The 144,179-nt window shown below is 46.7% G+C and overlaps 2 protein-coding genes and 5 pseudogenes across 3 annotated transcripts; 5 read left to right on the top strand and 2 right to left on the bottom strand.

Moving 5' to 3' along the window:
* Nucleotides 1-133: 133 nt before the first annotated feature.
* LOC115332004 lies at nt 134-4,424 on the bottom strand. The gene is made up of 3 exons (XM_029994279.4): nt 2,515-4,424; nt 1,684-1,885; nt 134-878 (listed from the first exon to the last, which is right to left on the bottom strand). Exons 1-3 carry the CDS (start codon nt 4,268-4,270, stop codon nt 302-304), a joined length of 2,535 nt encoding a protein of 844 aa, XP_029850139.3. The 5' UTR covers nt 4,271-4,424; the 3' UTR covers nt 134-301.
* Nucleotides 4,425-14,843: 10,419 nt separating this feature from the next.
* On the top strand, nt 14,844-15,482 carry LOC121834061 (annotated as a pseudogene).
* Nucleotides 15,483-27,402: 11,920 nt separating this feature from the next.
* Nucleotides 27,403-28,041, top strand: LOC121834060 (annotated as a pseudogene).
* An 8,480-nt stretch (nt 28,042-36,521) lies between these two features.
* LOC120841750 lies at nt 36,522-37,070 on the top strand (annotated as a pseudogene).
* A 4,742-nt stretch (nt 37,071-41,812) lies between these two features.
* Nucleotides 41,813-44,041, bottom strand: LOC121046974 (annotated as a pseudogene).
* Nucleotides 44,042-51,285: 7,244 nt separating this feature from the next.
* LOC120841749 lies at nt 51,286-69,300 on the top strand. 2 transcript variants are annotated; one of them, XM_040212722.3, is made up of 3 exons: nt 51,286-51,857; nt 59,865-60,185; nt 69,060-69,300. In XM_040212722.3, exons 1-3 carry the CDS (start codon nt 51,846-51,848, stop codon nt 69,069-69,071), a joined length of 345 nt encoding a protein of 114 aa, XP_040068656.1. In that variant the 5' UTR covers nt 51,286-51,845; the 3' UTR covers nt 69,072-69,300. The 2 variants fall into 2 exon arrangements, with proteins under 2 accessions (XP_040068656.1, XP_040068655.1); XM_040212721.3 differs by having other exon boundaries at nt 51,288-51,857; nt 59,873-60,185; nt 69,060-69,294.
* A 1,274-nt stretch (nt 69,301-70,574) lies between these two features.
* LOC120836086 lies at nt 70,575-124,298 on the top strand (annotated as a pseudogene).
* Nucleotides 124,299-144,179: the final 19,881 nt, after the last annotated feature.

Raw genomic sequence — 144,179 nt, 5'->3', positions numbered from 1 at the left:
GAGCCTAAATGTTATCAAAAATAATAAAATCAGACACCCGTGAGAATAAAAATCGATTACTGTTGCGTTTTTGAAGACCTTTATTCAACTGCCACCCTCCAGCACCGCTCGTGCCGAGTACAACTCAGAAGTCCCATACGCACCAGGTTTTCTTTTGCCCGGCTACCGCCCCCGCGCTCGTAGTGCCCTCTGGACACCACATCTTTCCCCTCCTTTTTAAACAAACATACCCAGCTGGTAACATCCGGCCATTAACAGTAAATAGTTTAGAAAAGTCCGTCGCTTTTTTTTTTTTTTTTTTTCATTCTTCTATTAGCCTTTGAGGCTTGCGCCGATCTCGCACGGGATACCGTCGCTCTCCGTCACTATTATCTGCATCCATGAGCGTCTCAGCATCCTGGGTGTTACTTCTTGGCCTCGGGACTTCGGATGGTGCAGGCAAAGAGGCCTGTGGAAGGCGCCTGTCGCCTGCGCTGTCTTCCGGTGTGCTGTCTGTCCAAGCCGTGGCAGACACCCCTCCCGCTTCGTCTGGACGAGACTCTGAAGGTCCGGAGTCTTGCGACGGTGCTCGGAGCAACTGGTCCTGATGCCTTCGCCACACCCGTCCCGGGGAGACTTGCACTTGGAAAGACACTGGACCAGTTTGGGCAGCGACTGTTCCTGGCTGCCACTTGTGACCACTTCGATAATCTCTGGCATAGACTTGGTCTCCTGCAGTGAAAGCCCGCTCTTGTCCTGGGTGTTGCCGCTGTTGGCGGTAGTGTGCGCTGGCCACACAGTCTGCAACTGATGGTTTCAGGAGGTCCAGTCTGGTGCGAAGATGCCGCTGTAGCATCAACTGGGCCGGAGACTCTCTTGTTGTCGGGTGCCGGGTGTTCCTGTACGATAGAAGAAAACGTGACAACCTTGTACGGAGGGGATGGCTCGAAGTTGTTTTCCGCAGATAGTTTTTCATGGTCTGAATAAACCGCTCAGCTAGTCCATTCGTAGCGGGATGGTATGGTGCAGACGTGACCTGGGCGATACCATTGTTCCTTAAGAAAGTTTGAAATTCCTCCGACACAAACTGAGGCCCATTGTCAGAAACCATGGTTGTGGGCAGACCAAACCGTGCGAAGCAATCTTGTACACACTCGATTATGACCTTTGACGTCGTAGACTCCAAGACAAACACCTCTGGCCATTTGGAGTGAGCATCCACGAGCACGAGGAACATTTTACCCATGAAAGGTCCCGCCAGATCCACATGCAGTCTCTCCCATGGACGTGTCGGCCATGCCCAAGGGTGCAGGGGAGCAGCGGACGGATTGTTTCGGTGCCGCTGACACATGGTACACCCTCCAATTTCCCTCTCAATGTCTTTATCCAGGGATGCCCACCAAACATAGCTCCTAGCCATTTCCTTAGTGCGCACGATGCCATAATGGTCCCCATGAAGTTCGTCTAGGACCCTTTTCTGCAGGGTCTTCGGAATCACCACTCGTAAACCCCACATGAGGCATCCTTGGTGGAGTGACAGCTCATTTCGGCGTACGTGGAAGGGTGCATACTCTGGATCGGTTGGCTTGCGTTCTGGGCCCCAACCATGCTTTACTCTTTCCACGATCTGACTTAGAAGGGGGTCTCTGGACGTCGCCCGTGCAATGTCTTTACATCTAAGAGGTACCTTGTCAAAGTACTCACAGTAGAAGGCGAACGTTTCGTCGACGGCGTCTGTGTTGGGGTTGTCCGTTGCTTTTGGGAGTCTTGACAAGCAGTCTGCATTGGCATTTTCCTCGGAAGACCGGTGGACGATTGTGTAGCGGTGTGCGGCTAGCTGACAGGCCCACCTCTGGAGCCTCGCTGCTGTCATTGTAGGGATCCCGGTCGTTGGGCCTAGGATTTTCTGTAAGGGAGCGTGGTCAGTGATCAGTGTGAAGTGATAGCCATACAAATAGTAGTGGAATCTTCTTATTCCAAAGATGATAGCTAGGCCTTCTTTTTCTAACTGAGAATAATTCTTCTCGTGCTCAGTCAGGGTCCTAGAAGCAAACGCAACTGGCCGCTCTGTTCCATCTTCAAACGCATGGGACAGGACTGCCCCTACTCCATACGCCGATGCATCGCATGCCAGTATAATGGGTCGACGCGGGTCAAAATATGTCAGGACAGGTGCCGACGTCACCAGCTTCTTAAGCGAATCAAAGGAGTCCTGACAGTCTGTGCTCCATTCCCATGCAGCCTTCTTCTGCAGTAGACGATTCAGAGGATACACGGTAGTTGCTAAGTTCGGTAGAAATTTGCCATAGTAGTTAGCAAGCCCAAGGAATGAACGCAACTCTGCCTTGTTCTTGGGAGTGGGTGCATCTCGAAGTGCTGCTGCTTTATCCTCCATGGTTCGTAGACCATCCCGACTAATCACATGACCGAGGTAGGCAACTTCCGTTTGGAAGAATTTGCACTTCTCTTTCTGAAGACGCATTCCCTTTTCTTGTAACCGTGTTAAGACTGCTTTCAAGTTTTCAAAATGCTCACCCTTCGTTCTGCCAGTCACCAGGATGTCGTCCAGGTAGCAGGTGGTCTGCGGCAGCCCTTGAAGCACTTGATCCATAGTTCTTTGAAAAATGGAGGGTGCAGATGCTATGCCGAAGGGAAGACGGTTCACTTGGAACAGCCCCAACTGGGTGTTGATGGTGAGGTACTTCCGCGCTGCAGGATGCATCTCCAGCTGTAGGTAGGCTTTTGACAGGTCCAGCTTTGAGAAAAACTTCCCTCCTGCCAGCGTTGCAAACATCTCTTCTATCCTGGGGAGCGGATAGTTGTCGACCTCCAAGCACGGGTTGATTGTTGACTTGTAGTCGCCGCAGATTCTTATGTCTCCATTCTTTTTGACGACCGGCACGATGGGCGATGCAAACTCGCTGCTGTCCACCGGGGTCAGGATCCCCGCCTCCTTCAGTGCCATCAGTTCTTTAGAGACAGCTTCCTTCAGGGCGTGGGGCACTGGTCTTGGCTTGAGGAACTTTGGAGTGTGCCCACTCTTCAGCTTGAGGTGAGCTTCAAACCCCTGAAGACGGCCCAGATCGTCTGAGAACACCTGAGCAAAGTCCTTCAAAAGCGTGTCGACTTGTTCCTTGCTCCCCTTCTCCAAGCACTGGACAGCCTTGATGCTTGTCCAGTCGAGCCTCAGCACCTCCAGCCAGTCACGTCCCAAAAGCGGGGGACCCTTGAAGTCCACAATCTGCAGCGGTAACTTGTGAACCTGGTCTTGGTACTCCACTTCAACCTGTGCCTCTCCTACCGGCTTCACCTTTTTACCGGTAAATGCTCGAAGGACGACTCCACTTCTTCCCTTCACTAGATTGGGAAACCTTGTCTTGTACAGGTCTAACGGGAGTACCGACACCGCCGCCCCGGTGTCTACTTCCATCGTCAGCGGAATCGTGTTCACCTTCACTGTTACTTGCAGAGGCCGCGGACGTGTCCCCCGAAGCTCGAACATCTCGACCTCGTCTTCCGTGTCGACGTTCAGCGTCTTAACTTTTTCCCCTTGATTCCTCCGGCCTCGTGTCGGTGCTCCGCGATGCTGAGAAGCTGCTGGCCCGGACTGCTGGCTCCTGCACACTCTTTCAAGGTGTCCGCGTCTTCCGCACCTACGACAGTCTAAGCCTTTCCACCTGCAGTTAATTGCTGTGTGATTCGTAAGTCCGCAGTGCTTGCATTCGGACTTGTTTTGGTCCACCTTAAGCACCTCGGCGTCCGCGCTCCGGCAATGTAAAACTTGTGCGTTCGCGGAGGCGGCTTCCATCGCCACTGCGATTTCTAGCGCCTTCTTAAACGTCAGGCCAGCTTCCGACAACAGTCGCTTTTGAATGGAGTCGCTGATAATGCCGCATACCATGCGGTCACGTAAGGCTTCGTTCAAAGTGCCGCCGAATTCACATGTCTGCGCCAACTTTTTCAGCTCGGCTACGAACTCGAGGATACTTTCATTCTCGTTTTGGTTTCTTTTGTGAAAACGGAAGCGTTCCGCGATGACAAGAGGCTTCGGCGACAGGTGCTCTCGCAATATGGCTACCAGCTCGATGTACGACTTGCTAGCCGGGATGTCCGGCGCCACCAAACTCTTTAGCAGAGCGTACGTCTTCGCGCCAATGAGGCTTAGGAACGCTGCCACTTGCCTTTCTGGTTTGACGTCGTTTGCGACGAAAAACTGGTCGAGTCGCTCGATGTAGGTTGGCCAGTCCGTGCCCGCTTCGTCGAACGGTTCAATTCGACCGAGGGTCGCCATGGCGTCGCGGCGTCACCGGAGAGTAGTGCGGCGGGCGACTCTTCGACGGGGCTCGCGTGGCTGGACGCTCGTCGCCAGTTGTTGCGTTTTTGAAGACCTTTATTCAACTGCCACCCTCCAGCACCGCTCGTGCCGAGTACAACTCAGAAGTCCCATACGCACCAGGTTTTCTTTTGCCCGGCTACCGCCCCCGCGCTCGTAGTGCCCTCTGGACACCACAATTACAGAAATACTGCTACCTTATTTACAATATAAAAGAAAATTTGAGTGGAGGGGAAATCTCGTCTCACAGTGTCCGGGAGTGACGGTCTTGCGAGGCGCTGTCCGAAGGGGGAAGGAACTGTCCCGGTGGTACCACGGTGGGTTGGGTGGCTTGGAGTGGCCACACAATCACACACACACACTCTGTCGCCGAAGTCTTCCCCAGTGCAGACCTGGCCCACTACTGTTGCGCTCCACTGACTTGAGGCTATGATTCTCCCTCTGTTGAGTTTCCCCGCTCACACTGAAACCCCAGAACTGGCCCGCTCTTCCCTCCATCCTCCCCCAAAGACAACATTGCTTCATTTCAGCGGAAGCTGGGTCTCAGTCCCCATACCCCGCGAATTTCGTGGAAGGCCGCCTCAGGCCGGGACAATGTAACACAGCCAAAGTTAATAACGCCACTACAAAAAAAAAAAAAAAAAAAAAAAAATGAAAGGAAGAAAGAAAAAAAAAAAGGTGAGAGGAAGAAAGAAAAAAAAAAAAGCTTGAGGTACATGTAAGCATCTTTCATGAGTTGTGAATGCGAATGCATGCAAGCCGCTCGTCCGTTTTCTTTTTTTGTCGTCTGTTTGTCCGCTCCTTTTGTCGTCTGCTGCGTACTAGCGCGCGCGCGCGCTTCGGATCTCGAAGGCCATGACGCAGCGGCCGACGGGAGCCCCGTCGACGCGCGCCAGCCAATGGAACCGAAGGCGCGCGGAAACTACCTGCCGTTTTCGCGCTTCCAACTGATGACGTCAGCTCGTTCCATGAGACCAGTTAATGCTTTCGCATTAAAAAAAAAAAAAAACCGCGAAAGGGTACGAGTTAGAAATTGGGAGGTCACGGGAACGAATAACCCGCAGATTGTGCACGCTGCAGATTCGCGTGTCAGGGTGCGGTAAGCACGAGGGAACTCGCGGCGAGCACGCTTCTCATATCGCGCGGTTGATGCGATTAAAAAAACGGGATCGGGGGCCTACGGGACTTTACTGCGTACGTGATTCAATGCGTGCGGTACCTTGAAGACACGCGGCCGTGCTCAACGCCGCTGCCGAAAAAAAAAAAAAAAGAAAAAAAGTAAACGACGAATTGATGCGAGCGTAGTTTTAGTTTACGCACACGAAAAATCTACGAAATCTACGAAATGTGTAAAATATCCGCGGCATCCTGTGCCCCAGGTTCCGCAATCTCACGGCAGCGTCCCTAAAAAGCGAGTCTCCGTCTGCGAAACGACGCCGCAGATTGCCTAGCAGAGGTTTTTCTTTTTAACAAGAAAAATTCACAGCCTAACTTTTTTTTACAAAAAAAAAAAAAAAAAAAAAAAAAAAAAAACAGAACTCCACCTTTTGTTTGCATCTCTGTACTAAACTGCAGCGCGATACGTTAACCTCACGGTAGAGTTAAGCCTTTTTCAAGCACAAGCAAAATAAACGATCTTGAGGGCCACTTGGACATATCAATAAACAAAGTAGGGATCGATAGCAGGCCAGGACTAATTATGTGCATAATGTGATTTTAAATAAAACGTCTCTGTGGTGCCGCCGCCCCCCCCCCCCCCCCCCCCCCCCCCCTTTCTCTTTTTTCCAGAGCAACAAAAAGCTTTGATATGAAAAAGGCTTAACTTTCTCTCGAGACATTGGATTGTTTTTTTTTGTAACTTGTGATTGAAGTATAATTGGATAAAGTTACAACACATGTCCACCCTTTAGACTCACTACTACTACTACTAATAATATTAGTAGTAGTAGTAATAATAAGAAAAACGGACGAGGAAGAGACGCGTACTGGCGCTATGTTGTATACGCCTCTTCCTCGTCCGTGTTTTCTTCCTTGTCAGTGTTTTTTGCGCTTTTGCGTTGGTCCAACTAGCCCATTTCAGTTTTAGTACATTAGCGCCTGGTACATCATCTTTGAGTTACTAAATGGCACTCACCAGTGGCGATCCTTAGACGAGCGCAGCGGAGAGTTGTAAAGAATGCCGAACGCTGACCTCGGTGTTTAGCAGACGATGTAGCAATTTGCACTTCCAACGGCTGATTTTCGGATTGGCTTCATCCAACGACCTTGCTTCGTCATAAAACCGACGAAATAACATTAATATAGGCCGTGTTCCAAAATTTACTCGATCTTACTCCAGGGTAAGGGTTTTGTACCCTTGGCGTTCTAAAACCTACCCGCGTCCAGTTTTTCAATCTGTGCTGTCACGTGACACGATCCGCCGGAGTAACTCGAATCTATTTAGGTAAGATTTGGAACACAGGCAATTGAGGTACCTATTATCGAATTTATTTGTTTGAGGAATGTTAATTTAATCATTACAAAAATATATAAATATTTTACAGTCTTTCGAATTATGAAAGTTTTTGAGAAAATATATAGATAAAAAAAAATGTATTCCGAAGTAATGTGTTAATTACTTCGGAATAAATAGTGTATGTACTGTGTTAAGAAAAGAAACAATAAAATATTTATTACTTATTTATTGAGGAACCGAAAGAAAATGAGGCGCGACGGTGCAGAAGCTTTCGGTGAGAAGCAAACATATATTTCCCGCCCTTTTAGGAGGTGTCGTCTGTTAGCAGCTCAACCCGCCATATCCAAACAGCCGTCCCCGTTGGCGAGTCGTCCACTACCCGCGTTTTCAGCTTCACTTTTCGTCGTTGAGCACTGCGACTGGATCAGCGCCCAACTGCCAAATTCCGACGCTATGGATCGCGGGGTTCCCTCGAACCGGGAAAGGAATCGAAAGAGGCGGCAACGACGCAGGGCGAGGAAGCTTGCGTCCGAGCAAATAGCGAGCGTTCGGATGCAACAGGTTACCGACCACTCCACATCAGTCGAAGAGCCTATGGAAGAAGACCAAGGGATCATCAACCCTCCCTCCCAGCGCTCTCCCGGCCACGGCGGGTCGCCCAAAGCCACCACGTCGGGGAGCGGAAAAGCTGCCTGCTCTGGCGCCTCCTGGATTCCACAGGAGCCAGGAGAGCCTGTGGGAGACTCTTCATCAGCAGCTCCGCCGGACGGGCACGTCGAGATGACCCCCGCCACTTCAACCTCCGCCGCATCGACACCCGCCGCCGGTTCAACCTCCGCCGCATCGACACCCGCCGCCGGTTCAACCTCCGCCGCATCGACACCCGCCGGTTCAACCTTCGCCGCATCGATACCCACCGCTTCAACCTCCGCGCAGGGCGCACTGCCAAGCGACGGAGGCCCGAGCACAGAGCCATCTGATCGGGAGCGCCTGAGAGTATGGGCAGTCAACCATGCGATCAAACACGTCGCCCTGAACGACCTCCTCGTGTTTTTGGCGCCCAAACTTCCAGGGCTACCCACTGACGCCCGGACACTTCTGCACACTCCCAGAGCCACAGAAATCCACCAGTGTGGCTCGGGTGAGTACATCCACATCGGATGCACAGAAGGGATCCAGAGATGCCTGCGCTCTGGATTTGCTGACGGCAAAGACTCGTCTGTTATGCACCTCAGCATCAACATCGACGGCCTGCCTCTCTTCTCTGGCTCATCCATGCACGTTTGGCCAATTCTCTGCATGTCATTGGACACAAATGACACAGCGCCATTCCCGATCGGCATTTACTGCGGCCTCAACAAGCCTGCTGATATCAATGCCTTTCTTCAGAATGCAATTTCTGAACTGAAGGAACTGCTCCAAGCAGGTGTACAATGCAGCGGGGCAACCATTTCTGTTCTCCTGCATTCAGTGGTGTGCGATGCGCCGGCAAGGAGCTTTACGAAGAATGTGAAGGCCCACAACGGCTATTTCGGGTGCGATAAGTGCACTCAGAGAGGCTCCTGGAGAGGGAGGATGATCTACCCCAAAGTCGACGCTCCACTTCGGACTGATGCCTCCTTTCGAGATGTGGAACAGCCAGAACATCACAACGGTGCTTCACCCTTCATGGAACTGGAGGGCCTCGGGATGGTGTCCCAGTTCCCTGTGGACCCCATGCACTGCGTCTATCTGGGCGTAGTGAGGAAGCTGCTGTGCTATTGGACACAGAAGGGTCCCAGGTGTGTCCGCCTGCCCTCTGCCAAGGTTGCGGAACTCTCAGACAACCTCAACGCCGTGAAGTCTTCCATGCCAAGGGAGTTTTCCAGGCATCCTCGCGTCATGCGGGAGCGCGGGCATTGGAAAGCCACCGAATGCAGGTACTTTCTCCTGTATGCAGCACCTGTTGTGCTAAAGTCTGTGCTGCCTGCGCACATTTATGTGCACTACATGTGCTTGCATGTCGCCATTCGGATCCTCACTTGTGACAGCAGCCCTGCACAAATGATCACGTATGCCGAGTCACTGTTGGAGTATTTTGTCAAGGAAACAGGGCGTCTGTATGGTGAGGAAGCTTTAGTGTACAATGTTCATGCACTAACACACCTTGCCAACGACGTCCGAAGGCTGGGAGCACTGGAGTCCTTCAGTAGCTTTCCCTTTGAGAACCACCTCGGCATGCTAAAACGCATGCTGAGGTCAGGTAACAGACCTCTTGCACAGCTCTGGAGGAGGCTGTGCGAGAAAGCCAATGCAGCAGAACATGCACGCGAACCTGTAAAGGTGGAGCTCCACGGCGCCCACGAGAATGGGCCACTTGTGCAGGGCTGTGCAGGTTGTGCGCAGTATTCGAAAGTACAATGCAAACTTGGAATCGTCACGGTGTCCCGACCCGACGACTGTGTCCTGGGGCATAACCGGGACGTGTACAAAGTTGACAACATTCTTTCTTTTGGCGGTGACATCTACCTCGTTGCGAGGGAGTATCGTGATTCAGCGAGGGAGCTTTACGATGAGCCATGCTCCTCTTCACTCATCCAAGTGTCGTACGTCACAAGCCTCTCGTCACGCTTGCTCCTCATCCCGCTCAGCGCTCTCGCAGCGAAGTGTGTTTTGTTGCCACATCGGAGAGGGTTCGCTTGCATGCCTATTTTACATACATTGCAGTAAATGCAGGCATCATGGGATTTGTGGGATTTTTAGTACACGAAGAAGACAATTCACAGGCTATGTAAGCGAGCTTTCTTTTGACGGTTACGGCACTACACTGTGCGACACTGCTAGCACTAACATGACTTTCAATACTTTTTTGCATTTTACTCTGTATTTTCGGGCATGAAATTTCACCACGTTGGTTGGTTTTCCAAATCAGCACTTTCCTTCACTCTAGTGAATGAATGGATGGATGTTAATGGCTATACCCTTTATAATGGGCAGTAGCTTGCATCACCTAGCCTAGTCGTTTGATTCCAAAAGAAAGAGAAAACCCTTGATCCCTTGTTCGCACTCACCATGTCTAGCAGTGTAAAGCCTGTTTATTTTTCCTAGACTTGTGGACAGACATACACTTTTTAGCAAGAAATAAGATATGCGAAAACCAAGTTAAATTGATAACACCTAGTAACTACCATTTAGGTGGGATGTGATGTCAACTCCATTGTAATGAGATGGGAGCCTCCACTTTTACTTGCATACAGAAGGTACAGCTGCAACGGAAAAAGAGTAGCACGAGCGACTGACGACTGGAGTGGCAAAATTGCGACACGCAGCGCTATTGCTCCCGAGCGCGTCGACTGCGAGAGTGACAGCCACATTCCATGCCACACCGCGGGGGTGGCCGGCAGAAAACTGAGGGGTAAGACAGCTTTCGAAATGCCTTTTTGAGGATGGGCTGCTTTCTGCTGGCCACCCCCGCGTTGAGGCATGCAACATGGCTGTCACTCTCGCAATCGCCGCGCTTGCAAACAATAGTGTCAACTGTCACGATTTTGCCGCTCCGGTCGTTGGTAACTTGTGCTACTTTTTCCGTTGCAGCAGTACATATCTTGTCTTGATGGTTCGACGGTTGTGTGAAAGGTCAGTTTTTCTTTCATATTTATGTTTACTATAACATAGCTGGGAAGTTACCAGAAACAAACCTCGGTCTCGCATGATTTTTGTTCGGGTTATTCTATCAGATTGCAGCGAGATTGATTTGTGTGTGTCTATCAAATAAACTATGTCATATGGATGTTGCCTGCTGGACGTTATTACCATGCATGGTACTTCTACCATGCACCTTGAATAACAAGATAATACACTACAGGGAAAAAGTAAAATGGTAGTACATACAACTGACACATTTTAAATCAACAATTACTTTTAACATTTTTCCATGTATCATTTCATTGTAATTACAATTTCAGTTCGTGTCCCACTTCATTATATCGGAAATTACAGTCACACTGCTTGACTAATATATTGAAAAAAATTATAATTATCAGGACGTTATTTACTATGAGCTCCAAAAGCAGTCAAATTCAAAATTATAAATTTCATTACAAGTTATATTTGAATATACGTTTCACATACATAACCTGTTAGCAACAGTACTTGCAAGAGGCTAAAAAAAAACAAACAAAAAAAAAAACAACTCTTACTATTAACTTACTATACTTGAGCTGCAAGACCACATCAAAAGGAAGCATGATGTAGTCCAAGTTTGAGCGTGCAGTACTTTTGCGAAATGATGGGGATAACGACTCAGTGAAATATATGTTGTTTCATAATCACATATGACGTCTTCCAAGAAATGTTGCATGTCCACATAGATGATTTATGCTTCCGACTTAGCAACATCTTGTTTTTAAGGCTCTATTTTTAATTTTAACCGAGATCCTGATGGCTTCCGCAACCAGTTTGCACGTGTGTCAACTTGCCCTTTACTACACTAAAAGATATTTGTTACTCCAGTGCATTAGGGAAAGAGATATCAAATGTCTTGCTTCATCCGATTTGTTCACGTCGGGCAGGTTTTCCCGTAAGTAATGAGAGGGTACTCCCTGCAAGGAAGGGCAGTGGCTATTCTGCATTAGGATAATGCCAGAATATAGAATGAAAAGCAGCTATTTTTACTCTAATTTCAGTAGTAGTGTTTGCAGCATGGGTGATATACGGCATTTATGACGTTTGTGATACCAAATGTGGTGCTTTAGTCGTCTAATTATTGTCTTTCCAACCTTCTCGTAGCATCGTTACCGAAAATCCTGCAGATACAGCATGCCTTACTTATGGCAAGGCATGTGAGCATGCTTTGCAAATCTTTCCTTTTCTATCCACAACTGCAGCTCCATAATTTTCTGAGTATTCACATAATTTACCATCCTGACCTAACTTTTTTTTTTCATTTAGAGCATCCCGCAACCTCCTTTTGTTTCCGGGCCAGTATGCAGGTCGGTATTACAAATGGGTTGTTAAGAAATTATATACGAATGCATTACACTAGCTTGGAGGCCTATGAGGTACAACCTTGTGAACTAAAAAATAAATGTGTCTGGTACGTCGTGCCACAAATTAAGCCAGGCGAGCCGGCAGTCCAGCTGCCAGCTCGATCGACAATGGTTGGGGGATCAACGGCCTGTCTGCCTGATGCACTGCATGGCTGTCTCCTTTCCATTAATACGGTACCCCTTTGTCTCATCGGCAACTGCAATGCAAGGGGGGAAAAAACTGGTCACTAAAACTAAGACCAACGAAAAAGTCTACGCCTCCCCACAAGAACCAGAGGAGCCACAGAAATCCATCAGTGTGGCACGGGCGAGTACATTCATATCAGATGCAAAGATGGGATACCAGAGATGCCTGCGCTCTATAAATTTGCCGACGGCAAAGATTCTTCTGGTATGCGCCTCACTATCAACATCGACGGACTGTCTCTGTTCGCTGGCTCATCCATGCACGTTTGGCCAATTCTGTGCAAGTCATTGGACACAAAGGGCACAGCGCCGTTCCCCATCGGCATTTACTGCGGCCTCAACAAGCCTCATGACATCAATGTCTTCCTTCAGAAAAGCAATTCCTGACCTCAAGGGACTGCTCCAAGTAGGCGTACAGAGCTGTGGGGGCAACCGTTTCTGTTCTACATTCAGTGATGTGCGACATGTCGAAAAGAAGCCCCACCAAGAATGTGAAGGCCCACAACGGCTATTTCGGGCACGATAAGTGCACCCTGAGAGGCTGCTGGAGAGGGAGGATGACGTACCTGAAAGTTGACGCTCCACTCCGGACTGACGAACATCCCGACGGAGCGTCACCCTTCATGGAACTGGAGGGCCTGGGGATGGTGTCCCAGCTCCCTGTGGACCCCATGCACTGCGTCTATCTGGGCGCAGTGACAAAGCTGCTGCGCTATTGGGCACGAAAGGGTCCCAGGTGTGTCCGCCTGTCCTCTGCGCCAAGATTGCGGAACACTCGCAAAACCTCAATGCCATGAGGTCTCCCCTGCCAAGGGAGTTCCCCAGGCAACCTCGTGCCATGCGGGAGCGCGAGCATTGGAAAGCCACCGAATGCCGGTACTTTCTCCTCGCGTCATGCGTGAGCGCCTGACGCGAGGATGCAGGGACTCCCTCCCGTACGCAGCACCTGTTGTGCTGCAGTCTGTGCTGCCTGTGCACACTTACGTGCACCCCAGGTGCTCGCATGTCGCCATTCGGATCGTCACTTGTGTCGGCAGCTCTGCACAAATGATTACATATGCGGAGTCACTCTTGGAGTATTTTGTCTAGGCAAAACGGCGTTTGTATGGCGAGGAAGTTGTAGTGTACAATGTTCATGCACTTACACACCTTGCCAACGACGTCCGAAGGCTAGGAGCACTGGAGTCTTTCAGTCTGCATCCCCTTGGGGAACCGCCTCGGCATGCTACATCGCATGCCGAGGTCGGGTCGCAGACCTCTTGCACAGCTCTGGAAGCTGCTCTGCGAGAAAGCCAATGCGGCAAAATATGCACGTAAACCCGTAAAGCTGGAGCTGCATGGCAGCCAGGAGAACGGCTGTGCACAGTACTCGAAAGCACACTGCAAACTTGGAATCTTTGGGGCGTCCCGTCCTGGGGCATAACCGGGGAGGTGTACAAAGTTTGCAACATTCTTTCTTTTGGAGGTGACGTCTACCCCATTGTGAGGGAGTTTTGTGAGTCTGCGAGAAAGCCGTGCAATGGGCCGCACTAAGGCTACGTTGATGGAAACAACGTAATGGGATGTTCCTCGACATGCTTTACAACCTCAGTATTGCAGGGTTCACGCACAAATCAGACAGACAAATCAATAAGTAAAATAGATGGGTTATGGACAGATAGACAAATCAATAAATAAAATAGAAGGGATCACATCAACAAGTAAAATAGGAGGGTTATAAATGGTAGGCACGAAACTACCTAAAGTGCATCTGAAAACTTATCAAAATCAAGTGCACGTGTTGCATCATCAATACTGTTTTAGTTTGTAATAGTTATAGGAAAGAAAGAATTAACAACAATTAAGGTGACATTGATATGGTACAATGTTTAAGGGATCAGAAGCATGAGTGCGTGATTGAGTAGTAAAATCAATACAACTGTTACGATCAAGTACACCGTTATTATTAACTATTTTATGTAGGAGCGTAAGAAGTTCAACTTTGCGCCTAGAAGCCAGGTACTCTGGTCACTAAAACTAAGACCAACGAAAAAGTCTACGCCTCCCCACAAGAACCAGAGGAGCCACAGAAATCCATCAGTGTGGCACGGGCGAGTACATTCATATCAGGTGCAAAGATGGGATACCAGAGATGCCTGCGCTCTATAAATTTGCCGACGGCAAAGATTCTTCTGGTATGCGCCTCACTATCAACATCGACGGACTGTCTCTGTTCGCTGGCTCATCCATGCACGTTTGGCCAATTCTGTGCAAGTCATTGGACACAAAGGGCACAGCGCCGTTCCCCATCGGCATTTACTGCGGCCTCAACAAGCCTCATGACATCAATGTCTCCCTTCAGAAAAGCAATTCCTGAACTCAAGGGACTGCTCCAAGTAGGCGTACAGAGCTGTGGGGACAACCGTTTCTGTTCTACATTCAGTGATGTGCGACATGTCGAAAAGAAGCCCCACCAAGAATGTGAAGGCCCACAACGGCTATTTCGGGCACGATAAGTGCACCCTGAGAGGCTGCTGGAGAGGGAGGATGACGTACCTGAAAGTTGACGCTCCACTCCGGACTGACGAACATCCCGACGGAGCGTCACCCTTCATGGAACTGGAGGGCCTGGGGATGGTGTCCCAGCTCCCTGTGGACCCCATGCACTGCGTCTATCTGGGCGCAGTGACAAAGCTGCTGCGCTATTGGGCACGAAAGGGTCCCAGGTGTGTCCGCCTGTCCTCTGCGCCAAGATTGCGGAACACTCGCAAAACCTCAATGCCATGAGGTCTCCCCTGCCAGGGGAGTTCCCCAGGCAACCTCGTGCCATGCGGGAGCGCGAGCATTGGAAAGCCACCGAATGCCGGTACTTTCTCCTCGCGTCATGCGTGAGCGCCTGACGCGAGGATGCAGGGACTCCCTCCCGTACGCAGCACCTGTTGTGCTGCAGTCTGTGCTGCCTGTGCACACTTACGTGCACCCCATGTGCTCGCATGTCGCCATTCGGATCGTCACTTGTGTCGGCAGCTCTGCACAAATGATTACATATGCCGAGTCACTCTTGGAGTATTTTGTCTAGGCAAAACGGCGTTTGTATGGCGAGGAAGTTGTAGTGTACAATGTTCATGCACTTACACACCTTGCCAACGACGTCCGAAGGCTAGGAGCACTGGAGTCTTTCAGTCTGCATCCCCTTGGGGAACCGCCTCGGCATGCTACATCGCATGCCGAGGTCGGGTCGCAGACCTCTTGCACAGCTCTGGAAGCTGCTCTGCGAGAAAGCCAATGCGGCAAAATATGCACGTAAACCCGTAAAGCTGGAGCTGCATGGCAGCCAGGAGAACGGCTGTGCACAGTACTCGAAAGCACACTGCAAACTTGGAATCTTTGGGGCGTCCCGTCCTGGGGCATAACCGGGGAGGTGTACAAAGTTTGCAACATTCTTTCTTTTGGAGGTGACGTCTACCCCATTGTGAGGGAGTTTTGTGAGTCTGCGAGAAAGCCGTGCAATGGGCCGCACTAAGGCTACGTTGATAGAAACAACGTAATGGGATGTTCCTCGACATGCTTTACAACCTCAGTATTGCAGGGTTCACGCACAAATCAGACAGACAAATCAATAAGTAAAATAGATGGGTTATGGACAGATAGACAAATCAATAAATAAAATAGAAGGGATCACATCAACAAGTAAAATAGGAGGGTTATAAATGGTAGGCACGAAACTACCTAAAGTGCATCTGAAAACTTATCAAAATCAAGTGCACGTGTTGCATCATCGATACTGTTTTAGTTTGTAATAGTTATAGGAAAGAAAGAATTAACAACAATTAAGGTGACATTGATATGGTACAATGTTTAAGGGATCAGAAGCATGAGTGCGTGATTGAGTAGTAAAATCAATACAACTGTTACGATCAAGTACACCGTTATTATTAACTATTTTATGTAGGAGCGTAAGAAGTTCAACTTTGCGCCTAGAAGCCAGGTACTCTGGTCACTAAAACTAAGACCAACGAAAAAGTCTACGCCTCCCCACAAGAACCAGAGGAGCCACAGAAATCCATCAGTGTGGCACGGGCGAGTACATTCATATCAGGTGCAAAGATGGGATACCAGAGATGCCTGCGCTCTATAAATTTGCCGACGGCAAAGATTCTTCTGGTATGCGCCTCACTATCAACATCGACAAACTGTCTCTGTTCGCTGGCTCATCCATGCACGTTTGGCCAATTCTGTGCAAGTCATTGGACACAAAGGGCACAGCGCCGTTCCCCATCGGCATTTACTGCGGCCTCAACAAGCCTCATGACATCAATGTCTCCCTTCAGAAAAGCAATTCCTGAACTCAAGGGACTGCTCCAAGTAGGCGTACAGAGCTGTGGGGGCAACCGTTTCTGTTCTACATTCAGTGATGTGCGACATGTCGAAAAGAAGCCCCACCAAGAATGTGAAGGCCCACAACGGCTATTTCGGGCACGATAAGTGCACCCTGAGAGGCTGCTGGAGAGGGAGGATGACGTACCTGAAAGTTGACGCTCCACTCCGGACTGACGAACATCCCGACGGAGCGTCACCCTTCATGGAACTGGAGGGCCTGGGGATGGTGTCCCAGCTCCCTGTGGACCCCATGCACTGCGTCTATCTGGGCGCAGTGACAAAGCTGCTGCGCTATTGGGCACAGAACGGTCCCAGGTGTGTCCGCCTGTCCTCTGCGCCAAGATTGCGGAACACTCGCAAAACCTCAATGCCATGAGGTCTCCCCTGCCAGGGGAGTTCCCCAGGCAACCTCGTGCCATGCGGGAGCGCGAGCATTGGAAAGCCACCGAATGCCGGTACTTTCTCCTCGCGTCATGCGTGAGCGCCTGACGCGAGGATGCAGGGACTCCCTCCCGTACGCAGCACCTGTTGTGCTGCAGTCTGTGCTGCCTGTGCACACTTACGTGCACCCCATGTGCTCGCATGTCGCCATTCGGATCGTCACTTGTGTCGGTAACTCTGCACAAATGATTACATATGCGGAGTCACTCTTGGAGTATTTTGTCTAGGCAAAACGGCGTTTGTATGGCGAGGAAGTTGTAGTGTACAATGTTCATGCACTTACACACCTTGCCAACGACGTCCGAAGGCTAGGAGCACTGGAGTCTTTCAGTCTGCATCCCCTTGGGGAACCGCCTCGGCATGCTACATCGCATGCCGAGGTCGGGTCGCAGACCTCTTGCACAGCTCTGGAAGCTGCTCTGCGAGAAAGCCAATGCGGCAAAATATGCACGTAAACCCGTAAAGCTGGAGCTGCATGGCAGCCAGGAGAACGGCTGTGCACAGTACTCGAAAGCACACTGCAAACTTGGAATCTTTGGGGCGTCCCGTCCTGGGGCATAACCGGGGAGGTGTACAAAGTTTGCAACATTCTTTCTTTTGGAGGTGACGTCTACCCCATTGTGAGGGAGTTTTGTGAGTCTGCGAGAAAGCCGTGCAATGGGCCGCACTAAGGCTACGTTGATGGAAACAACGTAATGGGATGTTCCTCGACATGCTTTACAACCTCAGTATTGCAGGGTTCACGCACAAATCAGACAGACAGATCAATAAGTAAAATAGATGGGTTATGGACAGATAGACAAATCAATAAATAAAATAGAAGGGATCACATCAACAAGTAAAATAGGAGGGTTATAAATGGTAGGCACGAAACTACCTAAAGTGCATCTGAAAACTTATCAAAATCAAGTGGACGTGTTGCATCATCGATACTGTTTTAGTTTGTAATAGTTATAGGAAAGAAAGAATTAACAACAATTAAGGTGACATTGATATGGTACAATGTTTAAGGGATCAGAAGCATGAGTGCGTGATTGAGTAGTAAAATCAATACAACTGTTACGATCAGGTACACCGTTATTATTAACTATTTTATGTAGGAGCGTAAGAAGTTCAACTTTGCACCTAGAAGCCAGGTACTCTGGTCACTAAAACTAAGACCAACGAAAAAGTCTACGCCTCCCCACAAGAACCAGAGGAGCCACAGAAATCCATCAGTGTGGCACGGGCGAGTACATTCATATCAGGTGCAAGGATGGGATACCAGAGATGCCTGCGCTCTGGATTTGCCGACGGAAAAGACTCGTCTGTTATGCACCTCAGCATCAACATCAACGGCCTGCCTCTCTTCTCTGGCTCATCCATGCACGTTTGGCCAATTCTGTGCAAGTCATTGGACACAAAGGGCACAGCGCCGTTCCCCATCGGCATTTACTGCGGCCTCAACAAGCCTGATGACATCAATGTCTCCCTTCAGAAAAGAAATTCCTGAACTCAAGGGACTGCTCCAAGTAGGCGTACAGAGCTGTGGGGGCAACCGTTTCTGTTCTACATTCAGTGATGTGCGACATGTCGAAAAGAAGCCCCACCAAGAATGTGAAGGCCCACAACGGCTATTTCGGGCACGATAAGTGCACCCTGAGAGGCTGCTGGAGAGGGAGGATGACGTACCTGAAAGTTGACGCTCCACTCCGGACTGACGAACATCCCGACGGAGCGTCACCCTTCATGGAACTGGAGGGCCTGGGGATGGTGTCCCAGCTCCCTGTGGACCCCATGCACTGCGTCTATCTGGGCACAGTGACAAAGCTGCTGCGCTATTGGGCACGAAAGGGTCCCAGGTGTGTCCGCCTGTCCTCTGCGCCAAGATTGCGGAACACTCGCAAAACCTCAATGCCATGAGGTCTCCCCTGCTAAGGGAGTTCCCCAGGCAACCTCGTGCCATGCGGGAGCGCGAGCATTGGAAAGCCACCGAATGCCGGTACTTTCTCCTCGCGTCATGCGTGAGCGCCTGACGCGAGGATGCAGGGACTCCCTCCCGTACGCAGCACCTGTTGTGCTGCAGTCTGTGCTGCCTGTGCACACTTACGTGCACCCCATGTGCTCGCATGTCGCCATTCGGATCGTCACTTGTGTCGGCAGCTCTGCACAAATGATTACATATGCCGAGTCACTCTTGGAGTATTTTGTCTAGGAAACACGGCGTCTGTATGGCGAGGAAGTTGTAGTGTACAATGTTCATGCACTTACACACCTTGCCAACGACGTCCGAAGGCTAGGAGCACTGGAGTCCTTTAGTATGCATTCCCTTGGGGAACCGCCTCGGCATGCTAAATCGCATGCCGAGGTCAGCGGAGACACCTTGGTGCGCCAGGTACCGAGGTTTTGGTCACAGTGCCGACGCCTGCGTCCCCACATACGCGAGCATGACACGGGTAACCGGGGCTGTGGATCGGAACACCAGTGAGTTGGGCGCCGTTATGGATGAGATGGAGATGTCCGAGACCGGCCCGTCCAGGCAACTGCCTCCTAAAAAAGGACCTCGGATAGAGCTGGAGGTGGACACTGCAACAACACCGGCGGAAATCCCGTGTGCGATGCCCGGTCCACTCGCGTCGAGCAGTGTGGAGACTGGAACGCTGGACGGCCGCTCCATGGACGAAGAGCACCAGAAGACTGAGAAACCAGTTTCGGGGGAAGCGAGCGGCGCCGAGGGGACTGGGGACCCTGATGGGGACGATCGGGACGAAGACGCGGAGGTCGGCGGTTTGCCCCCCTGGAGGCGGCAGGGCAGATTGAGGAGGACTCTGAGCCCGGATGTTCCTCGGCTCCCACTCCCAACGCCTGCTTTCGCCGGTCTGTCGGGACGACCTTGACAAGCCCCCTTGGTGGAAGCTCCCCCTGCTACCGACGTTTGACCTTCCTTCCCCTGTATGTAAGTGCCATAGAGAGGTGGCAGAATTTTCGCGAATGGACTGAGTATTGTTCATGGGTTTCGTAACTCGCAAATATTTATTTCTATATTGTGACAATGGCTACTAACGCTTCTTTCTTGTTTGGTGATGTTGACGGTACTTTTCGTTCCCAGTCAAAATGCAGTTATTATGATTCGGATTCTTTTAAACACTTCAATCAACTCCGCGATAAAAGACAATTTTCTTTGTTTCATTTGAATGCGCGAAGTTTAAGAAATAAACACGAAGGTGTTGACATGCTACTCAATCAGTTAAACCATAATTTTGATATTTTAGCTTTTAATGAAACCTGGTTTTCAAACGACTACGATGTCGTTCACTTCGCGGGATATGGGTGCACGTCAATATCCCGGGACAATATGAAGGGAGGGGGTGTGGCGCTCTACGTAAAGGAACACCTAGATATACATGTCGTGTCAGAATTCTCTATAATTAACCCCCATTATGAGTCTCTCATGGTAAAGTGTGCAGGTACCATAGTTGTCGTTGTGTATAGACCTCCTTCGGGTACAGTAGCCACGTTTTTAGAATTCCGGGAAAATATGCTGGAATGGTGCGCCCAAATCGGTGAACATGCTATTATTTGTGGTGACTTTAATATAGATGTATTATCAGCAGATCCAGCCAAACAAAGGCTTCTTGATGTTTTTCATTCTTTTGGTCATGAAAATGTAATTCATGATCCAACCAGGGTGACGGAAATGTCTCAGACCTTGCTTGACCTGTGCCTCACAAACTATCAGGTGAATGAGCTAGAGGCGGGTGTTCTGCTATCGGATCTCAGTGACCATTTACCTATTTTTATTTTTTTGCCCCCTTCTTCAACACAACGTAAAGAACCCACAAGTCATGAACTTATTATGTAGAGGGTCATTAACGATAAAAATATTACGTTGTTTCAAAGTTTAGTCAAGGAGGAAAACTGGAGCTTCGTTGTTCGGTTGGATGATCCCGTTGCAGCATACGACTTATTTTCTACAAGAATTAAGATATTATATGATCAAGCGTTTCCAATGGTTCCATTTAAAAGGAACAGGAAGTCTAGAAAGCCTTGGATTGATGCCGCACTTCTTAGGAGAATAAAAGAACGAGATAAGCTCTTCGCCCTTTTTATGAAAACAAAACATCCGGATTATCTAGCAGAATTTAAAAAGAGCAGAAATAAACTAGGCGCTGATATTAAACGAGCACGAAATGTGTATCATGAAAATAAGTTCGCAGATATATATAATAAACCCAGAAAAGTGTGGAAGAATGTAAACGACCTACTTTCTAAAAACGAAAGAAAAAATATTTCTGAGCTTATATTTGAAGGCATGTCCTGTACAGGGGCTAAGCTTGCTGATAAATTTAATACCCACTTTTTGATGTCCGCTGCTTCCCCTGGAAATGTCATTAGTAGTTGTGAATACGAATCTTACATCTCACCGGGTAGTGAGAGTTCAATATTTTTGTTTCCTACTACTGAAACCGAAGTATACAGCCTAATACACAAACTTAAGAATAACAGTGCTTGTGGTGAAGATGGTATAAAATCCCAGCCCATAAAATCAAAGTCAAATTTGGGGGTTTTACGTGCCAAACCTACGACGGGCATCTGGCGCGCCCCAGCGGAGGACTGAGGATTAATTTCGACCAGCTGGGGATCTTTTGACGTGCAACCGAAAGCTCGGTTACACGGCGCCTTCTTCGCTATAAGCCTCCGTCATATTGCGGGCACCTCGGTCGGGATTCGAACCCGCCACTTAGGGATCCGTAGGCCGGCGCTCTCGCCTCGGAACCACCGAGGCGCAGCCTATAAAATCAGTTGCTCACTTAATTAGTGGGTCAATCTCACATATATGTAATCTAATTCTGAGTACCGGCATATTTCCCGATAAATTAAAGATAGCAAGAGTGTCGGTGATTCACAAAGGAGGTGATAAAAATGACCTAAATAACTACAGACCAATCTGCGTTCTTCCCATTTTTTACCAAACTCATAGAGGGAGCTATTAATGCACGACTAATAAATTTTTTTAAACAAAATAATGTTATAGCTGAGCAACAGTACGGCTTTCAGAAGCAAAAAGCGTCTGAATTGGCGCTGCTAAACATCAAAAATAAAATAATTGACAATTTCGAGCAGAAGTTATATACAGTAGGAGTGTTTCTTGACTTCAAAAAAGCGTTTGATTCAATCAAGCATCATATTCTTTTCGGAAAATTGTCCAAATATGGAATTAGGGGAATCTCACTTAGTTTAATAAAAAGCTATTTATCGAATCGTTCACAATATACATACATAAATCACGCGAGGTCAAATATGGGTCAAATAGAATACGGTGTCCCACAAGGGTCCATTCTTGGCCCTCTCTTATTTTTAATCTACATAAATGACATTATAAGAATACCTCAAACACTAGATATAATTTTATATGCTGATGACACAAACATATTTTTTTCTGGAAGAAGCCTAGAAGTACTTGAGCACGAAACAAACACATGGCTTGAAAATTTATCATCGTGGCTTAGAGTAAACCAAATTCAATTAAACACGAAAAAAACAAAGTATATTATGGTTCGACCACGAAATTAATGCATTCAGCAGGAGATTCAAATTCAATTTCAAAGCGAAATCATAGAACGTGTTATATCACATAGGTTCTTAGGTGTTCTGTTTCATGAAACTCTAAATTGGTCCTTCCATGTGCAGAGAATAAGAACGGAAATCTCACGCTCTATCGGGATTATCTATTAGCCCCGAGAAGTTCGCGTGGCGACCCCTTACGGCGAACCGGGGTGACGTCACGGCGAGGAGAAAATTTTTCCCCGACTCGCCCCGCTCGCCCTGTGGAGGCTGTGACGACGCTAGCTGTCGGCGCGCTCGTTTCTATTTAATTTGTTTGGGCGTGTTTTTCGTAGGAAGTATAAATTTATATATGTGCCTTTATTGAGGTGTGGCCTGTAGCTACAGGCGAAACTTCAACCAACATTTTAAGCATGGTTGACAGGGCAGGCAACGCATGAATCGCTGCTGGTATTTGAAAATAAAGAAATGTGGCCACAATTGCAGGAGCATCTCTATAGATTTACATCTCACACAATAAATGCTGCTTATGGTCTGAATGAATTGGCAGGTTATGTATACTATATATATATTTTTTTTGTATCTCCGTTTTTAAACAAGATCGCCGAAGCAGAAAAGCTGCATGCCGCTTGAGCAACATGCTAAATACAGTCTGGGCCATGGGGAGAGAATCACAAGTGAGACAGCCCAAGTGCAGGGGGAAAGTAAAAAGCAAAGAGCATTTATTTATATACATTGCTCGCATTTGACCTTTGCTGGATTCAGATACTATTTCAATGGACAACACGGGTGGTATCTGTGGACTTGTTTATATCAACCCTCAAGTGATGTATAACAAACGTAACCGAAGGTGTCTAGCTCGTTATTAGTCCCTTAAGCCCTAAAATTGAGATTTTACCTAAATCGAATTGTCCTGAATCTAAAATACCAGAAGCTTTTCTCACGCACACTGTCGCCCTTCACAGGTTCCACATTTTCTGCTACTAGTGCTGCATCTACCACTGGACAGACGTTGGAATGCTTGCTTTTACTCCCGTTTTCCTCTGTTGTCAGAGCCCAGCTGTAGGGAGTTTGGAGGCTCAGGAAATTTTTTGGAGACATACAGCAGTGTCTCTTTTAATTGGAAATGACAATTCAGACTAAACGGTGTATTTTCCGAATACCCGAGGCTGGAATAAAAATGCCAGGAAAAAGTATAAACATTCCAAATTACGGCACTATTGCTGTGCATATTTTGGGCAGTTCAATACATATCATACAGGCAACTGGGGGCAATTCGGCCGTTTTTGCTGCTACCATACAAACTAATTTCCAGTAATTGTGCATCTTCTAAGAAATATGCCGCCATACGTATATAAACTATATAATTGATTCAGGAAGAAGCTACATTTATGTAAAACAACCCTGTTCCACGAGCACTTCCAGGATAATCAGACACAGGGCCTTTAAAACATCTGCGAGCCAGCGCATGCAGAGTGGCAGCGCAAAGTCGGGCTCGCAAGCTAATTTGCCGAACCCAAAGGCCCATGATATAAATGCCACTTCAAATGCCTTGAAAGCGGCATGTAATATCGTCCTAAATAATGAACATGCAGGGAACAGAATTCCAGCGTCTGAAACGCTTGCGCCACCGCTTCACCGATCCCTCGCAAAATTGCCTTGTGTCGTGTGGACGGACGGAGAGGTTCATCGGCGGAATTGCCTCCTCCGATAGCTTTCGGGATTTGTAACTCAATTTTAAAGGTAATATGGACAAGCAGGCTTATAAAATGTACGGAAGCACGTCAATATCGGCCTAACTCAACGTCTTGCACACCGGGTAAACGAAGTGCAGCTCCTCGAAGAGCTTGCGGCACACAACGCCAAACCAGGAAACCGGTGCTGGGAAGCGAGCCGATGCGAGATCGCGGAGCGGAGTACTCCCCCTGACGTCACGGTACACCTCACCCAATCAGGGCGCGGCGACCGCAGCGACGCTTGTGTTCGCACTCGGGGCTAATAGACTTAAAAATGTGCTGCCTCACTGGGTAAAAAAACAACTATATTATACCTTAGTTCATTCCCGTCTTCACTACTGTCTCCTTGTATGGGGGACCACAGTAAAAACCAATATAAAAACCCTGGACATATTACAGAAAAAGGCCCTGCGCTTGGTTGAAAATGCCCCGTACCGAAGTCACTCTGCTCCGCTCTTTAGAAAGCACCGAATATTAACTAATCAAAATGTTATAAATAAAAAATTATCTTTATTAATCTGTACTCAAATCAAATTAGAACCAACTCTTTTTCAGTACGTATCTTTGGACAGATCATCACTACAATTTTCGGCACACCAGCTACAGAAGGCAAAAAGTACGCACAAACTATGGCATACAAAAATTAGATTATCAAATACCTGTACTTCTGAATGACCACCCTGTGCTCATGACCATTAATGTAGGAGGTATTCTATACAAGCTTTAAAGAAAACCATAAATGTATATCTATTGTCCCTTCAAAAGTAACATGTTTTTTTCAGTATTTTATTTTTTTGTGCGCGTATCTTGTTTTTTGTGCAGCATCTCTGCGGGCTTAAAGAAATATCTTTGTAGAGATGGCTGGCTGGCTGCACTATGTTGTTGTTTGTGGCCCCTTTGTTTGTCATGTTTGTGCAGGCAAAAAAATTGATGTGCCTCGTTGTTTGTCTTACGTGGTGGAGAGTCTGGTTTTAGTTCATTGTTTTTCTCTTTGCATACAGTATTCTGTGCCGCTTATGGGATTTTATGTTTGATCTTTCATGATCAAGTAGTTTTCGTCATCTATGTCTCATTTTGTCTGGCCGTGGAGAGGGCGGGGGGCTGTTGCATTGTCAGGCATGTCGATGCCTTTTGTGGCGGCCCCCCCAGACAGCTGTATTCCTCGACGGTTGTTGTCTAAATAAATTTTGATTTGATTTGAGGTCGCAGACCTCTTGCACAGCTCTGGAAGGTGCTCTGCGAGAAAGCCAATGCGGCAAAATATGCACGTAAACCCGTAAAGCTGGAGCTGCATGGCAGCCAGGAGAACGGCTGTGCACAGTACTCGAAAGCACACTGCAAACTTGGAATCTTTGGGGCGTCCCGTCCTGGGGCATAACCGGGGAGGTGTACAAAGTTTGCAACATTCTTTCTTTTGGAGGTGACGTCTACCCCATTGTGAGGGAGTTTTGTGAGTCTGCGAGAAAGCCGTGCAATGGGCCGCACTAAGGCTACGTTGATGGAAACAACGTAATGGGATGTTCCTCGACATGCTTTACAACCTCAGTATTGCAGGGTTCACGCACAAATCAGACAGACAAATCAATAAGTAAAATAGATGGGTTATGGACAGATAGACAAATCAATAAATAAAATAGAAGGGATCACATCAACAAGTAAAATAGGAGGGTTATAAATGGCAGGCACGAAACTACCTAAAGTGCATCTGAAAACTTATCAAAATCAAGTGGACGTGTTGCATCATCGATACTGTTTTAGTTTGTAATAGTTATAGGAAAGAAAGAATTAACAACAATTAAGGTGACATTGATATGGTACAATGTTTAAGGGATCAGAAGCATGAGTGCGTGATTGAGTAGTAAAATCAATATAACTATTACGATCAAGTACACCGTTATTATTAACTATTTTATGTAAGAGCGTAAGAAGTTCAACTTTGCGCCTAGAAGCCAGGTACTCTGGTCCTACATCAAGCATGGATGAAGTGGGGAAAAACTTGCGGTCATAGCGGTTACAAATAAATTTGATAGCCTTAGTCTGTATTGTGTCAAGCAGCCTAATGTCATCTTTAAAATGCAGGTCCCAGACTACACGGCCACATTCCAAAATAGGTCTAATTAAGGTCTTGTAAGCGGTTATTTTGACTTCTTTAAATGAAGATTGTAAGGGTCTTTTAAGTCTATGGACGGCGGTGCCAGACCAAAGCTCTTTTTCAATGTTTCGAATCCGTGGCGAGAAATCCTCGTTGATAAATATTCGAGTGCCCTTGAGAATGAGGTGCTTTGGAAGGAACCTTGCTAAAAATATGTGCTCTTCTTTTTTTCTTAAGTCGCATGTCAGAACTGCTGATCACCGAGTAGAACAATGATGCAAAATTACTGAATATATTTTATTAAATAAAAGTTATTTCGTTAAACAGAAATTTCCATTAATACGGTACCCCTTTGTCTCATCGGCAACTGCAATGCAAGGGGGGAAAAAACTGGTCACTAAAACTAAGACCAACGAAAAAGTCTACGCCTCCCCACAAGAACCAGAGGAGCCACAGAAATCCATCAGTGTGGCACGGGCGAGTACATTCATATCAGATGCAAAGATGGGATACCAGAGATGCCTGCGCTCTATAGATTTGCCGACGGCAAAGATTCTTCTGGTATGCGCCTCACTATCAACATCGACGGACTGTCTCTGTTCGCTGGCTCATCCATGCACGTTTGGCCAATTCTGTGCAAGTCATTGGACACAAAGGGCACAGCGCCGTTCCCCATCGGCATTTACTGCGGCCTCAACAAGCCTCATGACATCAATGTCTCCCTTCAGAAAAGAAATTCCTGAACTCAAGGGACTGCTCCAAGTAAGCGTACAGAGCTGTGGGGGCAACCGTTTCTGTTCTACATTCAGTGATGTGCGACATGTCGAAAAGAAGCCCCACCAAGAATGTGAAGGCCCACAACGGCTATTTCGGGCACGATAAGTGCACCCTGAGAGGCTGCTGGAGAGGGAGGATGACGTACCTGAAAGTTGACGCTCCACTCCGGACTGACGAACATCCCGACGGAGCGTCACCCTTCATGGAACTGGAGGGCCTGGGGATGGTGTCCCAGCTCCCTGTGGACCCCATGCACTGCGTCTATCTGGGCGCAGTGACAAAGCTGCTGCGCTATTGGGCACGAAAGGGTCCCAGGTGTGTCCGCCTGTCCTCTGCGCCAAGATTGCGGAACACTCGCAAAACCTCAATGCCATGAGGTCTCCCCTGCCAGGGGAGTTCCCCAGGCAACCTCGTGCCATGCGGGAGCGCGAGCATTGGAAAGCCACCGAATGCCGGTACTTTCTCCTCGCGTCATGCGTGAGCGCCTGACGCGAGGATGCAGGGACTCCCTCCCGTACGCAGCACCTGTTGTGCTGCAGTCTGTGCTGCCTGTGCACACTTACGTGCACCCCATGTGCTCGCATGTCGCCATTCGGATCGTCACTTGTGTCGGCAGCTCTGCACAAATGATTACATATGCCGAGTCACTCTTGGAGTATTTTGTCTAGGCAAAACGGCGTTTGTATGGCGAGGAAGTTGTAGTGTACAATGTTCATGCACTTACACACCTTGCCAACGACGTCCGAAGGCTAGGAGCACTGGAGTCTTTCAGTCTGCATCCCCTTGGGGAACCGCCTCGGCATGCTACATCGCATGCCGAGGTCGGGTCGCAGACCTCTTGCACAGCTCTGGAAGCTGCTCTGCGAGAAAGCCAATGCGGCAAAATATGCACGTAAACCCGTAAAGCTGGAGCTGCATGGCAGCCAGGAGAACGGCTGTGCACAGTACTCGAAAGCACACTGCAAACTTGGAATCTTTGGGGCGTCCCGTCCTGGGGCATAACCGGGGAGGTGTACAAAGTTTGCAACATTCTTTCTTTTGGAGGTGACGTCTACCCCATTGTGAGGGAGTTTTGTGAGTCTGCGAGAAAGCCGTGCAATGGGCCGCACTAAGGCTACGTTGATGGAAACAACGTAATGGGATGTTCCTCGACATGCTTTACAACCTCAGTATTGCAGGGTTCACGCACAAATCAGACAGACAAATCAATAAGTAAAATAGATGGGTTATGGACAGATAGACAAATCAATAAATAAAATAGAAGGGATCACATCAACAAGTAAAATAGGAGGGTTATAAATGGTAGGCACGAAACTACCTAAAGTGCATCTGAAAACTTATCAAAATCAAGTGGACGTGTTGCATCATCGATACTGTTTTAGTTTGTAATAGTTATAGGAAAGAAAGAATTAACAACAATTAAGGTGACATTGATATGGTACAATGTTTAAGGGATCAGAAGCATGAGTGCGTGATTGAGTAGTAAAATCAATACAACTGTTACGATCAGGTACACCGTTATTATTAACTATTTTATGTAGGAGCGTAAGAAGTTCAACTTTGCGCCTAGAAGCCAGGTACTCTGGTCACTAAAACTAAGACCAACGAAAAAGTCTACGCCTCCCCACAAGAACCAGAGGAGCCACAGAAATCCATCAGTGTGGCACGGGCGAGTACATTCATATCAGGTGCAAAGATGGGATACCAGAGATGCCTGCGCTCTATAAATTTGCCGACGGCAAAGATTCTTCTGGTATGCGCCTCACTATCAACATCGACGGACTGTCTCTGTTCGCTGGCTCATCCATGCACGTTTGGCCAATTCTGTGCAAGTCATTGGACACAAAGGGCACAGCGCCGTTCCCCATCAGCATTTACTGCGGCCTCAACAAGCCTCATGACATCAATGTCTCCCTTCAGAAAAGCAATTCCTGAACTCAAGGGACTGCTCCAAGTAGGCGTACAGAGCTGTGGGGGCAACCGTTTCTGTTCTACATTCAGTGATGTGCGACATGTCGAAAAGAAGCCCCACCAAGAATGTGAAGGCCCACAACGGCTATTTCGGGCACGATAAGTGCACCCTGAGAGGCTGCTGGAGAGGGAGGATGACGTACCTGAAAGTTGACGCTCCACTCCGGACTGACGAACATCCCGACGGAGCGTCACCCTTCATGGAACTGGAGGGCCTGGGGATGGTGTCCCAGCTCCCTGTGGACCCCATGCACTGCGTCTATCTGGGCGCAGTGACAAAGCTGCTGCGCTATTGGGCACGAAAGGGTCCCAGGTGTGTCCGCCTGTCCTCTGTGCCAAGATTGCGGAACACTCGCAAAACCTCAATGCCATGAGGTCTCCCCTGCCAAGGGAGTTCCCCAGGCAACCTCGTGCCATGCGGGAGCGCGAGCATTGGAAAGCCACCGAATGCCGGTACTTTCTCCTCGCGTCATGCGTGAGCGCCTGACGCGAGGATGCAGGGACTCCCTCCCGTACGCAGCACCTGTTGTGCTGCAGTCTGTGCTGCCTGTGCACACTTACGTGCACCCCATGTGCTCGCATGTCGCCATTCGGATCGTCACTTGTGTCGGCAGCTCTGCACAAATGATTACATATGCCGAGTCACTCTTGGAGTATTTTGTCTAGGCAAAACGGCGTTTGTATGGCGAGGAAGTTGTAGTGTACAATGTTCATGCACTTACACACCTTGCCAACGACGTCCGAAGGCTAGGAGCACTGGAGTCCTTCAGTCTGCATTCCCTTGGGGAACCGCCTCGGCATGCTACATCGCATGCCGAGGTCGGGTCGCAGACCTCTTGCACAGCTCTGGAAGCTGCTCTGCGAGAAAGCCAATGCGGCAAAATATGCACGTAAACCCGTAAAGGTGGAGCTGCATGGCAGCCAGGACTGCCGACAATTGTTTTCCCGGGTTTTGCACGCTGCCGGCAGAATATCCACTTCCTAACAACATCATACATCGCAATGTTCAGGCACACGAGGGGGAAGTCCTCGTTCGTAGTAATGCAGCCCAGCCGGTCGAATGTAGGTCGAAAAGTTGGTTGCCAATTTCCCTGCAGCAAAGACACTCGCCAGACTCTAGTCGGGCAGCACCACGGATTGGCCACATTTGCACCTATTAAAGAAATCATACACATGCATATTCAAACATACTATTGAAGTTGCAACAAACGAATTCGGCTAGGCTCACGCTTAAAAACCCTGTCAGGCTTGGGCTGTTTTTACGTGGCCGGGTTTAGAAAACTTGGTCTATTAGTGTTCTAAAGAAATATTGGTCACAAATATCACACGCTGTTTTAGTAGAGTTATAAAAAAAAAGTTATTTTTTTATCACACATTATAGATGGGCTGGATTCGAATACAATACCTGATCTTGTCCCATGCAAGTTGGTCACTCCTTAAAGTGTGGCCACCGTCCAAGAACAATTTCTTTGTCGTATCGGGCACTGTGGCGTCTAGAAGTTGGTATGAGATGTTCCTGCAGAAATAATACTGTACATTTTCTTTGTGTTTTTGCAACTCCCATACCTTTCAACAGAGCACATAAAGTTGCTTTGTGTGACTATAATGTCAGCCACTAAGGAACCTTTAGAATAAAACTAAATTGATGTGAATGTAAAATATATTTCAAATCATTGCTGCTGAACAGATATATCTGCCCATAGGAGCTCTGAACACTGCATATGAGGGAATCCATATTTAGAGTGTGGGGCAGACATACATGCTCCAAATTGTGGCCAGCACTGCCATTTTGGCATGGCCTCTCACTTACACTTGTTATAATCATGAGGAACTAATCATAATTCATTCATTCTTAGTTCAGTGCTGACATGATGGACCAGAATAACACCACCTAGAATGCGAGCTGTAGTGACGAATTTGGTACATCACCTACCGAAGGCCAGCTCGGGGCAAGTATAGAAGGCAAATGCATTGTCAGCGCTCCAATGGAAAGCCCATTCAATCAGTCAGAACATCAGTCCTAGACAGACGCTGGCTGACACAGTAGTCTGCGACAGATGCAACCACTTGCCATCCAATGTCGTAGACAGTGCCGCTAGCACCATACAATATATAGAGAGTTTGTCTTCGAGAATAAACAAGAGAAACATCGAGCAGGAATGTGTGCATTCGCTTCCCACAAGAACGTGCTAAGGTATTACACACTTGTCAACACTACAGCCATCTAGGTGGTGTCAGCAAAAAGGGGTGATATGGCATTTCCTTGCTCCTCCCACAGAATAAGTCGTCCCACATTTCCTGCCTCAGTTTCACCATCAGCATGGTATCATCTCAAAGCGGACAACAGTGCCAGAACAGCCCCTGTGCTATATGTGCGAAACCAGCTACTCTTACCCTTCTACCCTCACCGACTCAGTGAAGGTAGGAAGAGAATGTCTGCAACAGCTCTCTTCTGGCCCTAAGACTAAGGTTGCACTACTTCCCTTTATGGGCTTGAATCACAGGACCGTTCTCACTCGCATGACAAATTAGGCACCTCTTTGTAGGCTTGAACTGCAGCACCGCCTCACCCACACGAACGCCAGATCTCCCCTTTCATCTCACCAAAGCACTGTCATCTGACCCCCTCTGGCAGTGGGAGTTCCGATACCTTAACATTTCATATAGAATACTAAATAAATAATCACTTGGAATATCACAAGGTTTATGACTATTTCCACCACAAAATCGTTGTTTCCAGGTTCTCAGTTCGCATCACTGCTGTCCCACCCCACGTATCACATAATGCTGAACGCATCTCAGAATGGTGCTAAGTAAAACTTCCATTATCACATGGCTGGCTTACCATTGTAAGCTAGTTGTGTGATGCTTGTCAAGCTGGTCATGTCTGTACACATCAGTGTTGGGTAAAGTACAAATGAAAAGGACTTGATGTAAAACACAAAGTAAATTAGAGGTGATGTACTTCAAGGAAAGCAATAAGTACACCAGGTGCAATGTACTTAAAGTAAATTACTATAAACATGTCCTTTTAAAGTACAAGTACATTTTAACACTATCTTTCATGATGCGCTTTCATTCCCCAATAGTGATTTTTTAACTGGCGTGCATTACACCAAGGGTAATGGGGGCACATCACTCATTTTCCAAAATGGTGGCGAATATTGGATAGAGTCAAGCGCCCACAGAGTAGTTATTTTCAGAAATGACAATAAATTCAGAAGTCCCGCAGACTTCTGAATTTGGCACCGCCTGAAAATGCAGCACCATACCAGGCACATCTATCTCTTGCTGAAAAAGGCACGAAAAGAAATTTTAAGACGAATTAAATGAGTAGCAAAGAGAATCTGGTGGATGTTGACAACGCCTTGTTTGTAATGCCCGTCTAGGAACCGTGACAGGTAGTGACGACAACTGTCACCTTCGGCCACCACGAGAGAAGGGCAAGGAGGAACTCCCCTCTCCCTGAGACTCTTCTTTGTGTGTCCCAGAAGTTGCTATAGAACTATAACCAGTCACTCAAAATTTGTACAAAAAGCAGCTTTGGGGTTAGTTGCAGTGGCCCGATTACTAGTGTACTTCAGCCGCTTCGGTGGCTGGAACGACTAGGACACCCTCTCGACGTCAGCCTCGCCACAGCTTAGCTCCTTCAGACACAGACTATGTCACGATTGTGCCGGATGTGACGTGCGCTCCGCTGGCTGCTCTCCCAGCGCTTGCCGGAGTGGGCCGTTTGTGACGATAAATACCGCCATCAGGCTCAAAACAAACGTGCGATTGTCATTTATGGATCACGTAGATCATATTCACCCTATTTCTGCACACGACGGGGATATTTCAAATTTCGCTGAAATATCCCTTTGAGTGTACTCCTGTAATTTTTATTTGGATGTTTATATGTGCTTTCTCCTTCCTTGAAGAATGTTGCTTAGCAGCTAAGAAATACACATAAACAGGCAAAGAATACCTCATTAGTGTTTCAGCATAGTCAGATATATTCCGCTTTCACTGTGATGGACACTACGACCTGCACGAGCCAATCCATAGTTCATAGCTTGTATCGCGACTTCATACCCCATGCGTCGCTCCGTCCAACCAGAGGGACACGCGACACCTTCAGAGCTTGGTTCCGGTGGCTCGTAGCATATCCTTTGTATTCCAAATTTTAAGGTGAAACATAGAACTGTATGCCTCCTCGCATACCTAGACATAAATATATGTTTGTTTAATTATCACTGAGCTGTCTCCATGTCGTCACTGCCATTTTGTTTAGTAAACACTGAGGTGCTGATGTTACCATTGCGAATACTTAATTGGCCTCTCACAGTCACCAGCAAGAAGGCCTGGCTCACATTTTGTTATGCCAAATTGTTTCCAATGAACGGGTAATCGCCACATGAAATTACGGTTCCGTTTGAGGTTTGATATCAAATTCCTAATGTAACTTACATTTTTGTTCCGGTTCAGTTCAAAATAAAAGTATTGCTCCGGTTTTCGGTTCTTCACCCTGGTTATTAGCTACATGTTAATGGGCATCGTGCATAATCACAACAGCCGCTTTGTCACGTCTCACGGCACCAAGAACGACATTTTGTCTGTCTACAATTATTCAGTTGTGGTTGCTTTACTGACAGGGTGACCAGGCAGGTTTTGGCAGGGACAGTCCCGTTTTAGAGGTTCATTTCTACTGTCATTCTATCTGAACACAGACAAATGTCTTGTTTTTGTGGACAACTTGCTCGTGAAGTCAGTACATCGAGTCATGACAGTATTTGAATAAGCACATATAGAATAAAAATGTTATCTCCAATAGAGTATGATTTTTAGCGTCTTCTGTGGCTCCACTTAGTAAGAAGTTTTGTTTGCACAGATGTGTATACGGGGCAGCTTTTGATAGTACTACATTTGGCTTGCGTAGGTTTTGCAGAACGTGTTAAGAAAAGTGTGTGTGTACTCAACTATTCAGCTAAAGCCCCAGAAAAGTGTGTTTTCGCTTTATAGTAATAGGTTTTTTCTTTCTGTCTTGCTTTGCCCTCCCTTCACTCTCCCCTCCCCTTGTTGTCCCGCTTTCGACTTTGAGGAGTATGGTCACCATACACATAGGTCTCACTGACATCTCAGTCGGGGCTTATGGGATATCTCAGCGCCATTACCAGGTACTGACATAGTTTCGGGATCGGCGCCAGCAGCGTTGGCCGCGTCGCTACAGCGTTTGCGATGCCAACAGTGCACGTTTCTTCTGCTGTGCAATCACGGTTGCAGTGGTGCAGTCATGCTTATGTGTGCTATATTCAGCTCCCGAAGCAGACGCAAGTCCTCTGCACAGCACAGTAACACAGAGCGAAATGTAGGGCAGCACCATTCACTAAAGGTGATAATGCGATAGTGTGAGCATACAAAGCTGCTGTCCGAGAAACGCCAAAGCCTCTGGCTGAAACTTGTAGTATTTGAGCGTGTTAGTGATTTTTAAACATTTAGAAAGTGGGCACATAAGGGACTATACAGACAGGCTCACATACATTGGAAGTACCCATGTCTGCGGTCGTCACTTCGTTACCGGTAAAAAGTATGTTGCTCAACTGTATGTGGATTGCTAGATGCTTCTGTTCGCACCCTGTGCGAAGTGCTATAGTGGCCAAGGCAGCGTTTGATGTCTGGTAGCATCACGCTGCAGGTCGTGCGTTTACCTTTCTCGCTGCGTTTCTGTAATTGTGCAGCATTTGTAGCACACCAGTGTTGATGATTTTGAGGTGGCGGTGCCGAGTTTACACAGCTAAGCTGCTGCAAATTCTAATGCAGTAAGTACAAGCACATTTCTTAGTCCCCGGGCGAAAATATCTAACTGGGACCAGTTGTAATCTCAAGTGGTTTCAACTGGGACTACCGTAAAATTCCGAGCAAGCCAGCCCGACCCCCCCCCCCTTTCTAAATTCACATTTCTGCACCGTTCCGTGAAAGCAACCCCCCCCCCCCCCCCCCTCGCTGCTCTGCACCCTTATCACGGATCACTCCCAGGCAACACTAATCTGCCAAATGCAGCCCAAGGATCCAGTTCTACTTTGCAGCCCGATCGATACACAACATTGTCGCTTCTTTTGACGGTGTCAGGTGGGCTAATGCATTCCTACACAGTGGCAAAGAAAATCTAGAACGTCCAATGGCATCGTGAAAACGGAAAAAAAGTACACCAGACGTCTCGACGCTTCCGAGCTCGACCGGATACGGGAATGGGACAAGAATTTTGACATTTCGCTACAGCAAAACAACAGGAAAGCCGAACTTCGACGAAAGCTAAGTAATGGCACGCCGGTGTTCAGTAAATCGCTGACGACCCACTCTTTAAAGGAGCTGTGCAACAATTTCAGGGCTTTGCCTAAATAATTGTGCAAGTTGATGCCTGACACTTCTGAAGTGAACTACAAAAAACAGATTTTGTCTGGATACCCTAGTTTTTATTTTAAAAATATGAAAAAGATCCAGGTTTTTTGCCACCTCATAACTTGTACGTCGTCTTCTGGGTCACATGCACAGTGACGTTGATGGGGTAGGTGCGGGGTTCCGGTGAAAATCTCTCTTTAGAGCCATCAGTGAGCAGCGAGAACTCATCCGCTCGCAACCGCGTGACCACGTGCTGGCGGGCGCGGTGCGAACATGGTGAAAGGAGGAAAGTCTCATCCAGGTCCGGCCATACCCGTACGGCCCTGTCCCCCTCCTCCTCCGGCGGCTGTTGGCGGAAGCAGATAGAGCTGACGGTTTTGAGGGCGGGAGAGTTTGTTTCGAATTTTACGGTAGCTGGTGTCAATTGGGAAGAACCAGCTAAAGGGTCAACTGGTTTAAACCATTTCCAATTGGGACTAAACTGGTTTGACCATGCGCAGTTGGGGAACGAGTGGGAGTAAACTGGGACCAGTTAGGGATTTAATTAACTGGTTGAAGCAATGCGCAGTCGGAGCTCAAATGGTTTTCCATTCCCAGGTCACATGGGGCACCAATTTTGACAAGTTGGGGGTGTATTGACCTTTGCTAATGAAGGAAACTAAAAAGACTTGCATTTTTAGATTTATACAAATAGGGAAATTTTTAATTACTAGGTACCTTTATGTATAAAAAAAGCAATAAAATTTTAATTAACTACATTTTTTTTAATCGGAAAATATAATTAGGTTACTAGGTACCTTCATGCATTTATATAAAAAAAAAAGTAATTAAATTGTAAGTAACTCAATTTTTTTAATCGGAAAATATAATTAGTGGCATAAAACGCGTTTACCTAAATGAACATTTAGTGCATATATAAAAATGTATTAAAACATTTATTTAAATACCTAGAGTATTTTTTTTTTCCTTTTTCATAAATAAATTGATCTTTTGGTCAATCACAGCTCGCCGGCCGCTGTGGCCTGCCGGTGCGGATTAGTGGTACGCGCTGTTGACACATAGCGCTGCATATGCGAGGTACGTCGAACCAACGTCGGACGGACGCGGTAGAGAAAGGACGCCATTGCCGAAGTTGGCGTACTGATAGACACGAAAATGTCAAAACCATATCTGCGCTCCTTTGGACCCAACTGCACACACGCCATGGTGGCAGCGATGAACTTCGAGGATAGAATGATGCAGTTCAGCGATCGGAGGGCACCCAGGAAAAACCAGACAGAAGAGAAAACCGCCGCCTGGAGCACAATGGCGAAAATGGCGGGAAGTCTACCTCGAAAATGCTCGACTACGACACAAGCAATTGGAAATGTTGGATGGCAACGTGGGAGCGCTACAGCATCTTATCGGGACCTCACCTGCGCAACGCGGGAACACGGGTGAGCGCCTTTCTTTACGCCGTTGGAAGAGAAGCTGAGGTCGTCCTTACTTAATGCCAGCAGACGCCAGCGGCCGATCTTCCTTCACCTCGCACGAACACTACCTCTGAAAAGGCAATTCTACCGGAAGCGTGTACGTCACCGAACCTAGTATTTAGTTTAGTCCTCCGAGTTTTTGACAATAAAGACTCGTCAACCCTCCATTATGTGCCTGCCGCGTATCGTTGTTTGCCGGAGTTGGCACTCTCATAAAGACTTGTTTTATTGCCTGTCAACTCGCCTCGCTCAGCACGACGATACGCTTCGATGGGGGCCGCATCGCTGTCAGGCTCTTCACCCACCCACTCGTGAAATAGTTAGGGGCATCCAGTGCCACTATGTTCACGTGCGTCGCGCCTGGCTGCACGTCCGCATGGCGTCCGCGCCGACGCGTAGCGCGTACGGATCGACGCCGTCGCACATCCTCACTTTAGACTCATACCGAGCCCTTCTGGGGCCCACAAGCTCACCGAAATAGAAAGGCAGAACTCATGGCGAGTGGCTTTCGCCATCGCGCTGTGCGGGCGGTACAGTATCCGTAGCGATAATTCCGTGCGGCGCACGTGCGGCGGCGGCGGCAGCGTCCACCTCTCAGTACCTCATGGCGGCCGGGAGTAGAGGAAGTTGAGGAAGTGACGCCACGAGGACGGGCCACATCCATCGTCGGCGGATAAGCCAGTGAAGGTAAAGGTTCCGCAGCCCTCTGCCTCGTTAGGAATAGGAGACAATCAAGCCGTCAGTCAGCTCCAGTGCAATGATGCTGTTTCGAAAGTCGCTTACCATGCCCAAGCGAATTGCGTCATCGGCCCGTAGGCCCTAAATGATAATCGACATAGCTTGCATAAGAACCAAGCCCATACCTTCCAGCGCTGCCGCCACTCCATTCCCGTTTCATTCTGAGGCCGCGAAAATGCGGATTGATTCCGGAATCATTAGAGAGCGGCGACTCCGCAGCACTATAAAGAGGTATGTAATACTTACCACATATGCGGCAAGGAAGCACGTGCTGTCATTGTACCGGGCCCCACGGTGCGACTTATTCAAAGGAAGAGCGACACCTGAAACGCCGTTTGACTCCGAAGAGAAACAAAACTGCCGCTGCTGCCGCTACGCAACAGCTTTAACCATTTTACCAACTTTAACCACGCTGGCTGGCGTGAGAGGTAGCACGTGGCGCATTAAGTCTCGCTCGGCCTGGCCCCGTCTGGCCACACTCGCGCTGCTCGCGCACTCACGTGGGGGGGGGGCATGACGTCATCCACGTAACTTTCCCAAACCTCCGACGCAATGCATGACTCTCTGGCGTAAGCAGGGGTGGAACGAATTTGCCATTTTGCACCAGATGACGCGAAACTACGCCACATTCAATTACTTGTTTTATTAGAGGCCAAAACGTACGCCCCTAAAATTGTATTTATTTTGGTTTCGGTTTCTGCTGGCTCGCAATCCGTTTCTTAGCTTGGTTTTGGCTTGGCTACAGTCGTTGCTACTGTTGTTCGTCTGTAGCTTTTATTTTGTCCTATGAAGAGTTTTTTTTTTCTTTCTTTTTTTCACTTTGTTCGCATCCCGGGCATCCCGGGTAGGAAACGCGCGAAGGAACTCGGGGATCGGGTCCACTGATCTCTCGGGTCCCACGACGACCATCTGCGATCGGATTCTTTAATCGATTCGGCCGCGAGTCATCGCCTGTCAGCGATGACCCGGGTTTTGGTCGTCAGCGAGTCGACAAGAAATGATCAAAAGTAAGTCGTTTTTTTAGTACTTTATTGTTAAAGTTGGAATTACATTACCGCGAGATAAATGACGATTTGATGAAGCAAATGCGGCTCCGGCAGAGTATCGGAGCAGTCATGGGCACGTTACCAGCAAGAAGTAACAGTGTTACAGATACCTAGGGGGAAAAAGTAACTCTCTTACAGTTGCGGTTCCCGTCTTCCAAAAGTAACGTCTTACGGTTACTGCAAAAACAGTAACGCCGTTACTTTCTCGTTACAGTACAAAAATGGACTCCTGAAATCACAAACCAAAACAATATTTTGGTCAACTGAGATTAGAAAAATTTAAACCCAAAGGGTGTTTCTTTCATTCATTCATTCAATCATTCATTTATTAATACTGTCAGCCCATTATGCTATTACAGCTGTGGGTATACAAAAATAAAAGATGAAAGTAACCACTATACAAAGAGTAATTAAACAAGACAATGGATTGCACAAGACCGCTTCATACACTTAAACGCGCACAAGAAAAAGTTACAAAACTGAAAGCAGCACAGGTATTAACATTTCCCAAGAAAGCTGAAACTTGGTCAGTATTTGTACGAATACGGCTTTTTACGACTGTCACATTCGACAATATTATGTATACTTTCTAAAAAGGCATTAAGGGATGTTGACGAGACAGCAGAATCGGGCAGCATATTCCACTCTTTGATGGTTCTAGGGAAAACACTGAATTTAAAACAATCATTTCGTACAGATGGATTCGTTAGTGCTGATTTCGAAGTAATCCGATTTGTTGATCTTTATAAAGTTATGTATAATTTGGAAAAGGAATTTCAATCTTTCGTACTTGGTCCTCGATTTCAAAGTTGGGAGATTTGCGAGTTCACATAGTTTTGTAGGAGAAAATGCTTGGCCGAATTTGTTAAAGATGAACCTGGAAGCAAGTCGCTGAACTTTTTTTCAATTTATGGCAGTTTGTTACAGTATGTGGATCCCACACAATTTTCGCGTACTCAATAATCGGTCTTACCAGAGCTGTATAAGTGAGGCTTCTTATTTCCGGAGTTGCACTAGTAAGGTTTCGCCTGAGGCACCATAGTGCTTTGTTGGCCTTAAGAAAGACTTTATCAATGTGGGTATTCCAACGTAGGTCTGGTGTAAATACTAAACCTAGGTACTTATGCTCTTTTACTCTTTTAAGTCCGACGCCGTCAATGTGATAGTTGTATGCTAAAATATTTTTTTTTCTAGATAGTGACATGAAGACTGATTTTCCAAGATTTAACACCATCTGCCAATTATCACACCATTGTTGAATTTTTTGTAGATTACGATTTAGTTCGTCCTGGTCATCTGGAGTTTCTATTCTATGGTATATCACACAGTCATCTGCAAATAGTCTGAATGGAACGGTTATGTCTTTATGCAGATCATTTATGAATATTAAAAACAAAAGGGGACCCAAAACACTCCCCTGGGGAACCCCTGAAGATACAGGTGAAAGGCTAGACTTATCCCTTAACTTCTACAGACTGTTCTCTAGAAGAAAGATACGATGAAAACCACTGTGTGACAACAGAATTTTTAAAAATGACGTAAATTTTCAGTAATAGCTTAGAGTGCGACACTTTATCAAACGCTTTCGCGAAGTCCAAAAACACTACGTCAGTTTGACCGCGACAATTATTCGTATAAGAAAGGTCATGTACAGTTTCGATAAGTTGGGTTGTGGTGGAAAGTCCCTTCCAAAAGCCATGCTGGGATCGGAACAATAATTTATAATCTTCGAGATAATCCATTAAATGTTTAGATACGATATGTTCAAGCAGCTTCGAACATGTACTAACAAGCGAAATGGGCCGATAGGTGCTTACGTCAGACACACTGCCACCCTTGTGGATAGGAACCACTTTCGCGCATTTGCAAGCACTAGGAAAAGAACAATTATTGATGGATGACTTGATAATCATGGATAGATATTTGGAGACCCAAACTGCGTACCTTTTCAAAAACTCATTTGGAATTCCGTGGGGCCCGGGGCTCTTTTTTGTATTGATATTAAGTAAAAGGTTCAAAACTCCTTCCTCGTTTATTTCTATATCTTTAATAGGAGGGCTATCTGAAAAGTCAACAAATCTAGGCAAGTTTCCATCGTCATCAATAAACACAGACGAAAAGAAAGTGTTAAATTGTTCCGTGCACTCTTCATCATTGGTTTCATCGCTAGTGCTACGCGATTTGACCGAGGGATTAACGCACCGCCAAACTTGTGTGGTGCCTCCCTGAGAAATTTTTTAAGTGTTACATTGTGAAATTTCTCTTTAGATTTCCTTACTTGCCGTTTTAATTCCTGACTCATGCGGTGAATGCATGGTTTATCCTTGATATTCGAATAATGTGAACGCGCTCTCTTCCGTTTGAGTTTTCTTTTTGCATGTATTATTTCCCTATTAATCCAGGGGTTTTGGTTCCTAATTTTTTATTATACTTTGGAATAAACCGCTCGAGGCATTGCTTAGTCATGTTCGTAAAGAAGTTCCATAGCGTGTCAGTACTGGCATTGTATTGTAAAAGAAACGTGAGGTCATCCAATGACTCTTCAAGATAATCGAGCATGCTGACATCATCGGCAGCCCCGAAATTTAGAAACGTCTTTTGTGAGTATTTATGCGTGATATTTGGGGTCATTTCAAAAGACGCAAGTACCATTTTATGATCCGAAGGGCCCTCAATAGTTTCACAGCCGGAAAGAAACGATTTCAAGCGTGCCGATATAAAAACTAGGTCCAAAATTGATGATCTTGTTGAAGTCACTCTTGTGTGATCAGTTACAACCTGGGTTAGATTGTAGCAAAACGCAGGCTCTATTAATTGGTCACAGCTAGCTACTTCCGTCGATCCAGGAGAAAGTGATAACCAATCTACCCCGGGTAAGTTAATATCCCCCAAAAGTAATATGTTGTCCTCGTGACGTAGATTCAAATCCATATAAGTTTGAAGCTTTATCATCACATCAGCCGGCGAATTCGGAGGCCTATACATTCCACCAATAAAGACAGTGCTATTATTGAGCTTAGTTTTAATCCACAATGCTTCAACGTCACATACCTCATCAAGAGCAGAAAACTGAATGTTATTTTGAATCATGATAGCAACTCCACCGCCTCTTCCTTCTCTATCCTTTCTTACTATTGTGTAGTTCGGGGGAGTTACTTCAGAGTCGAGGACATCTTTATGCAACCACGTTTCTGTAATTACGACGATATCAGGGTCATGTTCCAGGATTATGCTTTCAATTACATCGACTTTATTCAAAATACTTCTGGCATTCCTGTTCATGATCTTGAAGCACACAGGTTCTTTGAATTTTCGTCACTTATTTTCATCTCCCGGGGTGGTTTCTATGCGAGTCTCGAGGGGACGAAAAGGCAAACAGCGCGCAGAAAACGGGGACTAGAGGAAGTGCAGACAGGACAAGCGCTGACTCTCAACTGAAATTTAATCACAAGGAAACAAAACAAAGAAAACAGCAACTCCGCCCACGTCACATGACAAATTCACCACGTGTCCAAAAAAAACATCTCTTTGCTACTCAGGCCCAGTGACGTTTGGCTTACGCAGTTCGCGCCGGCTTTGATGATTGCATGCGCCTCTAAAATTTCTCTATTCACTCTTTCCCTACCATTGCCAATGATACTAGTCTTACTGAAGATAGGTTTGCACCCACAACTATGACAATGCAATGGCAAATGCCCCCCTACAGCTCCAACCACAGATCGCAACGACAAGTCATGTTTAAGTGCCATGAGGGGACCCTCATGGCACTTAAACCTCTCATTAATGGCTTCATTCCAGGCATAAAGGGCATCGTCCACTCTTAGCTTATCGAATACTAATTTCACTTTGGAACCCCTTCCTCTCTCTTCTGCCGTAGAATTCCACAGGTTTTTGCGGATCTCAACAACCCTTTTAGAGAAATCTTCACAGATGCTGATTGGGGTGGGTACCTTTGAGCTTGAAGCAGTTCTTCAAAATAGCCAGTTTATCTCGGAAGTCTGAAACCTTGAGCATAATCGGACGGTCTCTACCTGAAACCTTTTTTCCAAGCCTATGTATACGCTCAATAGAGATTAGATTATTATTTAGAATCAGGGATGGGCAAAATACACGCAAATATGTATCGAAATACAAATACAAAATACTTCGTCAAAAATGTATTTAATTACAAATCTAATTACATTTCCAAAAAAGCATTTAATTACAAGATACAAATACAACCCAATGTATTTGATCTCCTCTAAATGCCTTTACAAATACATTCCTCAAAATTTGCGTCAGCAACTTCAGGGCACCTGCAACTGGTTTCTGGGTATCTCATTTTAATTTTGCATCGCACACTCGGGAGTTAGTGTGCGAGGCTCTAGTAACGTAATAGAAATATAATCACAAAAAATGTAATCAGCTCGATTACATTTTGGTATAAACCAACAAAGAACCGAGACGACCAAGACGCGCAGCACTAGCTAGAGAATTTTTTATTGTTTTTTTTTTATATTTTTATTTTTTATTTTTTTTACCCGCGCATAGAATGTTCCAGGCAAAAATATGGATAGAAATCAGGCTGGAAAGTATCACAAGTTGTCAGAGGCACTTATTTAGCCAGTCTGCCTGTGAACGTCGATTTCGTCACTATTCTTGCCGTAGACTAGCAACGTCATCACAAAGTCACTAAACGCTTGTGCTTGATTGAGAGACACTGCATTCGGTGCAGAATGTAGTTTTCTTCCTGCTCTGGACAGTGACAATAAATTTGAGGAATGTATTTTCGCCCACAGAATTGTATTTAATTACAATTGTATTTGAAATACCCACGTTTTAGTATTTAAATACACACGTCAAATACATTACCCAATTTGTAAATAATTACAAATGCAAAATACTCAAAGTATTTGAAATACGTATTTCAAATACTTGTATTTGAAATACTGCCCATCCCTGTTTAGAATCTTATAAAAAACGTCATCATTCACCCTTTTTAGTAAAAGTTCTTCGGTTTCTTTGCTAACTTCTTTACTACCTCTAACAATAAGATTGTTTCGTCGGGAATGATTTTCTAACTCGTCAATTTGCCTGGCAAGTGTTTCAATTTCGGCGTCGCAACCGCCGACAGAGTGTTCGAGCTTTTCAAGTCTAGCCTCAGTTTCATCAACCCTTTGTAGCTTTTTTTCTATTGTCAGTAGTCTGTTCTGCATTTGGAGCATCGTTGCTTCGGACGATGCCTGTTTTGTTTGTATCTCTGAAATCTTAGACAGGATTTCTTTCTGAGTTTGAATCATTTCATTGAACATTTCTTGCGTAGTCGGTCCGGGGTTTTCCTCAACATCTCCGGATAGCTTTAGTAAAAGCACCGCTGTTGAGAAACACTCACGTAGACAATCAAGGACTACATGTGAACACGGCAACACTAACAAGCAAAAATGATCAATATGAAAACCAAACTTACGAGCACCAACCTGCACAAAAAGTGGCACGCTTGGTGACATTGTCACGGCGGTGTTGCCGTGTCCACTGAGGCCTGAAGACGCTGGTATTCCTTTTATATCCATCGGTGGCGCTGATTCCTCAAGAAGCGATGACGTCACCATGCCCATCGGAGATGCGCTCAAGACGCTGGCCACGTGCATCCCTTGCGATGCGTTGATGACAAGGCGATGAACGGAGTTTCCATCCGCAGATAAAGTCGGTGTTGCGTCCAAGGCTGCGGATAAGCATCCAACGATGATCTGCACAAAAAATGGCACGCTTGGTGACATTGTCTTGGCGGTGTTGCCGTGTCCACTCAGTCATTCGCCTTGTTTAGTCATTCGCCGTTTGAGCATTTTGATGTGCATAATTTATTTGCAATAATTGTTATAACTTAGAATCAACTGTTTCTCAAAATAGTCATTGGCCCATCATTGGCCCACGTTAGTGAACATTTTCGTTTATTTTTCACTCCGAAACGAACAGGGACACAGATGATCACATAATTTCCTTATGGCATATACTCGGAAGAAGGCCTAAACATAGCAGGTCAAAAGACTTCGAAAGCAAATAGGGGAAAATCTGAAAAGAAGGCAAAGTGAGGCCTTCTGGTGCTCCACGAATGTCCGACGACCACAGCGGCGTCTTTGTCCGAAATGCCAAACGTGGAAGACCAGTCCACACACACACGTCATCGCTTCATCTGGAGCACTCCATAGGTTTCACAACAAAGTGTCCTTCCATTGGGGTGTTTCTTGGCCTACCAACAAAAAAAGACAATTGCACTTGAACCTGGCTTCGTGCTTACTCGAGAAGCCCCTAAGGGAATGAATAAGTTAAACAAGCGCCGGCTTTCTGCACAATATGGGGACGAATTCCTCGAAAACGAATAGGGAAGAGGAAATGGCGACCAGCTGGGTACAAAAACGACAGCACGGACATATCCGACAAAGGGGAAGGGAGAGGGGGGGTGCAGACACAGTCCAAACGGAATACTCGGAGACATGTCGCTCGACCACCGACACCCGCAGATGGTCCCCACTAGAGAAGAGTGAGCCAAAGTCGGTGAAACAGACATTGTTTGCCGCCCCTACCACCACGGGTGCTGCTTCCTTCATCTACTGGTTTCGTGCTGAATCATCCGTCCATTCTCGGTCATGGACTAAACCAGGCAATTTTTTGTTTGTTAAATGCATAATCACGTTTCTTTTTTTTTTTTTTTTGTCGTTGAAGAGTTTCGAGATAAATACTTCAAGGTGGCAATTTCAGCATGTCCGCAGCAGTGGGTTCTAATTTATATAGTAAAAAAAAAACTAACTGTAAGGGCATAAACAGTTACAGTTATTCAGTAAAAAAGTAAGTGTTACAGTTACAAGTTACCAGTATTAAAGAGTACTGCGTTACAGGTAAAAGTTACCGAAAAAAAGCAACTATAGTCTGTTGCAAACTAAGAACAAAGGGCGAAGGTAAGACGGGCCGGGGAGCAGGAAACAAACTGAACGCTGGAGAAGAGAGGGGGAAACCTCCCTCTCTCTTTAGCGTTCCGTCTGCTTCCTCCTCCCCGGCCCGACTTACCCTCGCTCTTCGTTCTTAGGTTGCAACGGACTATAGTAACTAGTTACTGCCCAAGACTGTATCGGAGGGGACATCCTTTTCTCCTGTTTTGGTTCCCTCGTGCGACTTATAGCCGCGTCCCACTAGAGCGGCAAACTGCAACAAACGACAGCGACACATGACAACAAGCGACAAATGACACCGAGAGACAGCCTGTTTGTCGGAGCCTGCCGTCCCACCTGGCGGACATGAAGCAAAATACGGAGACAAGGAAACTTGTTTCCTAGTGGGATTGGAGTTGTCAACACGACACTTCACAATACACAGACAGAGTGTGGCGATGCGGTTTTCGTGTTTTGCTCGTTGGGCATAAAATGCGCCGACAAACACGGTGAAAGTAAAGATGATTACTTTATTTCTTGATTAAAGCTTCTGCTTGTCTTCATTTGCTCTTGCGGACTTTCGGCAAACAGTCGTGACAATCGACACCAAACTTCTTTCAAACTATATTTCACGAATAATTTTTTTTTTGGTCGGTCGAGGCGTTCAAGGGGAGCGCCACGGAATTTCACGCCGATTTTGAGGATGTTTATATTTATATATATTCATATAATTGAGGGCAGGCGTTTTTTGGGAGACATACGGCATCCCAATTATCACAGAACATGATGACATTCTCTCGCCTGCTGGAATGGTTTGCCGGAACCTTGTGTCCTACTTCGTTGTGAACGGTCTTTGGTCAGTCCTCAAACATCGGTGTATTCATCCTGATGCAAGGCGTCTTGAAGCACCACTTCGTGCACCAGGTTTTCGCCAGCAAATCCAGTCGTTGCAAATTCCCTTTCGCAACACGAACACTAACAAGCAAGCCACGACCACTACGAACAATCGAGGGATGGGAACTGCGGGAACGATCAGTGGCCGCCAAGGCCTTTTTTGAAGGTTGAGCGGCAGAGCAAGCCATGAGAGGAGGGGTAGAAGGGTGGGAAGAGGGGCAACAAAGGGTACAAGCAGGTGAGTAGGATAAGTTTTTCTCTGAGAGGTGTTCCTGGGTGGGACTGCTTGCCGGCGCTTCAAGTCCAACGACAAACGAGAACCTGTCCGACACCGATTGTTTGTCGGCATATGTTAGGGGTGTTGGTTGTTATAGTGGGACAGCATCAGCGCCACAAAACTTTGTGGTGTCACCACCTCGGGGTGGTCAAGTGCAATAAGTGGCACAAAGTAGAGACCGACATGCTGTGCAGCTGTGCTTACCAACACTGCCGGAAGGCCGCGCATGCCAGAAGCTATGTGGGCAGAAGCGGCCAGGCTCTCCGTGTTTTCACCATTGCATTCTGTCGCGTGCGCGTGTTGTTGACTTTGTACAGGTGGTTATAGCTTCAATTGTGCATCGTATTTCCTGCCAACGTATGTTTTATGTTATGACCGACTATTAAAGTCGCTACCGGAGCCTGAGCGGCAGCGAGACAAATTGTGCGTGGATGGCGTTGCCTTTGACGATCCATACGCCGTAAACTGGACTTCCGACATGAGGTTGCTACCACCGACGTCGACGGCTCACATCGTCGTTTATTTAGATTTTTCGCCCAGTGGGATCAGCAGACTGTGGGTCTCCTGAAGTGTTTTTATTAATTGAATAATTACACACAGCGCCCTCAAGTCAAAATATGCTGGTTTTCCTACCCTCATGACCACAAGGCACGACAAGCGGTAACGCTTTGTCCGTTCTGTCGCCAATCTCCTCCCACTTGGTAGCACGGGCGTAGCGAGCCATTGATGAGCACTTGGCCGTTGCTTTGTGCGCGAACACCGTGGGAAAAAAAATTTGGATGGTCTCGATCAGATGACGGTTTCCTCGCACCTAAGCAACCTTGGGACGGAGATTGAAATGGAAGCCATACTTGCCTTTAAGAAAGTACTTGCCGCACAAACGGTCGTTTGTGTGAGGCGACCGTTCTTTTCAATCCACAGTTATTATCCGCCTTCTGCGCCTTTCAGAGTCCGCCGGGAACTTGTGGAAACTCACTTTGCTACTTTTTCTGTACCTTTGGTGCAAATAATGACTACACAACTTTGCGGCTTGCTGAAATGCTATGACACCCTTGCAAAACATGTGGCCTTCTGTCCACACCACCCGGCTCCGGCTAAGGTCTGGCGCGATGGCAGCGCTGCTGCAGCTCCATGACGTCAAGCCCACGTGTCGGTCTATATGGTATGTTGTCACAGGCTGCAACAATGACAGCCAATCAATAACTATGTCTAGTTAAACTGTATGTTGCATCATTCTACCTGGCAGGCAGCAGCAGAGAAGTACAGCATGTCCGTGAGAAAACCGAGCTCTGTTTCCGTACCGCAAAAGTAAACTATACATTGAGGAGAGCTCAAACTCTGTCAGAACATAGCCCCAGTCGTTTGAGCAAGATACCAAAGTTTCAACACTTACCATTACCGGAATAAAAGTTAGAAGTAAAAAACTGTTTTCATCTGTGAGAGGACGCCGTCCGTGAGAAGTAACAGACGATATGCCGCTGTTTCCGGCCGCATCTCAGAGATGGCACCACTTGCCCTGGAGACATCCTGCGCTCCCTCGCTTGTCTAACCGGAACGACTGGCGGTAAAGTTGAAAACACCTGACAAAAGTATTGCATCCCTGTCCCAAACTTTGTCAGTCCTTAATAAAAAAAAAGGAAACAAAACTAAATAAAGAATCTAAAATTGTAGTCACTTTGTTTTTTTTTATGAAAAGGCATCCCAATAAATACCAAAGAATGCCGACAGACATCTATGTGCACCTTCATTGATTGTTAACGTTCAGTTTTATTACCAACTTATGTTCCTTATGCGACAGTTAACGTGCAAACAACGGAGTCAGTTCGTACGGTGGTACGCTGAACTGGGGGGCTTTTAAAGGGTCAAGTGCAAGGTCTTGGAGTTCGGCTTACGACCGCCTTCTAAGTCAGTGATCTAGACGTGGGCCCGGCGCTTCGCAGAAGAAAGTAGCATCAAAAACAAAGCGCACATCTTCCATGTTCCTCCTAAAAAGGAAAGTGGGAGTTTTCCTTCGTTATCGTCGGTGCCTTCGAGGAAGATCCCCATTCGTCTTTGCGAAGAGCCGCACATTTTTTCGGTGTATCCAAGCACGCCGTGCGCAAAGCTACCCACGAGATGTGCCCGTACAAGCTTGGCCTGATTCATGAGTTGTCGCCCGGTAACTACGAGATGCAGCACTACTTTTGCCGGCATGAGCTCCTCAGGATTGCACAAGATCCATCATATGTGCAGTTTTTGCTGTTTAGTGATGAGGCGACATTTCATCTGGATGGGCAGGTCAATACCCAGAACTGCCGCTATCGGAGTTCGACGAATCTGCACTGGACGCTTGAGAGGGCTTTGCAGTCGCCGAAAGTAACAGTGTGTTGCGGAATCTGGAGAGAAGGCGTCGTTGGCCCCTTTTTCTTCAGTGACAACGTCTCTGGAGGCACCTACCTGAAAATGATGCAGGACGAGTTTCTTCCCGAGTTCGAAGCCTTGCACATGCAGCAGGACGTATGCATTTTTAATGCAAGATGGGGCGCCACCCCACTGGGCGACAAGTGTAAGGCACTGGCTGATAGCATCTTCCCAGGGCGCTGGATGGGCCGGGGACCGCTGAACATGCCGTGGTTGCCCCGATTGCCAGACCTCACAATATGTGACTTTTCTGTTTGGAGGTTTGTGGAGTCCGAGGTGTACAAGGGCCACATCTCCATAGTGGACGCCTTAAACCAGCGCAGCGAGACAGCGTCCGCTCTCATCACGGATGAGATGCGAGCTGTGGCATTCGGAGATTACGGGACCAGGCTTGGCCTCTGCACTTGGCGTCCAGGAGGCCACGTCGAAGCCCTGGTTTCGATTCAGGTAGGGCCCTGCCTAGGTCTGATCTGGCAACCGTCTAGGGAACAGACTTACACCTTCCCATCAAGTGTACAGTTTATTTATTTGAATACCCTTGAACGTAAACATCTTTTACAGAAATCTGTCTGGTTAGGAAAATAATAGACTGACTAAAATTTTACTCTTACCAAAGTTTAATAAAAACAAAATTCCTGACGTTTCGGGACCAGCTCGGTCCCTTTGTCACGAGTGACTGTGGTTTGGACGGAGGAGGGAGACGCTTGTGTAGGCCGGTTGCGATTGCTGCGTCCTGGTTTTCCTACGAAGCGACAAAACCCCGACACATAGACACTTGGGAGAGTGTTCGACGACTTGTTGATGTCATCTTTTGTTGTTTGGATCTACGAGGATTCTAGATGCAGACGTTTACGCCAGTGTCGTTCCGTGCTCAGGATCTCGCTTTTGTCGAAGGACACACTGTGACCCTCATTAGTTGCATGTTCAGCGAGGTCACTGGCTTGGATGTCATTCTTCTTCACGCCGTATTTGTGGTGGCGGAAGCGTTCCGAGAAGTTCTTTCTTTTCCCCACGTAGGCAGCAGGGTAGTCCGCACAACGGATGCGACCTGGAATTGTATGCAAACTGAGATTTGAGGAACGATGCGACGGTACTGTGCCGCAAACTGCCCAGACTGTATCCAAAACTAACCAAAAACCCTTGGCTGATGGGGGCACCATTTGTGAGATGCGGTCGCAAACAGCAGCGTTCTGTTTGCTGCTTCACACAAACAGTGTCCTGTCATAGACAACGGTATTTCACTTCTAACTTTTTATTCCGGTAAGGGTAATTGTTGAAACTTGGGCACTTTGCTCGAACGGCTGGGGCTACGTTCTGATGGAGTTTGAGCTCTCCGCGATGGCGTCTTTTTTTGCGGTGCGAAAAACAAGTTTAGGTTTTCTTGCAGACATCCTGTACAATAAGCTATTGCACCATCCTCCTCGTTAAAAGTCCTAGTTTCAGAGTTGTTTTACCTATTATATGGTGTGTTTGTCTCGATGATATAAACTACAGTGCAGTCTGAATATTTGTGCTAGGTGTAGCCCTGACCAGGCCGAGGCTGACATGAACGGCAAGCATCGTAATGTGAGTTCAGTGAAATGACATCATATGTTGACTACTGTGTTGATGTTCATGCGTTGTGGCAGTCGTACAATAACAATTTTGAGAGGAAACCTGCCTTGACGTCATTTGTGTTGATGGGAGGTTGCCTTATTATTTCAGCAGGAGTTATCATTAATTTCTTAAAGGGAGCTCGCAGACCATTTCGGGGAGTAACTTTGTACAGCATCCTTGTCTAAGGGCTATACCATATTTGCCTCTGTGCTCCCTGTTGGAGGATAATACCTTATTTCCGTTGCATGCCAAATCTCGCTTTCCAATTACCTCAATAATATCTAGTAGCTGGCAACTTGATGTCATCTTCTGTCACATCAACCTATGGCATTAGATAGTGTGCCAAACGCACCACTAGATGAAAATGGCTTCATTATTATGTTTGGTTCTTCATAAAATATGGGAATCCCACATCCATATCATATGGGATTCTCATATCCTATGGGAATCCCATATGGGAGTTGCATAGGATATGGGAATCTCAGCACTTACATTCCCAAGATGTATAATGTAACAGGCACGTAGCCAGGATTTTGTTTCGGGGGGGCCCAACCATGACAAAATGCTGTATGAGGGAGAGGGGGCAGAGGAGGTCCCAGCAAAATGGAAGAATTCGAGGGGGGCCCGGGCCCCTGGGCCTCCCCCCTGGCTACGTGCTTGTAATGCAATATTAACAATTTTGAATTCTGTTATTTATTTTATAAAGCTGCAAATCAGACTCAATAACTGATCAATTATTTGAATAAACGTCCACTTCTAATCAGTTGCAACCTTGCAATCAATGCACAGTCCCAACCTGCATTACTGTTTCTGTATGATATCAGGAAATCTGGAGTAAACATGCAGCTTATTTCATAGCAACTTTTTACGTCTGACCCATTATATTCAGTGGCTGAAGTTATATAAGAAAGTGCTCATTTTAAAATGAAGCCATGCCACTGGATGTACACTGGCATGTGACTTGTACATGTGTTCCCAGCAAAATGAAAGGATGCATTTAGAAAGGGCAAACCATTTGCTTTACTCTTTGTTTTGTCCTTTTTCAGGTGCATGGGTGTTCACATCTAAAAGTGTTACATTGAAATTCGCTGCAGGACTGGCTTGCCTGACTCACCTTGTTTGTCTGGCAGCTTGCAACTTATAGGAACCTGGGTAACTACATCACAAGAGTGTGAAAGGGACAAAACCCTGCACTTCTTCGAGGATGGCGCCTTGAAGAAGGGAGAACTGCGCCTAAAGTGAATGCCATGGCAGGTGAGTCACTACAGTGAACCCCTAGCACAGATAATTCCAAACAAGAAATTATTAACAAATGTATTAGAAACAAAGAATGCAAATATGGACAAAGAGGTGGAGGTGAACGCACCATAGCACTGTGTTGTATTCATCTCCTCTCTTGTGTGTTGTTCCGGCTTTCCGCTACCCTCACCACTAACTACTACTGCTACTCTCTTGTGTCCTTTGCACTGTTTATCTTTTTTTAGGTAATGGTCTATCATTTAGTCAACATCAACACTAGTCAACAAAAGTGTGCTCTCATGCATTCTCATGAAATAACTGTGCTTGCAATTTAACAGGGTGTCTAGCAACGGGGAAAACCGGTAATTGTCAGGGAAATTTTAATTACCGGAAAAAGTCGGAGAATTGTCAGGGATATTGTCAAAAAGCGAGCCCAGTCAGGGAAAATGAGCTGGAAACGCCATTGAGTGCCCTGAGCAAAGACTTGGGGACTTAGGGGCAGGAAAAGGGGCAATAAATTATGCTTAGAGCGAAGCGCGGGCTCTGCTCACCCGATCTAGAGTGTGGAACCATATGCAAAGGGAACAGCCAACAAATCCAGTTTTTTTTTATTGGATTGGATTGAGGGTGCGGCACTAGGCTAGATCCAGTTAGAGCCTCCTTGTACTAGATATAGTAACAAATGGAAAAGCCGCAGACCCCATCCAATCCAAGCCGAAAGTATCCGAAAGTCTCCGAAAGTGTGCATCTGGCGGCCATGATGCCATTCGGTTATTGACTAGTGTGGTTGAGCGTCATGTTTTCATCATGTTTCCGGAAGTGGCCTCTTCACTGACGATGTCGGCGGCAGGAAAGTGCTCATTTAATCCTGACTGGACTAACCCGAATATTTCGGAATATGCATGTTGGATTAGGCCCGTGCAAAATGATCCTCACAGTGCTCAATGCCTTGTGTTGTAAATGTCTTATATATTTAACCACCTCTACAGTGGTCAGGGAATTTGAGCTTTAATTGTCAGGCAAAACCTGGAAAAGTCAGGGAATTTCAAAATAATAATTTTCTAGATACCCTGTTTAATCACAAACAATCTGTTAATGCTTGTTCCTAGAAATGTAACTCGTACAGTAATATATTCAAGGTACACCAACAAGGTAATTATGCTCGCCGAGGTTTCTATTTGAGCATGATATGCAAGAGTCCAACTACGCAGAACAGAACTTGCGGAATGAAATTCGTTTTCCTTCTCTCCAAAAACATTTGGTCGAGAATTGGCCGGTTTCTGTCATGCTTACATTTTTTTCTATAGCAGGGATGGGACTGCTGCGCCAATTGCACCATAGTGCACCTAATGATGTTTCGTGTACCACACTGATACAAAAGTATAAATAAGAACTAAATTGCGGTAAGGTGCGCCAAAACTGAAATTATAAACGAGCCTCGTCGAAATCAGCCGTCTCGCAGTTTTTGTTGGCAACACTGACATCGGACATCCCGGCCCAAAGGGAACGTTAATGAATCCGAAGCTCTGTATCCGAAGGTCGCTGCCATGGTTATACTTTGTTTCAGCTTAAAACAGTTGTTATAGCATTCTCATTGCGATGCTTCTGCTACCAGACCACTTTGAAGCCATTCGCTGTCGCCCTGCTTCATTAAGTCCATACGCAGATGATGCTACAAGGGAGAACTCCGGAATTCAGCGTCCCTGCCAAGAGTGCACGCTCGCGCAGTGCAAGCACTGTTCAAGGCCACATGCTGGCGCTTGTAGCATCGGCTGTGTCTGCTGCCGTTACTGTGTGCTTTTCTGGAGTGCGAGAGTCACTTCATCGGAATAGCGGAGCAAACAGCATCGCCATATTGCGCTACACTCAAATCTATTTAAGTTGGCGCACCTCCCTCTTGGCTGTACTTGCGTGACTATAGATGTTTCCACCGTTTTACAAAAGTCACAGTCCACACGTGCAAAATCGCAGTCCAGCCAGCACTTGATTGCAATTGCAGCCAGCCAGAAACTGCGTGTGAATAACACACAAACACAGCAATGAACGCACTCTAATACATTTTTATGGAAAGGTGTATTGCAAGCCCACAGCCCATGTTGGCCTGCCCCCGAGGCCCCGCGCAGAAAACTTGGGAACGTAACAAAGGCAAGTGAGCAATGACGGAACAAGGTACGAGCTGAAGGCAGTGATGTGATTGCTGCGCCAATTGCACCAAGGGGCTAACCCTGCTACATCCTGCTACATTTTGCCAAAATATGAGTAATCTGTGCCAAGCCTTCGCCAAAGGGCCAATTTTGGACGCCTTTCAAAACCGAATTTAAACTAAGTACCGTAACTGAGCATGCATGAGCTAGGTGGCACAAACGGCCGCCCGACACAAGAGCCGTGTATTGGGAGAGTTTGGCCAATAGGCCGAGCAAAGGCCGCCGCCAGCGCTGAATATTCCCCCCACGCTTAGAGCGTAAACTAAATTTGTGACACAGCGTCGACCAATCAGGAGACCGCAACGTCACAATATTGCAAACGACATTTAAAGCGTGAAATAGAAGCGTTCAATCTCGACCTCTCTATTCCATCTCACAAATGTCGGCAGTGAAGACAAAGGCACAGGCGCGTAAGCATGGCTCAGCAAAACGCTTTTGTTTGTACAAGAACTCCTGCATAGGAGGCACTTTCCAAAGCCACGCGCTCGTGCCCATGCCTTTGTCTGCTCTGCTGATGTTTGTTTGCTCTGGGCCGGCTTGGTAGAACAGCGTCCTGAGACTGGCTGAAAGAAAACAGTTCAAAGGGTGGGGCGCGCGAGCGTCTTGAGACGCGGAGTCCCGCTCTGCTCGTGCGCTGGCTTTGGCAGTGCTTTCTTTCCCCGTCTCAGCTGAGACGCTGTTTCTAGCAAGTCGGTCCTGGTTTGGAGTGCACGTTCGTTTATTCTACACTTGAATATTGGCGTGACTGAAACCTCACATGCACAAAGTTTTCAGTAACCGAGAGCTAAACCTTTTCACTCTAGCGATGCTAAAACGGCTCAAATTAGTCGCATCACATATTTAGAGCACACGACCACCGCTAGGGGCTGTTTCGCGGCCTGTGGTTGGCCCTGAGATGCTCGCCTATTCAAACCAATGTATGGCCAAACTCTCAATAAACGGCTCTGCCCGACACAAAATACCCTACATCAATCGTCCATGGTTTTTTCCATGCTTTTTTCCGCCATGCCGTCTCTTCTGTCACGCTCTCGTCGTCTCGTAAGCGTAAATCTCGTCTCGAGTTTTTTTTTTTTTTTTTTTTTTTAAATGATAGATGCCGGCGTGTGTGTGTGCTGCGACCCTAGCGTACTGGGTACCAGCCATGACGTGACGCTGTGAAACGAAACTATGTTTCGGAGCGGCGGGAGTCACTTTTTGAGCTGAAGCTCTTGCTGCTGAAATCAGCGGCCACACGACATTGCAGATATGGAGCTTCCTAAACTGAAACACGAGGACCGCCGCATGTTCATCAACATTCATATTCTTGTTTAAAACATACGCTGCCACAAAAATCCCTCTCTAACTCAAAGACTGCTGTGTCGAATTATTGATTACCTAGGTTTCTCTTGGTGGGCTTTCTTTCGAGAGGGACCCCGGTACGTGAAAAATGTGTCGCGAAGAAAAGTTGAAGTGAGCTGAAGCAAAGAAGGGAATGTCTGCACGCTGAACCCGCAGAGCGCGCTTGTTTGTCTCGAGTTCAGTCGTTGCACAAAGGGACCCTGGCTCGCGACGTCTTGCATCGATGCGCTCAGGTTCTTTTTTTCTGTGTTTAGCTCGTACCTCGCCTGCCGGCCTGGGAAGCGCGCGGCGCTGGACTCTTTTTTTTTGTCGCATGCTGGGCAGTTAAATTTTGCATAGACTTTTGGCTACCAGTTGGCAACGGAACAGAGAGGCATGGTTTCGGCTTCGATCGAACAGCCGTTTCGCTCGCGCGACGACGCACGTGACCTGCAAGCCTGCCGGAGTTGCCCTCACGTGCTTGCTAACCAACGATGCGAACATAATTGCACGACAGAGGCACCAGCCGGGACGCTTGCAATTCAATGTTTTACATTTGATTACTTTTGACGAAAATCTGGCACGTCGGCAATCAGTAAAACGGTGGCAAGCGGTTTTTCGGAATTGCTTGGCGTCGCCTACAGCACTGTACACTTCTGGGATGTCGCAATGTCTCTTTGGAGACATTGAAAGTGGACATTCATTACTACCCTAAGCTAAAGCAAAGCTTGCTCCAGCCTTGCAGAATGTTCCGAAAAGCAAAAAGAAATGTGTCATGTCATTGGCATTTCAGTTACACCATGAAAGACTCCCAGGTGGCCGAACTTGACCATAATTGGTTTATTTCGGCGAGCAAGGTTCCCTTTGCGTGTCCAGCATTTCAAACAAATATTTTTATTTTTGTTAGAATATCTGCTTTAAAAGCCACTTATGCTGCTCCAAAACACTGTTTTGGCTACTCCAAAGGCCACTTTTTCTACTCCAAAGCACTGTTTTGGCTGCTCCGAAAGGTAACCCAAAGCGGCTTAGGCCAATCACATCACTGTGAAGGCTATTTCTTATTGTTTCTTTACATTCACCTCTTTGTAAGTCGGTTCCATCATGTGTGACACTGTTGTGCAGTTTTGCTTTATATGATTTGTCTAATTTTCATGTAATTTTGTGAAAAATGTTTTTAAAATAATATGGTAATTGAAAGTACTGTTTAGTTCACATTGAGTTATCGACATGCCATATTTCCTTGAGCTTTGAAAACCAGGTGACATTTAGCCTCTATTTCAACATTCTTGGAACTCGTATGCTGCTCCCAATTTGCTCCAGGACCTCGTTTTTGCTGCCCCCAGCCTGCTCCAAACTGTAGTTTTTCTGCTCCCAAGATTGCTCCAAAGCTGCTTTGCCCAGTTCCATCCCTGCTATAGTAATGTTAGGTTCAAACTATGTGTACCAAATATATTCAAATCCATACATCATCTAAAGCACACATTAAATATAAAAAAAGGAGAAAACTCTCCGATTTTCCATTGTGGTGAACAAGGAAAAGCAGCGGAGCTGTAGTATGTGCCGCCATCTATGAGCAACGGCGGCAACCAGACAATCGGCAAGCAGGTTGTCTGGTTGCCCGTCATCGCACATAGATGGCAGTAGCTGTCCAGAGGGTTGTGTCGAGATTTGTTTGTCCATGGACTTGAAACTGGGGATACTAGCGCTCAACAGCTCTGCTGTAATATGAGCTGGATTTTTGTGGCCTCCAGAAAGCTGCAAAAACGTTGAACGAAAAAAAAAAAAATGCTTCACAGATTACAGGAGGGAAATGTACACACCATTTTCAATATAGCAACGTACCGTGGGCTGGACGATGCGATGGCAGCGCAGAACGGACCAACATTGCGACGGATGTGAGGCCGCTACTTTGGAACTGTTGTTCGTGGAACCGGTCAATTGAACGTCAAGCGGAAGGGTTATAAGTGCAAAACAATCGCAGGACAAATGGTGATTTCGGGCCATGAGCTTCCAGTGATGTGATCGCTGTGCCATTTGCGCCAAACTGTGCCAAAGCTCTTACCCTGCTACACCCTGCTATATTTGACCCAAATGTGAGGAATTTGCACCAACATTGCACCATAACTTAAGTTCACTTAAATAATACTAAAAATCAGGGTGTCGAACCGGAACCGAACCGAACCGAACCGGTATTTTTCCGGAACTGAACCCGAAGCCGAACCGTTATATTGTTATCGCGATGAACCCGAACCGGAACTGAACCGAAAAAAAAAATAACGTTTACCGGCTCATGTCAAAACGGTTCGGCCACGCGCTGTTGACAATGAATGTGCTATCAATGCCATTTGTTTTTTAAGTGCCGTCAACTGACACACACCTCGCTTACATATTTTTCTTCTCCACTCAGTCTTAGGAATATAAACGCTGCATACATGAATCTTGACAAACGCTGCATCCATGAATCTTGACATAGGAACCAGTATTGCGCTGGTCGCGGCTTGCACGGAAGAAAGAAAATTGGAATGCTGTGCAAAAGAAAAAGAAAAAAATTGCGTCACGGGATTTTATTTTCCTACAATTTCGTAAATCGTAAATGCTGCTGTGTGCTCATTTCATAACACGTTTCTAGAACGCGCGAGTTCTTGAAGCTTGCTTCCATCGGAATGAGAAAAGAAAAGGCTGTGGAGTTTGATAATAATGCATCCGGTTTCGTATAGGCACTTAGAAGCTAACATATTTGTGAGACAGCGAACTCTTCTATTTTAATATTTATCCTATTACGTCCTTCTGGCGTTGCGTTCGGTGAGGTGTTTTTCATATTCCGTATCTTGTTTAATGAAAACTTTTTTAAGGGTCTAATTTGAGTTGCCGAAGGCTAGTTCAAATAAAGAAAGTTGTATTTTCTCCCCACTGTTCCTTCAATTGCTTACACGCCGAGGTGGCGGGATAGTTAGCGAGTTCTACTTGTAAGTGGGTTTGTAAGGAGGTCGCGGATTTTACAGCTACTGCGTCGGACCCAATTAGATGAAGTCCGAATGCGTAAATGTCGGTGAGGTAACCTTTGAGTGCACATAAAGAAACCATTCCTGATAGAAATCCCTGAGCCTTACACTACGATGTATCCCGTTTCGTATGTGCTGATTTCTGATGTTTTATTTGTAATTTATTTTGATGTTGCAATTTGTCGTTTATAATTTCCGAACCGGTTCGGGAATCGGTTCAGCGCCCCGAACCGGTTCGCGAACCGGTTCACGGATCGAAATAATCGAACCGGAACTGAACCGGAACAAAATAAATTTACCTGAACCTGAACCGTAACCGAACCCGTATTTTTTTCGGTTCGACACACTGCTAAAAATATAACAGCTGTAGGCCTTGCTACTGGGCCAGATCGTTTAGGGTAGGCTCATGCGGGCTTTCAGGACTTTCGATAATCGTTGAAGTAACATTCTATTCGATTTGATTTCGCACCAACCACTGACAGCACTCGGAAGTTTCGCAATAAGTCTTGTGGATTTTAACATTTGTTCAGTGGGATTTCATACCTAAAATAATCATTTACGGCAGTTTGCGCTGTCCTTCATCGGTCGTCGTCTTGTTACCGTGTCTCGTGCTTCCACACACAACTAAACAGCTAGTGTTTGTTCTCCTCCTACTATTTGCCACTCTCCTCCTTACGTTTGTAGTGCACGGTTATGCTCCACAAGCTCTTTTTGCTTCTCCAAAATGAACTTTTCGCTGCTCCAATAGCTGCTCCAAATTGACTACAACCAATCACATCACTGAGCCTCCGTGCTTGTTTTTTGGTTTCAAGCAGTTGAGTTTTTTAACTCTATTGAAAATATATGTGGCTCTGTGGCAAAATATTTAATGAGCAGTCTCCTGACACCATATTGAATTGTCTGGCAAAAAATTAAAAATAAACATTTTTGGCGGGTGTTAGTGTTCCTTTAACGAACAAAAAAAACGAGGGTGCAAGCTGGCTCAGGTTAAACAAGGTGAATTTACCCTATACTAGGAATTTTTGAAGGAAGATGCAAACAAAACACACAAGTCTCAAACACAGTTGAGTTGTAATGGACTGAAAAATGAATAGGCAACCCAAAAGAGGGAGACATGAAGACAGTCTTTCCAAAAAGTTGTTGTTCCGCTTACAACCACTCTCCAAAGGGAATTAATTCCCAGACCTTGCAGCCTTCTACTATACACAACTCCCAAGATCCTCAAAGACTGCAAACAAAAAGAAGCAACCTACAAACCTCTGAGTAAATGTGATTAAAGAAACAATAGCTTGAGCTTTGAACCTAGGAAATACAAAAACATCACACACAACGTGAAGTTTCCAAAAACAGATGGACATTGAACTTGTTTCTAATGAAAAAAATATATGTCAAAAAACCTGTTCCACTCGGAGTCGAAACACAGGAAGGGCCTAGTCAAGAGAGGGCATGAAAGCAGTCACGCGATGCACATTGTCAGCGTTTTTCTTCTAACTCTGCAGTTTTTTAGCGGGACGGCCTTCGATCTCCGGCCTGGCTTCATGGGAGCCAACCTGCCTGGAACAAAGGATCCTATCAACCTGGATGTCATCTCTCCTTCCATCGACGTTTCCGGTACCAAAAACGAAGACAAGCACCAGGCAACCGAGGCAATCACCTTTTCCGTCGTCAACCAGCTTCACCTCGGTCATTCCGGAACAGCCACATCGACGCCCACATCATCGCATTGGTCCAGAAGGCTGGCCTTTTCACCGTGGATCGTCAAAGGGCATGGAATCACGCACACGATGCACATTGTCAAATGTTTTCATCGAACCCTGCAGGTTAGTAATCCGGACGGTTTTCATTCTTCTAAGTCTAATGCAGTGATAGAAGTGCTGTGCCATTTGCGCGAAATTGCGCCATGACCGAAAATCAGCTACATCTTTTGCAAAAATGGCACTTTTGCTAAGAATTGCGCCAAACTTGCGCTAATAGCGGCTTACGGCGAAGGAATAAATGGTTTATTATTGGTCGACCCTAATATTCATAAAAGTAGAAGGAAAGAAAAATTTTAGAAATATGATTTTTATAGCGTCTCTGCTTACCGTATGGTTTGTTTCGTCTTCGGTCGGAGCACCAGTTGAAGACTCGAACACCTACATACACAAACACTCATGCTACAAGCACAAGTCACGGGACATTCGCTGCCCTTGGTTGGTTTAGCCGATTAAGAACACATTCAAGGAGATGACAACTGCCATGATGTCTGACTTTGATGCTGCGAATCAACCGGTCAGAGCCGTTGATGAACTGGCTGCTTGTTCACTGACATTGTCTAAATTTCCAGTCGATGTCGGGAACTAAGGGTCCTGAGAAAACTTTGCAAAATAGTAGGATTTCCAATTGCTGCTACTGTCATAAAGCAGAACCAAGGTCTTGTACTCCCGATCAGATCGCTTGATTATCATGTCTGCCTCATGCCTGTGCTGTTTGACTAAAGAGTACCGTGCCACTTGGGCCGTTCGGGTCAACCTTCGCCGCCTCTTATCAGCGTGTGCGCGTCGAGCTTCACCTCTTTGTACCGGGGTGCTAGGAGCGGCGACTGTCCTGGGGGAGCGCCTTCCTTAGTGCGATAGGCTCGCAAATTATGCTCAGGATTAGTACAGGTTCAACTTCTTTTTTCTAATTGTAAAATAATCTAATCTAAAAAAAACAAACAAAAAAACAAAAAGAGATGGAAAAAAACACGCGTCTGTATATATTTGTATAAATATGGTAGTCACGGTAGTTTCCTTGCAGCAGTCGTCCATTAAAAGAGCAGCAAACTTTGATGTAACTCTGGTTCCTATGCCGCTAAAAAGCAGTGTCACCATTAAAGGGCAACGCCGCTCAATTCCGAAAAATTTAGGCTTCCTGTGATTCACATTCACAAAGCACTACCAAACAACTCTACGTCTTTGGAATCGCGAAATGTGGAATATTATTTGTGTAATCCTAATTTAAACATCAGCAGATACCGAAACCGAAACTTCGGTTGCGTCAGGCAACATCGATCTCGGGTCGTCAGAGTCATGGCCACACCCCGTCGAACCACGTGGTCTTGTGATGTTCGGGAGGGAGCGAGAAACAGGACACACAACGCAAGAAGGTGTTCTTTTTTTTTTTTTTTATTGGACGCGGGCAGGTTGCTTTGCGTGGCGTGGACGGTGATGGCCCTGGGGAGAGGGGGAAGGGGAGAAGACGAAAGAGAAGGGGAGCGGAGAAACAGACCGATAAGCGCGCAGGGCAGCGCAAACTAGCGCATCCGTGTTACGGTGATCACGTAGACGCCCGGTCAGCCAACACCGGGAGGAGAAACTCATGACGTCACCGTTCAATTTCGCTCTGAGAAGTAAAAACAAGCAAAACGTGAGAATGACATACACATGCCTCTGACGTAGTGGTTCAACGTTGGCCTCGCGCCGCACGCTAGAGTTGGCAGATTTCGGCAACTTGGCTCGCTTGAAGGTTTGCTGGCCAGTTTATTAAATATATAAACGGAATTAGATCATAATATTTGACGTGGGGTCTTCCTATATGATACTGAGGAGGGCTACATAGTTTTTTAAATATTAAAAATGAAGCGGAGTTGCCCTTTAAAGCACAAGTGTAGGCTTTTATAATATTTCGGGTGGTGGCTTTTGCAGTTTATAATATTGGAGACTGGAGTTTGGTAAGTTCATTAAACTGACGGGAAACATTTTTATTGGTGGACGTGTTACTGGATAATCTGGTTCTTGCTGACATTTTACAGAAATTATATTTACAGGCTAAACCAACTACGGAGTGTAAAATGGAGATACGAAAGAGGAGTTATCGCGACAAAGTGTCGGACTATGATTAACTTTTTAACCATATTTTAATACCCATCGTAAATGAAACCTAGTCTGACTAGAGCCTTTTTTAAGAAGTCGGTGTTCCTTTTATGCTCTATCTATTCTTATCACAAATGGTAATAAGTAATGTGCTCGAGTATCAAAGAGGAAACTCTGATCATTACCATAAAGAAACTCATTTAGAGATGCAGTCACTTTTTCATTGTCAAGTGCCATGTGCTAACAGATGTTGGCATCTGCTCCAAAAGCATCAATGGCTGCTCCAAACCAATATTTTGACTGCTAAATAACCTGCTGCAAAAGGTGAAATGGCACTTTTATCACTGCTAAAGACGTCTGTATAATAGTGCTTCTATGCCGAGAAGCTTTGGTGAAATCATTTAGTGTGTTGTTGCTGCTGCTGCTTGGATGCGATGTTGAGACTAACCCCGGAGCAACTAATATTGAACTATCTGAGCAGCTTGCTGAAATGATGCGGGTGTTGCAGGATACAAATGCGCAAACTCAGAGTGTTGTGGAAGGGCAAAGTAGTATAGTGAGCTCGATTAGCAAACTAAGAACAAACCAACAACAGCTACAAGTCACGGTAACAAATATCGGTCGAAGGGTTGCTGCGATTGAATTGAAGTCGTCTTCAATCAATGAATTACACCGCGAGTTGGCTCGTGCCAGCCAATCTGTTCAGCGCATTCAAAACGAAAATCGTGCTTTGCGCAGTAGACTAGATGAGATTAGACTTATCATGTTAACAGTAATGCCCTCGCCTCTGTGTCTGTTTAGAAATAGTATCTTGGTGTTCATGTAACTTGTAACCTTTCTTGGAAGATTCATATTGAATACATAATTAATAATGCTAACCATATTTTAGCATACTTAAAGGGAAGGTGGGGCAGTTTTGTATTTGAGCAAAAAACACTTGATTTGCATTCATTTGGCCTTTAAAATGACAGATATCACAATTATGCCTCAGTGCGACGCACCAGAGAGCCAGAAGAGCAATTTCAAAATAGGGCTGAAGCCCCACCTCCCTAGCCTTGTGCAGTCAAAAGATCCGTCGATGATGTCACGTACAGCGACTGTCTTTCGTGTTTTCTAGTTTTTAAAGGGAAGCTACGGAGCTTCTTGGAAAAAATGAGTTAGAAGTGAATCCTAGTGTATTTTTACCCCGTGAACCCGAATACCCAAACCATTTGCTGCGTAAGTATTGTTAAACGCGAGAAAAACGCGAAAGACAGTCGCTGTCCGTGACGTCATCGACGGCTCTTTTGGCTGCCCAAGGCTAAGGGGGCGGGGCTTCAGCCCTATTTTGAAATTGCTCTTGTGGCTCTCCGGCGCGTCGCATTGAAATATAATTTTGCTATCTGTTATTCTAAAGGACAAATGAACGCAATTTAAGCGTTTTTTCTCAAATGTAGAAGTGCCCCATCTTCCCTTTAGCAATACTTGCGCAGCAAAGGACTTGGGTATTCGGGTTTACGGGATAAGAACACAGTATAATTCGCTTCTAGCTCATTTTTTCAAGAACCTCCGTAGCTTCCATTTAAAAAGAAATCTCTTTCTCGCTACGTCTTCGTTAAAACTAAACATGTACAAAACCCTAATCCATCCAAAATTAGAATATGCTGCCACTGTGTGGGACCCCACTCACTCGTCACTAATTGCTCATGTTGAATCCAATCAAAACCGCTCAGCTCGTTTTATATTGACAGACTATAATAGCGCTGCCAGCGCTACTACCAGGAAAAATACTTTAGGTCTGCCGTTACTAGTACACCTTCTTTATTTCAATATTCTTTTATGCTACAAACATCTATAGACTAGAACCACCTTCCTGCCTCCATTGCTAACATCACTGATATTGTTTTGTTTAAAAATGCTGTTATTAATATGTGCACTTTATAGTAATAATTTACAGCTTTCTCCCCTCTTCGATGTACTTACTTTGAGGGTATTTGAAATAAATAAACACTTTTCTATCTATGCTTTATTAATATTATTGATTCTTTTAGTATATGCTTGTAGCCATTCCCTTCAGTCAAAACTATTTCAGTAGGATCCCATAAGGGCACACAACTATTACATTTATTCATGTTTTTTTGTTTTTGCAGAATTATAATTGTGAGGCATGGATCTGCTCTGAAATAGTTTTGACCCAAGAGAATGTCCACAAGTTGATGCTGAAAGAATCAGTAACAAAATTGAAGCTTGTAATTGCGGTGAATAAGTTTTCCCTATGTTTCGACTGTGAGTGGAAGAACTTCCTTAGTCTATATTTTTTCCTTAGAACCAGGTTTGATGTCCCTCTCTTTTAGGAAGTTAATGTTGTATATGGTGCTTTTCCATTCTCTAGGATATAAGCTCGAGGGTATTCTTCGTTTCTTTGATCACATTTACATAGAGGTTAGTAGGTTGCTTCTTTGTATCTCTGTCCTTGAGTATTTTGGGGGTCGTGCTGAGTCGTGGACAGTGCAAGCTGAAATGTTAGTGCAACAGCCGAAATCCATTGCTTGCTGTTCCTCTACAAGAGACACTGAACTACTAATGAGAGGCAGTATGAGGACAAGAGTGCCATGGCCACTGCTATGCGACTCTGCCTGTTTCTCATTGTTTAGGAGCACCTCGATTTGAGTCACCTTTACATTTTGCTATCGCCTAGCCGTGCTTGTTGGCGCCTCCTTTATCTGTGCCGGTGGTCTTTGTCCCAGCCAAATAACTTTGTCCAATGACTCAGCAGGCAAACATGATGCTAACTATCAACAACCCCAGAAGCAGCACATCTGCAGCAAGGTGTGCGGTTCTCAACCATGATCAGGCCGAGTCACGTATCATGCCACTGCAATCTCTTTTGCGCGTTATCTTTCATCACTAGTTCAAGTTTTCTTGTCGGGGCAGTGCCACTGGTGTCAGTAATTTCAGCCTCTGTCAACCATGACTGTACAGTAGGGCTGAGCATCGATTATATAATGAAACCTCAATATTTGCCACCCTTTAACCGATTATTAATGGCCTAATGATTCTCATTCCTTTTTGTGCATACTGAAAATTGCATATATTCTTGTTTGCCTTTGCTGAATGTTTATAAACGGTATACAAAATTGATTATGAATCAACTTCGGTACATAGTTGAGAACCGTTCAAGGGCACACCCGAAGATTATTACTTCAGTTGCACGAGGCAAAGAGGTTTGTTGATATTCATCGGCAAGAGCGGCTTCCTTTGATTGACAGACACTCAAAATATGTTAAAATGGCCAGTGTTCATGTAACCCTCTGCACCTTGTCTGGAGTTACAAATCTTGGCCGTACAGTTTATTTTAGCTTCAATTTTCACCGAAAGTTTGCCTTTCATGTAGGTGTACTGGGCGATTTCTGCATGGTAAAAGCATTTAATTTTTCTTTTTCGTCAAAGTATTATCAATTAACCGGATAAACAAAATAATCCAGATTAAAGCAATAATTGAATAATTGGTCGGTTATTCTATCGATTGCCCAGCTGTACTGTTCACTAGAAGGCACTAAGGTCCAGTAAAATATTTTCTGTTAGAAACGGTTGTAAGTGGAAGTGTACCCGTGGAAAGGGTTTCTTCAAGTCTCCCTCTGTATGTTCTGTTGTGTGTCGCTTAGTTAAGAATCCTTTCTGTCCATTGGAATTTAGCTGTGCCCCCAGTCTTCGGTACACTCCTCATAAGAAATTTTTTTTATAGTGAAACTTCAAGGCAATGTCAAAATTATTGCAAGTTGAGGCAAACCAAAATCACAGAATGTAGTGACAGTTTGCTCTTTTGTGTAGAGAGAAGTGATGTTTATCAATATTTTATTTGAAAGTGCTCCTATGACAAAACGACTCGCCAACCTCTGCTCAAGACCATGTGGCTTGTGGCTTTAAAACCTGTCATATTCAAGCGTTATTTAAATTTTTATCTTCATCATGTACATTTTCTTGAACCACGACATTATTTAGTGCACCACAGTTTTACAAAGAAACTTCATTGCCAGAGACTCATACTCTTATTAATTGTGCAATGACAGTGCAGCCACCAACTGCCATTTCTGCTGAAATAGCAGTCTGTGGTGTAACAAATCTAACAATGAACAGTGTGGAATAATGAAAAACAGTCCACAGCTGTTTCCCCAAGGTCCAGTGACTTGCTTCTGCAGGCATTTATGGTTTTCCAAAGCAGTGTAAATAGGGAGTATTAGCAGGTCGTTTCCACACGAACGGTTCGCCCTCGAATGCATCCGCGACGCCACTGCGCATGCGCATGCGAGTCGTTTGGGGAGTTGGGAGGCTCTTCTCGTTCGTTTCTCCCATTCCGGCTGCTGGAGTCGTCACCGCAACTTAGCCAGCACCGTTCACGACTCGGGTAAGAAAAAGATGGCGGTCAGTTCGGCGACCGCCTTCGCCGACCCAGCCGAGCGTTAGGTTTAGGACAGCGGGAGGCGAATTGCCGTCCTGTTAGTCTGCTTCATTTGAGAGGTTGAACGAAATCATTTCGAGGACTGCTCACAATGGTAAGCGATCGTGAATGCTGTAAACTGCGCATGCTAGTAAATTTTTGCGATCTGCGGGCAGACGAGCTGCTGTGGCGACTGCGAGCAGACGAAATGATTTGGTTCAACGGCACACAACCTGAACGATCGTTCAAGTTCAAGATGACGGAGACACACCATATACCTTTGCGGTCGTTCAGACACTTTTTACTCTATCTAGCTTCGCAGTTCTTGAAATTCCGACCTGAAAATGTTACGTCGGCCGTCTTGTTTACATCAGGCGTACGACGGAAACACGAACCGCCACCACGGTGTCCGCCTCCATCGCCACTGATTTACACGTTGCAGAATGCTTCACATGTTTACTAGAAGATGGCGCCACCGTTAAGCACGATCATCATTATTGTTTACTCGGTCACGCCACTTTCACGGTTCGCTAAAGTATGTCAAATTTGACGTACGGTTTCACGGAACGGACGAGCTATACCATTTGTGATTTTGGAACCGTATGCTTGAAAAACGACTCGCTAAAACTTTCTAATGTGATCGAACCGAAACAGAAGATAGAGATGTGCTGCGTTAATGGTCCCTACACCTTCCCAGTGGTGATGCTCCTCCTCACCTTTTCCTAGGCAACGAGCGAGAGGACTCTTCACTAACGTAATCCGTCTTGGGCTTCTGGTATAACGAAGGCCACTGGGAGGGGCTTGAGGGCAGTCTGCCTCGAGGGGAAGTTGACTTCTTGATTGCTGCTACTTGGGGACTCCAAGATAGATGGACGAGGCTTTTCAGCAGACCTAGGCTATCCTGGAGTTTGGGGTGGGCATGTCCCTCTGTGTTATGGACGTTTGCGAGTTGTGTTGCTTTCCTACATGGCGACAGCCGCCTCCTGTGCATAAGTGAACTGGTGCTCATCTTTTGTGTAAGGTTGCTATTCGTGCCACTGAAAGAAGCTTTACACTTCTGGTGTGGCATGTCATTTATTTGGCAGCTAGAAAAGCTGTTGCTTGAAGTCAATGTTCAGGTTCTTGGTTTTTGGAGGACCGGAAATATTTTCTAATACACTCGACTCTCAGTAACTCAAACTCCTGAAAGCCACAGACTTCAATTTGAAATGTGAGAAGTTTTGAATTATCGGAAATTTATGGAAAAGTGATATGAGGCAAAGTATGAAATCGCTATAGGAATAACTACATATACCAAGCAGTTTTTTATACTATCCTCTGCACAGGCCTATTTAAAAAAGGGCACACGTAAAACATTGGTGAGGCTTAAAGCAAATATTAATATTGGCCGAATATTTTCTAATTAAATATAGAATAGTTTCTCAAAGCCTTTTACTACTGTTGTGCCGTGCTCAAACAACAATTCAGCTTAACTTGTGAAGGTTGTTCCCAACCTTCCCCTTGTCCACTTCTAAGCTCAGTTAGTTTTAATATAACTACATCTATGAACTGTGGCCTCTGTAAGTCCAATGCCCACATTGGGGTGGCATGTAAATGACAGATTTCACATAAAATTAAACCTGAAGAAACGCCCAGCTATCCTAATCGAAGGAATTTATAAATCTGCTTGCTATATGCAAATATTCTTTCTTTCATCTGGAATTTAATCCCCCTTAGAATAATCAAAGAAGCACAAATAAATAAAGCAGATTGTCAGGACAGTGCTCCTTGCATAATCGGGATGGGTTAGTCCCATCGAGTATGCTTCTCACCTAGCACCCGTATACTGCGGCAAAGCAATGACCACGAGCTTTGCGTGTATTGCTTTTCCGGAGTACACAGGTGCTCGATGAGAAGCGCACTCAACGGGACTAACCCTCCGCAATGGACAAATAGTGTGAACGGAGCGAAAACATTGTTTGAAATAAACAGCTTATTGATGCATTTAGATTTAGCAAAAAAACTAAATTTTTAAATTTGTTTGAAATAACTGGCAGTACGAAATATCAGACTTTGATTTATTGCGAGTCCACTGTACTTTTTTTAGTTCAGACAAAACAGTATATAGTGGCAGCTGTCAATGCAAATAGTATTGGTTGTATACTTCATATACTTTTTTTCAGGTGCCGTAGTTTTACAGTTTTAGAGGATTTTAAACGATCACATGAAAGTGGTAATACAGCACATCATTATGCTGTAACTCGCCTCTGGCAAGCACAGTCCAGTGTTACAAGCAGATTATACTTTTTCATGCAGCCATATGAGTGGCAATTCTTCGGTTTTCTGCTTGTCTAGTTTGGTAGAAACATTGTTCCGAAATGGTGACATGAAACGAAGCTATTAGTCTAAATTAAATTTTGTTTGTCTTGATCCTATAAGTGAATTGCTCTCATATCATTTTGCAGGCATTGCGCTGAGGCTTGGGCCATGTGGAACTGGAGGCAGCCAAGTCACCAAAGAAGATAGGACTTTGGCTCATTCAGAAACCATGTGAACTACGGCACAAGAGGCCCAGGGCACCGGGACAGCTGGCTGAATAAACAGCTAAGCCTTTCAAACATTGAAGTGTGTGCTATCCCAAGGAGAGTAGTTTGAAGGGGATTAGAGTTTTAGACCTCAAGGCAAATAAATGTATTTTTTCCTGCCAAAGGTTGGATACAGCCCTGATTCAAAAATATGAAAGAGTTATACAAGGAAGGCGGACAGGACAAACACCTTTCGAATTTCAACACATTGGTGTCTTCTTTTGCTGGTATAAATTGACTAACCTGGGGACATGCACTTTTAATCTGACAGTGAATCGAACTGATGACCCTTTCTTACAGTGTCCATTGAATTCATGATCAGTTAACCAACAGCCTGGCCACCAACACCTTTGAAATTTTTGGACTAGGCAATATATATATCCTTCGGAGACTATATTCTTGTGAAATCGGTAAACTGTTTCTTTGTTGTATGTTTGCCTATAGTCAGTTACAGGTTAAGAAGGTAGCGGCAAATGCCCCTCAAAGGGAATCGGATATCCCTCCGCCACCTCCGCATCCAATAGCGTCCCACCGTTTCCGTGACGTCGCGGCCAACGCGCGAGGAGGGTCTTGCCTTTCTATACATATTTGCTTTACCTTTTGACTTTGACTTAGCATTGTGGAAGCCACGAGAGGGAGATTAGAGTTCTCCTCCACCGACGGAAACAAATTCGACTTTTGGGGATTAGCTTCCCCCCCGATGGATACAAAGGCTGCTTTCAGGGGCTCGGTTCCCTCTCCGATGAATACAAAGGTCGCTTTCTTAAAAAGTGGGATCGGAGACAAGTGGGAATCCATTGAAGCGGAACAAGGAGAGTTTCCAGTGAACTCTTCTTTCGACTGCGGAGAGATTTGAAACGGGCGCATCACACTTATGGGAGGAGCTTCTCCTACCTTCTTGACTTGTAACCGACTATAGTAGATAACATACACTGTAAATGACACCAATTTGTTTCTTACGGGGTGACAAGAAACATTGCACATCATTTGTGCCAGACTTCGGAGGTGGTTGTTGGAAACCTAATGCAACTGCAATTTAGCCTAGAGTTTGATTATCATGAGCAATTGCAACTAGGTAGGTTTTGTCAATCTTTTTTCTTTTTGCACAGCGAAGCAGCAGGTGCATTAACATGAAGGTTCAATAAGACTGGGTGCGTCATATGATGTTCAGATCACAAAGACCTCAATCTAAATGCCTCCTAGCTGATCTACCCCAGTGCCTTGAGTGCATTACAGTGATGCCTAGAGCTTGAGTATTGTTGCCTGCAACATGATGAACCTACAAACACAAACATCTGTTCTCGCATGTTATTTTGCCTTTAGATTGAGGACAAAACTGCCGTCTGCTATACCTTTAGTGGCAATGAAAATGCCACAGCTAGCATTATTTGCCCCATGGCTGAGGTGAAAATGACCTTCGGCTATGCCTTTGTGGCCAGGCAAATGTCACTATGTTCTTTGCTCGATGGCCGAGGTGAAAACAAAGCCAGGCTAATGTCGCGTCGGTATTTGCTCCATGGCCAGGCTGAAAACGACCCTCGGATATACCTTCGTGGCCTAGCAGATGCCGGCCCTCGTTCTTTGCTCAATAGCCGAGATGAAATCAAGGCCTCGGTGGCCTAGCAAATGCCGGCCCTCGGTCTTTGCTTAATGGCCGAGGTGAAATCAAGGCCTCGGTGGCCTAGCAAATGCCGGCCCTTGTGTTTTGCCCAATGGCCGAGGTGAAAACGAGACCTCGGTTATACATCTGTGGCCAGTCTAATGCCGCGTCGGTATTTGCTCCATGGCCAGGCTGAAAACGACCCTCGGATATACCTTTGTGGCCTAGCAGATGCCGGCCCTCGTTCTTTGCTCAATGGCCGAGATGAAATCAAGGCCTCGGTGGCCTAGCAAATGCCGGCCCTCGGTCTTTGCTTAATGGCCGAGGTGAAATCAAGGCCTCGGTGGCCTAGCACATGCCGGCCCTTGTGTTTTGCCCAATGGCCGAGGTGAAAACGAGACCTCGGTTATACATCTGTGGCCAGGCTAATGCCGCGTCGGTATTTGCTCCATGGCCAGGCTGAAAACGACCCTTGGATACACCTTTGTGGCCTAGCAGATGCCGGCCCTCGTTCTTTGCTCAATGGCCGAGGTGAAAACGAGGCCTCGGTGGCCTAGCAAATGCCGGCCCTCGGTCTTTGCTTAATGGCCGAGGTGAAATCAAGGCCTCGGTGGCCTAGCAAATGCCGGTCCTTGTTTTTTGCCCAATGGCCGAGGTGAAAACGAGGCCTCGGTGGCCTAGCAAATGCCGGCCCTCGGTCTTTGCTTAATGGCCGAGGTGAAATCAAGGCCTCGGTGGCCTAGCAAATGCCGGTCCTTGTTTTTTGCCCAATGGCCGAGGTGAAAACGAGACCTCGGTGGCCTGGCAAATGCCGGCCCTCGTGTTTTTGCCCTGTGGCCGAGGTGAAAACAAGGCCTTGGCAACTGGGCAAATGCCGGGCTAGGCCCTTCCTTGGTGGCCAACATGTAAAAAAATACCTTGGATGGCCGAGAGTTTGCCGAGCACTGCCCTTTGCCAATGGCCGAGCTGAATTCGAGGCATCGGTGGCCTGGCTTTTGCCGACCATGGTTTTTGGTTGTCCACCGAGGATTTGCCGGTGGCCGACCAAATTGATCGTTGGCCTAGCAATGGCCGAGGCATGGCCGATGATTTTAGAAAATTCTGTGCTACTTGGGTAATTACTTGTAGACTTCTACCTTGACCAAATGTGTTTTTTTTTAATTGTGTATTTTTCCTTTGCGATACCTTATGCTTGCTTTTGTCGTTTCTGGGTCTCATGACTGCTCGTTTGTTGCTTGTAAGTATTTGGCACATGCTATTTCCTTAATACTGTAGACGTGATTTCTAAATTGAAACGAATATGTTTTGTTTGTTTGCTTTGTTTCGTTTGGGCTTCAACATTGAATAGATATTTGAAGAAAATGTTTGTAGGATTGTAAAAACCGAGTACCCGTGTAAAACTACTTATTGTTTTAGTGGACTGCCCGTTCTCACGGACAAGCACGGAGGGGCTTTTCCGCGGGTCTGTGAATAAACTATTATTATTATTATTGTTATTATTCAAACTATACGGTAACCGTACTAAAATCATACTACTAGCATATACTTATAATAAACATCGGTAAGTCATTATAAGCCCACTTTTTTAAGTAGTCTGCAAGGGTAGTCGTTAGTACATTTAGTGTACTTCTAAGTACTGGCAACGTAATACTAGCTACTTGGCTTTCGTTGAGCTAGATACCCTGTCAAAAGTTTATGAAAAATATGTATAGAAATTCGTGAACTATTTATCCGATCGCGAAGGCATCTCGTTACGTCAACATCTGGCTGCAACTGTCGGCAATTGCCGTTAGCGATATAACCACGTCACTTTAATTGTGACAAGAAAAAAGGAACGACTTTTGGCATTCGGCTCTGTCGAACTGATTTGACACCGAAGCTATTTCCTAAGCACAGGTTCGGCAAGTTCTTATTTTTATTTATTTATTTATCGCTAATTTGTTTTTATGACGGGTCAATGGCTCCCATACCCTTATGAAAACGAATATTGCAATTCTCGTTCGCTTTTGATGCGTTCATAATGGGTGATTAGAAATTAACAAAAAACTCAAATCTGTAATGTGCTATCACAGCCATTTCACAACAAAAACACACTTGAGATTACACATCAAATTTTAAAAATACTACATAGCTGGTCATTAGAATATTTTATACTTTAAAGACCCCAGTCTAGCGGTTGTACTACACTGGTTAAATTGCTCATCTACAGCAGGGAGACAAGTCGCCCGTTCAAGAAGACTAAGTTCAAGGCTGAATAACCACACAAACAACCAAATTTTTTTAGAATGTTTTATGTGTAAACACATTATTAGCCTGAAGGCTCAAGGAGCTTAAAGGGGTATTCACAGGGGGGATGCTTTTCGAAGGGGATGTGCGTGACGTCAGTGATTGGTGGAACCAGAGGGACCTCCTCCCCGACTCCAGCATTCACATGAACGACGTGAGCCGACAAGAATGTCAGTGTTATCAGACGCATTCAGCGGTCGCACACTCGGCAACAGGGCACAGTGCGCGCTGACGAGAGTACAAAAATGGAGGACTACATGAAATGGAGGTACGTGATTATGGGAGCAGGGCTGTTAGATGCAGGTGACGATGAACTGCTTCCTGCTAAAAGAAAGGTGCTTCTTGAATGGGTGGATGCAACACAAGGGACGTAATATCAAATACCAATTGTATAAGGAGCTGCTTGAGGACAGCATTTATGAATATCGAAGATGTCGGACGACATCCGTAACAACGCAAGCCACAACAAGTTAGGCGATCCCGGTGCTGCCGCCGGCATCTCGCTGAGCGAAATATGTGAAGTTACCAGACATTCAAACAAAATACCTCCAACTGCGAAGAGGTCCCACGCCAAGGAGGGGAGCGTTTGGGCAGCCCAAGCAAAAGCTCCCCCATCCCCTTGGGATGCTTACGTCAGCGCGGTTTCGCGTAAAAGCATGACGTTGTTACCACGCGATGCCCATCCTGGGGAGCAAAGCGAGGGATTTCTCTCTCTATCCGCTCCAGTAAAGTGGACAGATCGTAGGCTGGCCAAATATTCCTTCATCCGCCTACGCCAAAATTCATCTGCCATCCTTTGAAGGTAACGCCAATGACGGTTAAGTTTACCTTGTGAGGGAGGCACAGGCTCCGAGCTGGAGCTTGATGGAAGAGATGTTAGACGCGGTCCGCTAGAAAATGAAAGGAAGGGAGTGGTTACTTTTCGATGGCATCGCGATAGTCATAAGTCGAAGGCATGGAGTTAATGACAGTGTTGGTTCCAGGTAATATTGTTGTCAACTTTTTGACGTTACAGTAGTGGTGTCCCAGAATTTCCTTCAGCGATTAATTCACCGATTGGAGCAGTCTCTCCCGGAACCCACCCTACATGGGGGACTTTCTCGATGATAAACTTCCACTTGATCTGATGATCGGCGAGGTAGTTTCGTACCTCTTCTCCGCATAACGCCGTTCACACTTTTTTTTCAGATATTTTGAAGCTCACTGAAATGTGTTCACATTGTCAGAAAAGATGACTCCACACACTCCTTTTCTTGACACAAACCTCCTGAAGCCCATCAGGAAGTTGAAGGTACACATGTCGGTCACCCGTACACGGTTATAGCCGGTGTGACTGCAGATGTGAAGATGAAGGTGTAGGACTTCTTGTTGTTGCCTTGATCCTTCGTATTGAGTGGTCAAGTAAAGTCCATATCGGTTACTTCAAAAGGGGCTGGTTGAGTTACCCTTTCGCGAGGTAGCGGAGCAACTGGCTCGGTGGCCGCTCGGCTGTTGAAACGGTCACAGATCACACATCTTTAGCACTTTTTTCATCATCTGTTTTCCTCGAACGACCCAGAATTGTTCTCTCAGTTCTGTCAGCGTTCCAAGTGGACCAGCGTGGAGAAGTGATGGATGGATGGCGTCGTTCAATATATCGGTGAAATGATGACTCGAAGGAAGAATGACGGAATGCTTGGCAGTGTAGCATATGTCGGTTTGGCTGAGGCATCCTCCGATCCTCAGTACCCCGTCCTGGTCTAGGTATGTATTTAGGTACCGTAGCGGAGAGTTGTTCATACGTGCCGAAAGCCGAACACACTGGAGTTCTTTTTTAAAAAGGTATCTTGTTTTACTTGCGCGATCAAACACGTTTGAGTTTTTGCTAGTTCTTCCGCTTTCAAAAATTTCTCACGCTTCTGGCTGGGGTGACCAGAGTTATGTAAAATGGTTGTATGCAAGCATCTACTTGGAAAAGCTTCGAGAGGGATCTGTACTGCTGCATGGGCGAAACCTCTTCTTCCTTTACTGTTATGTTGTACAAACTAACTGGTCTCTTCTCTTCATCTACTGCAATCATAGCAACAGTCACTTCATGCGTCGGCCAGGGAACAGGTGGTTCTGTAAGCCATGACGGTTCATTCCACCAAACCACGCTCGACTTATATGCTTCAGGTGTCTAGCTTTTTGTTAGCAGATCAGCGGACTTTTCCGTTTCAGGGCAGTGGTTCCAAAGTTCTGGATCAGTTAGCTTTTGAATCTCCAAAACTCGGTTGGTTTCAAACGGTTTCCACTGTCATGCAGAACCTCGCACGCAATGCAGCGCGATCGTTGAGTCTGTCGAGAAATAGCAGTTGGCTACTTTTTGGTTCAGCGAACGAGTAAGGTAGTAAGATGAACTAGAGGGCTAGTTGGTTGTCCACCAGGAAGATATATAGCGCAAAGCATATTAAAATTTATTAAGCGTGCTAAAACGTCAGTTGTCAGTTACAGCTCCTGTCTCCCTCGTCCTTCCGTCTTTGTTGTTTTGCACTATGTACCCTCATGAGTAAGGTAGAAGCTTCAGTCGTGCCCCTATCAGCATTCACACAAATTCTAGTCTTGGCAGAGAAAGAATTTTCATCGCTGCTACTCGTGTTTGGGCAACATAAAAGTAACCGTGGTTTCTGCACCCTGCGTACTCAGGTAGGCCAGCGCTCCAGAACCCTTGGGACTGGCTTGCATCTGTGAAGAGGTGAACATAGTAGAAGGGTATGCACTTGGGCTAGTTGGTGATTTATGTTTCTGAGGGTCATTTAGGTCATTTTTCGGTAGTCCAATGTACCCTCGGGGAACTGTCACCTCCTCGAAGTGGGGCAGTGCTGTGTGATACTGCGTCCACCTTGTCTGAACATCTTCAGGTAGTGGTGCATCCGAGTCGACTCCAAATTCTCAGAGGGTCTAGAACATCAGCTTGGCTGTGACAGTTACTGGGGAAAGGAGTCCTAGTGGGTCGAACATCCGAGATGATGCCTGAAGAATAAATGGTTTCGTATTGCTGTTTCGGTGTGAGAATTCTAAAATGACCCCGTCGAAAATGCCAAATAATCGTTGTCTTTTTCCCATACACACCCCAAGAGTCGAGAGACGCTAGCCTTGGAACATTCTACATGGTTTAGCATACATCCAGTTCTTTCATCGTCATGCAACTTCTGAAGTCATGGGTCAAAAAATAATAAAACAATTAAAACTGGGACAACACGACCGCATCTGTCAATTAGTAACAGGCGAGTAAAAGTTTCACAGCGAGCAGCCGACTATACCCAAGAGGAAAAGGGGGGGGGGGGGGGGGGGGAGAAGGGGAGATAAAAAACGCAAAATGCAAGTCAGAGAGGTGGGTTTAACTCGGATTTTAGAAATTCAACCTCAGTTTTCATCGTCAGGAGGGAAGGGTTTGACTCGTTGTTGTTTGCTGTGGTCATGGCAAATGACTCTATGATCTCCCTGCCGAATCTGCTGTCACATCCCCCCCCCCCCCCCCCCCACCCAGGATTTTGTTCCATTAAAGAGGGCATGACAAAGCGAACACGAACGGGCATGTATGACTATGGTATGATAAGAATCTGGAGAGGCCTTAGAAACTTCGTTGTGATGTTCCCGGAATCAGTGATTGGTGCATCTGCCGGTCTGACCTATGTATTGATTGGCGCAGCTCGAGGGGATGGAGTAAACTTTATTCTCTTTGCATGTAATACATTTCTTTTCGTGTTGAACAGTGCAGCTAATTGGAACCCGGTTGTTGTTCACTTGTTGGCAGAGTTGCTTAAGACGCATGAGGCACAAGACGACAACATTCGTGTCGAACTTTGAGGCAATGAATTTTATCAGGTGGGCTGAATTGTGTACGTATTGAATGACGGCAAATCGGGCTTTCTTTTCTTGTGGCTGGTGATTGGCATTCAGGCCCGCGAATCAGCCTTTCCAATACTGATCGAAGAAGGTTGACGGGAAACCCTGCCCTGACGAGCCTTATGTGCTGGAATTTGAAGCTGCCTTCTGAAACATGACAGCAAAGACATCGTGTAGGATGAAGAAAACAACGATTCGATGATACCGTGTTTCACCGACTTTGAATGGGAGCTAGAAAACGGTAGGAGAGGTTTATCAGACCTTTGTTGAAACACCCAGCAGAGTCCAGTGGCACTGACATGAAGCCGCAAATCGAGGTACTGAAGATCTTCATTTGAAGGTTCTTCCTTCCTGAAGGTAAGAACTGATGAACAAGCGGAAAAAACGGCTGAATGCTGTCTGGAGAAGTTTGATCATGATGAATGATTAGGCAATTATCTACATATTTCAAAGCATGGCAGCCAGGCGCGGAGATGTCCAGTTGTGCTTTTTATACCTCTGTCGACGAATAAAAGAGATAAGTCGCTGAGAACAGGGGCGAGCCATGAACCGATGCAAACTCTTTTCTTTTGGCGCTAGATCCCTATCTTATGTTTAACTAAGCTGGACTGGAGATATAGATGAACCAGGTCCACAAATCTAGCAACCGAGACACCGGAGGAATTCTGAAAATCCACAGCTCCGTGCTCAAAGATGGCGTCGGAGATTGAGGCAAGCAATGTGGTAGGATCTAGATTGGTTTAACACGCTTTTCTCCCAAGCAGCTTCTGAACCTGTGCGGAATTTGAATTCCACTTGTGCATTGCCATTTCCTCTAGTTTCATGGCATTTAGTCTTTGATGATAGAATTGTTCCGCCCCCTCTTTTGAAGTTGGCCATGTGATAAGATCATCGACGTAAAGGCTTTCGGCCAGTGTTTTCGTTGCTCCCGGATAATCATCCGTCGTCGACAAAGGGTAGCGTAGTGGGGCTGCGAGGACAACAAGGCTGCTTGTCGCCCTAAAAGCAACTCATCTCATCCTCCAAACCCCCGTAGGAGGATTTGGTTTTTGTTTTGTTGTCATTCGCTCGTACGGATGGAATCGTTGAGCGTCACGATATTCCTTTCTCGTTGTGATCTGCAGAAATGCCTTTTCGAGATCCGCGCTAAGATCTATCGGACGAATCCGAAAGTTCAGCCTAACTTTCTGGAGGTCTGGATTCAGGTTTGGTCCCAATTCTAATACCTCCTTCAGAGACATACACCCTGCTTCATTTGATGACTCATCAAACATTACTATGACCTTGGTTGAGAGGCTGTCGGGTCGTAGCTCAGCACGATGAGGCATATTGTATTTTCGATACATTGGTTTTTCTGTATTCGGAGAAATCTTTTTTGAAAGCTGTTGCTGGAGATACTGTCGGATGGTCTCGTCAAACTTAGTCAGCTTCACATCGTCCTGGAGCAGATTTTTTGTTAGGCTGGTCAAACGCTTTCTCGCAATTCCTTCACGACACGAAAAGTCACGTCCCAAAAAGTCACGAAAAGTCCGAAAAAGTCCCGAAAATTTAACCATGGGGTGTTTTCAGATAAGGACGGTCATGGTGGTGTCATGCCTATTTTTTGTTTTCAATACAATTTTTATATGAAGTAGCGAAACCTGTCCACACAACGGGACAGAGCCTAGTCTTTCAAGATACTTCATAGTATTCGTGATTAAAATCGCATTCGAGAGGGGGTTGAAAAAACGATTTTCCCAACTGCGCGAGGACGCAACTTTGAAGGCCGGAGGAATAAAGAATACAGCTTACTACACCGTCACAATTTTTACGTTTAATTCAAGCCTACGTTTCTGCCAGAATTAGTTAAAGTAAACTAATGTGAGGACATATTTCAAGCGTAATAAAATGTGAAACTTGGCTTCTGGAACAAATCTTACATAATGAGGCATTTTTTTGGCGAATTTATAAGTTGCTTTAAACTTCTGTTGTAAAGTTGAAACTTTCTGTGTCCAGTGTTTCGTGCTTTGAGAACGTTTACCAAATTAATTAGCGTTATACTGTTGAGAGTGTTTTCTGCATTGCGCCCGGAAATTTTGTCAAAATCGAAAAAGTCTAAATTTTTCAATTTTTGAGCGGAATTAAAAAAAAAAAAAATTACCATTCTCGATTTTTTTAAAATTTTACCCGATGGCCCCTTGATGACCGGTAATTATAAATCTGCAAAGACATGTTGCATTATTTTGTTTAAAAAAAATATACATATATTTTTTTCTTTTGGTGGTGTATATACCCTAATAAGGATCGTATACGCGCCATAACGTTCAGTTTTCATTCAATTTCGTCAAACCAAATTCACGTGCAATTTTTATAGTGCTTCATGACGCCTGGGCATTAATATGACCAAATACGGATACACTGTGGCATGCGTCGCTCGTGTACCACTAGTCGTTAAGACAGAAACGCCCCAGCTGTAATTGATGCGACCACGACCTGGTTACACGTTTATTTTGTTGTTTTAAAACAAAATAATGCAACATGTCTTTGCAGATTTGTAATTACCGGTCATCAAAGGCCTATCGGGTAAAATTTAAAGAAAATCGAGAATGATTACTTTTTTAATTGCCGCTCAACAGTCGCAAAATTTTGACTTTTTCGGTTTTGACGAATTTTTCGGGCGCAATGCAGAAAACACTTTCAACAGTGTAACGCTAATTAATTTGTTAAAAGTTCTCGAAGCATGAAACACTCAACACAAAAAGTTTCAACTTTAGAACATGAATTTAAAGCGACTTAAAAATTCGCCAAATATGCATCAATAGGTCAGATTTGTTCTAGAAGTCAAGTTTAGCATTTTGTTTCGCCTGAAATATATACTCATATGAGTTAACTTTAACTAATTCTGGCAGAAAAGAATGCTTGAATTAAAGGTAAAACTTTTGACGGTCTAGAAAGCTGTAGTCTTTATTCTTCCAGCTTTCAAATTTGCGTCATCGCGCAGTTGGGAAAATCGTTTTTTCAACCTTCTCTCAAATGCGATTTTTCTCACGAATACTAGGAAGTATCTTGCAAAAGTAAGGTCTGTACCGTTGTGTGGACAGGTTTCGCTACCTCATATAAAGATTTAATTGAAAACAAAAAATAGGCATGACACCACTATGACCGTCCTTATCTGAACACACCCTATAATTATTTAGGTCACAAAAAGCTTACGCAAGAAAAGGGTGAGAGAGAAGTAGGCAACCTGGAGCTTTAAGACGATTAACTTCAAATCAGCACGAAATAAAAAGAAGAAACATTTGTATCCTAAAAAGTGATGTGTTAAGCAGCACTTTTGTACCGATTGTGGCTTATTTCTCGCCTTCAAGGCCGTACAAAGAGGCTTGTTCCCTCCCCTTTCCAATGGCGGCATTTATTTGGCCAAGATTTCCACCGAGGTATCCTTGAACATAGCCTCCCCTATGCTCACAAAATCTGGCAGTAATACAACGGAGCCATAGACTGCCCGGTCGCAGATTTGGAGCACGGGGATCTGGTAGCCTAGAGCATTTCTCGGGGACTCTGGTATACAGCTCGCAAATTTTGCAGCGGCGAGGACCCGAACCACGGTTTTCGAACCCAACAAGAAAAGAAGCGGTAGCGCGAGGAACGCCATCGCTCGGGACAAGTCTGTTTCGGCGTCTCGCTGCAGGGGTGGGCCCGTTACTTACTCTCGATCGTCTGCCGCTTTACCTTTTCACTTTTGGCGGCCCTGTCATTTGACGATCTGCCAGGATTTGTCAGTATAGTGCCTTAAACCAAGTTTCTGAAAGGACGATGGTCAACTAAAACTGGTGGATTGAGGAGACGAGTAATTTGCGATCTTGTTATTTTAAACTAATAATGCACACTACAAAAGAATATTTTTCAATCGGCAGATGTATAAGCTTAAAGTAAGAAAAAAAAAGTGAAAGCCGTTTATAAATCCCTGTAACGCCGAATTGGAGCGCAGCTCTTGAGGAGGAGGAGTGAAGGGTACTGAGGGGAGGGTACACCCCTCCTCCTCCTTCTCCTCCTCCTTCCCTCATTCTTTAATATGCTCCGGGGGCTCACGTGACCTCGGGAAGGGGGAGTCACGTGACTTCGGGGAGGGGGGGTCACGCGACCTCGGGGAGGCGTGACCTGGGGGTCCGTGACCTTGGGTGTCACGTGGGGGTCACCACAAGGTCACGTGACCCCCAAGGTGACCCCCACGTGACCTTGGGGAAGAGACCACGTGACCTCGGGGGTCACGTGACCTGGGGGGTCACGTGGGGGTCACCTTGGGGTCACGGGACCTTGAGGACCTTGGGAGGGGTCACGTGTCCTCAGGGGGTCACGTGACCTTGGGGGGGTCACGTGACCTTGGGGAGGAGACACGTGACGTCGGGAGTCACGTGACCTCAGAGGGGTCACGTGTCCTGGGGGTCACGTGACCTTGGGGTCACGTGACCTTCAAAGGGTCACGTGGGGTCATCTTGGGGTCACGTGACCTTGAGATGACCTTGGGAGGGGTCAGTGACCTGGAGGGGTCACGTGACCCCAAGATGACCCTCGTGACCCCCAAGGTCACGTGACCTTAAGGGTCACGTGACCTTCAGGGGGTCAGGTGGGGTCACGTGACCTTGAGATGACCTTGGGAGGGGTCACGTGACCTGGAGGGGTCACGTGACCTTGGGGGTCACGTGACCTTGGGATGACCTTGGTTACGCCGACGCCGACGCCGCTCAAGCCGGGAACGGGCCCCTAAGAGCTGCGCTCTAAAAATACAGCCGTTTACAACTCCCTGTAACGCCGAGTTGGAGCACTGCTCTTCAGGAGGAGGATGGAAGGGTACTGAGGGGAGGGTATACCACTCCTCACTGTGTCATTCTTCCTGCAACAACTCCTCCCCTCCTCCCCTTTTCTCTCCTTCACCCCCCTCTTCCTCCTCCTTCACCCCCCGCGGCCCCTGCGAGATCACGTGACACCCTGAGGACACGTGACCGCACGGTTACGCCGACGGCGATGGTGACGGCGATGACGACACCGCTCAAGTCGGAAACAGGCTCCTAAGAGCTGTGCGTTAAAAATAACGGTTACTTTTTAAAGTATTACTAAATTAGTTTTCTTCTCAGATAATCCAGCAAGCTAAATGAATACTATCAAAACAAAAATATTTTGATCGTAATTGGTTACGTTTTAGTAAAGTGTACAGACCGCCCATTAACGCATTGCACAATAATACGCTATAACTACTGCTTTGCGTATTCCACAGCGATTTCCCACCTCCCTAAGAGACTCCCAACTATTTGCAACACACCAAGGTTCTGGCGTACATAAGGAGCTACGCGGACCATTTCGGAATCACGAGTAAAATACGCCTTCGTCACGAAGTCCTCCGGTGACACGAGCCGAGGACTACGACTCAACCGGTCGCTGGGACGTCGTCATCAAGGATCGCAACGGCGACGTCGAGCGCCGAGAGACCTTCGACGCAGTGCTGGTGGCCTCGGGGCACAACGGGTTTCCCAACATGCCCACGTTCAAGGGCCAGGAGAAGTTCAAGGGCGAGATCGTGCACACCCACAGCCTCAAAGTCCCAGAACAGTTCAGGGACAGGAGGGTCGCCGTCGTGGGCATCGGCAACTCGGGCATCGACGCTGCCATCGACGCCTCCCGTGTGGCTGCAGAGGTGAGTCTGACAGCCCTATCGCCTACTCTCACACAGATACACAAGTCAGCCCGCAGACCCGAGCACGCAAGTCTGTACATTTTGGATTATTTTACTTCGAGTTCGGAAGCGTGTTTTCGGGATTAATTTTTCGTAGATATTGATGCTTTTTGAGTCAGTTTTCGGTGTGGGACAAAATATCGGCGTTTATTAGGGATCACCTTGAAGAAAACGGGACGGGAGCGTGGGACCCTCCAGCTTCAAGGGCATATGCAAGTCCCGCAGTAGTACTGCGAAGAATGCAAGAGAATGAGGCAGAAGAAAACGAAAGGGGCTAAAGATTTCATGGGGGCAAACTTGTGCCAGAAACGAAAAAGAAGAACGCACATCGAGAAGCAGCAGCGAGTGTCGACGGCGGCAGCAGCAAGCGTTGGTAAGTCGGTGTAACAGCTGGCTATCGCGAGGGAGAATCAGTGAATAAATTGTTAATACTGAGCTCGGATGCTTATCTACCATGCTCGTCATCTAGAATATTCTACCTCTAATGTTCGGGAAAAAGCTATACTTCGTTTCAGCTTCCGTCCGAGCGCAGCCATAGCTACGTGTGGCAGGAGCCAATCACACGCCGGCAATAGATCACGCGATCTCGCCTGCACTTTTGTAGCACTCCGCTGCGCCGCTGGTAGTCCGCGGCGCCCGCGCTTGCCGAGTATTTCGTCTGCTACGGCTGTATCAACGGTATCGTCTGATACAAATTTAAAAAGTGTTCTTTCAAGTTCTGAAATTTAGTCACAGGGGATGTCAGTACGTAGGCTGGCCACTGGCGTCCATGTCCGAGCTTTCCACCATTTCGACATAGTTTCGAGATGCAAGTACACATTGCAAGATGCCCGATGACCCGGCCGTTGATGTTTCGTTGTATTTTCTGGATATGCCAGGGCTCGAGACGCAGTCCTTTCCACCAGCTTCTCGGCGTTCAATGTGATAGGCAGGTAAAGGGGTGCCCTGATTTCGCCGCGTATCAGTGAACTGTAGTGGGCCGGACGCTTTTCTTGTTTACAACGCATTCGCGGTACGACGCGACCGGAGTCCCCTGCCGACTTTGAATTTTTGAAAGTAGGCATTCATCACGACCTCTCGCGCCTGACGCCCAAACGTACCTTTGCGAAGGGACGTTTTGAAGCGACTAGGTGAGTAAAGCAGCGAAGCACATGATTCGACCATTACGGGACGAAATCACACAGAAAAACCGAGCGCTGCAGCAGTGTTGCCAGCGGATGTACGTGTTTTCACCAAACCACATGCATTTACATATATTAATAAAAACATAAACTTCAGATATTTAATTCCTTTAGTTGCAAATCATTCTTAGCAGTACACATCTGGAATATTGTGCAATGTTTACGCACAAAACAGTTATATATAAAAAAATGCTTTGGCGGACTACTTTGTGGTGCGTAGGAATGCTCTTCCCGAAGTTGCGAATTGTCCCTCAGCCTTTGGCTGCGCTCGGACGGAAGCTGAAACGAAGTATAGGGCGAGACTGACCAGACAAGGTCATCCTGGCTTCCTCATGGTTTGCGCTCTGGGTAAAAGTGTGCGCGAATCTTCATGATAAGCGGCGACGCGTATCTTCTCGATCATTCGCGCAGCAATACTCCCCTCTTTAAAAGCGCATCGCCCCGATGCAAAAGAAAACAAAACAAAATAATGATAAGCTAAAATGTTCCCTGGGAAACGAAAACTCTTCAGCGTACCGAGCGTAGAACGGCCTGAACCTCACGACGTGAACTATTTCGGGTCGTCGTCGGCGTTGTGTTGATGTTTGCATTCTGTCAGGCACCACTTCGTAGTTGAGCTTCTAGAGGCGACGAAGAACCTTGTACGGTTTGAAGTACCCTTTCAAAAGTTTTCGCTGAAGCCGCGGTGACGAATGGGTGTCCTCCCCCACATCCTGTTTCCGTCGTCGCAAGGCAGCCGCTGAATTCAGAGAGGTCTCTGAGCTGTTGTCATTCCGTCGTGGTGTCGGCGTACGGAATACCCCCGGGGGAAGTGGGTGCTCGTGACGGCGGGCGATGCAGGTACTCCTCGATGTCCCGCGGTCGCGTTCCGCTCCCCGGGCGGGGCGCGTTCTGTGGGAACCTACGAAGCCCAAGCTGCGGGTAGGGGCATCGTCGGTACACGTGGTCGGCTTTCCCGCATTGGTCGCACAGCGGGCGGTGGTCAGCCATGCGCCACACGTCCGTCTTCCTTGGCGCCGGGGGTTCGGCCCGGTCGTGTGGAGCTTGTTCCTCAATGCGCTTAGCGTAATGCGAAGGGCTTCCCGTCGAAGGGGCGCCGGGTGCTGCTACTGGCGGGTTTCTGGCGGCGGTCGTCAAGCCATGGAGCCGTAGCTGAGTGTCGGGTCTCGGGCGGCGCAGGGTTGACAAGAGCCCGTTATTCGATGGCTCTCGGAAACACTTCTCGCACGACTTTGGCGATTGACAGCGATGCTGGGGGATTGGCAACAAGCAGCAGCTTTATTTATTTATTTATTTATTTATTTGTTTATTCATTTATTCATTTATTTATTTATTTATTTATTTATTTATTTATTTATGTATTTATGTATTTATGCATTTATGTATTTATTTTTTATTTTTTTTATAATTTGAAAGTACCCTCAGGGCCCGAAGGCATTACAGAGGGTGAAAGCACATACATGAAACAAAGATAGTAATATAGTAACAAGTCAACAATATTAAATAAACAACAAACAAGGAAAAATAATAATAATAGGTCATGGGTCACTGCTAAAATAGCTAGTGATGGAATTTCTAAACAGCTTAATATCAGTTATAGTAGCAATCAAACCGGGGAGGTGGTTCCATTCCTCGGCTGTGCGGGGTAAAAAAGAAGATTGAAATGTTGTGGTAAACGAACTTGCAACTCCAACTTTATGCTGATGGTCAAGACAGGATGAAGTGTGAGTTCTTCGCGAACAATATCGCAAATAATCACGCTAGCTAGTCGGCGCTGGTGCTGAGCACCACCGGACCGATGCCAGAGTTGAAACGTCCAGAGCTGATGATAGTGGCGAGCTCGGGCCACTAGATCCCCTCGATGTTTGTTGCTTGTGCAACAAACCCGTTGGCGGTTGCTAGAGGGTTGAAGATGAGGGTGCCGAAGATGTCGCTCTTCACGCTTCTCATGAGAAATCCACAACTTTTTCTCGTCGGTGGCTTGCGGGTCGGCGAGTGCAGTTAGGCGTAGCACATCTTCAACGCAGCTTGTTATTCTTTTGTTGGGGGCCTGAATCGGTGTTTGAAACAAAACCTTCGCCTGCTGCCGTCAGTGATGGCTAGCATAGGTCTGCTTCAACTCTGCCTCGCAGATATCCCACCACGTGAGCGAAGCCTCGTGGTTCTCAAACCAGTGCCTCGCAGCCCCCTTCTGCGAAAAGTAGAGGCTCCGCAAGTAGTTAATTTGTTGTGGCGTGCCACGCGCTCGTGGTCTTGAATCCAGTCCTGGACGTCCTCATGGAACTCGCCGTCAAAGGGTGTCGGCGCACGAGGAGCGACGGGAAGGTAGTCGATGGGAGCGGCGGCAGGGGTCTGCGACTATTGGTTAGTCACTGTCGGCATCGTTGACTAGGAAAGGGAATGGGGGGGGGGGGGGGGCGGGTCTTCTCCGGCAATAGACCAAATCCCGGGGCGAACCTTGAAGACAACGGCTTCCTCGGGTCTCGGTCGTTTCCACGGATAGATTTCTTGAGCCGAGGACTGGGCTCGCAGCTTGGAGGGATAGGCTTCAAGGGTTGCGTTACCCAGCACCTCCACCAGAAATGTCGCGAATGACAGACGTCGAGGCAGAAGGAAACGGATTGAAATAAAAATATGATGGGGGTCCAATTTGTGTCAGAAAAAAAAAAAAAAGAACACCACTTCGAGAAAGCAGGTGCGAGTGTCGACGGCGGCAGCATCCAGCGTCGGAGCGTCGGCGAACAGCTGGCTATTGCGAAAGAGAATCATTGAATGAATCGGCAATACTGCGCTCGGCTCCTTATCTACTATGCTTGTCCTCTCGAACATTTGACCTGGAATGTTCGGGGAAAAGCTAGGGTGAGACTGACTAGACAAAATAACTCAGGGCTCCCTATCGTTTACTTTTTCTGTTGTTGTTCTTTTCTTTTACTTATCCGTTGTTTTTAGCTCTGTTACCCTCGCAAATATGGATCACCAACTAACCCAAGTCATACCCTCTTACCATATCGTTTACGCTCGGGGTAGAAGTAACGTAGAAGCATATCTTCTCAATCATGCACGGGGCAGTATCTTTATAAAGTAAAAACGAAATAGGGGTACAGTCTCCGAACTAAGAAGCAATCTAGAGGGCAGTTCATTGCGAGTTGTGTCCAGAATAAGCTGAGAATAAGGCTGTAGTTAAAAAAAACTCAGTGAAACAAGTTTTTTTTCTAATTAAAAGACTGTTCCAATTCTGCGCTTTATATTTTAAAGCAGTGGCTCTCAACCATCGATGTTTTGCGGATTTCTTGTGGATTGGCAGAGATGATAGAGGACCCCGTTCGTGGTGAGAGGAGAAGAAAGGTATAGGTTGCATGTTGTCACGGGTGGTGACCAAAATAAAAGGAAATAAACAGGAAGAAATAAACGTTTAATGTGGCGAACTTGTGCCAAAAATAAAGGGAGAACAAAGATAATAACAGAGCGTCGCGGACGTCGAAGTCGGCGTAACAGCTGAGTCGAACGCAGGGGCGAGACTGACTCCTGCTTGCCAGGCGGAGCCGCTTTTGTACACGCGTTGGCTTCTGTAGAAGCCAACGCGTGATGTAGAAGGTTAGACGCGTAGAACATTCCAACCTCGAATCAGCTAGACGGTTCTCGAATTCACTAGAACATAACATTACAGTGTAAACAAAAATCCGTAGCCACGGCCAGGAATCGAACCCTGGCCATTCGCGTGGGAGGCAAGCGCGATAATCGTTAGGCTACGGCCGCGCTGCCTACTTGGCGCGCGGCATTACTCCCCCCTTAAAAAGTGCATCGCCTCGACGCAACACAAAACAAAACAAAGCACATAAAAAGAACGGCAAACTAAAGAGTCATTTGAAACACATAACATCCACAGTCCTATCATGCGTAGTACGGCTTCAGGCGCACGACGTGGACGACTTCAGGTCGTGGTGGGCGGCGTGATGATGTTCTTGTTCCGTCGGGCATCACCTCGTAGTTCAGCTCGCCGAGGCGACGAAGTACCTTGTATGATCCACAGTACCGTTTCAGTAGTTTCTCACTGAGGCCGCGGCGACGGATTGGCGTCCACACCCACAACTTGTCTCCGGGCTGGAAGTGAACGTCCCTGCGACGAAGCTTGTAGCGGCCCGCGTCGACGCGTTGCTGGTCTTGAATCATGAGTCGGGCGAGCTGGCGGGCTTCTTCGGCGCGTTGAGCAACCGCTTGGGCGTCGTCGCTCTCATTGTCAGATGGCTCATGGGGCAGCATTGCGTCCAGCATGGTTGTTACCTTCCGACCATGTACCAGCTGGAAAGTGGTGAATCCAGTGGTCTCCTGAACGGCCGTATTGTAGGCGAACGTGACGTAGGGCAACACCTCGTCCCACGTCTTGTGCTCTACGTCGACGTACATAGAGATCATATCGGCGATTGTCTTGTTGAGTCGCTCGGTCAGCCCGTTGGTCTGCGGGTGGTATGCAGTGGTTCGACGATGGCCGGTGCCACTGAGACGAAGGATCTCTTGCGTCAGCTGGGCCATGAACGAAGATCCACGGTCTGTGATCAGGACTTCAGGGGCGCCGTGCCGGAGGACAATGGACTCAATGAAAAACTTAGCGACTTCAACAGCCGTGCCTGCTGGAAGGGCTTTCGTCTCGGCGTACCGTGTAAGATAATCGGTGACGACGATAATCCAGCGGTTTCCCGACGTTGACGATGGGAAAGGGCCAAGTAAATCCATTCCGATCTGCTGGAACGGCATAAACGGGGGAGAAATCGGATGCAGAAGTCCTGACGGCTTCGTTGGGGGTTTCTTGCGTCGCTGACACTCGTGGCATGATCGAATGTATAGGTGAACGGTCTTCGGTAGCCTCGGCCAGTAGTACTTTTATCGAATCCTGGCGAGCGTCCTGTTGTAGCCAAGGTGTCCAGCCGTTGGGTCGTCATGGCATCCTTGGAATATTTCGTCTCGAAGGCTGGCTGGAACAACCAACAGCCATGCTGTGTTGTTGTTGACGAAGTTCTCGTTGTACAGCACCCCTCGCCGCATGGAGAATGTATGCAGGATTCTTAAGAAAGCACGGGGAACCGAACTCGCTTGTCCCTCTAAGTGCTCGATGAGCGCTCGCAGTTCAGGGTCGTCTCGTTGGAGTGCTGCCATGTCGCTGACGTCCAAAGCGCCGAGGAAACACTCATCGTCGTCGTCTTCGATACAGGCAGGACCGGCCTCGACAGGAGCTCTTGACAGACAGTCGGCGTCATGGTGCTTCCGGCCGGACTTGTACACAACGGTCTTGTCGAACTCCTGCAGTCGTAGGCTCCACCGGGCGAGGCGTCCGGAGGGGTCTTTCAGATTCGCGAGCCAACAGAGCGAGTGGTGGTCCGTGACCACGCGAAAAGGGCTTCCATACAGATATGGGCGAAACTTCGTTATTGCCCAGACGACAGCAAGGCACTCCTGTTCAGTTGTAGAGTAGTTCCTCTCCGCCTTAGACAGCGCCCGACTCGCGTATGCGATGACTCTCTCTGCCCCATCCTGCCTTTGAACAAGCACCGCGCCAAGTCCGGTGTTACTGGCGTCCGTGTGAATATCTGTATCAGCGAAATGGTCGAAATGGCCAAGAATCGGGGGCGTCTGGAGTCTTCGTTTCAGCTCATCGAATGACTGCTGGTGTTCGTCTGTCCATTCGAACTTTACGGCGTCCTTCGTGAGGTGCGTCAGCGGTGCGGACAGCTTGGCGAAGTCCCGAACAAATCGTCTGTAGTAGGCACAAAGTCCAAGGAATCTTCTCACGGCCTTCTTGTCAGACGGCGGCGTAAATGCAGCCACGGCGCGGGTCTTCTCAGGGTCAGGGAGAACACCTTTGTTGCTCACGACGTGGCCAAGGAACTTAAGCTCACCATAGGCGAATCGACACTTTGTCGGCTTGAGTGACAGGCCGGCGGTCTTGATGGCTTGAAGCACGGCTCGAAGTCGTTTCAGGTGCTCGTCGAAATCTCGTGAAAATGCCACGACGTCGTCGAGGTAGACGAGGCAGCTCTGCCATTTTAGACCTGCCAGTACGGTGTCCATGACACGCTGGAAGGTGGCTGGCGCCGTACAAAGCCCGAACGGCATCACTTTGAATTCGTACAGTCCGTCGGGAGTGACGAAGCAGTTTTTTCCCGGTCGCGTTCGTCGACTTCAATCTGCCAGTAGCCACTCTTCAGATCCATCGACGAAAAATATCGGGAGTGGCGCAGTCGGTCTAACGTATCGTCGATGCGGGGGAGCGGATAGACGTCCTTCTTCGTCACAGCGTTCAGTCGACGATAGTCCACGCAGAACCGCAGGGTTCCGTCCTTCTTTACAAGGACGACTGGGGACGCCCATGGACTTTTTGAGGGTTGAATGATGTCGTCGTCGAGCATTTCTTGGACTTGATCCTGAATCATCTTTCTTTCCTTTAAGGAGACTCGATACGGCGACTGGTGGACAGGGAGCGCGTCGTCGTCGGTAATAACGCGATGTTTCGCCATTGGTGTTTGGCGAACTTTCGACGACGTGGCAAAACAGTCACGGTATTCAGCGAGGAGATCAACCAGTTGCCGGCGCTTAGGAGCTGCGAGCTCGGGGTCAATGTCGATCAGCGGCGGCGGCGTGCTGTTCTGCGACGAGGTTTCTTCGGAGATTGCGGTGACCACGACTGGCGCCTGAAGCTCCTCAATGTGGCCCACAGTGGTACCCTTCGTCAGGTGCTGCGGCTCCTCTCGGAAGTTTGTCACAAGAACCGTCGTACGTCCTTCTTGGAGATCCGTTACGCCTCTTGCGACGCCAATTCCTTTTTCTAGGAGCAGTTGGACGCTGCCTTCCAGAAGAGCTTCACCGTGTATGGCTGCGTCGGTTATAACGGTGACGAAAACACTCGACCGCGGCGGTAAGTTCACATGGTCGGCGATAACTCGGATTGTGGTTGACGTCGTGTTGGTCTCCACCGGCGGTAAAACAGGCTTTCGCAGCGTCAGCTGGTTTGCCCCGAGGTTGATGACGGCGCCATACTCGCAGAGAAAGTCCATTCCGAGGATAACGTCCCTTGAACAGTCTTGCAGAACGACGAACTTCACAGGGCACGTCCCACCGTGGATCTCGACGCGAGCAGTGCATCTCCCGACTGGTGTGATGAGGTGCCCTCCGGCGGTTCGTATTTCTGGTCCATCCCACGGCGTGGTGACTTTTCGAAGGCGGCGGGAGAGCCTCCCACTCAAGACTGAGTAGTCTGCTCCGGTGTCCACGAGTGCAGATGCGTCGTGGCCATCGATGACGACGTTTAGGTTATTGGATACCGTTGCAGGGGCGTCGTTTCGATCACTGGTAGCGTTCGAGTGGGGGCCCTCCGACGTTCGTGGAGGATCTTGGCGTCGGTCGTCTTCGGCAACTCCACCTCCAGGGGTTGCCGCGCCTAGTTTCCCCGGCGAGGAGCGAGGGGTGATAGGCTTTCACGTCGGGGTCAGTGCATCGGCGAAGCTGGACGTCGCGGTGACGGCGACCGGAATTCTCGGCGGGACGCAGGCTCGGGAGACTGGGGTCGTCGCAGGTACTCGTCGATCTCCCGAGGGCGTTCACCATACCGGGGGCGCGGGTCGCTTGGGTGGAATCCGCGCAGCCCGAGTCGTCGGTATGGGCATCGGCGGTACACATGGTCAGCTTCCCCGCAGTGGTAACACAGCGGGCGTCGGTCGGCCGTCCTCCGGACGTCTGTCTTCCTCGGCGTAGGTCGCTCTGGGGGAACGTGCGCCTGATCTTCCTGTTGTCGGGGGTACTGCGGCGTTGGGGCGTCTCTTCGGGGCGGCGCCGTGGCTTGGCGGGAAGCTTGCGGCGGTCGTCGGGCCATGGCGGCGTAGCTCAACGTCGGTTCCTTTGGTGCCACCGTGGTGACGGGAACCTCTGGTTGGAGCGCCCGATGCACTTCTTCTCGGACAGCCTCGGCGATGGAAATGGTTGGCGGACGGCTGGTGGTTGGCAGCAAGCTTCGCAGTTCCTCCCGGACAACCTCCCGGATAATTTCGCGGATGTCCGTACCAGGCGCGTTTTCGCCGCTAAGCAGCGCGGTTGCAATGACGCTTGGCTGCCGCTGGTAGTGGGAAGCGCGCGCTTGGAGGGCGCGCTCGATGTTTGTCGCCTCGCTGACGAAGGCGTCGACGGTTGCCGGCGGGTTGCGGACGAGGCCTCCTAAGATGTCGTCCTTCCCGCCCCGCATCAAAATGCGCAGTTTCTTTCCCTCGGTGGCCTGAGGGTCGGCGCGGGAGCTCAGGCGGAGCACGTCTTCCACAAAGCTCGTGACGCTTTCATTGGGGCCCTGGGTCCTGGTTCGCAGTAGGTCCTCGGCTCTCTCTCGGCGGTGGTGGTTGACGAACGTAGCCTTCAGATCGGACTTGAAAATATCCCACGACGTCAAAGAGGACTCATGGTTCTCGTACCAGTGCTTGGCGGTCCCCTCAAGCGAGAAGTACACGTTGTGCAGGCGCTGCTCGTCGGTCCAGCCATTGTGGCGGGCAACGCGTTCATACTGGTCAATCCAGTCTTCAACGTCTTCGTAGAGTTCACCGTGGAAGGGGGCAGCCGTCCGCGGTGCGACGGGCATGTAGATGACGGGAGAAGCGGCGGGGGCTTGCGACTGGTTGGCCATCGTCGTCTTCTGTGGCTTAGGCTTGTCCAGCAGCAAACCGTACTCAGGATCCTCTCCCTTTTTGCGGCGGCTGGTCCGAGTTTCAGGTTCTGCGGTGAGTGGTCTTCTCACCGAGCCAGGAATCGGACTTGCACTGTGGGTCCTTGGAGGGGAACGCTGCACGGGCATGCGCTACCCAGCACCTCCACCAAAATGTCACGGGTGGTGACCAAAATAAAAGGAAATAAACAGAAAGAAATAAACGTTTAATGTGGCGAACTTGTGCCAAAAATAAAGGGAGAACAAAGATAATAACAGAGCGTCGCGTAACAGCTGAGTCGAACGCAGGGGCGAGACTGACTCCTGCTTGCCAGGCGGAGCCGCTGTTGTACACGCGTTGGCTTCTGGAGCATTCGATGTAGAAGGTTCGACGCGTAGAACATTCCAACCTCGAATCAGCTAGACGGTTCTCGAATTCACTAGAACATAACATTACAGTGTAAACAAAAATTCGTAGCCACGGCCAGGAATCGAACCCTGGCCATTCGCGTGGGAGGCAAGCGCGATAATCGTTAGGCTACGGCCGCGCTGCCTACTTGGCGCGCGGCATTATTATAATGATTTAATTAGTGTATATATGTAAGGGTTAATGTGAGGTACAGCTCTTATTTACATACGCACGAGAAAACTGGCCCGAAAACTGAAACATTTCTTCTCGATGTGAAAAAATACAAATTTTATGGTGGGGCTTGACTGATGAGGCAGGGCTTCGCGGACACCTAGAATGCCTTCGCTGATCTCATTTGAGAACCACTGTTTTAAAGCATGAAATACTTTTTACCGCTACTCCTAATCCGAAAATTTGTTCTTCCGTCCGTCGTCCGTCAATGCATTTCCCGCTAAATTTAGCGGGAAACTGAATTTGTGTACAGGTCACTTGATGTCAATTGGTGTGACGTAACCTAATGTCACGTGACGGTGGGGGACGAGCTGACCCCCTACCGTAGTCAGGGCGTAGAAGCACGGTTCGTTCGCCGCGGCTACGAACGTCGGGCACCCACCCGCTAAATGGAAACAAACGTCCCAAGACCCCGGCGCTCGGTTTTACATCCGGGGTACGACGTTCGGGAGAGGTTCCACAAACCCCCCAAAGCCTGTCTGCGAACACCTAACCGCGAAGTCTCGTCCTTTGAGGGGGAAAGGCCACTTGGGTGGCATTGTTTCACTATTGGATCCAGCAAGAAAATTGACGTCACGTGCCCTGGGTACCCAGTTTTCTCGCTCAATGTTATGGGGAAAGTGATCAAAATATAGGTTCTTCTTAACTCCCGAAATGACGGCTTAATATCTTCTAAACAAATTAAGTTTTTCACACCTTGAATTTACGCATTATACGCATTACGCATCATTGAATTTAGGAGATGAAGGTCGCTGCCAATCTTATTTAAGATTTTTATACATGATGATTGAGACCTGAGACTGTGGTTTGGAAAACGGTAAACTCGGGAAGGAGGAAGAAAAAAGGGACAGACAACGTCTCGTCATGATGTCTAACTAACTTTGCCTGCACTTTAATCGTTTATTTCAATCTAGCTTGTTTTTGGGCTAATTCTCAAGTTGTATCGGATATACAGGATGTTTATTTTAAGATTTAAAAATTTGTTAAAAATATAAACCCTTGAATGCTACGTATGCGCTTCGTGGAGGTGAGTTACAAGGCCAGGGGAACATAGTATAGGGGGCTAATCGCAACGATCAGTCGGTTTATTGAGTGAAGTTTGTTAATTAACCTTTGAAGTCGTAAAAATACACATATAATGCCAATCAGAAACCTGCTGAGTGTCATAGAAAACCACTAATATTTGGAGATACTTTAAGCGCGTGGGAGGCGTAATAGTGCGCTAAATGTACATGAACACAGAGCAGGTTGCCACAGATGACTTGAAACACGAAATAATCAAACACATAAGGTGGGTCCTTGCCCATGTGCTTTATTCTTTTTTGTTGCAAGAACCACTCGTGGAACAGGTACAGGGCTGTGGCTATGATAAGACACGGGAAAACCGCGCTGACCCTTATCGCGCAGGTAGCCATGCCCCTGCTGCACCAGTGGTAGCTTTAGTGAACTAACGCGCTTATCAAGCGCTCAAATGTTTTCTTAAAATTACTCATTTAGGGAGTTTGTGGTTTTCGATGATGCTCAGCAATTTTGTATTAAAACAATATGCCTATTTTAAGTAATTAAAATGTGAAACAACAAATTTTATTTAATTAGCCTACTGATCGTTACGATCAGCCCTCCATATTATGTGCCCCTGGCCGTATTACTCACCTGCACAAACTGCTTAAATGTAGCTTTCAGGCATTTTTAAACAAATATGTGAAGCTTAAAAACAAAACAAAAGAAAAAAAAAACTGCCTGTATAGACCTTTATAAGAAACACTCGACCCCACACTCTTAGAAACAAGGGTATCGATAGTCCTCCCTAAAGGGAAGAACGTGTCAGGATCTTTCTGGAACGTGGACGAAGGGGGCCGAAGCACCCGCCGAGGAGAGACGCCACGCAGCCTGGTTGTGAGGGTGGACGATGTCTGACCGGAGCGCGTGCGCTCAACGGCGTTTATTCGTGAGGTGACCAATGTTGCCCGCCGAGCCAGGCGGCCGCAGACGGGCGGACGGGAGGGGGGCGCTACATACTTGTTACATCCCTCCCCCCCAGTTTGTTTTTCCAAAACAAAATACATGAATAAACACATACGGCCGACACCATCTCGGTGTCTGGTCATGCAAAGTCCGGCCTGTCGACGATGAAGGTCACCCCGGCGAGAAGCGGTCAGGTGGCCTCCGCTGCCGTGCACTCCGCCTGGGCACTGGTGTCGACGGGCCAGGTGTGGCAACGCCGGGCGCTGCCTGAATTGGTTGCGCTCCACCCGGTGGAGCTGCAGTGACCGGATTTGGGAGTGGCACCGGTCCAACGGGTGCCACAGGAGTGGCGACGCTTGTCGCCTCCGGGGTGGATGGCGCTCCGCCGGCCGCTACTGGTGCTGTTGTTGGGCCCCCTGCAGGCTGGTCCTCTGAAGCGACGGCCGAGGGTGGAAGCCAGGTCCCGAGGCGAGGCCTGACATGGTCGGCGAGCCGGTGCCAGGTGGTCCCGTCGGGCATGCGGACGAGCAGCGATGAGGCACTCGCTGGTGAAACCACACGCCCGGGAGACCAGGGTGGGCCAGGACGGAAGTTCCTGGCGTACACCGACGCTCCCGGCTCCGGCAAAGGCCCGGGACGGCACCCTCGGTCAGCAGCCAGCTTCTGCTTCAGTTGCTTCAGGAGCGCCGTGGACCGGAGGTCTGGATGCAAGACGTCCAGGGGGGTCTTGACCATCCGGCCCAGCAGAAGCTCGCAGGGGGCACGGCCAGTGACCTCATGCGGTGTGGTCCGGTACTGAAACAGTACCCGGGCCGCCACCTGCGTCCGGAAATCCCCGGGCTGGCTCCTTTTGAGCTTGTTCTTGAGTGTCTGTACCACCCGCTCTGCTGCACCATTGGAAGCGGGGTGGTACGGCGGAACCAGCATCCGGCGGATTCCATTCCTCTGCAGCCAGTCCAGGTACTCGGCGCTGGCGAAAGCGGGACCATTATCAGACACGATAATGTCCGGCAATCCCTGCGCCGCGAAGACCTGCCGCAGCGCCGCAATGGTCGCGCTTGCTGAGGGACTGGTGACTGGCAGTGCCTCCACCCACTTTGAGAAGGCGTCCACTACCACCAGGAAGTAGTGGCCCTTGAAGGGTCCCGCATAGTCCACATGCAAGCGGGACCACGGCCTCTGTGGGAACGGCCAGGGGGTGATCTCCACGTGGCGCGAGGCTCGCTGGTTCTCCTGGCAGACCTGGCAGCCTTGCACCTGGTTCACGATGTCCTGGTCCAAGCCACGCCACCAAACGTGCGACCGTGCCACCATTTTGGTCTTTTCAATGCCAGGATGCCCCGCGTGCAGCAGCTGCAGCACCTTAGCCCGCAGACTTTGTGGAATCACCACCCTGGAACCCCACAGGAGGCAGCCCTGCTCCAAGCTCAGCTCGGCGGTCTTGTGGCTGAACGCCAGGTGACGCAGCTCCTCCCCTCGGGAAACCGCCTTGACCACCTGAGACAGGACCGGGTCCCGGCTGGTCGCCTGCGCCACGGCAGTCCTGGTCAGCACCCCCGGGTAGGCCCGCTCCAGCAGGAACAGATCAGCTGGCTCCGGAACGGCAGCAGGCACCTCCGGCAGGGGCAGGCGGCTCAGGGCGTCGGCAGGTCCCAGGTCCTTCCCAGGGCGGTAGACCAGCTTGTACCTGTAGGCTGCCAGCGTCAAGGCCCAGCGTAACACACGAGGAGATGCTTGCACTGGGACTGCCTTGTCAGGTCCCAGCAGCCCCAGCAGCGGCTTGTGGTCCGTGACTGCCTCGAACTGCCGGCCCCACAGGTACTGATGGAAGCGCTGGACCCCGAAGATGAGGGCCAAGCCTTCCCTGTCGAGCTGGCTGTAGCGTTGCTCTGCCGCATGGAGACGACGAGAAGCAAATGCCACAGGGCGTTCCTGACCATCCTGACTCCGGTGCGACAGGACGGCTCCTACCCCGTACGGCGACGCATCCACGGTGAGGACCACAGGCTTGGCCGGGTCGAAGTGCACCAGCACTGGAGCCTTAACGACCAGCTCCTTGCTGCGCTGGAAGGCCAAGTCCTGCTCCTTCTTCCAGGCCCACTGCTGACCGTCACGAAGCAGACGATGCAGCGGCTCCAGATGCGTCGACAAGTTGGGCAGGAACCTCCTGTAGAAGTTGACGAGGCCGAGGTAGCTCTGAAGCTCCTTCTTGCTCTTGGGCTTCGGCGCCTTGAGCACGGCCTCGATCTTGCGGGGTGCCGGGGCCAGGCCAGCCTGGGAGATGATGTGTCCCAGATACTCCACGCTGGGGGTCAGGAACACGCACTTGTCCAGCCTCAGGTTAAGACCGGCGTCCTGTAGCCGTGTCAGGACTTTGCGCAGGTTCTGCAGGTGGTCCCCGTCGTCGGTACCGGTAACCAGGATGTCGTCCAAGTACACCGCCACGTGCCTCATGCCCCTGAAGAGGTTATCCATCTCTCTCTGGAAGATGGATGGGGCTGAGGCCACGCCGAACGGTAGGCGCGTGTACTGGAAGAGTCCCATAGTTGTTGAAATGGTGACATACTTCCGGGCGGCATCCTGGAGCACCAGCTGCTGGTAGGCATCTCGAAGGTCGAGCTTGGAGAACTTCTGTCCCCCGGACAGAGCCGACCAGAGATCTTCTACCCGAGGCAGCGGGTACTTCTCGACGGTAGCGACGGGGTTGATGGTGACCTTGAAGTCCCCGCAGATCCTGACGCGGCCGTCTCGCTTGAGGACTGGAACTATCGGTGCAGCCCACTCGGAAGACTTGACGGGCACCAGGATTCCCTCTCGCTGCAGCCGTTGCAGCTCCTGGGTGACCCCGTCCTTCAGGGCGAACGGCAGCGGACGCGGCTTGAAGAACCGAGGCCGGGCTCCCTCGGGTACATGGGTGCCGACCGTCGTGCCGCCAAAGGTGCCCACCCCTGGCTGGAACAGGGACTGGAAGTCGGTCAGGAGGCTCGGGACGTCCTTCACCACGTGCAGCGCAGCTTCTTGGTACTCCGGCAGCCGAACACCCAGCGAGTGAATCCAGTTCCGGCCCAGCAGTGTCGGCGACGACCCCTTGGTTAGGTAAAGGGGAAGGATTGCCTCCCTGTCGCCAAGGCGAACGCTGACTTGGGCCCGACCCTGGACCTGGGAAAGCTGCCCGGAGTAGCTGCGCAGCACGACGTCAGACGCCTCGATGGACACGCCGGGGAAGGTCCGCTTGAACAGCTTCCCGGGCATGACCGACACACTGGCCCCTGTGTCCAGCTCCATGGTGATGGGGTGGCCGCAGATTTCGACGGACGCCAAGTAAGGTGGCACGGACGATGGAGGCTTACTCGTCTGCCACACGTCGAAAATCTGCGGGTCCTCGGCCACGACGTGGACCCTGGCTGAAGACGAAACCGGGCCTGGTGCCGCTCGTCCCCGCCGCGTTCTCTTGCGGCGACCACCCTGGCCGCGGGCTTGGCTGGAACCCGGGCTTGAACCAGGCTGCCACCGCTGCTGCTGGCCGCCACTCGTTCTCCCCCCTCGGCAGACACGTGCGAGGTGCCCAGTTCTCCCGCACGTGAAACATTGTGCGTGGACGAACTGGCACTGTGAGGGGGAGTGGGCAGCACCGCAACGGCTGCAGGCACCGCTCCTTGTCGCCATCTTGTTCACCGCCGCTTCCGTCGACGGTGAGCCGGCCGCACGCGCAATCTTGCTGGCGTCGCTTGCTGCGGCTTCCATCGCCAGCGCTGCCTTCACCGCGTCGTCCAGCGAGGGGTCGGGGAGCTCCAGGAGTCTCGTCTGCATGGCAGGGTTGTTGATGCCGCAGACGAACCGGTCCCGGAGTAGCGAGTCCAACTGGTCGCCGAAGGCGCAGGTGCTCGCTAACCCTCGTAGCGCAGCGACGAACTGCCCGAGGGTCTCCCCGTCCTGGCGGCTCCGGTTGTTGAAGCGGAACCGCTCCATAAGCGTGGACGGCGCCGGGCTGAAGTGCGAGCGCAGCGTGGCGAGCAGCTCACCCAGCGTTTTAACGTGCGGCGTGGCCGGCTTGAGGAAGTCGAGCAGGAGGCTGAAGACTCGGGTCCCGCAGCTGGCCAGGAAGATGTCCCGTTGTTTCCCGTCGGGCGTGTCGTTCGCCCGGAAGAACACGTGCACTTGTTCTTCGTAGACTGGCCAGGCGGACCCATCTCCGTCGAACGGCTCGAGCCTCCCGTACAGCGGCATGGCGACAAGAGCGGGGGGCGGTGTTGCGACTCTCTCGGCGGCGTGGGCCGAACCGTGCACGTTGGTGGCCTCCAGTGCCACGGTTCCTCGTCGCCAGTGTCAGGATCTTTCTGGAACGTGGACGAAGGGGGCCGAAGCACCCGCCGAGGAGAGACGCCACGCAGCCTGGTTGTGAGGGTGGACGATGTCTGACCGGAGCGCGTGCGCTCAACGGCGTTTATTCGTGAGGTGACCAATGTTGCCCGCCGAGCCAGGCGGCCGCAGACGGGCGGACGGGAGGGGGGCGCTACATACTTGTTACAGAACGGTCTTGTAACCTATGTTCCTTTAGAAAGGGAAAAACCTTCGTCCCTGAAGCAGGGGAGAAAATAGTTCCTCCGTCGCCTGCATCTCATTATTTCGGCCCTGAATCGAGCAAATCGAGCTCAATAAGGCTTAACGAAGACGCTGCGTTTCTTGTACGAGCTTTCCACGAAGTGTGTTTATTTCCGAAACCGCATTCCCCCCGCAGGTAAAGAAAGTTGCGTTTCGAAAGCAGCTACACAGTCGTCTCGTCGTCAGCACTGCGATGTTAAATGGAGACAACCGATACCCAGCTACTTCACGCACTTTACGTCTTACCTTTGCTGTTCCTCGGGTCACAATTCCTTCGTCAGCCGCACATCACGGAGAAGGGCAAACCAATCCGCGAATTCAAAAGCCGCTCTCAAAAGAACAAACTCGAAGCCGCTGTTTATCGCGTAGCGTGAAAGAAGGTTAAATCGCTTAACACCAGATGGCAGGTTCAAGCAGGGTAATTGTAAATAGCTAAGCTAGGTGGCGCTAAGTTAGTTGGGCCGCTGCTTTCAGTAAGTACCTGACCTAGGTGGGCCGATGCTTTCAGGGCTGTCTTGTGCAAGCGATTTTCAAACCGCTTTGTTCTATCTGCCCTTCGCAAGATGCTGAAATGTTTCATGCTTCCACTTTAAATTCTCCTCGCTGATATCGGTCAGGTCACACCATTTCATCTTTATGCCTAAGGAATCAGCGGCGTAGACTTTCCATTTCCCCGGGGGGTGGGGTCAGGCTGAGTTCTCCCCGGGAGGGGGGGGGGGGGGGGGGGGGGGGTGCTGCGCGTTTTCTACTCGCCAGAACTGGGGATTGAAGCTAAGGAAAGCACGCTGGGATTCAATGTCCCGTGTATTTTTTCAATAAAGGCAACGTGGGCGTTATTTTGTGTGCTTGGCGCTACTACAGGTTTCCCGCACATTTCATTCCAGGCGACGACCAATTTAATCCCGGGGTCACTCAATTTAATCCAAGCGCCATACAATTTAATCCAAGCGCCACACAATTTAATCTTGGGATCAGTCAATTTAATCCACAATATATATGTGCACTTATTGTGTTCACTGGTCGTGTTTGGCTTACACATTTGGTAGTAACTAAAAACAATTGTTTATACAATTAGAATTTTTGGGGGGCAATTGATAATTTGATCACTAATGTGACTACTTTGAGTTTCTAGACCCATTTTTGACGAGGCTTAATTGATGTGTTGGTTACTCTTTTTAGAGCACAGCTCTTAGGCACCCGTTTCCGGCTTGAGCGGTGTCGGCGTAACCACGCGGTGCATGATGGGTAAATTCCCCCGCTGAATTTAGCGGAAGAAATTTCCTGCTAAATCTAGCGGAAAATTTTCCCCGCAGAAATGAGCGGAAAGTTTTTCCCGCTAAATTTAGCAGAACATTTTTCACGCTAAATCTAATGGAATATTTCCCCGCTATATTAAGCGGAAATTTTTCCTGCTAAATCTAGCGAAAAATTATCCCAGCTAAATTTAAGAAAAAAAATTTACCCGCTAAGTCTAGCGGTAAATTTTCCTCGCTAAAGCTAGCAGAACATTTTTACCACTAAATTTAGCGGAAATTTTTTTCCGCTAAGTCTAGCGGAAATTTTCCCTGCTATATCCAGCGGAATCTTTCCCCGTAAAATCTAGCGGAAAATCTTCCCAACTAGGCTTAGCGGAAAATTTGCCCTGCTAAGTCTAGCGGAAAATTTTCCCCACTAAATTTGACAAAAATATTTTTGGCTATATATAGCGGGAAATATTTTCCGCTAGATTTAGCGGGGAATATTTTTCGCTAAATATAGCGGGACAAATTGTCCACTAGATTCAGCGGAAACAATTGTTCGCTAGATTTAGTGGTGAAACTTTTCCGTTAAAATTAGCGGGGAAAATGTTTCAATAGATTTAGCGGAGAAAATCTTTTGCTAAATATAGTGGGGAAAATTTTCCGTTAGGTTTAACGGGGATAATTTCCCGCTAGATTTAGCGGGGAAAGCTTTCCGCTAGATTTAGCAGGGAAGATTTTCCACTAGATTGAGTGGGGAAAAATTTCTGCCAGATTTAGAGGGGCAAATGTTCCGCTAAATCTAGCTGGGAAGATTTTCCGCTAGATTTAGCGGGGGAAATTTTCCGCTAAATAGAGCGGGGAAAATTTTCCGCTAGATTTAGTGGGGAAAAATGTCCGCTAAATCTAGCTGGGAAAATTTCCCGGTAGATATAGCGGAGAAAATATTTCGCTAAATATAGTGGGGAAAATTTTCCGTTAAATTCAGCGGGAAAATTTTTCGCTAAATTTAGCGGGGAAAGTGTTCCGCTAGATTCAGCGGGGAAAATTTTCCGCTAGATTTAGCGGGGATTTTTTCCGCTAAAGTTAGCGGGGGAATTTACCCATCATGCACCACATGGTTACGCCGACGGCGACGGCGACGCCGCTCAAGCCGGAAACGGATGCCTAAGAGCTGCGCTCTAAAAAGAGTAACCAACATATCAGTTAGGCCTCTTTAATAGTGTGACTAGGACCTAAAAGTAATCACATTAGTTATAATAGTATTAATTGCCCCCAAAAAATTTTAATTGTATAAACAATAGTTCTAATTTACACAATGTGTAAGCGAAACACAACCACTGAACGCAATAAGTAGATACATATATTGTGGATTAAATTGACTGACCCCGCGATTAAATTGTGCGGCACTTGGATTAAATTGTATGGCGCTTGGATTAAATTGAGTGACCCCGGGATCAAATGGATAGTCACTTGGATTAAAATGAGCGGGAAAACCTGTAGAAGCTTGTTACATGCACGTAAACAGCGTCTCGGCAAGGATCATGGTACGGGCCAAGGGGGAGCTCTCCCCCCCCCCCCCTCCCCCCCCCCCCCCCCCCAAGATTTCACCAGGGGGGGCACGAGCCCCGATACCCCCCTCTGCAGTCTACGCCTATGCAAGGGATATATTATTGAATTAATAGGAATTCCAGGGTTACGGTGACCAAGAAATTGCGGTGAAAAGGGGGACGGGTTATCAGATTCATTACTGCTAGCTCTTTTAAAGCAAAAGCCCTATGAGATGCGGCATAGTCAGTAAAGGCAACGCCCATTCAGAATCGTCAACGAAATGCAGTAATGCTACAGGAATTTTTCCTGTAGCAAAGCTTTCCCCGCTAAATCTAGCGGGAAATTATCCCCGTTAAACCTAACGGAAAATTTTCCCGACTATATTTAGCAAAAGATTTTCTCCGCTAAATCTATTGAAAAAATTTTCCCCGCTAATTTTAAGTAATGCTACGCTACTCACATGATAATTTGTTTTCGTCCAAAGACTTAACATCCTCGATTCGCCTTTTTATTTGTGAGCCCTGGCCTTGCGCCCAAATCTCATCAAGCTACAAGTCTTGTGTTCAGTCCCACGCGATGCACGGGCACCAGATAGTCTTGAGTAGAATTTGTCCTCCATTGCCTTAGAACTCTCGCCAACAAAGTATTTTGCTCTACACAAAATCTGCATCATACGACACCTCTCTTTTGATCGCCGAATTCCACCTTCGGTTAGGCTGTCACAAAACTCATCGCAGCTCTTCACTGTATACTGAAGAAGCTCTTCACTGTGTACCGAAAAGCGCATGCCCACGTCACTCATTCTAACCCAAGCCGGGTTGTGTTAATATGGGCGGCAGAAGTATCACGAATCACGAAGGGAAGAAATAAACCAAGCTGTCGTCAGCGCCTTCCTTATACGTTCCCTTTCTGTAGTGGCGAAATTCATCTTTCTCAATTTACAACTATAAACCGATTAGCTCAAGTGCAACCCGCAACGGGGAAGCATTTAATACTTCCTTTGAGGAACTCCGGGGATGGGGGTATGTAAAACATTTCTGTGCTTTTTCTCCTTCTTTACTGATACTGTCAATCTCTTGGGAGATCGTAAGAGGAGTGGTACATTGAAATACTTTTAAGCAGGACGCACTTGCTGCGACAGCAGAAAACAAAAATTGAAATATCTGGTAGCATTTACAACTTCAGGTGGTAGGCTGTTCCAATCGATGATTGTACGAGGAAAGAAGGAGAACTTAAATGTATCGATTTTATATTTATATGGCTTTATTGTTTTGCTATGTGTATATCTGGTAGACCTGGGTCAAAAAAAAGTTATATATTTATCTTTCCCTATTTCAAGCTCGTCATTTGCAATAAGGTAAAGAAATTTAAGGCGGTTTATTCTCCTTCTTTCCTGTAGAGTTTCCATGCCTGCGTCATTACAGAGTTTTGTTGGAGATACATATGAGGAGTACATTTTATACAGAAAGCGCACTGCTAGTCATTTAATTCGCTCAAGTTTTGACATACAATATAAGGTATGTGGATCCCAAATGACGCTTCTATATTCCAGTACTGGCCGAACAAGTGTTTTATACAGTAATAGTTTTGTATCACAGGAGGCGTGCCTCATACACCTACGCAAGAAACCCAGCTTACACATTGCTTTACTAGCGATTCGATTGATATAGACATTCCATTTAAGATCAGACGTTATTGTCAACCCCAGATATTTATATAAGCTTACTCTCCGAAGGCTACGGTTCCAAATAGAATAATTAAAAGTCAAAGGCTCCTTTTTTCGAGTAATTGACATACATACAGTCTTTAATACATTTAGTGACATTTTTCAGTCATCACACCATCTAGATAGTTTTTCTAACAAGGTGTTTAGTACTTCACAGTCGGCGGAGCTTTTGATTTCTCCAAAAATAACACAATCATCCGCAAACAGTCGGATCTTTACTGGAATTCCAGAAACAACATCATTCACGAATAATAAAAACAACAAAGGCCCGAGGACCGACCTCTGTGGGACGCCAGAGGTTACATGTGTGGTACCGGAGCATGCGGTGTCATCTTGAACAAACTGCTGTCTCAGGGATCAGTAACCTTCAGGCCAATTCTAGATAGCAGGATTATCTAAAACTGGTGACAGCTTTATCAGTAACCTTTCGTGCGATACGCGATTGAACGCTTTCGAAAAATCTAAGTAAATCACATCAGTTTGCACCCTTACATTTATTACAGATGTAAATTCATGCACAGTTTCTGTCATTTGGGTAATGGTAGATACCTTTTGGCGAAAGCCGTGTTGAAACGAGCAAAACAATTATTTTGTTCAATGTATGGCGATATGTGTTTAAACACCACATGCTCCAACACCTTACTGCACGTACTAAGCAGAGAAATAGGCCTATAATTGAAAACTGATCTTGAGTCACCAGACTTTACAATTGGGATAACCTTTGCGAATTTCCATTTGGAGGGTACCGCGTGCAAGATGTTTCCGATAACTGATGTAGGCGTGCTTCGGTCTCTTTATCATCTCTCATACCTATTCTCTCTTTCTCGAGAGGGGGCGAGGAATGTTTGACTCAGCATGCGAATGCGCTTGGGTGCATTAGGGGAGGGTTGGATAAATCAGAGTTCACAGTGTCTCCATCACTATTTAACGTAAATCTGGCGAACCTTCTTCGCAATGTGAGTTCGTGTGATTTTTAACGATTGCGGAAGAAAACCTAGCAATTTAGCGTAATAACCAATAAACAGCGCCTGTTGTTCATTGTTTCAAAAACCCTTCTCTTGTGCCGCAGGTCTACCTGTCATCAAGGAGGGGAGCTTGGTTGTCCAAGAGGCTTGGGCCGAACGGCATGCCGAATGACGCAGCTTTTTCGACAAGAGTGATGAGCTTGATGGAACGCGTGGTGCCTCAGTGCATGAACCTCGACAAACCGGAAGCTCAGTTCAATGACTACTTCAGTCACGAGGCCTACGGACTCCGACCCAAGAATCGCGTCAACAGCGGACGTATTAGCATGAGCGACGTGCTGCCATCGTTGATCCTGAGTGGCATCGTTATCCTTAAGAGAAACGTGATCGAGTTTGCAGAGGACGGCGTCCTCTTCGGGAATGACAAGGAGGTAAGGTTCAAAGGGACACTGATGCGCATTGAACGTTTCCGCTGAACAGCATCAAAGAAGAGGCAGCCTTGTACCGGCGGGCCATTGAAGAATGCTGTCAATATTTTTAACTATTTGATTCTGATGAAGGAACGTAGGTCATGATTTGTCCCGGAGAGTATGTGGGGGGCAAACAAACATTTGTCGGGTCAAATTAAGTCCGTCTCTTGCAATGGGCAGATGGGGTTAAGAGAAAAAGTATACAATAGCAATATAAAAGCGCGCTGTTTCTGGTCCTTACTAAATAAATTTACATAGTGGTAAGATCTTTTGTGGTGATTGTACTAAAAAAGATATGAAATAATCTGTTGAATTAACGAGAAAAGAGTCAAAGTACAGGCTAGCTGGTGGAAGTCAACCATTTCGTCGTTTACCCTGAGACTGGGTTTTTTTTTAGAAGAGCAGAAGTAACAGAAAAAACAGACAGGTTTCAAACTCAGCTATCTTATGCTAAGTTATGCTTCTTAGTTATGCATTCTTGGCTACTATGCAGATTGGCAACACAAAGGGTCTTGCATTGTGTTGTTTAGACAAAAATGGTTGAATCAAGGTTCTGATAAACTATCCTTTAATAAAACAAGAAATGCAAATCAGTCAGACAAATGACCGTCTACGTATGATCATTTTAATTAACACTCAGTAGATGCAAGTTTCATGAGTGTAGTGGGTTGAGCTCTTTAAGACATTTATAAACACACGTGCACAGGTGACAAAGTTAGATGCCGTCATTCTGGCCACGGGTTACAAGATCAAGTTCCCCATGCTCTTTGAGGACGTAATGCCGGTTGTGGACAAGCAGGTTCAACTTTACAAGCACGTCTTCCCGCCAGGCTTGGAGCACCCGACCCTGGCCATCATTGGGCTCGTGAAGGGCGATGGATCTCCACTCCCCCTTATTGAATTGCAGGTACGTGCCTCTTGACTAACATGTTAGCCATTTTCAGATATATGCGAAGCGTTTTCGCATGTCTTCCTTTAAAGGGTAACTGCAAAGAAAAAAAAGTTTTTTTTTAAACAGCCTAATTGGGACAAGCATGTCACAAAACAAATGTTCCGCGAAAAAAATGATTTTTTTTATCAATATTTACGCCACAGGACGTAATTTAGTAGAGTCAGAACCTCTCCACATTTGAAACTCCCGCTCTTTCGACCCCCGCGGAAGAGGAGTACGCCCCGCCCCTCACTCTCCTTGCGTTGCGGAGTTGAACGGCGCAGCGTCTCGACTTCCGGCAAGATCTGGCAACTACGCCAGGCCGCGGTATTGTATATGGTACACCAGTGAGTACGTCCAGGGCGACATGGGTTGGTCCTGCTTTGAGGCCCGTGAGGCCAGCAGCAAACTGATTTTCGAGCGGCGGCTTTGCACTTTGCCGGAACAACGATGGGCTCGCCAGGTGTTCAAGTACATCCACCTTCGAAGCATCAACACCCGGTGGGTAAGGAGAGTGAACAAGCTCACGGAGCGATATGACGTGCCACGGGTGCTGCTGTGCGAGGTCGAATCTCCGGGGACGGCGAAACAGGTGCGGGAACGCGTGAAGGAGACAGAAACGACCAGATGGGTCGCCGCGGTAGGCGCGCGGCCGTCCCTCGCCGTCTACGGTGCGGAAAAGAAGAGCATTGTGGGCGTGGATTTCGTCGACAACTCGAGGGGCAGTGGGCTGCTGTGCGAGGCACGAAGTGGAGTGTTGAGGACACGCCACCTGAGGTCCAAGTACACGCCGGGGATGGACGGTACATGCCAGCTATGTGGCCAGCAGGAGGAGACAGCTGAACATATCATAATGGAGTGCCGAGAGCTTAGACCGCTGATGCCACCAGATCTGGTGGATTATGCGGTTGCACTGGGTCTGAAAAGGTTGGACTTGGGATCGACACCATCGACAGGGCAGAGGCAGACGACGCAGACGACGTGCATCAATGAAGTGGGAAGTCGAGACCATGGTGGCCAGCGCAGTCAGCGGGGGGAAGTCGGCGGCCTCGGGGTGGTTGAAATCACAAAGCGAAGACTGGAGGACTGGTGGGGAAAAACTGTGAGAGGGTGGGGGGCAATGGCAATCAAATTTAGGTGTTTTTTTTTTTCTTTTTGGCTAGATCCAGTTTTGTTAAAACTGTGATCGCCCGATACAAAGGGTTAAGGGTTAAGCCACCATATCCATATCCATATCCATATCCATATCAATATGTTTTGGTTGTTATGGTTTGACGCGGTTTGCGAGCACATGTAGCAAAGACGTGACCGGAGAAGTGCCCCTGTGATGCTCCCGAAAGACGGAAAGTATCGTTCGTAATCGTCGTGCGCGCTTTGAAAGCGAAGGGAGTCACAGGGTCCACGAGTGCGCAACCACAAGCCAAGGTTCACGACAGCGCTGCGTTGGTTTCGGCGATCTCGTTCTGTTTGGTGCAACACGGCGATGCAACAAAGCTAAAACGTTCGTGGTGTGTGTAATGCGGTGCTAACACGGAGCGCAAATTGGTTGTTGTGGGGTTGACGTTCAACCAGATAAGTCCCGTCGTCGTCAGCTGATCCAGTCAAACTGGTTCGGGAGGACGCTGGGAGCGTTTTTAAAAGTAAATCTGCCTCGTTCTGTTTCAAAATGTGTAAGTTTCCCGACGCATACCGTGAGTAAAAAGCTGCGGGCGTTTTCAGCAAAATTACGTCGCTTTAATTGAACAATGGACTCCGAATTGTTGTCCTAAATCTGCCGTTTTTATGCTTCGTGGTGGACTGCGTTTGCACAGCGACGTGTTGCGTCGTGCGGTGCGAATAAATTCGGGCACGATTTCGTACCTGCCTACAGATGCATGAACTGAGACCATTTTTACGTAGTGGACATAGTGCTTTTTTTATTTTCTGTCTAGTCGCGGACGTTAGGTGCACACGGGGCGAATCTCGACGGCCTCCAGAGCGATATGACGAGAACGTAACTAGACACGGTGGTCGCTACGCGAACGCCCGATTGCCTCCAGCCAAACAGCATTCCTTTCGGGGCGACATGGCTGCTGGGAGGTTCACTGTCGGGATCACGCATCTGACATCTCCGAAAAGTCAGCATTTGCACGCGCAAACAAGCAAAAAAAAAAAAAAAGCATGCTAAGCAAGCAAAGAGGAAGACGAAAGAACCGCGCTATGAAAGCCAAAACCCCACGTCGCTTCCTATCACTAACACCTGCGACAGCTGCTAAACACACACTACTTCACCTCAAGAAGTACCTGGGTCAGTACGAAACGACGAAACACTGAACACTTCGCCGAAACGATTAGTCCAGGTAGGCGAGACAGGCTTGAGCAGAGGCTTCGGCGGCCATGAAAGAATGGCGAAGCTTATGTTTGTATGAATCCAAACGGAAGTGCCCGTCTTGTAAACCTTTTGTAAAGAATAATAACTCTCATCACATGGGTTATTCTTTAAACGTAAAAATATGCTATTCAAAAGGAAATTGCAACATATAACAAAGGTTTAACAACCAAGATCTAAGCTGTCAATCAAACTCTTAGCCAATGAGAACCTTTTGGGATTGACGTCACATAATCACAACTTCGTGGCGCGCGATTTAAAACGGACGAAATAGCCGCAAACTAAAATGAGTCTCACGCAATAAATATTGCTGTAAAAAAAGTTTTTTCTTGCGGAAAAAATTGTTTTTTGACATGCTTGTCCCAATTAGGCTATTTAAAAAAAAAACTTTTTTTTCTTTGCAGTTACCCTTTAAGAGCAAAGAAGAGGGAGGATAGCTAAGATAATGAGTAGTGCAGATTTTTTTCTAAAGCCGTTAAATCATAACGCACATTATTACTGTTTTAAACTCACTTTTTTCCCTAGAGACTTAAGATAATTAATTGGGCTACCAGTACCACTGTACTATCTAAATTACTTAGCGAATTTTTGAAGTGCATTGAAGTGAATCGCTCGTTTTACTTGTCACTTGCCACTCATGAAATATAGTAGAGGTATGTACGTATCAGGTTTAGGAGGTTCGTGTCGGTGTGGGAAGCAAGAGACACATCATTGAGGCATTTGAACGGCCTCTTGAGTAGTCGCGCGTTGTCAAGCTCTTCATAATTTTGACATTCAGAGACTAGTTGAGCCACGGTCGGCGGATACCTTGGGGCTACGATGGAAAATAGTTCTTGTGAAAGCACTTTGAATAGGTGGCGAATTTTGTCATCTTCGCTTATCTCGGGGTCAACACGGCTACACATTGCTACATTAGGCAATTCAAAACGTTGCGCTTGCATTGCTTAATGTCACAACTCAGACTGCGTTTTTTAGTTTAACATACGTTTCGGCATCGTCATTTGTTGAGGTGCCTCCGTAAACTGCGGTGATTGGCTCTCCGAGTGTTGTGCGGGAAAGTAGACGCACGGGCTTCTTTTAGAGTGATGAAAGCCGCAGGACAGTTTCTAGGACTGTGTGCTTATTATAGACGCTTTCTGAAGTAATCCTCCCAAATCGCCGAAGCGCTCACTCGACACACGCTGGAGGATGTTTCGTTTACGCGGACGAAAGAGCAGCTGAATGCTTTCCAAGTGCTCCGAGTCGCCTACAGTCGTCACCAGTTCTTGCCCGTTACGATGAACTCGCTGAGACCGGAATCTACACTGATGCTTGGAACGTTCGTTTCCGAACCGTTTTAGTCCATTGGCAAGACGGTGCCAAACAAGTAATCGCATACGTTGTCCAGGAGAGAGAACTGAGAAAAATAAGTGTCTCGCAATTGTGTGGGCCACTATCAGGTTTTGCCTTTACCTCTACGGAAAGCCTTTCAAGGTAGTCAGTGATCAGCATTCACTATACTGGCTAGCCAGTCTGAAAGGCTCTTCCAGCCGTCTTGCGCGTTGGAGCCTGATACCTCAAGAATTATACTTCTTTTTACCCTGCTTCAGAATACAATGGAACGGACGACACTTTCCTCATTGTCATCAATACCACGTGTATGACTCCTCAGTAAAGAACAGACCCTGAAACGCGCGCCCTTGATGAACACCAGGAAGGCCAGGACCCGCCTATGCAAACCGCGTCTTCTAGAGGTCTGAGGTCCTTCTGCTTACAAAACAGTGTTTTGTACAATAAAAGTTCCATGATATCGCGGCTTCAAACATGATGGATGATTTCATCTCAAACCGTGGAAGGAAAAAATATGGGTCTTCAAAAAATTTGGAGAAATATATGTTGGTGGAAAATGTGTGACTTAAATAAAAATGCAAATTAGAACTAGAAGAATATTCTTCTTCTTGAGTATTGGGCTTCGAAAGGGCGGAAGGTTGGTCTTGTGATTTAAGTTTTCAGTAGTGATATATTTTTTGGAGTCTTGAAAAGTTTGGATTTAGTTTTTTACGATAATAACATTTTTACTGCTCAGTATTTTATATAGAAAGGCAAAAGTTTATGCGGTGGTCTTGAAAACGCAAAGGACTAAGGAGAGAAGGAGGGGGCAGGGCAGAGCGCTTACTTACAACTGTCAAATTTAAGAGAACATCTAGGGAACGACAAGGTAGAAGTGAGAACGAAGAAAATAAAAATAAAATAAAATTAAAGTCACTGCTGCTACAAAGCACATATTTCGTTTTAGAAATCGAAACAAAAATATTTTAACTTTAGCTAAAAGCAATGTACTTGTCACGTAAAAAAAACTGTCTATACAAAAAAAATTGAATAGAAGAAAAAAAGAAGAAAAAAAACATTACGCAGAGCAACCAGCTGAAAAGTCTTCAGGTAAAACACCGCTTGAACTGAAGTTCTTTTTTGTGTTTGAAGTTTTTATGGGGAACACCGAAGGAACTAGAGCACAAAGACCAAGGCCAGGGAAAAGAACTACAAATTTGTTTGGGCGTGCAGCGGAAAGATATTCGTTAAACAGAAAGAAGCCAGTCCTGTCATACGAATCGAGAACGAGAATGACCTTAACAAGATAAGATAAATGGCAGGGACGTATCAGTCTTTTCAAGAGTGGGACGCGTTCGTACAGTCCGCTCTTCAGGATAAAAACGGTGCTATTGGTCTAAACTTGTTGCATGTTAATATTCAGAGCTTGAGAAAGTACTGGGATGAATTAAACATTTATCTTGCAGATAGATTGACTGAGCTTAGCGTGATAATTCTTACTGAAGTAAATGTTGATGAAGAAACTTGTGAGATGTTCACTTTAGAGGGCTTTCATCAATATCAAGCTTGTAGACAAGGCCGTAAAGGAGGAGGTATCGTAATGTTCATGAATGATAACTATTTAACCAATCAACTTAATATAATCATTACACAGGCAGAGTTGTTAGTGGTTGAAGTAAGTAATCCGACGGTTTCATTTACAGTTTGTGCTGTTTATCGGCCTCCAGATTTAAATGTGGGATCATTCATTTTTGAGTTCTCGGATATGCTAAGTAATTTAAATGTGTGTAATGCTTTATTATTAGCCGGCGACTTTAATATTGACGTGAGAAGTGCTTCAAAAGGTGGCGTCAATGACTATCTTGACATGTTAGCAGGCTTTGGTATTGAAAACTTGATTGCAGACTACACTAGAGAGGAGCATCTTGGAAACAAAATAACAAAAACTTGCATTGATCATGTATTGGTCAGACTAGACTGCATGTCCATAGTGGCTGGTGTAGTTCGTAAAAAGCTTTCTGATCACTATTTGACTGTCTGCGTCGCAATGCTGAATAACATAGCTGCAGAAAATAAAAATTATAAAAACGAAATAACAATATTGGACAACAAGAATGCAAATAAATTGATTTCAGAGTTCGACTGGAACTCTTTAGAGCATCTTCCTCACACTCGCATATATGAAACTATGGTTGGAGTGTTCTCTAATATATACAAAAACTCCCAGAAAACTATCAGACTGAAACAGAGAAGTGTGGATAAAGTATGGATCAACAGTGACATACTAGAGCTATGTCAACTCAAGGACAAAATATGGACTAGGTGTAAACAAAATCCGGGAAATCAGTCCTTAAAGGATGAATTTCGTTCAGTAAGGAACAAGTTGACAGCGAAACTCAGATTTGCAGAACGCAGTTACTATAAAGATAAATTTAATAATACTATAGGTAACGCCAAAGCAGCGTGGAACCTAGTAAATGAGCTAACAGGAAAAGAAACAAAAACAAGCATTGATGACACAATAGCAAGAAACTTCCGTGAATCAACTGATTGGGTATCGTTATGTGAAACATTCAGTAATAAATTTGCAACCGATGTTGAGGAACTTAAAGCTAAAATGAACTTCCACCAGCAAACCGAATTATCAAATCTAGCACACAACCTGGAGTCGGCATATCTGCCTTCGATGACTGAAGCAGATTTGCGTTGTATCATAAACACTATGTCGATAAAAAATCCGGCAGGAATTGACCAGATTTGTTTAAGAGATATTGTACATAATTTTGATAAGCTAAAGGATGTGTTACTATCTGTTCTAAATGGCATATTCGAGACGGGGGTTATTCCAGCTGGGCTTAAATGTGCGATTGTAAGGCCGTTATTTAAAAGAGGAAATAAAAATATGTAGGAAATTACGGACCCCTATCGATTATGCCAGTGATCTCCCACATAATGGAGAAGCACATTGCGAATACAATAAACTCTTTCTGTGATAAATTTGATTCAACTAATAAAGCGCAGCACGGTTTTTGGAAAGGGAAAAGCACAACATCGGTTCTTGAGGATTTCAGTGATGTTGTGAACGAAACTGGATGAAAATAACATTGGTTTAGCATTGTTTTTAGATCTGTCAAAGGCATTTGACGCAATTGACCATTCAAAAATGCTTCAGAAGCTATTTGCTTTGGGCTTGAGAGGACCTTTTTTCAGTTCTTTAAGAGCTATTTTTCTAACAGAACGCAGAGAGTTAAGATAGAGAATTATATGAGCAAAACTGTAATGGTAAATTATGGGATACCACAAGGATCATCATTAGCTCCCTTGTTGTTTAATATTTTTGTTAATGACCTGGGCACGCTCAATTTGCAATCGAAATTATTTTTGTGTGCGGATGATACGGCCTTAATTCTCCCACATAAAAATTACGAAGTTGCAGTAACAATATTTCAAAATGATATAAACGTATTAATGAACTGGTTTAATGAAAATAGGATATTTGTAAACTCGAAAAAGACCAAATGGATGTGTTTTAGGAATCCACATAAGCGAGTAGATTTGGATCGTTTTTTATACCTATATGAACCAAAAAGGGGACCTCAAATGTATACCGAAATTAATAATGAGGCCAGCGTAAAATATCTAGGGTTACATTTCGACGATCACATGACCTGGGAATATCACGTGGATTACATAAAAAGGAGGTTGAGAATTGTTTCTTCATACATATACCGTATTGGTACGGCAGCGAGTTCCGCTATAAAACAAAACATCTATCGTGCTCTTAGAGAATCTGTGCTCAGATATAGTATATTAGTTTATGGCTCCTGCTCAAATAACAGACTACAGACAGTAAATAAATTGATATTTAGGATAGTAAACAAAATTTCATATGGGACTCAATTTCAACAATTAGGTCTGTTTCACAAACTTGAACCTTTTAACATGATGCCATTACATATTCTATTCATATACATCGTTATAACAACGCATTATTTCTCTAGAACGGAATTCAAACAACCAGTTTTTAAAAGGTTCCTCAGAAAGGCGGAAAGGTTCTATTTGCCGAGAATACATACGCTCTACGGAAAAAGACTAAGAGGTTTCTATATTCCCTGCACTTTCAATGATATGCCCGAAGAACTTATGGACCTAGGGTCTCTTAAATCAGTTAAAAACAAATTTAGAACATGGTGCTTGCAAAAGTATATTTAGAACGTTTTATGTCTTCCTATGTGCTGACCTTGATGCCTCTTGTACAGTATACGTATTTAGGTATATAAATTTTAAGCAATATCCTCCTGATCCTTATGCTTGTTGCGCTGATGATCTCTTTATATTGTATAATTCTGTACTTTGGTATATGTGCTGAATTTATGTGTGTTCAAATTATCAAGTATTTTAATTCAATAATGCCTGTCTCTATTGTGCGAGTTGTGTCCTTTATGCTTCAGTTGCTCTATAGCATTTACACGAACTAAGATTTTGTGATGTATCAGACGTGCAGATTAGTGAATGTATATTTGAACTTTTGTCATTTGTCGTTTTGCTCTTTGCAGATGGAAGTCATTGCCCTTTCTTTTGTACTAGGCTTGAAGTTATCTTTTCTTCTTCTTTTTTTCTGATTTTGTTCAACGCGAGGAGCAGCTTTTGCTTAGTTTAGTTTTGAGATTGCCGGGCCACGTCATACAAGCCTCATGGGCTTTGACGGACCTGAACTTTATAAAAAGAAAAGAAAACAATTAATAATAATAATAATAATTATTATTATTATTAACTGAAGTTCTTTCTGTGTTAGGGTCACTGATGGCGCGCTTATACACTTGTCGCCACTGGTGAGGATGACTTGAGCCTCGTACAGCTCTCGAATGTTTTTGTCACGGAACCGCTTCAGAACTTTGGTGTTGTTGAATGTTGGTGAGCATTTACAGTCTCTGACATGCACCGGAAAGTGTCCTGATGGTACTGATTTCAACGTTTGGGCATGTTCTCTTAATCTCGTATTAATACATCGCCCCGACTGACCTACATACACTTTGCCGCAAGTAAATGGTATTTGATATACCCCTCCACTTTGACATTCTACATACTTGAGTCGATGTTTTACACTGCACTCTTGCTGTTGATGCTGTTGGCAATTGATCTTAGGGCAGAGCCTTTTTAGCTTGTCCGGAGCTGAAAGCACGACTTGTACCTGAAACTTCGCGGCTGTTCTCTTCAAGTTGTGGGACAAGCGGTTTATATATGGCAGAACAGTCGGTCGATGTTTCTTGTGTTTTTCAGTGTCGTGTGTCTTTTATTTGAGGTCATCTAGGATTCGGCGACTTCATATATTATCGAACTCGGATATCTCGACGCTTTCAGTCTTTGCACTTGAGCATCGAAGTTTTCCCCCGCTGAGTGTACGCAAGATTTTTTAAGAGCTGTATTCAGGCAATTTTTTGCAATTACTTTTTTAATAATTTTCGAATGAGCCGAATCATACTGTAAAAGATCTAAAAAAGGTGTTTTACAAAATGATTCGGCTCATTCCAAAATTATTAAAAGAGAAATTGCAAAAAATTGCCTGAATACAGCTCTTAAAAAATCTTGCGTACACAGCCGGGTAAAGCTTCGATGCTCAAGTACAAAGACTGAAAGCGTCGGGATATCCGACTTCGATAATATATGAAGTCGCCGAATCCTTGATGACCTCAAATAAAAAACACGACACTGAAAAACACAAGAAACACCGACCGACTCTTCTGCTATATATACACCGCTTGTCCCACAACTTGTTTCAATCCAATTCAAGCTTTATTTTCCAGATATACACTGGAGGGAGCTCCAGACAAAAAGCTGCTATGTGAGCAGCTTGACGGGGTCTGGGGTCCTGTAACAAATGACAGCAGTTACTTCGCGAACATATCCTATGTACATTCTGTAAAGTATATAACATCACAAATTAATACATTTCTCACTCCACAACGTCAAACCAATATGTAAAAGAAAAAAAAACCTTTCTTATGGTTTTAAGCAAAGTATCTGCGAAGTTAATTTTTAGGAAGAGTGAAAAAATTGCTACTATGAAGATGCCATTTATATAGGAATGTTGAAATGTTGTAGTGAAGAGATTGAAGATTGTAGTTTGTGCAATTTCGAGGAACCAACCATTTCTCTGGAAAACGCGTATTGATTTTGCTTTCATGTAAAGTTAGTTCAGAAGTGCAATATAGAAAAATTCACAAACGTAGAAGATGAGAAGCGGATTGAATGAAGCAGGCGGAACTCACAGAAATGTTCTACACGAATCACTTTGTATTTATGAAATAAGAATTCAGTATGGTAGTTATACGGAGCATCCGCAATAAAACGGAATATCTTTTTTTGAAGTAATAGAATGCTATTTAAGTTTGTCTTTGTAGTTGTTCCCCATACCAAGTGACAATAATTCAAATGGGAACTGAATAAGTCGTAGTATAATTTTAGCTTAATGTTTACCGGCGAAAGACTACGGCACCTAGCGACTGCCCCCACTACTTGAGAAAGTTTTTTCGTTAAATATTCAATGTGGTTATTCCATATCATATGTTCAGAGAAGTACACGCCAAGTGTTTTGTGTTGATGTACTATTTCAATTGACGCGTTTCCAATCACTAAGGGATTTGTAATATTTACTAATTTATTAACGGGTCTAAATAGAATTGCTTTTGACTTTAATGTGTTAATTTTTTAATCCATTGACATCTGACCAAAAGAAAATTTTTTCTAATACGCAATTCGCCCTTCTTATAAGCTCATCAACATCATACCGGAAAAAAGAAGGCTCGTATCATCTGCATAAATTATAAATTGAGCTTGATCAGTCATGTTTAGAACATCGTTTATATAAGCATTAAATAATAAAGGTCCCAGGATGCTGCCTTGTGGAACGCCAAACAATTTTTAGAGAACGGTGAGCGTTGGCCGTCAATAGACACACTTTGGTGGCGATGCTCAAGGTATGATTTAAGCAATTCGAATGATATGCCGCGAACCCCATATTTATAAAGCTTTGAAAGTAGCGTTGTGTGATTGAGGCAATCAAAAGCTTTACTATAATCGATGAAAACAGCAAGTGTGAGCAGTCGTTTTTCAATATTTCCAAGTATAATTTCTTTCTGAGGTAACAATGCTGATTCAGTAGATTTACCTTTTTGAAAGTCAAATTGAAACTCTGTTTGTATAGAATGTTTTACGAAAAAAATGTTCAATACGTTTAAATATAATTTTTTCTAGCCCCTTAGAGAAAATAGGAAGAATAGAATTCGGTCTATAATTACTCAACATGTTTTATCCCCTCCTTTAAAAATAACTGTGATTTTAGCTAGTTTCATATTTTGAGGAAACTTACCAGAAGTTAAAAACAAATTGAATATATATGTTAAGCATGGTGAGATTATATCTATAACAAATTTTATAGGTTTTATCTGTAAATCATCGATATCCCAGCTCTTACTATTTCTTAGCCCAATGAAAGGATTAAATATTTCTGTTTCATCTGTAGGTTTTAGAAACAAACTATCATTAATTTCGTGAACAAACGATAGAGCACTGTCACTGTGCGGTCTGGGTGTTATATTTACGAAGTAGTCGTTAAAAGTTTTGCCAAAGAGACTCCAGGCACAGTTTGACCATCTACAATTAAGTCACCTATTTGTTTTGAGATTGTCCCGCGGTTCAGAGCTTCATTAACTTTTTTCCACATAATATCAGGTCGCTGTTTGTCAACGTCATTAAACATTTCTTTGCAATGCACACATTTCGCTTTTCGCAATTCAGCGTTTAACCTATTTCGAAATTTCTTAAAGATGAATAGTTTTTTTTAAGAATCCGGTGATCTTAAGAACGATTTATACAGACGGTCTTTTTTTTTGCATCATTTTGATGTGGACTGAGGTAATCCAAGGTTTTCTAATTTTCTTTGATACAGTAACTGTTACTTTCGGAAAGTGCAAATCGTAAAGCATCTTTAATGTTTGAATAAATTAATTGTATGCATTGTTTACATCTAGGAGAGAATAAACAAAGTCCTAATCTTGGCTTATTACGGCATTACGAAATGCGAGAATATTCGAATTTTAAATGTTCTAAAAGGTAATTGTATTTTTATTTTTATTTACCTGTTTCTTGAAACCGTGAATATAAAATGACAGAAATATTGGATTGTGGTCACTGATGTCACAACTTACTGTGCCAGCAACTTTAACGTCTGTATTAGCATTAGTGATAAAAAGGTCGATGGAATTAGAAGTAGATAGGGTTACACTCTCAGAAAAAAAGGTGTATTATTACACCCCTTGTCCCATATAATACACCCCAAAACTTCAATTCGACGTACAGCGCCCCATAATCGAACAGGCGGCCCCAAAGTTTACGAGGGGCTTGATAGCCGTCTGGTACAACTTATTATGATAGCTGATGTACGTATTATTGACTACAAAAAACATTATCGGAGTTTTCTTGGCCGTACTGCAAAAGCTCAGTGTTTTCTTTCTTTGGTCTTTGATAGGTACTACATGAATTTAATAAGTTATATGGCACCGTTATCAAGCCCCTGGTAAAATTTGGTGCCGTCTGTTCGACTATAGGGCGCTGTATGTCGAAATGAAGTTTTGGGGTGTATTATATGGGACAAAAGGGTGTAAGGTGATACCCTTTTTTTTTAGAGTGTACTCTAGTCGGAGATGTGAAACGTTATTGACTTGAAGAGAACAGCCGCGAAGTTTCAGGTACAAGTCGTGCTTTCAGCTCCGGACAAGCTAAAAAGGCTCTGCCCTAAGATCAATTGCCAACAACATCAACAGCAAGAGTGCAGTGTAAAACATCGACTCAAGTATGTAGAATGTCATACTGGAGGGGTATATCAACTACCGTTTACTTGCGGAAAAGTGTATGTAGATCAGTGGGGGCGATGTATTAATACGAGATTAAGAGAACATGCCCAAACGTTGAAATCAGCACCATCGGGACATCTTGCGGTGCATGTCAGAGACTGTAAATGCTCACCAACATTCAACAACACCAAAGTTCTGAAGCGGTTCCGTGACAAAAACATTCGAGAGCTGTACGGGGCTCAAGTCATCCTCACCAGTGGCGACAAGTGTATAAGCGCGCCATCAGTGACCCAAACACAGAAAGAGCTTCGGTTCCTTCGGTGTTTCCCATAAAGACTTGAAACACATAAAGTACTTCAGTTCTAGCGGTGTTTTACCTGAAGACTTTTTAGCCGGTTGCTCTGCGTAATGTTTTTTCTTCTTTTTTTCTTGTATTCAATTTCTATTTTCAATTTTTTTTTTGTCTTTTTGTTCTGTAGATAGTTTTTTTTACGTGACAAGTACTTTGCCTTTTGCTGAAGTTAAAATATTTTTGTTTCGATTTCTAAAACAAGATATGTGCTTTGTAGCAGCAGTGACTTTAATTTAATTTTATTTTTATTTTCTTCTTTTTCACTTCTACCTTGTCGTTCCCTAGATGCTCTCTTAAATTTGACAGTTGTAAGTAAGCGCTCTGTCCTGTCCCCTCCTTCTCTTCTTAGTCCTTTGCGCTTTTAAAACCACCGTAAAGATGTTCAGCCAACTAGCCCCCCAATTAATTCCGAAGGCTAAAGTTCCCTAGATGTTTGTTCTATCTAAATCTTATTTCATAAAATAATATTCTTGAATCTTGTACATTGGACAATAACTTGCCAATTTTGAATCAAGCTAGCTTTTGATATACAATTATTTAAGGTATCAGAAATATATTAAAGGAAAGATTTTATGTAAGCCTATTTAAAAGTATTATATTGTTAATTTACGTACTGTTTATATAAAGAAGGAACACTCCAAACAGGATAACAAAAGCTAAAAGTAGAATATTTTACGTTATTCTAAGAAAATACGTATTTTTTAGTTCTTTAAGTTTTTTATAATAAGAGTTTTATCTGCTGTTATAAAGGTAAAAATATTTTTTCTCTCTTAGTGAGCAGTGTCTTTGAAAAGTGTACATATTTTACGTTCATTCCACGACGCCTACCACTGTGATTGTGTTTTTCACTTAAATATAAGGTATTGTCGTAGCATGATCATAGTTGTTATCTGTTCTCGAATGCAAAACACACTTATGCAAAACTTATACATTGATAGTATTTATAGTATTATATGGTAAGGGGCTCTTCCTCACGGTCGGTTTGTTTACTTAGTGAACAACAGAAATTGAAAGTGTCTTAAATATTTAGGCGTTGTCATATGAGATTAACAAACATATATAGGAGATTTTAAAAGTTTCCCGTGAGTTAAAGGGGCAATGCCACGATTTTTCTAGTTTGTGCAAATACCGCTTTGAACAAATTCTGAAGTTAATAGCCTGTAAAACTGCTGTTTGTTTTTCACCACATGCAATCGAAGCCTCAGAAACTAATTAAAGAAAAACGAGCAGCGTTCCCCCAACTCGTGGCCAGAAAACGCAGCCACGTTATCTGTAGCCGATTATATGGCGCCAATGTTGGTGATAGCCAGGCGCTGGCGTTGGCAAGGCACAGGGCATGCTCTGAGTTCTAGACACTCTAACGTGTCGGATATTGTCACTGCAGCGATTGGACACACGGCCCTACCCGAATGCTTCTTGAGCTTTAAACTATTACAAGTCCATATCGAGCGCCCTCGCAATGCTCCGGTCCAATCAATGAACCGCATTCAGCTGTCGTCACTGAGGATACTGCGATTCCCCAGTTACGCCATCAAGTTTGGCGAAGAAGGTGAATGAAAACGCTTGCCTTTGGCCTTGGAATCCATCCGTTTCAAAAGCACGCCAGGCAACATTGGCGGTCGTCATTGCTTGGACACGAAGTGCGTGATTGGATCCCAGTCCTCGCCGAACGCTGACGCAGTCCTTGTGTCCAATACGGGCCAAGTCGAGTGGACGCCTAATGGTGGCGTCCACTCGGCTGTGGGGTCCAACCATAAGAATGTCTGGAGTACGTAAGTAATCAATGGCGGACAGGCGTTGACGCGAACTTCTGAAAACTGTCTATTACACCTCCACAAAGGAGTGTCGTGGCCAGGGGCGCTGTGTGCGAGTATCCTTAAGTTCCACTAGTGCCAGTAAGCTCGTGTAAAATGAAAAACATTCTAATTGAATATCGCTGCACCGCCCCTTTAATAGAGCCAGTATGGGTAAAACATTTCAAAACGACGGCCCTCCGAACACGGGAATAAGCGTGCATGATTTTTTTTTTCTTTATTCGAAGAACTTCCTGTATAGGGTAGATAAGTTAAGCTCGTTGAAACCTCCCAATCTCCGTCTTTACTATTGGCTCTTCTATGTTTGCGAAACGAAACGTACGTTCCTAATCTCGTAGAATGATATGATGTGAAACTATCTGTTCTTACGGCATCGCGCCGCGCTTCGCTCCCTGGTTTCGCTTTTCTGCAGTGGGCGCGCCTTCCCTCATTTCGTCTTTTACAGCGGACCTATTAAGAGTCAGTTTCCCCACTGTCGTGTCCGGTACCAAACAACCAAACAAATGTCTACACAACACTCTGGCTGCCGCCGTCGCTCAAAGATGGCGGCAACCTTTCCAGCCTTGGCAACCAGATAACTGCTTGCTGCCGTTGCTCATAAATGGCGACAACATTTTTTCGGAGGATGACAAGCGGGAACGGAAGGAGCGGCGATGTGCCCAGCAGCGCGTATGATTCCGCAACCACCGCGAAGCCGCCATCGCCTCAAGTTCCGCTGTGTCGAGCCGTTCAGATTCCATTGCGAGAGAAGAGCAGATCGCTCAACTGGAAAGCCGCCGCCGAGAACAGAAGCTACAGCTCCGCTGCTCTTTCTTCTTCACCAGAGTGAAAAGGCTGAACGTTTTTTTTTATATGTTTTTTCCTGTTGAGATATAAGTACTTTCAAGGTTCTCGTAAGCTGCATTGGGTACTTTTCTTCGACGGAAACTGGGAATGAAAGGTCAATCCGCGGATTAAGTGGGACATGGATATGCCGCCATCCTATTGAACTCTGTGAACGCAGCTGCGAGCGTTGACGGCGGCAGGAGCTAGCGACGGGGTGTCGGCGTCGCAGCTGGCTATCGTGAGGGTGAATCGGTGAATGAATTGGCAATGACGCGCTCGGCTTCTTATCTACTACACTGGTCATCTCGTACATTCGACCTACAGTGTTTGACTACAGTTGACTAACTAAGGTCATTCTGGATTCCTTATCTTTCACACTCGGGGTAAGAATATGCACGAAACTTCTAGATAGAGGGGAAGCGTTTCGTTTCTGCCATGCCTGCGGTGGTATGCACCTTCCGAACACTTGAACTACCTACACACATCAAGGTTTGCTAACTGTGATGTAAAGTTCGGCCTTTCATACCAAACCCATTCAGGTGTTTTAGGTGCAATCGGCACGCCCGCCAAACCGCATCTTGTCGAGGCTCAGAATGCTGTGCAAAGTGGTCCAGCGAGGAACACGACGAGAAAGAGCGCTTGGTGACCGCCATGCCCTTTCTCGAAGGCACCGGAGGGCGTCGTTGGACGAGCACGGTTCTTGCTTGTCCGATGGTGCCCTCCTGGCGTCTGCGATAGTTTTGATGAAAACACTGTTACATGGCAATTTTAATAAACAAAACGTCCCCGCAAGAATGTAGTGTTTGCACTTTTGGATGCTTAGAGCCTATAGATTGGGCTATGATAATAAATAGACAATCGTAAAATTACAAAAAGGGGTTAGTGCCTCCTTTCAGCTGGACGGAAGAGTGACCATTCTACCATGAACGTGTAGGAATTTCAAAAATTGTAAATATAGGAATCACATAAGAATGATAGCGCTTATACAAGCGATTTGAGATGCTATAAATTTATTCAATCTCCATTGGAACATAACCCGGAGGATATCACTGCCAAGTTTATTTTTGCCGCTAGTCTAAGTAGAGCAGCCCAGTTCCATATTTAGAATGGCGTGAAAGTGCAATGACGTGGCACTTTGTTCGTCAAGGAAGATAATAAAATAAATTTACCGTAATATCCCGAGAGCTACTCCGCTTAAAATCAAAAGCAAATCGGTTGAAAATAAGGAGTGGGCCTACTTTTGGTGTGCGATCAAAAAAAGTAGAAAAAAATTCCAGTTTTAAATTTTGTGACCCGCGTACCTCGTAATCGCGGGGTGGGGTGGATGAACTAAAGACGACTGTTCTTACCAGTCAGCAATGTTCGCTTATCTCCCGCTGTGGCGAAGTGACACCATTTCTGCCGAGGTCATCATTGGCCAGGGCCGTGCAATTACCATATGTGGGCTATCTTTCATTCTTCAAAGAAATAGCAGATCGGGTCAAATATAGGGGTGAGTTATCTATCGGTGGTGGGCATCTCTTGGGATTTCACGGTAAACTATGTTTTTTAGCGAAATTGTGAAGTTCTTGACAAGCTAAGAAGCCAGATGCAACTTGTTCAAACTTCAGCTCATAACGTTTCACTCTAAGAATCAACATCTTTAATTTACTCGAATGTTTATCGAACAGTTCAGAGCTCTGAAGAACACAATTGCACGTGTCACCTAACAAACCCTCTAATTTATTACTCCGCTTTTAATTCTCCGCAGGCCCGATGGGTGGCGCAGCTGCTCGCTGGCAAGTGCAAGCTCCCTCCACATCCCGAAATGTACAAGGACATTGCAAGAGAAAGGGCTGCACTTTGGCATCGTTTTGGAAACTCGTTAGATACCACCATATACGTGGATTGGATGGAGTACATGGACGATCTGGCGGACAAGATTGGCGCCAGTCCCAAGATGCTCAATTACTTCTTCACCGACCACAAGCTGTTCCGTGCACTACTGGGGCCCTGTGTACCCTACCAATTCAGACTTGAAGGCCCTCATTCATGGACTGGAGCACGAGACGCCGTCTTGGGATCCCAAATGAGAATGCTCTGACCGTTAAATAGCAACTGCACGAGCTTTGAAACAGAGAAGCGCGGCTTCCCGATGTTTTACGTTCTCCTGACCGCGACGGTCTTTTTTATCGCATTCTTCGTTTATAACTAGAGCATCGAATATATTTTGTCTTTGAAGATAACCTCAAGTGTGCTCAGTTGTCAGAAACACAAATTATATCAGTCGTACGTCGAGCTGCTCAAGCACGCACAATGGCTTTCTGTAGCCCATGAAAAGTTCTACGAAAAATTGAGGGCTCTCAGAGGTATGATTTTCTAGTAAATACAAAAAGAAATGCCGTCTGCGATAGTGCTTTAAGAATTAGAGTTTCACGTAACATTTTTGCCTCACCGATCAGTCGTGTTTGAATACCATCACCAAACGGCGTGCGCAAAATGAGTCTTCGTTTCGTTCACAAAATTGCAATTTCTCTCTTAGAATTGGGAAGAAAAAGCTGGAAATATCAGTGAAATATTTTTTTTTTGCGTACTTGAGGAAGGATGCACAGTAAAGTTATTGCCGTATAAGATGATAAGGAACGAAAATTCACAAAAAGTGTCCTAACTTTACATTTTCTGAGGATATTTGTATTTATCCTTAAAGGTCTAGAACCCCGGTAGAGTGGTGGCCGGCAATGAATAGAAAATACTTGAAGCGGCAGTTTAGACGTCCTGTGCATCAGTCTGCGGTATGCCAAGGTATGGCTTTCACGCCTCGAGGGGGACTTTTGTTTTTGTCCACGTTTTTTATGTTGACGCATAGCTCGTAATTTCACAGTAGTTTATTCTCGGACACTTCTTTTTAATATTTTTGTGACTCCCTAGCGTTTTGTGTCTCCTTAGCCTCGGTAAGATAAGTTGCCAAATCATTTTTATTTCTCCCGTCGCTTCTGCTGCTTTCTTGTCGACACTAAGTTGAAAACACGCCAGGACCGTAAAGCGTGTTTCATATGCCACGAGAATCAGCTTCTCCAACCTGGAACACTGCTTTCTGTCTCAACCTTGCCATGAGTCAGTATACTGACGATAGATATCGGGCTCTGTGACCGACCGTAATTAGACGATCGATCGACCAATATGATATGATATGACGTTATATGATATATTTATTGCTCAGGGGAGCCGCGATGCCGCAGAGAGGCTAATAACCGATACTTTGAAGGCCTGCGACGCCGCTTCTAATAATAATGAAATGGTATAGTACAAATGAATTGTGTGAATGATGAGAATGACGAGAGTGAACAAGAGCGTCGGGACTAGCAGTGTTCATCGCGACTACGGTGTTCGCGTTACCGCCATGAGCCAGGCGAGGGCTCCCTGCTTGGCAAGCTTGCAGACGACCCGGAAGAATTTCCGGTGACGCAGGGAGTCCAGCACTCCCGTGGTGGTGCTTTATGGTTGGAGCCGGTGTTGGCCGGGTGGCGGTTTTCACGAAAGCGGGCCTTGATGTCTCCCAGCTTGGGGTCGAGCTTGTGACCGGGTAGCTCGAGCACGGTGTCGATCGGTGACGTGGTGGGTGCCACTGGTGCGTTCGGCTCTCTGGTGATGAAAAAACGTCTTCGTTTTTGTACTGTTTTGTTTCTCTGCACTCATGTTTCGGGACAGGTTCAGCGAGATTCGAGTGACCGAGTGTAATTAGTTCACCCTCAAAGGGATTGTCCCGTGAAAACTGGACGTTTTTAAGATATATTGATGGTTGCCTGGCAGGAGCCTAATTAATAGATTGGGGCATTTTATTCTATTAGACGACACCCAAATATAGTGTATTCAATGAAAAATAATTAAACAAACTCCATGCAAAATTGTGCAAGTATTAATGGCTGCGCTCTCAAGCCTTATGTGACGTCACACGAGGCTTGCAAATGTCAGATCGTATACTCATTCCTCCGTGGGAACACGGTGCTGCCGACGCACCGCAGTGTTCTACTTTACTCGCGGCTGTAAATATCGCAGAGAAGTGTGGAGCTTGACAACCGCACGGTTTGCCGAGCATGGTTGCGGTCTCGAAAAATAAAAAAAAAACAAGCTCATCTTAGCTGAAGTACAACACCTCTTTGGGGCAGCGAAACCTTCACAGGGACATGCACAGCGTGTGTTTAAAATCCTACGCCCCAAAAAAAGGTGCAAAGTAGCCTCTTGCAGACTTTCTACGATTGAAAAGTTCAACCCCAACGAGTTCTCATATCACCTCATCATGACAAATCACATCACGGGATTTGTTTGGGTTTGGGACTGCCTCCAAATACGGCGTCACGAACTGGATTTGCATCGACAAGGAGAGGCTGATCTGGAAGAAACTCCACTCCATGTTATAGGAAGCCTACCAATATCACCCAGATCCAGACATGTGCTAGGAAAAGGATCTAAATTTGCCTCAGCACCTAAGCTTGAGGCTCTTAATAAGTTACTCCTGATACGCAAAATAGCCGCGAAAGCCCCACAAGACAGAGGGCCGCAGATCATTGAAGAAGGACTTCAGGTCCTTGCTAATCTAAACCACCAGGCCCTGGCTAAGGCAAACTTTGGATCTATTGTACAAGAGTTGAGAAGCAAGCAACTTAACCTATGCGCTTCAGACAAGCAAGGTGGCTTCGTCGTACGAACATCAGAGTATGTAAGGAAAAAGCCTTCCAGGCCATAACCAAGAATTTTGTTCCAGTCGACAATCAACGTACCATAGGCAGCAAAACAAGCCACCAGCAAATTGCTTTGTGAAACTTAAAAAGCATGTCTCATGACCAAAAAAAGCGACCAAAAAGCACTTAACATCAGTGTTTTTTTCAGCCAAGACCCATAAGGAAGGAGTTCCTTTTCGGGCCGTTGTCTCGGAACTTACAATTGGCAAGCCAGCGTGTCCAAGTTTTTGACCCAACAGCTTTCGAACGCGCAGATTGATGGCCCTTTCCGGATACAAAACTCAGAACATGGAATATCCTTTCTTTAAGAACAGGGACACCTCATGGCCTCCATGGTTTTTATAGATCTACAAAACATGTTTCATTCTATTCTACACGCAGGCCTCCTACAAGTCATTCTGTTCATCACAAAAGAAAGAGGCCTTTTTACTTTCCAAATTATTGCAGGTATGAGCTTAGGTAATTTCCTGAAAATCCTACAATTCTACCTGTCAGTGACGGTAGTAGCTCATTAAACGAGTGTCGTGTGTGTTCGCTCACAAGTGGCTACACTTTTATGTGATATATTTGTTTCAAGGTGGGGACGATCCATCCAGGAGGTTTTAAAGGGTACACGCATGGCGGGTATATTTAGATATGTGGACGATTTTCTTATCTTATGCACCACAGTAGTTGACAGGAAAGAAGATGGATGCCTCAGCACCACCCTGACACAGTTAAAAAAAAACTTGCATGGGTCTCACCTTCACCTTTGAGACACCTCTGGACAATTCCATGTTTTTTTCTGGATTTAGCTTTGGCATTCCAAACAGGGCACATATATTGACAATAAAAAGCACGGTCGGGGAGGTCATTTCTTTCTTATGAATCGGAACATTCAAGGAACGTAAAACAAGCTGTGGCCATCGCAGCTCTCACAGCAAGCCTAAAGAATCATGCCCACAACAAGTCCAACAAAGCTATGACAACCGGCTTATATTTTCTGTGGGTAAGGGGGCTATTTACTCTGGTGATCAGGCTAGTGGTACCTCAAGTACTACGTCCCAGGTTTTTCAACTGCTGCATGCAGGCTATCGAGGGGTTGAGAAAATGAAAACTAGTCCGGTGTCATGTCTGGTGGCCTGGTTTGAGCGAAGACATTCCTCATCAGGTACAACGATGCCACGTCTACCAGGAACACCAACGAGCACCCCGACGCATCGAGATCATTCCTTGGCCTTTTCCTGGGAGGCCATATGGTCCCGCCTTCATTGGAACTTTGATGAGCCTGTCGAAGGACGATATTTTCTAGTAGTCCTTCGCGCCTTTTCGAAGTGGGTGGATGTACTCCCCATCAACACCCCATCCGTAGCGGCGACCATCCGTGCATTGCAACTGGTCTTCGCGACCCTGGGACTCCCGCACTTGATAGCCCCGGACAATGGCCCAGCTTTTGCCAGTGCCGAGAGTCTGGGGTTCCTGGCCAGGAGCGGAATCCGTCGGATGGTGGTCCCTCCGTACCACCCAGCTTCCAATGGAGCCGCGGAACGGGTGGTACAAACTTTAAGCTACTAAGCCCTGGAAGTGCCAAGGCGGGGACTTCTGCATTTAAGGGGCCCAAGTCCTGTTTCACTAACGGACCACGCCAAATGAAGTCACTGGCCGTCCCCCATGTGAGCTGCTTATGGGCCGCTTGATCAAGACACCGTTGGATGTTATGCGTCCCAACCTGCGGTTCACAGCACTGCTGAAGCAGCTCATGCAAAAGTTTTACGTCGACAGTGGCTGTCGTCCCGGCTTTTTGCCGGAAGTTGGAGCACCGGTGTATGCCAGAAACCTCCAACTGAGACGAAGCGCCTCTAAGGTAGGCGCTTCGTCCCTGAACGTGCGCATGCCAAAGTGGACCACGGGGCATCGGCATGGGGACCACCTTAGGCGTCGCAACGAGACCTTAGTGGCGCCCACTGACGTCACTTCCGTCCCCCGGCCTGTGCTGCCGGACCACGACAGCAGGACATCGACGCCTGGATTTCTGAGTGCCAACCACAGCATGGACCCGACGTCCTCGCCTAGTTCATCAACTTCCAGTGTATCTCCCAACAACCCATTGGTGTTAACGAGTTCCGCGACCGGCGTTTCTCACTCAACCCCAGGAACCCCGGCCGCGTCACGGCCCTACCGAGGAGTTCCACACTACTAAGAGCCCCACGCCGGTACACGCAGAGTTGACGTGTGCCCACGCGGTGTCCCTAGTTGACATGTGCGAATGTGGTGTGTTGTAGTCTTTTTTACTAAGGGTTATGGTGGCTATAGGGGAAGTGTGCCGAATCAAAAATCTATAGCATGCCACTTGTTCATGACGCCGGTGGCATCGGTACACTGCGCCTGGTGCCTTCGGGCGGCGCACATTGGCACCACACGTAGAAGTGTGTTGTGCATGAGCGTGCGTTCTACGACGCGCTCTCGTGCCCCGCGCGCTCGCGCAGAACACTTGAGACGTTTCATGCCCCTCCTTTTCGAGCAGAAATGCACCGGTATCGGGCTTTAGCCTTTTTCTTGGCTAGAGCGCCACTTTTTCGTCATGATGCGGCGGCACCTCCCCTTATAGCACTCGGCACACCTCCCCTTATAGCCACCATATAAGGGCGGAGGGGTGTTGCAAGCCGTAGCGATACCAGGCAGCAAACGACTGCACGAGCAGGACAAAAGAAAAGGACGAGAGTGGCTCGATCGCTTTTATACTGCCGAACGTGTCTACCGTTTCTTCCAGGTCTTGAGCGCGACGGATGAAGTAGTACGATCGTCACAAATATGCCGCACCATCAGACGAATGATATTAGGGGTGAAAGAACAAAGAAACCCGGATCACTCTTTATAGTGATCTCATATTTTCACGGGGTTACTTATAAGAAAGAAGATAGCGAACCGGCAAAACGTGCAAGCCCTCTGCTCGGCGCCTAATAAGGCTCATTCAATGTGCCGCAAAATGAACCAAGCATCAATCAACACCAACAAGAACTGTAACTCCAGGCACCGAACACAATACGCTGCATGTGAAAAGGAAGTTATCTATAACATACCGCTAACTAGTACGCTAACATGTGGCCGCTGCTATATAGAAAAGAGCGGCAGGTGTATAAAGTGCCGAGCACGCGAAAAAGCAGCAAACCTTAGAAACAACGCGGAACTACGCGGAACCATGTCATTTAGCTGTCCATTGTCGGATATGCTTTTGTAACCAAAGCTCGACCATGATCACTTAATAGACCCTTTCCGGAATTCAGTGCCATCTGGTGACTCAAATGGCAGTTTATCTTTTAGTGTACTAATGGCGGCAATGAGCCTGTGGTCTGCAGTATTTAATGGGGCACCGTCACTTAAAGGTCAACGGTAAACGAGAATGTTCACTTCATTGCAATTATTTTTCAATCTCTTTTAGTGTCGATGGCGAAACAAATGCAGCCAGTCGGAACGAAGCGCCAACACACATAGACGCCTTGATAGAGTCCTATACATCAAGAGGCTTTGAAGCCGATTGAGTGCTACTAACAGATTGACTGGGACTGAGTTAGAAATGAACGCTTACGCAGCTCTGGCTTCCAATTCCTGCTTCACGTCTCGCTAACACCTAGAATGTATAGGCCTCGAATCATCTGCTCAGGAGCATCTTCAACTTCTTCCTTCATCAGTAAACAGAAGGCCGCCATTAGTATAGCACATATGCCGTTTTCAGATGATGATCATAGTGATCAAAGTGGCCAGACTGAATTCCGGAAAGGGTCTATAGGACACCATAAAACCAGCCTGTAAGGAAGGTGTTAGAGGCCCTCGCTATTGACGAAGAAGATGACGAATGCGTGAGCACCCCTTCAATCCCCTTGCAAGCCAAAGAAAAACGTTTTCTACGCGGCCCCCTTCGTGGGTAGTTGATTACAACCAGAGGCAGAAGATCAGGGCAATGGGAAAGAAAAAGCAGGGGCAAAAGGCGGGATATATATGAATTAATAGAAGAAGAGGAAGGTGTAATGAAACAGTTTTTTTTCTTCTGTCTTTCTCCTTCCTTTTTTTTTTCAGCTGGTTCCACCCGAGTTGTATTACAATCAACTAGCTCAGCTGTCTTCCGTTATTATTTTATCCCGTTAAGCCGATAATAAAACAGGCATAAAAGACTTGAAGGTAAGCATCTTCAAAAGAGGTCTATCTGGTTGGGTGAAAAGACGAAAGTAAAAGAGTGTTCTCCAACCATAAAACCGTAAAAAGAAGTCGCGACGTTTAAAAGCCTGGTTGGCTTCTTTTTCAGTGGTGGCTTTTATGCCTTCTATCCTCGCCCCTGCCCGTTTCGATCTGGATGAGCATCGTACCGGTATGCGGTCGTGTATCACTACTGCGTGATGCACGTCAAAGGGCCCAGGCTAGCTGTTGTACTGCACGGGCTAAATTTCTCATCTACGGCTGAGAGACTCGTTGCCCGTTGAGGCAGATCAAGTTCTAGACTCTATAAACATACAGACAACCCCGTTCTTGAATGCCTTCTTTTCGAAAAGAAGGCATTCATCGTTGTCGTGCCGCCTTGTGGGCAAGGCGGCACGACAACGATGAGACCACCAACGAACCTGTTCTTTTTTGTGCAGGCGTTCCTTTTGGCCGTTCTTCCGGCAACGTACGACAACAGAGGCTCGTCCGCACTAGTGGATCTTCTTTTCCGCCCGGAAAGTGCTATTAACGACTGTTGGGAAGACGCGACGGGAACTGCCTTCAGTGACCAAGATTTCATTTTCCCGCCGACGGTGATATCCATCTGCGGCATCCCTTCGTCATCGACAACATTGGCGCTTTCAAGATCCGCCCCCTTCGCTACCGGCGTTAGTGGGCAAGGCGGCACGACAACGATGAGACCACCAACGAACCTGTTCTTCTTTTTTGTGCAGGTTTTTAAACCATTTTCTAAGTATAAGCTCCGAGGAGACCCTTATTGTTTGGTAGTGCTGCCTTGCCCGGGCGTTTTGTGTGAATGTGTTGCTGGATGCTTTGATGCGCTTTGTTTACTTGTACTCCTTCTAAGCGGGGATGTGGAGCTGAATCCTGGGCCGCCCATCGAACAAGAACTGCCAGCCATAATGACTAGTCAGAAGGCTTTGGCGTCCAGCCTGAAGACAATAGAGCAAAGGCTAGAGGAATCAGCTTCTAGCACAAATCTGAGACTTGTAGCTATTGAGCAAAGGATAGAGACCTTAGCGCTATCTGCCGGGAAGCTCGAGCAATGTGAAGCCACGATTGACAACTTGAAAGGTCAGGTCTCGGCGTTGTCTGATAAAGTTGACGATTTAGAAAATCGTAGCCGTCGCAATAATCCTTTTGTCTACGGTATTCAGTAGGAGGTGAATGAAACGGCGGTTTCGATGAGAAAAGCTGTTATTGAGGATCTTTTTGAGGCTCAACTTGGCGTTGCTGTTAACAGCATAGAACGGTTGCATCGTCTGCGAAGAAAGATGACTAACCGGTCTCGTCCAGTCATCATAAAGTTTTTTTATTACAATGAAAAAATGAAACTAATGAAAAACGCTTTCAAGCTAAAAGGCACGCGCATTTCTTTGTCCGAGGACTATTCGCGTAAAGTGCAAATGATAAGAAAGCAGCTGTGGCAGACAGTGAGAGATACCCGGACGCCAGATGACAAGGTTTTTCATCGCTATGACAAGCTGATCGTGAACGATGACGTTTACGCGTGGGATCAGGAAAAATGCACGAGAATCAAAGTTTCCGCGACGCGCAAACAAGGCCCACAATGACCTGCGGGTTTCCAGAAGTGCCAGTTCAAAGTGTTAAATGTTAATGCAAGAAGTTTGGCCAATAAAGTAGAAGAAGTTGAACATATTCTACTGTTGCACTCTCCGGACATTATGGTTATAATGGAGACATGGCTTCACCCTAACATTGATAATTCTGAACTATGCCCACCTGGGTACAATATTGTTAGGAAAGACAGGGCTTCTAGGGGAGGCGGTATAGCAATATTGTTTAAGCAATCTTATCAGCTTACACCCGTTTCTATGTCAATTGATTACGAGGTCTTGTTGTGCAAACTCACTTGTCATAATGTTTCTCTGATGGTCTGCGCAGTTTATAGGCCACCAAATACCCCCGTTATTATGATTATCGACCTCAATACCTATCTGCTCCAACATGTTAAGTGTTCCACTAATTCTATACAACTTGGTGACTTCAACTTACCATGCATCGACTGGGATACCCTTTCCGCACACAGCCAGGATCGCGCTAATGGGGAAGCCTTAATTGACTTGGCGTTTTCTCTTAACTTGACACAAATAATTAACAGCCCCACTTGGTTTGAGTCGCTACTGGACTTGGTCTTTTTATCTGATAACCTGGGTTCAAAAGAATACAGTTTTGAAGTGGTAGAGGGTATCTCAGATCATGACATGGTACATCTGTCAATTTCTTTAGGCCAAACACCTAGATCCCGCACTACAGTAGTTTCAATTCCCGATTTCAACCGAGCTGACGATGTTTCTATAATAGATTTTTTGGAGTTGTCTCTTGGCACATTTGAAGAATTGTCTATTGAATGTGGTGCAGACGTTGAGGCGTTATGGTTTAGTTTTAAAAATATAGTGAACAAATGTGTGGTGAAATATGTGCCCTATCGAATGAAAAAGACTCATGTTCATAACCCTTGGATTGATAGAGATATTTTGCATTTGAAGCGTCGAATTGCCCGAGTGAGGAAGAAAACTAATCGAAATAGGACATCATCATGTCGCCAGCTAATCTCTGGTCTAACCTCAAGCCTTAAAAAAAAGATCCGTACAGCGAAAGAAAAGTTTTTCAATGTGACTGCGTTCTTTCATCAAAAGCTCGCCACAAAAATTTTGGCGGTACATCTCACCCAGGGGGAAGTCATTTGTACAAAGTAACCTGTGTGCGAATGAGTTCAACGCTTTCTTTAAATCTGTTTTTACTGATTACGACGGGCTGACCCATGGTTTTCGTCCTAGTCTAGTTCCTAAAATTGATGACGTAACTATAACGCAGGAAGGAGTTTTCAACTTATTACTAACTAAAGTAGATACAAAGAAAAGTGCGGGCCCTGATATGATACCAAACACATTCCTTAATCGATATGCCGAATGGGTATCGAAGTACTTAGTCATTATGTTCAGAGCTTCTATTGAGCACGCTGCCCTTCCTAGTGATTGGAAAACGGCAAAAGTAATTCCAGTGCACAAAGGCGGCGACTCTAACTTAGCATCTAATTTCAGGCCCATTTCTTTAACAAGTACAACATGCAAATTAATGGAGCACATCATCTTTACACACATCGCAAGTTATTTGGACAAACACAACCTTATATATAAAAAACAGCACGGCTTCAGAAAATCGCTTTCGACCACAACCCAGCTAATTGAACTAACTCACGACTTGGCGGAAACAATTAACGAGCGCGGACAAACTGATGTGGTATTTTTGGATTTCTCAAAGGCATTTGATAAGGTTTCGCACCCAAAACTAATAGTCAAGCTTTCAAATGTACTAAAAAAACTCTAAAATAACTGACTGGATCACGGCGTACTTAACAAACAGGACCCAATATGTTCATTACAAAAAAGTTGACTCCTCCAAACTTCTTGTCACGTCCGGTGTACCTCAGGGGTCTGTACTTGGTCCGCTTTTGTTTTTAGTCGTCATTAATGACATAGCTGATAACATCGACATTCCCCTGCGTTTGTTTGGTGATGATTGCATAATATATAAAAAATAGGTGACCTGGATGATAATTATAAATTACAGAAAGCACTCGACGAAATATTTAAATGGTCTACTCAATGGCCAATGAAACTAAATTATGATAAAACAGCTGTTATGACAGTATAATGTCAAAAAAGACCAATTTTATTCAGTTACAATCTCAGCGGTCAATCATTACAACGGGTAAACGAATTCAAATATCTTGGATTAATATTCAATAACAAGCTAAACTGGAACCTGCACCTGGAAACGACCGTCAACAAAGCAAGAGGTGCTCTGTTTGCGCTAAGAAGGAAATTAAAATTTGCCGATCCTGATACTAAGCTCATAGCCTACAAAGCATTCGTAAGACCAATTTTAGAGTATGCCTCATCAGTGTGGTCCCCTTACACAAAGGTTGGTATTAACAAACTCGAAAGTATTCAAAACAAGCAGCCCGATTTATGTATAATAACTTTAACAGGAATACATCCCCCACTCAGTTACTTGCAAGGGCCCAGCTTCAATCATTGGATAAAAGGGCCGATGTCGAAAGGTTAAAAATTTTATAGAACATACTAAATGGCAGCATTCACATTGATAGCACCAGTTACTTACAGCCATCATTGTCCGGGTCCTCACGATTAAACCACTCTAGATCTTTAAGGCAATACAGGTTTACAAATGACTGTTACCGGTATTCTTTTTTTCCTCGGGCAATTCGCGGCTGGAATAATCTAAGTAATGATATTGTAACCTTAACCTCTGTTCATGCTTTTATAGCGGCTGCGGAACGCTACGATTAACGTGTCGCTTGGTGTTGCTGTGTGTACTGTGTTTATGTTGGAACCACTCCTACTATAGCTCCTTTACTGGAGCTGGTAGTATCCCTAAATAAATAAATAAAATGCGCGTGCCACTGCTTCGCTGGTCGCTTTCACGTAAGGACACTGATGCGCGCGGTCGGGCAACGCAGCCCTGTCTTATCGCGCGCATCAGTGTCCCTTACGTGAAAGAAACCAGCGAAGCACTGGCGAGCTTATTGCCAAATAAGGCATTCAAGTGGCCCTCAAGACAGTGTCCACACTGGGACGGTTAATTCCAAGACCCAAAGATTGGCTACCAAGAGAAAGAGCACAGCGCGTGGTATACAAGATCCAGTGCAAAGAATGCCCAGCCACCTACATCGGCGAGACAAAGAACTTCCACGATAGAATGCACCAGCACAAGAACAACGTGCCTAACTTCGACCGTGAACGCAGCGCGGTTACTGAACACTGCGAAGCGCGTGACCATACGATTGACTTCGCTGATGCGCACGTGATTGTCAACGAACCAAATTTCCGAAAAAGAATATTCCTGGAATCTTGCACATCCAACAGGCGCCGGGTAAAATCAACAGATCCGTGGGAGCCTTACCGTTTGTGTACGCGCAAGGTGTATGTCACGTTACCAGAACAGTGACCAAAACACCGCCTACTTAAAAATAGACCCTTTCCGAAATTCAGTCTGGCCACTTTGATCACTATCATCACCATCTGAAAAATGGCATGTGCCATATCAATGGCGGCTTTCTATTTGCTGATGAAGGAACATGTTGAAGATACTCCTAAGCTGAGGATTCAAGGCCTATACATTCTAGACATTAGCACGTTGCGAAACCGGAATCGAACGCAAGCGCTGCGTAAGTGTTCATTTCTCTAATTCAAGCCCAGTGAACCTGTTAGTCTCACAAAATCGACTTCGAAACCTCTTGGCTTATAGAACGTTATCAAGGTGTCTATCTGGGTTGGCGCTTCGGTCTGACTGGTTGCATCGTTGTGGGAATCGACACTGGAGGAGATGATCCAGAAAAACCTGTATAGCAAAAGTTTATTCTCGACTGCCGTTGACATGCAAAAGTGACGGCGCCCGATAAAATACTGCAGGCTACAAGTTCATTGCCGCCATTCGTATGGCAAAAGTTAAACTGCCATTTCAGCCACCAGATGGCACTGAATTTCGGAAAGGGTCTATTGACAAAGACGAAAAGGTTGAAGGTGTGAATACTCCCTACGACCTATTGCCACCCCTGAAGAAGGAGCCAAGTAGGCGTCAAAACGTCGGGACTTCTTTTTGCGGTTTTGTGGTTTTAGATTTCTATTTTACTTTAGGCACGTATGACGACGAAATGCGTGACCTTGCAATGTTTGCTCTGCTTCATTGGCTTAATCAGCCGGTAACGGTGGCTGCGACTTGAAATGAGGTAAAGCGAAGCAAATATTTAGATCCTAGAGTTTTACAAACCAAAACAACAAATGTCATATGGTACGCACCAGCGAAAAAACAACCGCATCTTCAAGTGGTGAATGATGTTAATTGGGGTGAAGCTCTGGTGGTGCTTGTCTGCGTAGAGGCTGAGCCCCAGCATGCCGAGCCTTTCGTTCGTTTTCATTCATGTTACGCTGCGGTCAAATGCTCAAATGCGTATATAACCACGTTCCATACCACACATTCTCTTTCTGACATGGAGGAAAACGAACGAAAGGCTCGGCATGCTGCAGCTCACCGTCTACCGAGACAAGCACCACCAGAGCTTCGCCCCAATCAACGTCATTCACCACGTGGAGATGCGTTTTTTTTTGCCCTACACGAGCACGGGAGCACGTGCTCACGTGCTCGTGAGCACGTGAGCGCGTGAGCTCACGAGCAGGAGCACAAGCCCCCGACGCTGGACATCGGAAGGACTAGGGTGCCTCAATGACCTTCTGTTTAGAGTGATACCACCCTTTGTAGTACCCGATGCCGACAGCACGCGCTCACGGGGAAAATACAAAAAAATCGACGAAAACAAAATGTCACCATAGCACAGTCAGCGCCACAGACGCGTGCAGGGACGCGCTCTTTCACGCGCTTCTGAACAAAAAATAAATGTAAAAATAGGAACAAAATGGCCAGATGTCTCCACCCTAAGCAAAGCGCACATGAAGGCACCCTAGGAAGGACATACGGACATGGCTAGCCCCTAAGGAGCTTCGCCCCTAAAAACCGCAGGTTCTTCTTTACTAACTGAAGACCTTTGGACGTACAAGCAAAATCTTGGATTGTCTGTCAGATTGCGGGCCTGGCAAAGCCTGGCCCGCAATTACAAAGCCTGGCAGTTCGACGACGGAGCCATAGAGGGCACGGTCGCAGATTTAGAGAGTGAGGATCTGGTAGCACAGAACATTTCTCGGGGACTCTGGTAGTGAGAGCACAGCTTTTGAGCGGCGAGGACCCGATACACACTGTTCGCTCTGGAGAAACCGATGCGACTGGCCGCTGATGTCGAGGCTACTGCGATTGCGGCCGCCTAGGTTTGTGACCTCGGCGGCCGCAATTAACATGTTCCGTAAAATTATCCCTTAAACAATTCTTATTTTCGTACTCATTCTAGTTTCGTGTTCACTTCCCGGCATGGAAACATTTCGTACTATTGAAAATCTTTTGGGAGAAAACTTTTTTGGTCTTCCTAAATAAGGAAACCTGTAAACGTCCTCAAAACGTCTTTTAAGGGACCATGATGTCCTGACTTGTTTCGGACGTCCCGACGGCGTCTTCGCCGGGACAAAGACGTCTCAATTAGCTGAGGACGTCCTCGATACCATCTGGCTTGTCTGCAAAGTTGTGTGGCCTATGGCGCATGGACCGCCCAAAACTCGAAGCAGGAGACAGTCTTTAGTCTATTTTTTCGGCTCTCGAGAGCCGCGGCACCGCGGAAACGCGGCAGCCCGTTCCATGGAGGCCCGCGGTGCCGCGTCTAGTGAACATGATAACGTTATGAGTATTTAATTGCAAGATGATGACGACATGGGTTGTTGGTATTTGGGAGGGTGGCAGTCCGATTCACACAAGTCCAGAGTTCGTGGAGGCGGGTTGGTCGGGTCAGCAGCGAGCTATGTTGATCTGGCTCGCCGTTCGATCGGTGCCTGAAGGAGCCCCAGGAATATGACGACCTTGTTGCTCACTGGGGTCCACTTGGGCGAAGCATCAGGCTCCAAGAAGATAGCCTATCCAAGGTAAAAGCTGCCGCCTCCGGCAAACCGAGGTCCAGGGCTCAGATTCAGGCACCGCCGTCGTCCGATGTGTCATCCTCTCAATGACGTCGTTGTCATCTTGCATACTGACCTTCCTACGCTCTTCCCGTGTATCAATATCTGTAATCCGTATTCAATCAGCCCCGGCAGTTGGCCGCACAATTTTGAGCTGGAACGAAAGAGACGAAACCGAATCGGAGGAACGGGGAAAAGGTGGAGTTCCATTTACCCTCGCCATCAGGAAAAAAAATGTATAGTGTGTTTCGGCGTCTCGCCGCAGCGGGACGCCCGTTACACGACTCTCCTCTTATCCGTTGCTTACCGCTCTACTTTTTAACTTTCGGCGGCCGCGTCGCGCGACTCTCCGCAAGGCTTTGTCAGTATAACGGAGGCTATGCTAGAGTGTACTAGAAGGACAGAGTGGGGCGACCAGAGTGCTATTTAGGTGCCTCCGCATGTGGAAAAAACCGGCTATTCCAAGCCACTTCGCTCGTAGCGCCCTCTCGGGCACTACACACTAAAAATTTCAACACCCATGTTCGTGTTAAAAGGGTGTTTTTCCGAGCTCACACCCTTCCTACACCATTTTTACATGATTTTTGAATATTCAAGGGTGTACGGAAAGGCCTACACCCTTCGTACATCCTTTTTACACCCTACGGCTACCGAAATCGTGTTAAGAGGGTGTTGCGGTGGTACACCCATGATTTCCGAATCGTCGAACTCGGAAACCGCCGAATTGCAGACATACGCGCCGACAGCAGAAGTCAAGAAGCAGCCTGCTCAATTTAGAGGATTTCGTGAAGTTCAAGTAAGCACAATGGGCAGCTGACATCCAAGCCAAGCCAACGCTCAAGTTGTTTTCAAGCCAGGTGAATGCCGGCGTTGTGTAGTACAAGCTCCTTGGTTGTTTACGTGCAAGCGACCACGAAAATAGCATCGGTTACTCACGCACTTCTGCTCAGAATGGTGAGACCACATCGGTTCTATTATGATACATTCCGTCTTATCCTGAGATGTACTAAAGCGAAGGCTAGACGTGCGAGACGGTTCGGGCTCACAGCTTTACTGTGAGCCTGTACCGTAAAGGTCGGTTCCGACACTTGCGTTTGAGTGTGTTTGTCTGCGTTGCGTTTAGAACCGAAAACGAGTCACCGGCACATCTGTGCTTCGTATGAAGCGTGGATTCCAATTCAAAGAATCATCTTGGCACGCGATATAAGCAGCAGGGATGTCCTGGTTTCTCGCAGCCGCAACGCGGTCAAACGCAACTGTTTGAACCAGGCTTTACGTGGTTGTCCTGTGCTTGTCCCCCGCGCTTTATTCTTTCGATTTTAAGTATTCATTTTCAACTCGCTCGCTTTTAACAGTACTAGTAGATACTCAGGCTGCACGAGGGTTCGTGCAGTGCGACCATCTAGCGATGCTATGAGCTTGTGCTCGAACCTTGGCTTTAATGGGCAATCATCGGGGATATATGACACACGATGATGCCAAGTCTGTTCACGGCGGACTCTCGTGCTGTTCGGACTGGAGGAGAAGGGGCGTGTAAAAAATTGGCAAATGGAACATGGTTAGCGACAGCGCAAATATATGTTGGAAAAAGTTCAGAACATTGAAGTGCAGCAGCCTGAAACTTTGGAGTTAAGCAATTAGAGAATCATTTGAAGACATCTTTAGAGGTTCAGCCTTCTCTCCCCCCACACCAATATCGAAGGCTGCTAGGATATTGGTTCAGGCTAAGCCCTCTGTCTCTCAGTCAGCGAACTCGAGCCGTTCCACCCGACCTTGTTATTTCATAACAGATATGTTAGAAAATGGAATGCAGATTTTCTTTACACGGCCAAAACATAAAGTGTTATCAAATAATACCTGCCATATTCATATTCTACATTTACAGACCGGGGCTGCCCCGCCTGTGGAGGGTGAAGATGCGAGCAGCCTCGAAGCCCACCAACAGTGGCTGTGTACTGAGAGCGAAAGCTGGTGCCTGACGAAGGCCAGATTGATCTTCGAAAGGATGCGACTGCCCGCAAATGGCTACATGTGTTGACATTGATGGGCATATAGACTGCACAGAATGCTTATCCCTACCTGATGGATGCTAGGAGGGTATGCGTTCCATATTTTTTTACTGATCTCTACGACAATTGCTAAATTGCGCTTCCCCGTTCCGTGATTGCGGCTGCCGGACGACCATCTTGGGACACGGAAAATTAACCTTTTGGAGCGTTGCAGACGCTGGCCGGCAGCGTGCTGAAGGCATGTTTTTTGCTCGTTTGTCGTCATTGGGAGCGTTAAAGTGGCCCTGCAATAACTTTTTGACTGGTTTTTAATTTGGACCGAACCTGAGCGTATTGAACGTAGTAATTTAAAGAAACTTTTCTTTTCTCAAATTTCGCTTTATTTTAAAAGTTATAGGCAAATTAGACTTAAGCGCCGTTCACACTCTTGCGACCGAGTAAGACCAGACCGGTTTTTAAGCCTTTTGCGACTTCTTAGGACCGGATGCGCAGCAGCGGAGCTGGTCCTAAGAGATCGCAAGAGGCTTAAAAACCGGTCTCGTCTCTCTCAGTCGTACTCGGTTGCAAGAGTGTGAACGGGCCTTTACAGAAACAAGCAAAAAATAACATCCTTCATGACGTCGTAGGTCCTGGTTTGAGTGGCCGTGAAGTAGTGAGCTCATCGAGCGCTCACGGCTGCCGCACTCAGTGTCAACGGCTCGAGAGGGTGCCACTAATGCACGTGTTGACTAGGCTGTATGAAGCGGGCGGCCAGGGCAGCTCGCATTGCGTTTGCCGCGCGATTAAAGACTAATTCGGCATAACACTTCATTGGCCACAAACGACGGCAAACACGGAGTAAAGATCAGTTCAGAACGGGAGCCACTTCGCGCTGCCATACCGCCAAAGGGTCAAATCGCCAGCCAAGCTCGCGCCGAAAGCCTTGGGAACGCTCGCAACCGGTCGGATCCTCGAGCCGGTATACGACCGCAGCGCCACCGCGTACATCCGGGACCTTTCTAAGCCCATTGTTCGTCGGAGCCTCATCCCACTACGCCTTTCTAGTATGCGCCGTTTTTTCCACCGCTTGGTGGCGGGTTTGTCGACGGGTCTTTTCTTGTTTCCGTACTTTATAAACTGCATTTGTTTCTTTTCTGATCTAAAATACTGAACAAAAACTACTTTCATACATAATTGAAACGGTTCGCGGCACTTATATTTTGTATCGACTAAAAAAAATGCTTTTAGCGGCTCTGACCAGTAGTAAGCCCAGGACCAAAGACGTCACATATTCCGCGCTTTCGGCAACGCAGGTCGCCCTCGTAGGTGGAGGAGGTTTCCGCGTCGTCCGGTTAAAATATGACTCGCTGATATTTAGTTATTCTCTCCGTGCCCGCTGGCTTACCCGAACCCAAAGAGACGTGGAAACCGCAAAAGAGGTAGACGCTTAAGTATGATTGCAGCTCCCCTTTAAGTCCACACTCCTTTACTCCTACTCTGACGCTCCGAGTTTCATACTCCAGGCACAGCAACTAAACGGCGCATGGCGTACACACCAAATCTATTGACGAGCCGCACGAGCTCCTTCCCACCGCACGGTTATGACGAACCTGGCATCCCGTGGATACAGGTGGGAGAAGCCAAAATTATTTCGGTGGTAAATTAATTAAAGCCAGTGTAGAGCGGCAGGGTACAAAGTAAAAGAGACGGCGACGTTATGAAGTTTCTACGAACGTTTAAGTATTTCTGAGAGGTTTGGAGACTCGCTTCGAGCACGTGCGGGGAAAGGCACCTTGGCTGATCTATTTATTGACCGTGCAAGCTGTTTATATTTGACCGTGCAAGCTGTTTTCAGGCGAGATGCACGAACAAACCTTTCCCGCAATGCTAACTGATGCTTCGGCTTTCCAATCTAAGTATCTTTATTCGCTGCAGCTGGACTAAGCAGTTTAAAAAGGGCAGCCGTCCCACTGTCTTCTCGGCAACTTTTCTGTCGCCAAGCTATCAGCACGCTCGTTCGATAGATCACTTTGTTCTCAGGCAAGGCACATGAACAAACCTTTTCCGGAATGCTAATTGCTGTCTTGGCTTTCAAATCAAATTGTTTTTACCTGCTGGATTAACCACTAATGGACTGAAAAGGAGCAGCTGTCCGGCTACGCCTTTTGTTTCAACAGTCTCAACAATGGCACAGCCATCTTGTTTGTGGACGTGACATCACGGAGCGCAAAGAAGTCACTTGTGCTCCAAGAAATGCTCGGAGCACGGAGAGCACGCTCGTGTGTCAGTCTCCGGCGGCGCTCCCCTCTGTTTAGTGAAAGGAGCGCCAAACGCTCGCAATGTGTAAACAATAAAAATTTCCTTTGAAAACGCATAAAATATTTTGCAACAGCGCGGCACCGCAGGAAAAAGGCACAACTTGTCGAACGTCGAGTCTCGCCGGTCTTGCGGCGTGATCAAAGCTTCCTTGGCCTGCCAAACTGCTGCGTCTCTGTGCCTTTTCACGCTTGGATACTTATCAAGAATCAATGCCATGGCAGAGCTTTGAAGGTATGTCGCACATAGGCGTCTTCTCTATCACCCAGCTGTTCCAGCGAGTTGCTATCAATAGGGAACGAAATCGGTGGTTGCTATTATGGATTAACCATGGCTATGTTCCAAATCTACTCAAATGGATCACATGACAGCAGAAATAGAGCAATGCTGTGGAAGAAGGTAGGTTTTCGAAGGCAAAAGTATGAAGCCCGTCCATATAGTTGTGTGCAATCTGTCGCCGTCGTTATAGCCTCCTACCCCTCCTTTTTCGCCACTGGATCATGCCCGCTTCTGGACTGCAAGTGCCGCAAGTTACAAATACAGTCGTAAGAGTAAAGTAAAATGCTGCTCCAGAGGCACATGCATCTTCATGCTCTTTGCACTCACGAAACAAATCCACACGACGTTAATTCTTGATCGGTATTCAAGCGTGCAAAGACAAAGATGCAGCACTTTGGCATGCCAAGGAAGCTTTGATCATGCCGCCAGAACGGTAAGATTTGCATTAGACGAGTTGCCCCTTTTTCTTGCGGTGCTGAGCTTTCGTAAAAATTTCCACGTGTTCTCAAACGCAATTCTCACCGTTCGGGGTTTTAACAAACTTCTTCGGTAAATGACAACGAACGAGCAGAAAACATGTCTTCAGCTTACTGCCGCCCAGCCTCCACGACGCTCCAAAAGGTTGACTGATAATCTTTGTCCCAAGGTGGCCATCCGGTGGCCGCACCTGAGCTGCAACGACCAAGCGGAGACACGCGATCCAGCAAATTGTCGTGGAGATCAATGGTATTGCTTGCACGGCATACTATTAGTCTTCAGAGCAAACACAAGTGTCGCTGCGGTCGCCACGTCTTGATTGGGTGAGGTGTACCGTGACGTCTGGTGACGGACTCCGCTTCGCGTTCTGGCATCTAGCTGGCATCTAGCTGGCTTCCCTGCGCCCGTTTCCTCACGATCGGAGGTTTGTGATCATGCTGACCTACTATTCAGCGCTGCAATGCAATTTCCAAAAAGAAGCTGGTATCATATTCTACCACCC

The sequence above is a fragment of the Ixodes scapularis genome, unplaced genomic scaffold, assembly GCF_016920785.2.
Source record: "Ixodes scapularis isolate PalLabHiFi unplaced genomic scaffold, ASM1692078v2 ptg000323l_1__unscaffolded, whole genome shotgun sequence".
NCBI lineage: Eukaryota > Metazoa > Arthropoda > Arachnida > Ixodida > Ixodidae > Ixodes > Ixodes scapularis.
This window is presented reverse-complemented; position numbering and strand designations above follow the sequence as displayed.

What these genes read in the sequence shown, in the direction of transcription:
- LOC115332004 (XM_029994279.4), bottom strand. Translation starts at nt 4,270, where the DNA reads ATGGCGACCCTCGGTCGAATTGAACCGTTCGACGAAGCGGGCACGGAC. An exon ending in GGTGACTGGCAGAACGAAGG is followed by an intron (nt 1,886 to 2,514) that starts GTGAGCATTTTG and finishes GCTCCCTTACAG; the next exon opens with AAAATCCTAGGCCCAACGAC. An exon ending in CGAAACGTTCGCCTTCTACT is followed by an intron (nt 879 to 1,683) that starts GTGAGTACTTTG and finishes TCTATCGTACAG; the next exon opens with GAACACCCGGCACCCGACAA.
- LOC120841749 (XM_040212721.3), top strand. An exon ending in GTTTTCATCGAACCCTGCAG is followed by an intron (nt 60,186 to 69,059) that starts GTTAGTAATCCG and finishes ATCATTTTGCAG; the next exon opens with GCATTGCGCTGAGGCTTGGG.